The sequence below is a fragment of the Carassius carassius genome, chromosome 26, assembly GCF_963082965.1.
Source record: "Carassius carassius chromosome 26, fCarCar2.1, whole genome shotgun sequence".
Taxonomy (NCBI): Eukaryota; Metazoa; Chordata; class Actinopteri; order Cypriniformes; family Cyprinidae; genus Carassius; species Carassius carassius.
Window position 1 is genome coordinate 998920 of NC_081780.1, and position 144179 is coordinate 1143098.

Consider the following 144179-nt stretch of genomic DNA (forward strand, 5'->3'; position numbering starts at 1 on the left):
AATAATTCCAAAGGTTCAATAAACTGTTGTTGTTTTTTTATTGATTATGATTTCATTTATTATTATTATTGACTACCACGGCAGGCTTCACAGGGTTAATGCACAGTTAGTTTAGTGACAGGCCAGTGTCAAAGATCATTGACATCAGTTGTGTTTTTTATATGAGGAGCTGTAGATTGTCTCAGATGAAGCCCTGTCAGGATGTTCCCTCAGAAGTACAGTAGACAGTAAACAGAGCGATCTCTCACAGACACAGAGAGAGAGAGTGTGTGTGTGTGTCTAATAAGCAGGCGACTGACTGCGTCTCGGCCCGTCTGTGTGTGATAATTGAGGTGATGTTATTTAAAAAGCACTCAAGAGCAGCGAGAGACGGAGAGAGAGAATCATCACATGATTCCTGTGTGATTTCAGTACAGTATACAGTAAAAATTGTGAAATATTATTACTGTTTAAAACAGCAGTTTTCTATGTGAACATCTGTTAAACTGTAATATATTTATTTCTGTGATGCTCCGCTGTATTTTCAGCATCATTCCTCCAGTCTTCAGTGTCACATGATCTTCAGAAATCATGAAAATATGCTGATTAACTTACATTTCTGATTATTAACGATGTTGAAAACAGTGCTGCACGATATTTTAGTGGAAACTGTGACACATTTTATTTTTCAGGATTCACAGATGGACAGAAAGTTCAAAAGAACAGCGTTTATTTGAAAATGCAGCACGAGCTCACTATAAAGGGATGGAGAGAAACTATAAAAAGAGAAGAAAAAATGAAAAAGATGCACACTTTTACAAATAATAACAAATATATACATTAGTGAGAACTGAATGTTTCTGAATACTAAATTTTACACTAACTGCATTTGAATAAAAAATTATTATAGTTTACAGTTATATTTAATGCAGATTTAAGAGTAGGACTTCAGTACATATTGAAAAGTTATTTCATAATAACTTTTATTGTTTTTAAATTATCAAACAACAATTGATAGTAAATTGAACTATACTTTAATTTAATTTATACTGAAACGTATCAGTCGTGTATTTAATAATGTTTGTGCACACATTTATGACAAAGTTGCATTTTCATGCATTTAAAACATATTAACTTTAAATGTAATAATCACACTACAGTTTAAATTATGACCAAGTGCTTCTGTAATCATAAAAAAAATATTAAAACATAATGATTTAGAATTAGAAACCTTACATTTTTATCTTTATCTTAACAACCACACCTTTAAAATCATCATAAAATTTATTATAACCCAAAATAAGGGTTTATGATTTTTACCTCTATTTCAGCTTCACTTAAATTTCCAAAATGACCATTAATAGTTACTTTTCTAAAAAAGTATATATATATATAATTAATAAAATAAGTCAAAAGAAGAAAAGATTATTAAAACATAGTGATGTACAATGTACATTTTTCATGGTGTACTTATGAAGAATTAGTGTCTCTCTGTAATCATTTAACTAATAAAAGATTTGAAGTACACTACAAGTGCATATTCAATACAAAGAAGCACACTTAATTTTTCACATGATGTCTTTTTAAAACACAAGAGAAAAATAATGCATGCACAATTGCATATATTTGATGCTATTGCTGTATATGTCTGAGCAGCTAAAGGTAAAGATGGCAGCACACAGGTCACATGTGCATGTGGTTGATGGATGGGAAAGCTACCGGCTAACTCTCTACAGATGCTATAAACACAGGGTTAAGTTTAGATGACGGCTCTCGGTGCTGCTGTTAATAACACACAAATATCCCTTTAGCTCTAAAACCTAACGCTTAATGTCACTGCTCTGAATTACAGAAATGTGCTGCAATTAAGAGCTGCGTGCAGATTCAGCGCTTCATTTCTGCGAGACCTCAGACGGGTTCACGTCTCAAACGCACCGGACTGGAGCCATTCAGACACACACACACACACACACACACACACGTCTGTGCTCTGATTGGCTCCCGCTGAGAGCCGCTCTGCTCTCTGATGAGTCTGTCTCACTCAGATACGAATAATTTTTATTCTTAACGCCTGAAACGTCTGAAACTCCAGGAGAGTTGAAGCTCTGGCGCTCCTCTCCACCAGACCCTGTTCTCCCATGAGCATAGGAATGCATAGAAATACATAGAAATACTAGAGAACTGCACAACTACATCATCAACTAGCTGCTGTCTAGTCCAGCCACCTGATCAGATGTTTTTGATGGTGTTTCTTACAAAGCCTTTGCATTAGACTTGTTTTTGCATTCACAAACACAACAATGGAACAGAATACAAAGAATGCCATTTTTTTATTTTTATGAAAAGATAATGAAAATGTTCATTGTTACATAAAACAAGTGTGTTTTGAATTTAATACATTAAAAACACAAATGCATTTAATTGTGCAAACTGTCTTAGCTTTAGTGTTTTTAGTGATAGATTATTATTCTATTGAGCTTTAATTCTATTATATATCCATTTTTATTTCAAGTATTTTTACCACTTAAATTTATTTCACTTAAGCCAAAGTATTCATTTTAAATTTTTCATCTAATATTTATATAATTCATAATATTTAATATACATTAACAAATTATTAATCATTTATAATCTATTTTTTAAAAATTCTAAAAGAATCTAAAATATATATTTTTATTCATTTTGAGTAAAAATCATTTTAAAATAACAGCAAATATGTTTATTATAACTTAAAAGAATTATATTTTCAGTCAGTTCTGTCAGTTTTTAATAATATGAATTAGCTTTTATTTTTTTCAATTTAAATTATAGTAATTATAGTTAATTCCTATATATATATATATATATATATATATATATATATATATATATATATATATATATATATATATATAATTATTATAATTTTTTTTTTATCTCATTTGTAGCAATTGTAGTCCTTCAGTTTAAACTTATTTCAGACAGCTGGCAAGGGAAAGTTTTGTTTTAACTTTATGTTTTTCATCGAATATTTGCCAAAATTATATTAAATACATTATTCTAAATGAAACCTGTCACTGACCTTGCTGCAATGCATTCTGGGATTCAACAAAAATGCAACCAAAAGGAAGTATCACAATCTGATGCACTTTTACCTGATGTTGTAATAATTGTGTTTTATGAATCCACTGACTGACTGAAACGGAGTCATCTCAGTTGTCTCTACTTGTTCTCTATGTAGGCGGCTCGTGAGACACACACACACACACACACACACACACACACACATGAGACTGTTTCAGCTCTTGCTGCGCTCATGATTTAATATTTGAAACACGGCTGTCCAACAATAAGAGCGTCATACTTCCTCAATAACAGCAGGAAACTCACGACATATGAGCCGCTCTTTTGAAACATCTCTGAAAAGATCTGCTCTTCTGTGCATGTTATGTACATATTACTTAGATTTTTTTATAATGTATATATAATGTATATATTCAATATGTAGTCATTAATAAGGAGTCGTTTCTCTATGCATTAAAAGCATAACTTTTTTGTTTTGTTTTATTTATACATTATTAAATTTTTTTTATTAATAGCATTGCACATTGGTGCACCTACTTTAAAAAAATGTTTATTATAATTTATATATATACATTGCTGTACCTAATTTTCACTGTGCACTTTTAAAATATATAAATATATATATAAATAAATATTTACCAGAGTCTTGCATAAATGTAAAGGCCTTGCATATATATATATTATTATTATTATTATTTTTTTTTTTTGTCACTACAGATTTTCTCAATCAATTCAACAGATTTCTCCAGACTCAGGTCACTGTGATAGCAGGTGTTGGATAACAATTTTTATTTAATTCAGATATTCACCATATATATATAAAACAAAACTCCCTTTTGAAGGATTGTAAGAAACATGTATTTTAATGTTTGTGCATCGACAGCTGAATGTGTTTTATAATCAATAGAGAACACACCTATAGATTTGATGTTAATATTTACTTTGAATAAATGCATTACTATAACACATCAGAGTGCTTCATTTTGCAGTAAAGTCGAATGCTGAAGATCATTTAGTGTTTGTATGGCTGTGTTAATTGTTTTGAGAACAAGTGCGCTGCATTAGAGAAAAGTGTCAAATGGATTGAGAAACAAATAATGAATGTAATTCTGCTCATTGCTGCACCTGAACTGAATTTATTTATTACTATAACTTCTACTTAATTTTAATGTGTCGCGTGTCTATGTAAAGGCATTGCTTTTTCTCCTCCTTTTTATAAATAAATTATTATAATTTTTATTTTATATGTTTGCACATTGCTGCACAGCAAATGCATTCTGTTCCATTTTGCATATATTAATGCATGATATACTGTCCAATAATTAAATACATTTACACAAGAAAATACTTTTCTAAGATTCTGATAGTCTCTATACCTCAGTATTTCATGTTTAATTCAAGGTGTTACTTGTCTTTAATTGCCTTATCTTAAAGCCCGTCTCTGTGGATATGTCATACGATGACAGTACAAACCCAGCGGCCGGCCCTCATTATCACGGTCACTCCTGAAAAACAAGCGCATACGGCCCTCAAATCAACATTTGGCTCAATTAACATGTTGAGACGAGATATCCAGGGAGCACTAGTTAGTGTGCAAGTGTCCCTGGTGCACGAGCAGCTTTCATTTAGCAGGAACAATGGAACACTAATGGAACATGAGAGGCCTGGAACAAAGAGCACTTTCCACACACATCCAGTACAGCAGAGCGTGTGTGTTTGTGACCACAGATAAGAGTTTCTCTCAGTATCGTGTGTGCTGATGTTGCTGAAGCAGCGGCTGGAGCTATTAACACACACACACACACACATACACACTGCGGGTGTTGCATCTGTCAAATCTTAATGCAGTTAAACACACAGTTCAGTTCATGAAAAATGAGCAGAAGGGAAAATACAAGCTGCTGTGTGTGTGAGAGATTAATGTTATGAAACCAAAGTGTGACTAAAGCCTTCCAGCTGTCTGACTTCATGATAAACACCCACACACTGGAGTTATTAGTCAACTAAAACCATACAAAAACATTGAATAAATACTTGAAATAAAATGAATGTTAACTGAAATGAAGTCAAATATTTTTTTTAAATATACCTTTTTTTGCCAAGGCAATATTTCTCTTTTATTCAATTTTTCTATTTTTGTTTAGATAAGCTTGAAGTACGAAAATAACTCAAACTAAATAAAATAATATTTGTTTTAAAAAATTCTGAATATACGTTACAAAAATGATGCTTGAAATTAATGTAAACTGAAATAAAATAAAATAATTTTTCTTTTTATTTCAGCGAGCTGCCGAGACCTTTTATAAAATAACTAATATGAAATAAATTACCACTGATAAATAAAAAATAAGAAGAAAGAATAATAAAAATAAAAAATAATAATAATTAAATAATAATTAAATAATAACAATAATTCAAATAAATGTTAACTGAAAAAAAAAAAAAAATATATATATATATATATATATATATATATATATATATATATATATATATATAAATATATAAAATATATATATATAGCTGTTATTCTGACTCTAAAATTCATCTTTGATTACAACAAAGACACTTGATCTGATATTTTGCTTTAGAATTAAATGACATTCATTCATACATTTATAAGTGACTGAAGTGATACTCACTGTTTTGAAAGGTTTTGAAACTCATAATATGATCATCTGTCTCCGGTGTTTTGCTTCTTCTCGTGTTATCCAGGACTGTGGGTCAGAGACAGACTGGAGGCCTGGATCATCAGAAAATACACACGTTATCACACTAACATGACTCAAAACCTTACAAACAGATGCATCGCTGGAGGTTATGGAGAACAGAATCACTTAAGCAGAGCAAAGTGTGTTTTTCCTTCAGCTAATAAACGCATCACCTGTGGACATGAACAGAAGAGAGGAAGGACAGGAGCTTCTGTTCCTCGGTGAAGGAAGTTCAACATGATTTCTCCACGTAGTAGAACTTTTTGTGCAAGTTTTATGAATATTGAACACTGACGGTGGTTTGTTCGAACAGCAGCACGACTGCAGCTTTCACAAACGTTACTCTCCGTGTCTGTTTGGGACCAATTTTGTGCCTTGAAGGATTGTGGGTATTCAGTTCAGCAGCACAGAATGATGCAACGCACGCTCAAGATTACTGTATGAATCTGGATAACATCTCAGCTCCTGGAGAAAGTTGCTTTAACATTTTCAGATTTACTTTTTCATGTGATAGATTTATTTATGAGATTCTTATAAATTATCACAGAAAAAAGATTATATATAGCATTATAAATATAATAAATTGCTAAATTATAAAATGAAATGTTCCTATAAAATTTACATTTAAAACATTTTCATAACTTAACTGGACCATTAGCAAAATATTCTTAGAACATATCTTGCATACGAATCTTCAATAATATTTATAATTAATATCATTTATAATAATTGATTATAATAAAGAAATTAAAAATAAATTACATTTCATAATATATTAAAATAGAAATCAGTTCATTTAAATTGCAATTTTCTTTTTATCAAAACCTATAAAGAAACGTATCTATATCTTACAAAAACCTTATATATCTTATATGCACTTACATATTACATATGTGTGTATACATGTATAAACAGACACGTTGGAATTATTTTAACATCTGAAGTGTGCAGGTTTGATGTTTAGAAGTGCATGAATGACACGCTTCCCCTTTAAAATGTATAAGATACAGCTCTATTCTTCCTGACAAACACTCATTCATTTGGAGGCATGCAGCGCTCTGCTAATGTTATAATGTCTGAATGGAGATCTCAAAGCAATTTAGAAGGAGTGTCTGTCTCTCGGTGAATGTGTGTGTATTGATGCAGCGGTCAGATCGATGGCTGTTCTCTAATTCAGCACACTGTTTACTGACACTAACAGCCCAGAATTAACCTGCACTTGAGCACGTCAGAGACTCACAGAGACCCCAGAGACCCACTGATGGACCGCGAGGATTGCATGTCGTCTCCCCGGGGGTCTGTTCACACCGAGAGAAAGACATTAGTGAGTAAGGAAGACATTAATGGCCCTGAAACAGATGAGAGAGAGAGAGAGCAGTCAATATATTTACAATATATCCCAGCTAACAGGGAACGCTCTCGTAATGTTATGAGCAAACAATCTTCCTGTAACACTGATAGAACATTCTTTCAAAGTTATCTGGTCTATTTTTGGAATGTTGACACATTTGTTAAATGTTACTTACTCTTTCAGAATGTTCAGAGAACATTCAAACGTAACGTTCTCATAACGTCTGCGAAATGATCAAATGGAATGTTCCTTTTTTTTTTAAACATGTAAAAAAAACGGAACGTTCAGAGAACACTGTCATGTTAAGTAATGCACAATACATAACACACATGATATAATCCGCCATCATTTACTCTTCTCCACTTGTTCCAAACCTGTATGAGTTTCTGTCTTCTGCTGAACACAAAAGAAGGCAAGGCAAGGCAAGTTTATTTATATAGCACATTTCATACACAATGGTAATTCAAAGTGCTTTACATAAAAGAAAGTAAAATAATAATGAAGAAAAATAATAACAAGAATAAAACAAGCAGTTTTAAAACTTTTAAAATTATTAAAATAAATGTACTGTACTTATTTCAAATGAATTTAAAACAGTTAGAAAATGATTTTACATCAAATTAAATAAAAAAAACTGTGAAAATATAGTGCAATCAGTTCGGACATTGCACAGTGCTCATTCAATAAATGCACAGCTAAACAGATGAGTTTTAAGTCTAGATTTAAATGTGACCAGTGCTTTAGCACATCTGATCTCTTCTGGAAGCTGATTCCAACTGCGGGCAGCATAGTAACTAAAGGAGGACTCCCCTTGTTTTGTGTGAACCCTTGGTGTTTCTAACTGACTCGATCCTAATGATCTGACTGGTCTGTTAGGTTTATATTCAGTGAGCATATCTGCAATATATTTCGGTCCTAGGTCATTTAGTGACTTATATACGAGTAAAAGTACTTTAAAATCAATCCTAAATGTAACTGGAAGCCAGTGTAAAGACCTGAGGACTGGTGTGGTATGCTCAGACTTTCTGGTTCTAGTCAGAATCCTGGCAGCAGCGTTCTGGATGAGCTGCAGCTGTGTAATGGTCTTTTTGGGAAGGCCAGTGAGGAGCCCATTACAATAGTCCACCCTGCTGGTGATGAAGGCATGAACAAGTTTCTCCAAGTCTTGACTGGAAACAAAACCTCTAATTATTGCAATGTTTTTTAAATGATAGTATGCTGATTTAGTTACTGCTTTGACATGACTATTGAAACTAAGGTCTGTCTCCAGAATCACACCAAGATTCCTGACTTGATTTTTAGTTGTTTGACCCCTAGAGTCAAGGTATGCATTCACCTTGAACACTTCATCTTTGTTTCCAAATGCAATGACTTCAGTTTTTTCCTTGTTTAACTGAAGAAAGTTCTGGCACATCCAACTATTCATTTCATCAATGCATTGGCAGAGTGAGTCAATGGGGCTGTAGTCATTTGGAGATAAGGCTAGGTAAATCTGGGTATCATCAGCATAGCTGTGATAGAACCAAATTGCCTTTCTCATTATTTGACTTAGTGGGAGTATATACAGGCTAAACAAGAGCAGTGCAAGAATTGACCCTTGAAGAAGACAATTCTTCAAGAAAGAAGACATTTTGAAGAATGTTGACGGACGCTCCTTGACTTTTGTAGGATTTGTTTCCATACTATGGAAGTCAATCAGCTGTTTGGATTCCAACATTCTTCAAAATACTTTATTCTGTGTTTAATAGCTGAAAGAAACCGTTTGGATGGACATTTTGAATGCTTAAAGGGTTAAATGAAAAATGAAAAAAATGAAAATCATGTCGCTAATGACTCACCCTCATGTCGTTCCAAACCCGTAAGACCTCCGTTTATCTTTGGAACACAGTTTAAGATATTTTAGATTTAGTCCGAGAGCTCTCAGTCCCTCCATTGAAGCTGTGTGTACGGTCTACTGTCCATGTCCAGAAAGGTAAGAAAAACATCATCAAAGTAGTCCATGTGACATCAGAGGGTCAGTTAGAATATTTTGAAGCATCGAAAATACATTTTGGTCCAAAAATAGCAAAAACTACCACTTTATTCAGCATTGTCTTCTCTTCCGTGTCTGTTGTGAGAGAGTTCAAAACAAAGCAGTTTGTGATATCCGGTTCGCGAACGAATCATTCGATGTAACCGGATCTTTTTGAACCAGTTCACCAAATCGAACTGAATCGTTTTAAACGGTTCGCATCTCCAATACGCATTAATCCACAAATGACTTAAGCTGTTAACTTTTTTAATGTGGCTGACACTCCCTCTGAGTTCAAACAAACCAATATCCCGGAGTAATTCATTTACTCAAACAGTACACTGACTGAACTGCTGTGAAGAGAGAACTGAAGATGAACACAGAGCCGAGCCAGATAACAAACATTTTTGGGTGAACTATCCCTTTAAGAAAACATTCTGATTTAACTTAATGAGAACGTTATGAAAATGTTCTTGACTGGGATGCTATATAAGCAACAGGAAGTACAATATGAGCGTGCCAGGGTGTTGCTTACTGGTCAGGCAACAATGCTAAATCTATTAGCATTTGCAAAATTGATAGCATAAAAATCCTGATATCTGTGGGGTTATGCAACACTGTCGTACATCTCACACACCGGCAGAAAAACGCAGCAGTAACAGGTTCCAAATTCTTCTCATTGATTTTTATTTGTCCTGATCCCCGGTTGGTCCCTTAGCCCCCAGTGAGAGTGACAGGCGGCTGATGGACAGTTCGTTTAAACCGAAACAATCACTCCAGGCTTTCTTTCTCTCTGCCTGTCTCCCATTCCTTCACTTCATTTGCCTCTTTTCTGGGGCTGCAGACAAAGCTATCGCTGCGAGAGGAGCCGTGCTGATTGTATGCGTGTATTGTGTGCTGCTCCTTTACTAAATGAGAGCCACGGCTGCGAGTACAGAGGCTCTTCTAATAGCAGCTGTCAATTAAAGCCCCCTCCTGATCGGATAGTGTTGGTATATAGATGTACGTATATGCCGAGTGGACGGTGTTAGCTTGACAGCGAGGGCTAAATTGGCATGTGAAGTAATGCAGAAGATGCTAATTAAACACACAGATCAAACCAGCAGCACTGTCTGCTACTAATCAAACTCTCGAGCATGCACTTTCTCCTCTTGTTAAACAAGAGTGACTGATAGTGTGGAGAAACATCATGCAAGTGCATGGCTTGGGCAGATGCATGCTGTGTGTGTGTCGTGTGAACGTGTTTAAAACACAGTAAGGGAGGGATGTCACAATTAACAAACAAAGCTCAAACACACACATCTTCTGTGTTTTTCCCCAGTAGATGTCAGTGTAATCTTCACATCCTCAAACACTCGAGCACATTCATGCTTGAAAGCCCTCAAACACACCCCTTACAAAAAAAGTACCACCGTGACTATATGGTGCTTTGAAATAAATGCTACTATAATAAAGCACTTCAAAGCACACCGGTTTCTTCAGAAACATCCCATTATATTAAAATGTTACATTCGTATGGTACTGTATTTCAGGAACACCTGCACAAATACAATCAGAACATCAGCTGCTTTGATCTTCCTGAGTTAACAGACTGGAAAAACTACATATACCAGGTTAAGCATGATTCTTAACTATACCGGAAATATCACCATGTTGTATGAATATGAATATTCTCAATATATGTATTTCATCACAGCTAATAGTGAATATTCTGGCAAGATTCTCACAAAACATCATTTATCATCAATTAATAGAACGTTTTTTTTTCCTGAAATGTTTTGGCGCAAGTTTTTTTTAAATGTTACTAATGTTTCAAACCGTTCAGAGAACATTCAAAAACAACGTTCGCATAATGTTTGCAAAATGATAAAATGGAATGTTCGCATAACCAATTGGAACATTTGGAGATCGTTCAAAAACCGTTTTTATAACTTAAAGTAAATGTTTTTAAAACTTAGGCTACTTTTAGAACATATTTTTTAGTCGTATGGGATGTGCCACGGTGTTGCTAGGATGTTGTAAGAGGTTGCTAGGGTGTTGCCATGGCACCTCTATTTCCAGGTGTTCTGGCTGGTTGAATATGCTGATTGATACAATGTTTTTTGGATACACTACCATACGCAATGGATCGTGAAGAAACATTAATATGATAATCATGGATCACCACGATTTTATATCAAAGTACCGCTATACTACAATGCTATGTGTTTTGGATTCGTACCAGAGTAAAACCAATTTCCAAAACCGATTTCTGGACGCGCACGCAGGCGACACCATGTTTTTGATCATGTACCATGGTACTGCCAAGAGCGTTACACATGGAACGTAGCGCTAAATTTTCCGCTAAAAGGTTTTTGTGGTTTAGCGCGACACGGATCTGCGAGGACGCACAACGCGTCAAAAAAGCTCAAATCCCGTTTAATCCTCCAGGACGGAATCGATCAATCACACGACGCGCAAAACGCGCTCATTCACCTGAACGTCACATGCATCTAATCCACTTAAAGCCCTTTCCCGAGTATAAAAGCCCGAGCCTGATGCATGCATCATAACGCATTTGCGCGTAAACACTGTCATCTGCGCGATACTGATGAAGCTTAGACGCCTGTAAACCGAAGTGTGTTGATGCTGTGACAATGATGCTGTGAAGGGACCTCCTGCGTCTCCTCCCCTCCCTCCCTCCCCCTGCTCCCCCGCTCCTCGTTTCCACTCTTCATTCCGCGTTCACCCACGAGAAGAGATGCGAGCGTCCAGCATCATGTCCTCAGACGTCCAGCTGCGTGACCAAACGGACAGCAGGGACCCCGCGGGCGCCAGGAGCGACTGAGAGTAGGTAGGACAAACTTGCCGTTTCTGCGCGTTATCTAGAAAATATTGCAACCTGTTTTTGTTACATCACGCGCTGGCCATTGCTTTCACCATCCGGAAACTGCAAACAAATGCACGCGCGTCAAAGAGCGCAAGTGCAACCAACACAAGATTCACACAGAAAAATGATCTTTAAAACATTCCGCTGTGCCTGAGATCGATGGAAAGCAGCAGAAGACGCGGAGCACTGTGGTTTGTTCTTGGACTGAGACATGGAGACTCCAACAGCAACGCCGATTTCGCGCGCTTTCCCCTTCATAACTCACTCAACTTTAAGACGCTTCTCTCATCAGAGACCCATTTAGACTATTTTCTTCAGATCTGAGCGCGCAACCCAGAGCAGACCTGAACTTTACGCACAAACAACTCGATCATTTTTACCTTCGATCTCTTTAATAACATGTGGGTATCTGATCAAACATTTGAGAGTTAGATGAAACGGATTTGGTTGAATCCGTTGCCGTTCAAGTTGTGCGTAAATCATTTCAGCGCACTGAATTGAGCGCGACCTTTCATTTTAAACACTGGAAGGACTAATTAGATAACAGTTAGGCTACTCAGTTGCTCGTTATGCATCTGCTTCAAATAATGCAAAAATGTCTGCACGAGTCGACTATTGTAAAATAAAGTGGCTTTATGCGCCACGACACTGATTTGGACAGCGTCCCAATTCAATGTGTGTGAACTGATTCTCCAGCTGATGTGATTTGCTCTTGTTCAAGGCTCCATCATTCATTTCCTACTACAGACATTTGACAGAAACAAACTTATATAAATGTCTCCAACTCAACAGAAATGTGGAAACCTCGGGGCGAGTTGACTTTACGCGCTGTGTGCTGGATGGAGGATTTCCTCAGAGCGCATTTTCTTTTATTCTCCGAATGAAGTTCACATCATTATTTGACTGTGCAGGTTCAGTTTGATTTTGCAGAGCACTGAAGCATTCAGAAATGAAAAGGAACCGGTCAGGTAGAGCTGTCCTGGCCTCTAATGCGTTCCTCTAACATTTGGGCAAAGATGAACTGTTATTAATCAATAGAGGTAATAAGTAGTCCTGGAAGTTTTCAGCTAAGATCTCTGATTTATTTCCTCTGCTGCTCCGTTCGTGGATCAGGATGCGCGCGTGGAAGCGATCAGATCGTTGCGCTCATCGATAATCAAAGCGCGTTACTCGGCAGGTGGTCAGATCTGCTATTTTTAACCTTTATGTTTGGCACATATTTCACAGGGGTGAAGAAAACAGAGATTTCGATCACGATGACTGCTCATAATTTAGGTAGGATATCGATTCCAGTTGTGCTCATGAAGTGATTATCGTTCAGGACACGAGCAGCATATTGATTATCAGTGGATTTGGCACTGATGGATTGTTGCGCTGAAATGAAGAAACGAGAAGAAAATCCAAATGCACAAAGACGCGGAGGAACCCAACGCTGTGCAGGTGAAATGTGCCGACCTGGAACGAGTGCGCGCTTGAAACGAAGCTTTCTTAACAGTGAACAAGTTTAATGAGATGCTTTTTTAAGCTGTTGCACGCTTTTCGCTCTTTTGGTTTGGCGCGTTCTGTCCCGTTAGAGCGCGCGCTACATGTAGTCGGGAGCGCGCATTGACGCGCACAGGTACACTAGAAAAAAATGCTATATAGAAAAGATTTCAAAGTGGAAAAATTACGCAACCCTATTTTTGTTCTCATTTAATTTATAGCACAATTTTATAATATACAATATTTCAGAGTAAAATTATACAGTATATTTTACTAAAATGTATATACTTAAACTCTATATATAAATAAATAAATATATATATAAAAACAATCATTGTGCATTCTAATTAATCTCAATCAAATTGCAGTTGGGTTATTTTGACTAGGTTGATTTTTTTTTTAATACAGCTAACACAATAAAACAATAAAAACATGCTAACAATAAAAAACATGATTTTTGACCTTAAAACAGTTAACTCTTCATTTATTCATTCAAGGAATGCAAATCATTGTAATTCAAAATGAAATTCCCAATTCTTTCAAATGTAGTTCTTTAAATTTAACAAAACAGAATAACATTTATACTCCAGCATACATGTTTACAACATACAAACAAGTCTCTTCTTATTGGAAAACTCCCAAAACAACCTTTTTTATCCAATCGCTTGCCCTCTAGAGTGAGAATGCTCCGCCCCCTGATGTCACATGATCTAATTCACACAGGTTCAGGCCTCCTAGAGCAACAATAACTCCAAATAAATAAACCCAAAAGAATATTCATTATTAAATTGAAAAAAAAAGAATGATATAAATAACATTTAAAAAATAAATAAATATATAAACGCACATCAAATATAATTAGAATTATCAATAAAATATTTATATTATCCTAAACATCATAATAAAATATTTTACTATAAAAATCCATATAATATTTATTACAACACATTCATATTAAATATATAAAAATAATGTTTTAGCACTATAATGCTATTCATTTATATCGTAAACATTGTAATCAAATATCTTTTCATTAAAACACATTAAATATGTCAACAGAAAGGGATATTGTGTTAGGGATATCGTTGCTGCATTTCACCTTTCCGTCAATATACACCTTTTCATCTATTTTAAGAGTGCCCTGTGTTTGGCTGATGCTGGTGTAAAGCTGGTAAAGAAAAGACGTAATTATTTGTGCTGTGTACACATCAACACTTAGTAACACCATCTGATGCTGCATGTGTGTGTGTGTGTGTCATTTCTCTCTGCTGTTCTTGAATTGGTTAAATCAGACCGTCAAAGTCTTTCAGCCGCTGATGGGCTGGACACAAGACTCATTCATGCTGACCTGTGTGTGTGTAATGTCAGCCATTCAGAGTTTAATGTCAGTGTGAGACGATGTTTGACTGCAGACAGTGCTGTTGTGGTGTTTAATGTCAGTGTAATTGTCACAGAATCTAAATGCACAACAGTACAGAGCAAGAAAGTGTCTTAAAACCAACCAACTTTGACCAATCTAGGTGTTGACCAGTCCTGGAAAAAAAAATTAGATAACTAACTCATAAGACTAGTTTATGCAACGTGGGTTTAAAGTCATGTGATGACTTCTGCAGGTCCTCGTCTGAAGTATTTTGGAAGCGATAGCATGCATATGAATTTACTGAGCTATAATCTGGAGACAAATCTGGAGACCATCTCGTCTTCCCAAAAGTGACATATATCCGAGTGAAATGGCTTCTCCGAGGACGAAAAAAAACACACATGGCAGGTCTTGATTTTGTCCAATGGGAATTAACTGAATCGATTAGATCGATGTTGTTCACTAATTGCTGTGCATTAGGGCTGCAACAAACAATTATTTTTATAATCGATTAATCTAACAATTATTCAAACGATTAATCGACTAATCGTCGATTATTTCGCTTATTAATCAGTAGCCATTTATTGATTACTCAGCTTTTGCAATAAGTTAAAATATTGAGTTATACATAATCTAACAAATAAATGAAAGTAATCAGCTTTTGAAAGTCCTATTATGTAATTACAATTATACAAATAAATCTATTTGGCACACAAAATGAGATGGCAGAGAACATCTCAGGTTACGAACGTAACCATGGTTCCCTGAGAGGGAACGAGACACTGTGTCTTCTAGGGGTCGCTTTGGGGAACAGTATACCCACGCCGCCATGCTGAGGGGAGTGCAGGCCAGAACCATGGCAAACACTAAGTACCAACTCTACCATTTCACTGGGAGTCGCCCCTGGGATGGTTAGACGGCTGTCCATGACATTATCCCTTATGGCCAAAGGCCTAAGCTACATACCCAACTCACCTGTAGGGCTGCGGCCCGGGTAGAGCTGAAGGCTTGGAATCACGAAAGATTCCTTTAAAGGGATACGGCTAAGAACCTAGCATGTTATTTACCAAGTCTTGCCTGTCACCCGGGGGCTACCGCTAGCTTTCGCAAAAAATAGCCGAAAGAGCTGTCTCAACAGTTCTCTAGTAGCAATGCCCTGTTCTAGTATCAGAGGATACATGGGTGGAGTGGCGCCCAAAGTTGAACGGGGCTTAAACCGACTCAAGAAAGGGCACGAAGCAACTGCGTGAAGCCCTCACCATATAGGATTTTAGAAAGAATGCAGAGTACTAACGTGCGAACTTACCACAGTGTGGATTTCAGAAAGTGTGCAAAGACTTCATGTGCACACTTATCATAGATGGAATGGCCCGGGAGCAGAGCAATTGGAGGAAGAAATGCACAGATGAAGCCTTGGCCATGCCTGTACCATGGCGTCCAGCCCCAGTGGAGCTGGATGAGTCAGAGGAAGCCAGAGGGGATAGTGCGATGCTCTCTCGAGTCGCACACAGATCCACCCAAGTCTGGCCAACCTCTCCAACTCTGCTTCATCACCTTGGTGCGAAGGCGCCATTCCCCGAGCCTCAGCCCCTGCCTCAACAGGACCATCAGTAAGGTGGTTACTATGAATATAGGACCAACCAAAAACATCATAGGTCCAGCATAGGAGACTGTTATGAGAGAAATTTTCCACCTAACCTCGATCAGGTGGAGAGCTGGTGGTTACAGGGGAATTAGGCAGGGGAGGATAAAAGCAGAAGTTAAAAACATCCAAAGGAAGTGAGTAACTACTAGGTATCGCTCCGATCCGGACGAGAACGCTGCCTCGTCTGAATCACATCCCTCAGACCCTGCTTACTTCTTCGTGACCCGTGATTCCTCTTGCCCCTGCCCTTAGGCGTCTTCGATCCTCAGATCGAGATGGGCCAGGACCCCTTTGTTGTTCGGGCTCAGACCTGGACCTTCGTGGAATGAAGGATTTAAAGGCAGCTGAGCGCGCCCTTGCCTCCCTGAACTTTTCAACCACCATCTCGACGGAGGTACCGAAAAGCTCAGAAGGCGAGACCGGAGCATCGAGAAGAAACCCCCTTTCTTCCCTCCCGATGTCTGCCAGGTTCATCCACAGATGTCTCTCCATTACCACCATGGCCGCCATAGACCTACCCATGGCGGAGGCGGCCTGCTTGGTAGCACGGAGAGAGAGGTCTGTGGTGAGGCGCAGCTCGGCTACCTGGTCAGCTGAAAGGCCCTCGCCTGTATCCAGGTCCTTCAGCAGGTCAGCCTGGTAAGCCTGAAGCACTGCCATCGTGTGCAACGAAGCCACAGCCTGACCTGCTGCTGCGTATGATTTACCATTTAAGCGGGATGTATCCTGGAGGGGCTTAGATGGCAAAGAGGGAGATTTAAGAGAGGTTGTTTCCCCCACAGAGAGATAGCTAGCCAGCGTCTCTTCTACAGGGGGCATCCTCTCATAGCCGTTCATGCATGCCCTTGATATTAGCATAACTCTTATGCTGAAACCGATGGATGCGAGAGGAAAACGGCCTCTTCCATTCCTTTTCGACTTCTGCATGTAAGTCAGGCAAGAATGGAAGGCTCACCTGGGCTGCAGGGCTATGGTCAGACAAATAACGCTCATCGAGGCGATCTCGCGACGTCACTTTTCTGGCATGCTTCCATGGCAGGTCTAATTTTGCCATGGCGCGATCCATAACCTCTAACAGCTCCCCATACGCAGGGCAGGAGGATTGAGAAGGCTCAGCCTCAGCTTCTTCGCCACTCTCAGACATCTCCTGCTCTTTCTGGGTAGAACCCAGCAGAGCACTAACTTCAGTATCAGAATGGGTTAATGACAACTTATCTTCCTCCTGAAGTTCACTCTCGTTTGCCGCCGAAGAGTGTGAAAGGAAAAGTCCCTCTCTACACTCCTCAGCGAGATCCACCTGTGATCCCCACGAGCTCATTCTCCTCCGTGCCTCGGCAACGGCGGGTCCTGAGCACCGGGAACCAGATGGCTGTCCCTCTTTCCTCGAAAAGAGAGACAAACGAGAGTGGAGCTTTTTCACAGAAAAACGCTCACAGTGCACGCAGATCGCCCCCTCAAGGACATCGCGCACGTGCTCTTCGTCCAAACAAGAGACGCAAAGAGTGTGTGTGTCATCAGGTGTCAGATAACGCTGACACGGATGCACACACTGTTTAAACGCCTTGCTAGTGGATGCCATGATAACAATGATAGATCGCTCTTACCGTTTTGGCTCGTTTCTCAGATGCACGCTTCAATCAAAACAGTCAATGAAGACGAAGAAGATAAGTGACGGGTCCTACTGGCGCATATTTAAAGTCGCGCCGGTAGTGACGTCAGAGGCTGTCGCCGGCCAACACGTTGGCGTTTTTCAAAGTATGCTTCAGACACGGGTCATGACGAGGGTTTCCCCAAAGCGACCCCTAGAGGACACAGTTCGAAGTTCCCTTGACAGGGAAACTCTTCTTCACCATTTAATTAGTTGTATAAGAAACTAAAAAAAAATGAAATGATACAATTATTGTTTGTTTATATATATTATAGCTTAATACATATATAGCTATAATATGCCCTGAACATCCTCAGAATGCTCTGCCAATGTTCTCTGAAATAATGAACAAACGTTCTCCTTGTAACTTTAACAAAACGTTTGTTCAAATATCTGTTCTTTAATAATGTTCTCAACACATTAGTACAAAAACATTATTTCCGCATCATTAATGTGAAACAATTCAGTTGAATGTCCGTCTAAATGTTTCTACTTGTTTCAGAACATTCAGAGAACATTCAAAAGTAACGTTCACCGAACATTCTAAAGTTATAAAACGGAATGTTGTTCATTTTTGAATAACCAAGAAAAAACCACAATCCCATATCTCCTCATAAGGAGGATCATCATTTATCCCATCATAATTTACTTATCTTAATTTCATTGCAAACCTGAGATATTTACCAGAAGACACCAGTGCTCTTCTCCTTCAGACGAGAGTGACTGTGATGACAGAACATTGGTTTTGGGCTGAACTGCTCCTCTAATGATCCCACACACTCTCCCTGCATCTCATCAGCTTCACAGCAGGTTTGCAAAACCTCCGTCATTTGTTCCACAAAGGGAGACAAATGAAAAAGATATGCAAATGTACTTACTGTTTTCTGGAGCCTGTCGAGCACAGCCCAGAGGAAAGTGTTGCTCAGATGTTGCTCTTGCGCAGCTCTGGAGACACAATGACCTTCTCAATCACCAACACGCTTTCCCACGGTTCACCTGAAGAGAAATAAACACGTGGTAAGAGTAAAAACCATTATAACCAGTGAGAAGCAGATGGATCACTGGAAGAGGAATGTTTATAAAGATCTGATGACGAGTCACGAGTTAAGCTGAGCAGGAAAACCTTAATATGGTAGACAGAGAAAACAGTCAAATGAAAATAGCCTCTAAATTCATGTTATTTTAGTGCCTTTCAGATATATTAGTATAGTTTTTATTAATATTTTGAATTGATGAATTTTTACAGTATATGTTATTATTAGTTTTTTATGTTTTTACTTATTAATTGTATTAGTTTTAATTGTTTTAGTACATCAATCTAACTAAATTAAAATGGCAAATGTTGCTAGCTGAAATAAAATGTGCACGTTTACGTTTTATATATTTTTTTATATTTAAGTATATGTATAAGCATATTTATTACATTACATATTTTGTTATTTATTAGTATAATATAAATATTTATAATAGCCCTTCTCTAAAGAATACATTTGCGTTTACACTGAAAAGCTGCAAAAGGCTCTATTCTCACTTCGTATAATGTTATTGCTGACTTGGAGACATAACTGAGATATCATTTGTAATTTTTGTTTTCTTATGGTAGCTTATACATTGTGTGATATTCACAATCCAACAGTAAAGGAGGACGATTATGCAGTAATTTTCCCACGAGCAGTGCAACCCCTGAACCAACAGGGCAAAACACACACACTCGCATACACACACACACACACACACACACACACACACACACACACACACTCACATACACACACACACACACACACACACACACACACACACACACACAGACTTCATGACATTCAGAGTGGTGACACTCACTCCTCTCGCCCCTGGGCGTCCGTCTCGCTGCAGCGGTGAATGTTTGTGTGTGTGTGTGTGTGTGTGTGTGAGCAGTCAGTCTGTTGACACACTCTGGTGATCTCTCTGCTTGTGCGACATGGCGTGTTGGAGGGATTTTTCTACATTTCACATCTGATATTCTCTGTGCAGAACTCCAGAGGCACAAAATGCTGTCAGACACGAGCTGATCTGACAGGACAGAGGAAACTCTGTGTGTGTGTGTGTGTGTGTGTGAGGGGCCTGGAGGTTATGGTGCATCAGTGAAATAGCAGAGCACCCCTGGTGATCTCTCCTTCTCGCTCTTGTCACGTTTACACTGTAAAGCTGAATGAACAGAGATGTGCATCCGCTTTCGTCCAATCTGTTAATATTAATTTAAAAGGAACAGTACACAGATAAAAAAAAATATGATCTTTACTCGCACTCGTCGTTTCTTCAAACAGATCTGTTATAAAACTACAAAAACTTTCTGACATAATCAAAAACTGTCTGAATATACTGTACAATATATAGATTTGCATGAAAAATTTCAGTTATTAACCGACTTTTAATATTTACCAATAGAATTTTGTCTGATTTTTTTTGGGGGGGGGGGGGGGGTGAAATAAATAACAACAAAGTGTATATATATATGTCCTGTTGATCATACTTGACTGTTCCTGTGACGGTAACAAACAAAAGATTATGCAATTATTCTTGTTATTATTATCAATCCAATTACTTACAGCTTCCTCATTTCTTTAATAATTATAAATATACAGAATAAATATATATAGTTTTATTAATGCAACTAAGTACAGTTTTAACGTTTACAAAAATATCCAAATACATTTATACAATATTAATCAATCTCACTGTTATTGCGAATGTCCACAGAATAAATCAGTATTGTTATTGATGTACTGTAACTAGGTACAGTTTTAACATTTTCTACAAACTTAACATCTACAGTACATAAATCCGTAAAATATTAATCAACTAATGCTGCTGTTATTGCAAGTGTGCACAGAATATATAGTTTTTATAATAAATGTTTCTAGCCACAGCTTCAACATTTCTATAATAAACATAAATCTACAAAATATTACTCAACAAGATATCTGACACAAAAGTAACGTCTGAAATGCGTTTCTGCTGTTTTCACACATGCACCACTTTGGAAGATATCAGTGAAAACTTTAATAAAGCGTCTGTCTCTCTGTATAAACAAACCCAACACACTAAAGATCTCATTTAGTAAAATGGTGACACACATAGCCCAGAGTAAAAATCCAGTCGAACTAGAAGAACTTCATTCCAGTTCCTCAAAACTCAGAATTCACTGATCGCCTTTACAATGTACAGAAGCTGCGGTGTGTTTAATTTACACGACACACTTCTGCTCTCCATCGGCACGGATGGATTATCCCTAACTAGTGCGCTTTCTGACATTTGGAGAGAGGAGAGACATTTGGAAAGCTGCGGGATTCAGCGAGAATGGGTTTAGATTCAGAGACGCCTGTTTTACATCTTTACAACCGCGGTGTGTGTGTGTGTGTGTGAGGACGCTTGAGAATGCAGGTTTCATTTGTCCGGATTTCAGTGTTTGTCATCCCAAAAAACTAAAATACAGAGCTTATCTAATTCAACTGCCTTTAAACTGAATGAGCCTGGAAGATCAAGCACACACACAGTTGAAATAAAGGTGTGTGAGAGTTCGGTCGAGCTTTAAAACTTAAGCCTGGCTTAAGACTAGGTTGGAATCAAGCTAGATTGGATTAAGTGTGTGCTTCAGTATTCACGACCAGTGTTCATCTTTCATTTAAAGTGCATAAAGTGGGCTAACAGTGCTGGACGCGACCCAACACAAGGTCATCAACCCAGTTTTCCCAATGCGTTTACAGCAATCAATACACACACACACACACACACACCTCGCTCTCTCGGCCTCGTAGGTAGAACATTCTGGCTCTGGCAGGATTCTCGAGTCTGGATATTCAGCTTTACTGTCTGTCTTCCAAACTAAATGAGATTCAGATATCTTTAGACTTGTAGCGCCAGGACAGACTGTTCCAAAAACAATGAAGCAAAGAACAGGAGACGCAGTGTAATAAACACTGGAAACAGATATACAGCAACAAATATACGCTCTCAAACCATTAGAGAGAAATCTTCCAAACTATGGCATTAAATGCATGACAAAGAAGATCAAGCTGAGTTTACTATTTATCAGGTTGAATATCTAAATGGCCGTTCACGCTACACTTTTTGTTCCACTGACTTCCATTCATTTGAAAGCTCGAGTGAATTTAAGATTAATCGCAGTAAAGTGTGGCACATTTTGGATGCATGTTGAATTGTTTTTAAAAAAGTTACCGCAGTGTTTGACGTCACATCACACCCTTTCCTTTTGATTTTGCTGCCACCATGCCCTATGCAAAGTTGATGTCTAAATTATAACATTATTGTAGCCTTTATATTATATTGTGGGTCAATGCACCAATAATGGAAATGCTGGCTAACCTATGATGTTTTTATTAAGGTTTTGTAACTTTTTCCCATTTAGGGTCAACTCTCTGATGAGTTTATATTATGATTGTGATGATTACGCGGGTTCAGTTTGACTCGTTTATTCCATGGTTAAAGGCAGGTGCACAAAACGGAAATAAAAACATATTTTTAATGCATTTTAGTTGCAAGTCAGTTTATCAACTACTCTCAGCTTGTCTATATTTATGCATTTGGCAGATGCTTTTATCTGAATAAACATACACTCCATACATTCTTAATTCTTCATGCATGTTAATTTTAATGGGAATCGAACCTATGATCTTGGCGTTGCGAGCACTATGCTCTCTATTTGAAGGGCTTCAGGAAATCACGCAGAAGTGTTTTTGCACACTTCTTTTGTTCTTTTAACTAACTATAAATTGAAAAACCTAACATTGCTCCGCCATTACAGTAAAAGAACAGAAAGTTGAACTTAATGCCACCAAAGCGGCCCTTGTGGCACAGCTATTTCCAGATGCACTTGTGTTTACATGGAGTGTGATGAGATATGGTCAATACACTAAATCATCAGCACACACTCGAACAAACGAACATCTGCTGGTGTGTGTGGATGCAGGTGAAGCAGCAGGAAACAGATGGACTTGTGTCTGAGTGGCTCTACAGGACGACAGAAACATTTCGATTCCTCACACACTCCTCCGTTCTAATTACACAAGCCTTCTCCAGAGAGCCTCTTTCCAATTATCTATCTGCTAGAGATTCATCTCTTTCCATTTCTCCCTCCGTCTATTACACCTCCACACATTCACTCGCTCATTTCCTCCACTGCCTCATTACGGGGAGAGACGAACGGAGAGCCACTGAACGTAGTATGTCACCTGGAAAAAAGGTGATAATGAATCAGAATCAGAATCAGAATGAGCTTTATTGCCAGGTATGTTCACACATACGAGGAATTTGTTTTCGTGACAGAGCTCCGCAGTGCAACATAACAGCGACAGAACAAAAAACACAATAAGGAATAAAAAATACAAAAAAATACAAATAGGTGGGTAAGGATTGACCATATACAAATTGACAATGTATGGCAGGTATATTAAAAAGAGCATTTATGTATGTACATGTATATTATGTGGAAAAATTGTAACTGTACGCTAAGTATGTGTGTTTGGATAAATAAGTGTATGTGTATATAAATATAAATATAAGTAGTATAGTGTGTTCCATGTATGTACATGTATATTATGTGCAAAAGATTTACGTGTACGCTATGTATGTGTGTTGGATAAAAAGTGTAGTGTATATAAATATAAATAGTGTACTGTGTCCCACAGTTATTATCAGCTGTTCATAAGATGGATTGCCTGAGGGAAGAAACTGTTCCTGTGTCTGGTCGTTCTGGTGCTCAGTGCTCTGTAGCGTCGACCAGATGGCAACAGTTCAAAGAGGGAGTGTGCTGGATGTGAGGAGTCCAGAGTGATTTTAACAGCCCTTTTGCTCACTCTGGATAAGTACAGTTCTTGAATAGATGGGAGGGTTGTACCGATGATTCGCTCAGCAGTCCGGACTACACTCTGTAGTCTTCTGAGGTCAGATTTAGAAGCTGAGCTGAACCAGACAGTTACTGAAGTGCAGAGGATGGATTCGATGATGGTGGAGTAGAACTGTTTCAGCAGATCCTGTGGCAGGTTAAACTTCCTCAGCTGGCGAAGGAAGTACAACCTCTGCTGGGCCTTTTTCACAATGGAGTCAATGTGAATGTCCCACTTCAGGTCCTGAGAGATAGTGGTGCCCAGGAACCTGAATGACTCCACTGCAGTCACAGTGCTGTTCATGATGGTGAGTGGGGGGAGTGCAGGGGGGTTTCTCCTGAAGTCCACGATCATCTCCACTGTTTTGAGCGTGTTAAGCTCACGGTTGTTGAGACTGCACCAGACAGCCAGCTCTTTAACCTCCTGTCTGTAAGCAGACTCGTCACCGTCCTGAATGAGGCCGATGAGTGTGGTGTCATCTGCAAACTTCAGGAGCTTGACAGAGGGGTCCTTAGATGTGCAGTCATTAGTGTACAGGGAGAAGAGCAGTGGGGAGAGAACACAGCCCTGGGGAGCTCCGGTGCTGATTGTAATGACAAGATAAAGCACTGGCTTTCGATATAGAAATAAATGAATGAATGTTGACCCCCGCTGACTTAAATCAGTTCACTGTACCTGAACACACTTTAAAGGAGCATGCCGTTTACTCCACTTGGTGTTCTTCCAATGCCTTATGATTTTTTCGTTTTTCTGTGGAACACAAAAGAGATCTTTAGATGAATCTCCAGCCTTCCATACAGTGAAAGGGAATAATGCAGTTGTGCTCCAAAATGAGAAGAAAAGCACGTTAATGCATGTTAATTTCGAGTCTAATGAAATCTTAATGGAAGGAACCCAACAGGGTTTGATGTCAGTGGAGTTGAACGCCGTAGGTTTTGGCGTCATGTGACCATTGTAATGCAGTAAGTGTGGCTAAGGAAAACTTGAAATATAGTGCAAAAGTTGTATGGAAAACAGTCGAAAATAACTGCATTCATTATTTTGTCATTTGTTTTTGTCTTTTCCAGTACAAATATCGACACATTCTTAAATTAATTAGTGTTTTTGACTCATTTTGTAATTTGTTTTTATCTTTTCTAGTAAAAACAAGTAAACATCAAGTCTTAAATCATGATAGATGTGTACTTACATTATAACTTAAATGAAATTCAAGATAAAAGGTCTTGTTTTCTGAAAAATATATTAAAATGGATTGAGTTTAAATTTAAAAAATATATATATATATCCGTCCAAGGGGTATTTTTTTTGTTTGTTTGTACTTAATTCAAAGTGAAAGCACCTTTTCTATTTAGCTTATACTCATTTTATTTTGATAATTATCAGAGGAAAACAAATAATTATAGAGAATGTATGAACACAGATAATTATCATTTCTATCAGAAAACAACAAGTCCTTTCACTTTTTAAATAAATATTCTTTGATTAAAGAGTGTTTATTTATTTGTACAGGGAAAAAATCAAAAGACAAAAATACTAAGCCGTACATATTCGCGGCTTTTGGATCTTAGACAGGTTGTGATCATTGCATTGTTCTTTAAAATTCAACCATCTGTGTGGAAAAGGCCAGTGTGTTTGTGAACATGAAGTGTTGGAAGTGGATTTACAACGAGGAACAGTGTCATGCACTCAGCGTTTCGATCTTCAGTGCATTAACTGAGTCGTCTGGCTTCAGTACAACAGAGAAAAACAAAATCTCTTGACTGCTTGTGGAGACGCCAGGGGCGGCAGATTGTTCCTGTAACCCCACTAACCCATTGACTGAAAAAAAAAAAAAAACAGAAAAGGGCCGAGGATTGAACCTTGAGGGCCCCCACACCCAGAGGAGATTCCTTTTATCATCAGCTTTTATTACATGTTTTCTGTACAAACACCATGACCCACTCAATAACTCACGAGCGACCAGATGAAACGATAATGGGAAGCAAGCTTCAGTTACAAACAATATACTCACTACCAAACATGGCTCAAATATGAAGCAACAGCAAAGACTCGCCCTGGAGACAAAACGATCAAGTCCCACAACAACTGAAGTTGGTGTTTCCTCGGGACATTAAAAGGAAAAAATGCCTTTCCTGTTCTCTGAAACATCAGTTTTTCTGTATGGACCTCAGGAAATAAAACAGAGATATTAATATAATGCCCCATATGTACCTGAGGCATGTGGAAAGTGTGTGAAATTACATTAATCTTAAAATAATATTTTTAATTATTAACAGGCGCAGATGTTCCTCTCCTCACATGCATAGAGAAACGAAAACGAACACATATTAATCAATAGTTGTCATAATGCAAGTGTATATGAACATAAAATGAATGGTGAAATTTTACAATAAGGTCTTATTAGTGGATTAACATTACCTAATAATAAACAGTACATTTGTTGCAGTATTTATAAACCTTCATTATGAAAATACTACTTTTATTGTTCAGGGTAGATAACACAACCAACACTTATTTGTTTTTCACTAATCAGAAGTTTTGATTTCTGGGGGAAAATATCTAAGTATATATGCAAGTTAATTAAACGTTTATGCTTAAAAAGTTTCTTTGAATTAAGTTTTTAATTGTTTTGAGCATAAACACACTTAATTTTTGATTAACTAAGTCATTTTTCTTCTCAAGTAAATATTACTACTAGAAACTAGTAGAAGACTAACATTAATAAATGCTTTGGAAGTATTCTCAATTGTTAGTTCATGTTAACTGATCTACTTGAGTAACATTGACAAATGGAAACTTACTGTTAAGTGCTATCAGATAAATGTGAACAGCATCTTAAGTCAGCTACTGATATTCAACCCAAACTCATATTTGTTAATCTAGAAGCATCCTGAAGCCAACATCTAGAAGCCTCCAACTAGTCAACATCAGATAGATGAAGCTGTATGAATTGTAATTTTTTGAGGTCTTTAGGCGATGCTTTAGCACAGAGCTAATCTGAGTGAGCGCGGAGGGCTTGTACATCCCGTTTAAAAGCCCCCCAGAGGCTCATCCCCGGGACACGGCTGACGACTGCGGGGTTATTGGATGCTGCTCCACTCCTGTGACTTTGAGAGATCAGCGCTCTGTTCTAGATCACAGACATCGGCGGCTGAGCGAGGGACTTGGAAAAGCTCTGATGGTATCAGGTGTGTGTGTGTGTTGCTCAGACACCGGAGAGTGTTTTCCTCTTCCTTTTAATGAAATATCACGGCTACGTGGTTTTGATTGCTTTCTGTGGTTAATTCAAGCTTTTGAAGCTTTTATCTTTTGGATGAGCACACGTTGGAATTAGAGATTATTTGATAGGGCTTCTTTTATGTAGTTTTACCACACGTCTCCGTTTTTTTAATAGCCATTTTGCCGTGTTTGAAGATTTGCATGCGTGTCTCACTTCAGCACTTTCTGTAGATGTTTTCGCTCGCCAGATAGCGTCTGTTTATTGTACCGTTTTATCATTCTGAAAGGATTTCACTGTTTTTGCTCAAGTTCTTCATATATGGCAGCTTATTGTGGGGCTTGTAATTACACCATTAGTGTTGCTCTGAAAGGGAAATGAAAGCCTTCGAGCCAAAGGAATGGCATTAAAATGAAATGGATAGAAATTTACATCACAAACAGACAGCTGGAAAGGCTTTCTAAAAACACTACAGTCTTAGTGAAATTACAGTTTGCGATGTTAACCAAACTTCCCCTGTGGTTTCCATCAGCGGATTCAGGACGGGTTTATGTTTTAGCTGTTCAGTCCAGAGAGCAGGAACGGAGAGGTTTTGACTGAGAGATTATTCCCGAGAGCTCTGTCACACTCAGAACCGGTCCTGCATTTACATCTCCAGACAGCACAACATCGCCCTGGGCCTGAAAAGTACCACTTCCAGTCTGGAGCTCGTGGAAGAACGACCTTGTTATTCTAGCGGCTCGTTTCAGACGGAGCTTCAACACTGTCTGTACTGAATCAGAACTGGGTCATTATCAGCAGAAGAAACTATACATTTCCACAAAATCTCAAACTTCCAATGCAAATCTCATGAAACCTCTTAAGAAGAGTCACATTTCACCTAAATTCAAAAGAGAGAAATGAGAAGTGATATTTTTCATATATTGGGACATTATTTTAATGACAATTAAACACATCTACCATGAAATTTACATGACTGCAAAATGCATTATTTATTAGTTGTACAGCTTTTAATTTATGCCCATTTAAACTAATTCATGCCAATTTAAAATAATTGCATTGCAGTATTTCAGGTCACGGAAATTACGAAATAAAAAACAAAATAAACAAATAAAACATTTGGATGAATAACAATAATGGGACTAGCACTGTGACATTATTTTCATGACACATTTACCCCAAAATGCACATTAATGTAATTCAGTTTTTTTATTAATTACATTAATTGCCCTTTAATTGATGATTAATTAAATTGTAAATCATGCCAATTTAAAATATTTGTACTGCAGTTTTTTTATTGTAATCTAGTGAAGAAAATAATGCATTACTGTAATTACAATCACAATTTACTAACAAAAATTAAAATATTAAAATTAAAAACAAAAACTGTTTTTCTGTTACAGAAATGAGAATTTGATGGACAATGTGCTTAACTGCAGTTAAATATAGAAAAAAGTCTAGGTACATAATCCCTCTCTTCATCTACTACAGTTTTCTAAAGAAATCCAAATGAGAGGATGACAGAAAAAAATGAAAGAGCATATTTAACATCACAGATATTTGGACATTTCAGCAGCTCAATATGCTTCAGAGGACAGAACCTGTCAAAACATTTCATTATGAATATGAAACTATAGAAATAACTGCTGCTTCAATATCATAACCTCATTTCTAGCTCTCTCTATTTTTCTCTTCGTGTCGCTGAGATCTGACATGCACTGGAACGCAGTGCTGCATATATGTATATATATGTGTGTGTGTGTGTTTCTGTGGATGTATGAACACATATGCATGTTTGACATGAAACTTCAGCCTTGAGGTCATCTATATATTCTATGCATATTGAAAATATGTATACAGTCTCTGTAATACACGAGAATAATATGAGTATTCTGTCTTGGATCTGTGTCATGCTGATGATGACCTTGTGGAACTGAGATTTGGCATCGATGTGTGTGTGTGTGTGTGTGTTTACACTCCACTATCACTCAACAGTCAGCCAACCATAACCATAAATCTGACAGCGAAGCGGTCGGGAGCGCGTCAGATGCTCTGGAAGTGTGTTTTGGAGTATGTGTGAGATATTCCCGCTGCTTCTCTCTCTCTCATCTCTGACAGGCAGGAAAGGGCCATCGGTCACACATGTGTCCAGTGGCTTTGAAGTGTTTTCTGCCGTGTTAGCGGTCAGGGGGGCTTCATCGCCGTGATTTTCCCCTGGAGAGCGATACTGAGCAGGTATTCCTGCCGGAGAGCTTTCTGCTGATTTTAAAGTGCTTTATATGTGCCATAATTAACCTACAACATCTGTCCTGCTAAGAGACTTTAATCTGACTTTTAAAGGCTGATTAAAATTTTTACTGTACAATATACAGTGGCATGCGCAAGTTTGGGAACCATTTGCAGATACTGTGAAAATGTGAATCATCATGAACTGAGATCATACTAAATGCATGCTATTATAACAGAGATCATGCTGAATGCATGCTATTATAACAGAGATCATACTGAATGCATGCTATTATAACAGAGATCATGCTGAATGCATGCTACTATAACAAAGATCATGCTGAATGCATGCTATTATAACAGAGATCATGCTAAACGCATGCTATTATAACAGAGATCATGCTGAATGCATGCTCTTATAACAGAGATCATGCTGAATGCATGCTATTATGACAGAGATCATGCTGAATGCATGCTATTATAACAGAGATCGTGCTGAATGCATGCTATTATAACAGAGATCATGCTGAATGCATGCTATTATAACAGAGATCATGCTGAATGCATGCTATTATAACAGATATCATGCTGAATGCATGCTACTATAACAGAGATCATGCTGAATGCATGCTACTATAACAAAGATCATGCTGAATGCATGCTATTACAACAGAGATCATGCTAAACGCATGCTATTATAACAGATATCATGCTGAATGCATGCTCTTATAACAGAGATCATGCTGAATGCATGCTATTATAACAGAGATCATGCTGAATGCATGCTATTATAACAGAGATCATGCTGAATGCATGCTATTATAACAGAGATCATGCTGAATGCATGCTACTATAACAAAGATCATGCTGAATGCATGCTATTACAACAGAGATCATGCTAAACGCATGCTATTATAACAGAGATCATGCTGAATGCATGCTACTATAACAAAGATCATGCTGAATGCATGCTATTACAACAGAGATCATGCTAAACGCATGCTATTATAACAGAGATCATGCTGAATGCATGCTATTATAACAGAGATCATGCTGAATGCATGCTCTTATAACAGAGATCATGCTGAATGCATGCTATTATAACAGAGATCATGCTGAATGCATGCTATTATAACAGAGATCATGCTGAATGCATGCTATTATAACAGAGATCATGCTGAATGCATGCTATTATAACAGAGATCATGCTGAATATATGCTATTATAACAGATATCATGCTGAATGCATGCTATTATAACAGAGATCATACTGAATGCATGCTACTATAACAGAGATCATGCTGAATGCATGCTATTATAACAGAGATCATGCTAAACGCATGCTATTATGACAGAGATCATGCTGAATGCATGCTCTTATGACAGAGATCATGCTGAATGCATGCTATTATGACAGAGATCATGCTGAATGCATGCTCTTACAACAGAGATCATGCTGAATGCATGCTATTATAACAGAGATCATGCTGAATGCATGCTATTATAACAGAGATCATGCTGAATGCATGCTATTATAACAGAGATCATGCTAAATGCATGCTATTATAACAGAGATCATGCTGAATGCATGCTATTATAACAGAGATCATGCTGAATGCAGGCTATTATAACAGAGATCATGCTGAATGCATGCTATTATAACAGAGATCATGCTGAATGCAGGCTATTATAACAGAGATCATGCTGAATGCATGCTATTATAACAGAGATCATGCTGAATGCATGCTATTTTTATATAGTACTATCCTGAGTAAGATATTTTACATAAAATATATTTTTACAACATCACGTTACAGCCGTGTGTGTGTGTGAGACAACGCTTCGACTGTAGCGTTTGATTGAGAATGTCTGTTCTGCGTCTCGATGGCAGCCCCAGTGCATGCTGGGATTGATTGAGCTGTCCCTGCGCCCCCCAAACCTGTCAGCAGCTGGAGTTATGACATCATCAGACCCCTCATAAGGCTCTCCATTGTTTTGAAATGAAAGAACATCAATTTCCTGCCCAGTGAAGCCTATGGGATGATTTGTAGCTGCTATTATCCTGCCAGAGATCGAGAGCGCAAAAATACGGACTCTGAGAGAGACGAGGAAAGTTCTCTCTGTCTAATCACCTGAGACAGGTAACACCGCTGCCATATCCGCATACGCAGAAGCCCCTAAAGCAGTTTCTACTCTTAAGACACTTAATAATGAGCGTTCTGTCAGACTCACACTTCATCACGGATTGACTTCTTCTCTTCTGTGAACTACAGAAACCAGAGAAATGCAGAGTCAGTGCTTATTCATAATAGAGACGGATGCGGTCGACCTGGGAAAACCATAAAAAGTACCATAAAAATATAATAAAAAAATTTAATTTTAAATTAAACCAGATTAAATGAGTACAAAGCCAATGAAATACGGAATCATGTTAGCAAAATATATATATATATATATATATAGTCAAAATTTATAACTTTTAAACTATTTTAGTTGCATATTTATAATTTATTTTTTAAACATCTTATTTATATTCAATGTTTTTGAAAGATTAGATAAAAAAGTACTGTAATAATAATAATTAAATTGTGAAATATTAATCTAATTTAAAAGCACTGTTTTCTATTGTAATATATTTTAAAAGTAATTCACAGTCTTCAGTATCACATGATATTGCTGCTTAATTTTGGGGGAAACTGTTATACTCCGCTTTTCAAATTCAATTGTTTGAGCAAGTTAGATAAAAAAAGGGGGGAAAGTACTTTTATTCAGCAAGGATGTATTAAATTGATTAAAAGTGGCAAAAGCAAGCATAACTGTTCCAAACTTTTGATTGGCAGTGTGTATAAAAGTTTATGTTAAATTAATGTTAAAGTGAATTTAAGATGCAGATGCAGAAGATTCATATGAACAGCTGTTTTTCCAATTATTTTCCATTGTGCTGTAGAAGCTGAAGCACCATATCTGACAACAGCGGACTCAAATAATGACTTATACTTCACACAAAGTACTTTATGAACTTCTGAAGAATTAAAAATAACACTTTTGAAACATATAGATCACTTTCATTTGTCATTGTTGGATCTCGACAGCCCAATAACCAAAAAACATCATTGTGCAGTATATCCTCTTTCCACAGGAGAAAGTTAGTCATGCAGTTTTGGGGATGACATGAGGGGGAGAAAATGATGGCAGAATGTCAGATTTTTCTGGATGCATTGTGCTTAAAAACCCACCTAGCTCTCTAAAACGGGCAGCGACTGTCTATCCGTGTTTCTCCACGGGCTTTAATCTATCAGAAAGTGCTGAACGAGGCGGAAAGTTTCATCAGGGAAGTTGCTGTCTCTGTGATACAGTGAGATCAGCTTTTCATACCAAAATGAGAATTTCACTTTTTCAAAGGCACAGCCGTAAACTTTCACCCAGAGACTCACACACACACACACACACACACAATGGTCTCTAAAGAGTTTGTGCTTATATTAAGAGTGTACTTCGGTGTTGTCCGGGCAGATTGGAGCCGTCACACAGCATGAAGCCGGACAATAGCGCGAGTTATCAGACAGACGCACCTGAGCACGCAGGATTAATCCCGCCGCTTTCTGCATACTGATGGGATATTGTTGTCTAGTTGATTAATTCGGTGGAAGTGGAGTATCAGCCGCTTCTGTGTGCATGAGAGCTGTGTTTTGTATGTATTTTAGCATTGTGTTGTTTCCCAAAATTACGTGCAAACTGAATTAGAGCAGAAATGCTGCGAGTGTTTCCTAAGGGTTCGATCAGAACAACAGGTGTGATGCTGGAGGAAACTTGAGAGGGTTTTGGTTGGGTTTGAGTTTAGGTTATTAAACAAAGAAAATAGGAACTTATTATTATAAATATTTAATGGTTTGCATTGATAATCCTTGCATTCTGAAATTCAGGTCGAGAAACACATTTCAAATGTTTTACTTGGCAGGAACACAGGAAATGTGTTAATAACCACAAGTGTAATTATTCAGGAACAGATGACGTTTTTTTTAAATGTTGCTTATATTTTTGGGAAAACTTTGTAAGATTTAATTTTTTCAGGATTCTTTGCTGAATAGAAAGTTCAAAAGAACAGCATTTATTTGAAATAGAAATATTTCGGAATTTGTCACTTTTAATCAATTTAATGCCACTTTTTTGTTATTTATTGCTGAATACATGTAAAAATTTTTAACAACAGTATATCATGCTTTTCACAGAAATATTGTGCAGCACAGCTGATTTTTAAACTGAGAATAATCAGAAATGTTTCTCGAGCAGTAAATCATCATATTTTCATGATTTCTGAAGATCATGTGACACTGAAGACATGCTGAAAATGTGTCTTTGATCACAGAAATAAATTACACTTTCCTATATATTCACATAGTAAACACTTATTTTAAATTGTAATAATATTTCACTATTTCTACTGTATTTTTGAACAAATAAATGCAGCCTTGTTGAGCAGGTTTTTGTTTATAGTTTAACTATTTTTAACTTCGTCTGGGTCGTGTCAGGTCACAGACTTAATAAACTTCCCAAATAATTCAGCACAATAATGAGAGATGCCAGACTGCAGCTTTAATCTGTCATCTCTTCCGGCTGTTAATGTGCAAGGTCGTGTGCTGACTTTTAATTTTAGGATAATGTGGCAGCACATTAGAATCTCGTTAATGCTTCAAAAAACATACGAAAACGTTTGGACTCGGGTTTGTGATTGAAAAATCTTTTGATGTGAAAGCTTAAACGCTTGAAATCATTTCTGCAGACACGGCGTGTTTCAAATTTTAATTAAAACAATTATAATAGCTGTATAGTGAAGGAAAAGGATCATCACATCTGCAGCGCACCAGATCATCCTTAAATAGTGCTCAAAAATATCATATCGTTTTAGAAATTTGAGTACGTTAAATTAAATGAAAAGGAAAATGCTGTTTTGTCACCTTTTCAGTAACTTTTTTTTTTACAGTTTTAGTATTAGTTACCTATATATTAACATTGTTTTTAATATATTTAATAAGTTATTTTATTTAGTATTTATTGTTTTCATTGTAGTGTTGTTGTGTGTTTTTGTCTTTTTTTTTAGTTCTTTATAAATATGTCTATATAGTTATTAATTTAAGTATATTTCAGTTTCAGTTTTAGTTATTTTAGTGCATCAATTTAAACAATGAAAATGAGAAAATTAATCTTTGATTTTATTATTATTATTATTATTTTACTTTATTTTATTTCAGTTAACATTTATTTCAAGTATATATATATATATTTATTTTTTTGTTAACTACTGTATAATAACCTGGTCCCAGATTTTTAATTGTGTTATTTCAGAGTTTAATTTTAATACTATTCATAATAAACAGTGACTAAATGAGTCCAAACCTTTGACTTCCAGTGTATCTCAACACATCACAGACACATTTAACTGAACTAACAGATATTTTAACACACACCACACATTCCCTACGAGCGAGTATTCGTCCATCTGTTCATCTGGACTGAGCTGTTTGTTGTGGGTTAAACAGAAGGTCATTTCCTAGCGCTAACCTCTGGTTAACCCACATTTCTGTCTATCTTGGATCTTCCCTGCTGCGGAAAGTCTTGCAGAGGAAAATGTAATTTTAAAGGGCTGCTCCCTGCAAATCTTTCATTGTTGATTTAATTATGTCTCACAGAGCAATACCTCAACCCTGACCTCTCACACACACACACACACACACACACACACACACACCGAACCGCTGGAGACCAGTCAAGGCTCTTCTAGCTGTCGGCTGATAAAACTGACACAATCATCGTGGTCCTTCACTACTGCCGACGATAAAGACCTCATGTCATGAGAAACTGATTTTTAACAAAAAGAGTTCATTCTACTAAAGGAATCATTTAGAAACTTCAGCACTCACACCTCTTCTCCGGTTCTAGATGAGCATTTATTGAAACTAAACAGTAAAAACATTCATTCTGAAACTTTTAAAGAATCTGCACTTCTGGTTTTGTTTGAAATACTACGTTTTTTTTTTTGTTTTTTTTTAATAAGTCTCTTTTGCTCACCAAAACTGCTTTTAAAATTCTGAAATATTATTACACTTTCAAATAAATGTTAACTTTGTGAATCACTGTTAAACTGTAATATATTTCTGTGATGCTCCGCTGTATTTTCAGCATCATTCCTCCAGTCTTCAGTGTCACATGATCTTCAGAAATCATGATAATATGCTGATTTGGTGCTCAATAAACATTTCTGATTATTATCAATGTTGAACACAGTTGTGCTGCGCAATATTATTTTGGAAACTATGATACACTGCCATTAAACATTAAAAAACATCAATGTTAATTTTAAATACTAATCAATGTCTTAACTCTATTAATGTTTAAAAACGGTAATAACACTGCACAACATTATTGTTTTTACTATATTTTTGATCAAATAAGTGCAAGCTTGTTGAGCAGAAGAGACTCTTTCAACAAGATTATTAAAAATCGAATCCTAAATCTTTAGAACGATGTTCATGCTTTGTGTGATGAACTAACTGTTCATTAGCTGTTCAATATTAACATCACTCTTGACATCAAGGACGCCAAATCTCTCCAACCTAAATCAGAGGCACAGATGTGAGTCATTTAACCAGTTCCTGTACAGAGAAGCACTAGCTCTGTCACGGACAGATGTCAAGGACTTCAGGCCATCATTTAGACTAATATCTTCCTAAATGGGTTTCATGGTCAAGTGAAGAGTTGGTTTATTTATCACCACTCGCCCAGGCAATGTCATTAAAAAGCAGCATGTGATATCACCATCACCAGAGTCATAACTCGCCCCTCATGGGGTCAAACCATCAACCTTGTGGTTACCAGCAGTGAGCTTTAACCATTACACCACATCCCATAATCTGGCCCAGAGCAGATGTTGCCATGGTGATGCCCGGCACTGAAAACTGCGCCACTGTTATGACATGCAAAATGCTAATGAAGGCCAAAGTCACCTCATTAACCCGCAAATGTTCCCGCGCTGAAAACAAGACAATGGTGTTCTTAGCATAATGGAACAATGGATCAAAGGATAACTTCTGTTCTTTTAAAAAAAAAAATATATATATATATATATAAAAACATTCCAATGTACTGGAATACTGGATATATTGTAACATTCGCAAGACAAAAGTCCATCCAGAAGATCAAACCACAGCTCATTAGCATATGACCACACACATTTGCATATTAAGAACTATTGCATATTCAGCCACTTGACTTAAATAGAGCATATTTGCATATAGAACTCTTAAAGGTACAGTAGCAAAACCAGTCTGTATAATTAAAGGGATAGTTCATCAAGTAATAACAACTCTTGTCTTTAATAAGTTTATCCAAATCTCTATTTAAGAAGATATTTTAAATAATGTTGGTAACCAAACAGTTGCCGGTAGACATTGAGATTCTATGAAAGTATATGGCTAGCACCAACTATTTGGTTACCAAAACACTTCTTAAAAATATCTTCATTTGTGTTATACAGAAGAAAGAAACCCATACAGGTTTGGATAAACGTATAAACGATAGACTTTTCATTTTGCGGTGAACTATCCCTTTAATTCATGCACTGTCAAAATGATTTTTCGAAGATTAGTGGAGTATGTTTTACTTTAAAATAGTTTTTCTACCACAAATTACATTTTTAAATCAATGTTTTACTTGCCATTTTTTTATTGTTTAGGGAAATGATCTGACTGTATATTGTTAACACACCATTTTTTAAGACGTTACTTGTGTTAATGCTTTAAAATCTAAGGAGCAAAACATAAGCCTATTTTAATGTGCAGAATATGGGTGTTTCAAGCAACACAAATGCTGATGCGATTAGACGGACTGCTGGTTATAATTTACACATCAGGTGGGGAAAAAAACGAATATCCTGTGACAATTCTTTCAGGTGAGTGATGAGACATTTCCTATTTAATCATCCCAGGTGTTGCACTGACTTTCTCACCTCACCAAACGAGCCGCAGCTCAAGCGGAAAGTCAAAAAAGTGATCAAATTGACTGTATCTGTATCTGTAGGTGAAATATAAAGACTAGGGACTGGAAATGAGGAATTTTAATGTTTCCAATTCCACTAATGATTCTTTTCTTCTGATTCAGAGAGTCACTGGATTGATTCAGTCTGAGAACTCTTGAAAGATTCATAAGAAAGAATCAGTTCATAAGAATCGTTTGTTCACAAATTTATGCCGAACATCTTGAAATGCATTCAGGTCCATTTATTTTTCAGAAGTGGTTCAGGGTAACTAACATATAATTGTGACACAAAGCACGATCTGAGCGTGGGGTTTAGCAAATATCAACACACACAAACATGCATGAATACCTCTGAGGGTTAAAGACAATATAAAGTTTCTCACAGGATGCGGTCTGCATTAATCTGAGCAACACAAACCATTATGATCTCACATTTGTGTCTACTTTCTAAGACTTCAGGGACAAGTTTGTCCTCAAAAGCGAGCTTAATCTGACAAACCTCCCTTTGGGTATATACAGCGACGTCCTTTATTGGCAAAACCAGTCGTACATTAAATAAATCTTGAATCTTGAAAAATGTGGGTACATGCAGTAAACAATTTGTCTGTCTAATTGAATGTGAAAATTGGAAACAAAACCGAGATACCAAAGCTATGAAAGAAATTCCATACGTTAATCGTGACAAAAACTCAAAATAACACTAAAGAGATTTTAAAGGTGATTAAGAATATACACGTCTTTCTTAATGGTTCTGATTTATTTTGCCTTGGCTAATGCATTTGTGCAGAGAATGTGTGCATGTTTGTGCATGCATCATGACAGATTGTTTATAGATGCAACATATCTCAAGGTCCAGCAACCTTCTTAAACGATTCCTCAAGCTCTCTGAAAAAGACTGAAGAAGAGACAGACGGTCGTGATCTAAACCTCGAGTAAACTCACACTCGAGGGACGCGGTCTGCGCAGACGCAGGATTTTTAATTGGTTTCATTTGAATGAGTGTAAAAGCCACTGCGTTATTAGATTATATTTATCCACGCAGCGCGGCTGCTTACATCAGCGCTGAAAGAGAGATTAATGTACAGAATTTTAAACTGCGCTTTAATATTCCATCTAGATTTATCCAAACAGCTGCGTTGAGCCTCTCAGATTGAGCTCCGTGCAAAGAAGATGCACAGTTAAAAAAAAAACCTTCAATCTCTTGATTACCAGAGAAAATGACTTCAGCTTGGTTTGTAGAAGCACAGAACAAATGCATTTTGATTAATGCAAGACGTTTAAAAGCTCAAATGTGGAGCTTCAAGCACTTAAATAATTATTCCGTACAAAACAAAGAGCTGCAAAGAGTCTAAGTCGTCTTTTAAGCGCTGTGGACTGCTTTTAGAAATCACTTTCTATGGAAATTACACCACAAGTGCTGTCCGTATACAGCTTAAGTTGCATTAAACACAGAACATTCCTCCAACAAAACGTGAAGGCACTTTGAAACAGTGCTTACACAAAAACAGCAACACTACCTGAAAGAAAACAGCCGAGCGGCGTCCTTTAATGTCCCAAGGCTGCAGAAGTCCAGCCAAACACGGCCACATGTTTCAGCTTTAGTGAAAACACTTCAGCGTTGACATTAACAAGAGCTTTACGTTCCCCGTATCAAATTCCACACGTTTGCCAAAAACCATGCAACCTTTCTGAGCAAATTCCTGGCAGATGTGATACGCTAGAAGACAAACCGCAGAAGAGGTCCCTTTAATATCTCAAACATTTCTGCAATGCAGCAATGAGATGTTTGCTCTTTATGTCTCGAACTGTGCTCAGATTTACCAAGACAGTCTGCAATCAAAGATCTCTATATGAACTCTGATCAGCATCTGCTGAAGATAAACTAGTGGTATCCAAATGAAAACGCCACTCTTCTGAGTCAGTGATTTGGTTGGTTTGTTCGTGGACTGGACTGAATCAGTCTGGGAAGTTAATGGCTCTTTAACTCAATGAGTCAGTCGAAGCGCTTCTCGAGTGTCCGTTTCAGACCTGTCTGACTGTAAATGAGCCGGGAACCATCTGTAAGGATGTTTTAGCTGCAAAACTCATCCAAGAGCTCATGAATATTTGTCACAGTCATATTCAACATGCAGGGAAAGCCCAGACATGGGATATTATGTACTATGAACATTAATCTCCATTAAGGAATTGCAATACGCAAAACGCCCTATAATTAATATACCTTAATTACATAAAAACTTAATCAACAGCAATGTGTGTCTACATATGGCTTTATTAAAACATGTTACAGAATGTAATACGCCACAGCTGGATATTAGCGACGAGATATTAAATCAAGAAGAAAATTGTTTCTTTTTTAAATGGGTAATTAAAACAGTGTTCATAGAAATGATTAGGAATATTACTTTTTTTCACCTTTCAAACGTGCAGAGATCATCTGAGCCTGATTTAAAGTGTATGATACATTAAATACAGACACGATTTTAATTCTACACAATAAAAACACTAACAAAAATCGAATATTAAACTACTTTACAAATATAAACTTGTTTTATTTTGCCAAAGGCAACCTTTCTCTTTTTCATTTAGTTTAATATTAAACAATAAGTACTAAAATCTACATTAAAAATGAAAAAAATGAAAACATAATATTAACAAAACTCATAACAGTGCATCAATGCTTCTAAAATTACATTGATTTCTAAATTAGCATCTTTTTCTTATTTATGACTTTTTTAAACTTTAGATAAACATATTTTTAAAACTATAAATACTAATGGATTATGTGTATGCAAAATCTCAAACTGTTTAATTAAAAATGCTACTCGAGTCTCAGAATACATAGATGCTAAGTATATTTTATGCAAATAATAGATTAAATATTCAGAAACAATGTTAAGGACTATACATCCAATTAAACAGAAAAGTGACAATATATTGTAAACCAATAATTGGTCTCTCTCTCTAAAAATGTAGATGCATATTTTTGTTTGTTTGAAAGTGTTTAATAAACCCAAAGGGACTAAAAATATTCCAAAATGGATGTTACTTAAGCCTCACTGTGCCCTTCACAGTGTCACTGTCTGCACATCATTGTGTTAGAATTACACACACACACACACACACACACACACACACACAAATGTGCTTGTTAACTCCTGGCATACTGTAAAATGTGCATGCCATAAAAACCTCTTATTAACAAGACAAAATCAGCTGCATGTAAAAGTGAGGTATGATGTTTCTCCTGAAGACAGAGAGACTGTCATCTCTCACTCTCACTCTCACTCACACTCACACTCACACACACACACACACACACACTCCAGAGCTTCTGCTGATGAGTGCCGGTGTTTGAGAAGCTCAGTCCAGGTGACAATGTTTCTCTGAGACATTCATAATGGATGAATCCTTCCACATTCACTCTACTGTGGAGAGAAATCTCTGAATTCAATACTTTCTCTCTCACACACACACACACACACACACACAATCACATATTGGAAACATAAACAGGAGCTTTCCTTCTTCACTACATGGCAAACTAAATTATTGTCGGTTGTAGAGTGTTTACAATGTACTGAAAGTCGCGTGTAGCCAGCTGTTAACTATTATTAAGCCGATTTACTTGCTAATATATGATACACAAGCATACACAAAGTGTTGGATAATTTTATATTAAATATATGATATGATATGCAAATTTTCATACTTCTACTATCCACTTCGCTGATGATGGGAAAGCAGTAAGCATTAGCATCCAACTAAATTCACTACTTTATTGCATATGTTTAGGTTTTCATGCATTCAGCCTCACATTGTTAAATAAGTTGAAATAAACAAATCACACACTTCTCTCTGGCTGGAGGTAATTATTGATGAAAAAGCACACTTACGCTGCGTCTGACATGCATACTTCCTTACTATAAACACTGGAAAACATAGTTTTTATTTTATTAGAGCATGTTTTATAAGAAAATACCATTACATTTTTTTTTTGCACTTCAAAATGTCTTGCTTGATTCACTATAACTTTATGTTTCTTTGTAGTTAATAGTGCGACTTTCTGCGACAAAGACAGCGGCCTTTTTTTTGTCCACAAGATGTTACTGTACTGAAATATGTGTGGCTCAGTTGTAGAAAATTATGTCAGCAGTGCAAAAGATCATGGATTCAATTCCGAGGGAACACACATACTAGTAAAAATAAATTATAGTCTGAATGCACTGGAAGTCACTTTGGATAAAAGCGTCTGCTAAATGCATAAATGTGAATAATTACTTTATTTTTATAATTACTTTTATTGCAGATGTTGCCAGAAAAATTGCATACTGTTTTAAACTTATCATGGCTTGGAATGCATTAATTCTTACTTCTCCTAGTATTTAAAGTGTGATGCATTCGGCTATTACAGAATGATCATGTGATCAGATGGCAACGTAATTCACTGATTGGCTGAATTTAGAAGCACGAAATCTGCAGTCTATAAGTGACTATTTACCACTGAACTGTTTGTTTGTGTGTGTGTGTGTGTGTGTGTGTGTGTGTGTGTGTGTGTGTGTGTGTGTGTGTGTGTGTCAGGCAGTATTGATTTCTGTGACAGCAGTAGATTGAGGAGCGTGTAGTGACATGATCCTCTCATTGCCGGCCTGATGGAAATGCAGCAGGACACTCGGCACAGCAAAAACACACCCACAGGTCACTTCACACACACTGATGATGGTCAGGAAACACCTGTACCATTCAGACAGCTGTCAATCAGAGTCAAACACAACAGATCACACATACACTTGCTTCAGTTCGCCAGAAAAATCCTCATTCAGCTCACGAGGCTAGAGATATTCAATCTTATCGCTGCGGTGAAGAAACCAGAGAGATATGATAAGAGAACAGAAAAACATACCCTGAGTTAAGTGTTAGTAAATGCAACAGTAGTAAAGATATTTACAATGCAAACAGCAGACCGTTATAATCACGTGCATGTGACATTATGCAAACGAAATATGCATGAAAGCCGTTTTCACAGCAGTAAATAGATGATTAGAAAACACGAAATGAGAGCAAACTAGCAGGTAAACATAAATGTGCTGGTCTAATTATGGATTATTTCTTCACAATTGTGCTCCCCGCTTGTTCGTGCATCTAAATTTAGTGCGTGCACATCAGTGGATGACGTGGATGGGTTTTTGTGTTGAAGAAAAGACGTCAGATTCTTGTTTTAGAGAGCAGAGGAGGAAAAACCGTTTCTCTCTCTTGCTGCTAAATGAGCGTTTGGTGAAAGAACGGCATTCATGAAACACACACACACTTAATGGGGTTAAGAGGTGAGGGTTTATTCAGGTTCAAGTGAGATGAATCTGACCGTATTGGTATGCTTGTGTTGTGGACATCCCTTTTCTCATTGAATTAGAATGATTATTAAAACTAGTTATAGTTATTATTAAGCATTTGTGCAAATGGGCCTTTACAGCTCTAAAGTTTGAAATAATAACATTTTTAAAATAATAAAAAATTTAAAAAAAATGGTAATAGTACAGTGAAATATTATCATTTCAAATTACCGTTTTCTGTTTGAATATATTGTTAACTGTAATTTATTTCTGTGATGTGCATCTGTATTTTCAGCATCATTCTTATTCAGAAAATCATTATAATATGCAGATTTGCTGCTCTGTTATAGGTGCTACAGCATTTATTTGAAATATAAATCTTTTGTAAGTTTACAAACATTTTCTGCTACTTCTCTTTGTTTTCTCACGCGGTCTCTTTGATGGATGGATGAAAGTATTCATTTCTAATTTATTTAATTTAAATTTGAATAGCACTGTATCACAGTTTCCACAAAAATATTGTGCAGCACAACTGTGTTCAACACCGATAATAACCAGAAATGTTTCTCAAGCAGTAAATCATCATATTTTCATGATTTCTGAAGATCATGTGACACTGAAGAGTGGAGGAATGATGCTGAAAATACAGCGGAGCATCACAGAAATAAATTACTGTTTAAAATACATTCACATAGAGAAGACTTATTTCAAATAGTAATAATGTTTTACTATTTTACTGTAATTTTTTTTATTAAAAAATGAAGCCTTGGAGAGCATAATAAACTTATTTCAAACTATTGACTGGTAGTGTATAAATAGCTTGCAGACAAAATCTCCAAAGAAGAAGACAGAAAAACAAAAACGCATGTGTGTGATTGTAATGAGTTGCTGACCTCTTGGATCACTTTACTTTCTCCTTTAATTAGGTTTGAAATGTCAAGAAGAAACTTCTTTCTGTCTTGGTTACTCTTTATGTGAGTGTAATTGATGCTCAGTCTGTCAAAGTCTTTGCTTGACCCAATTTTAAATTAGTCGGAAATGTGAACGGACAAAACACGTCAAATGAAACAAAGCCAGGAAGACAGGAATCTTCAAGACAGTATGAATTCTGTGCTTCTGTCGTCTTAATTAATCAACATTTTTTGCATCCTAGCAACGTCTCATTAAGGTGTCACAGCAGTTTCTGTGTAAATGCAAGTGTAGAGTAATTAAGACTAAAGAGGAACCAGTCACGAGTCATTAGTGTTTAAGTCAGTATACAGAGTCCTACATACAGTATCACACACACACACACACACACCTACTGTTTCTGCTGACTGCAGCAAAATCCAGTCCAGAACCATTTAACACACAGCAGTTCAAATTTAACATGAAGCCTGTCTGCAACCCATTTTCCTTGACTTCATCACAGCGTGACGTGTCCAGCAGAACAAGACGTTCAAGGAGAACGAAAAATACGGCATGAAAGAGAGGAATTTCAGCCGTTGACATTGTACGGCCAAAAGTGTCACTTTATGAAGGTGTGAAAAATAACAAATACATCTAGATATAGCTGCATGTATGTAGAAGCTGTCGTTTTTAATCATTTCAGTATAATTGAGATACTATTAGTTTTATTTAATATTTTAAAATTAATATTAATATTTTTTTCTTTATTTCTTAAATTAGTTTTTATTTTTGGATTTTTGGTTTTATGTATTAGATATTTAGTTTTTAAATAAATATGAAAATATTAAAAAAAAAAACATTTTATTTCCATTTTAAATTTTTTTTTAATACTTTTTGCCTTTTTATGTTATATTTGTTACTTTTCATATTTCCCATTTTAAAACGGGAAATGTGAAAAATAAAAAAATTATCACTTTTGGAATTTATTATTAGTTTTATTTTTGTAAATATCCCTATGTATTTTTATTTTAGCACATCAAATTACACTGAATGAAAATTAGAAATGTTGCTTCGCCAAACAGTTTTTTGATTTTATTCATTTTCGCTTATTTTATTTCATCGAAAATATTTGGCCTTATCACTCACTTCTCAGGATCCATCTCAGTTACGATGCTCCCTAAGAAGGGAGCCACTTGTTTCGTCTCACTAGGTCAGTGTGTGGAAGTAGATCTGAAGATCTGCTCTTATGACATCACCCCTCCATCATCATCATCATCAGCATCAGCAGCTAATGGGAGGCTCAACAACATACAGTAGTAATCTCGGAGATCTATATGTTGGTAAAGAAAGATCACGACTCACACAGACACAAACAAAAGCGCACACACAAAAGGAGCGCTCTCACAGATTCTCCCCCGCTACGAGGGTCTCGGTTTTCATAAAATATGAAAGAAGGAGAAACAGCAGTCACTGTACACACACATGCGTGTCTAAATCATTAACGGCCTTCTCTCTTTCAAACTGTGCTGCTGAAAAATCAGCTCAACCGGGACTGAATTACTGAAGTATGGGTCAAATGTAAACTATATTATCACACGCACAGCTCTGTGTATAAAGTTGGATATGTGTCAAACCTTATCCACATACAGTATACACTCATGTAAAGCAATATATACTAAACAGCAATCACAAATCTCAACTGCTTTATGTTTTAAGTGAACATAAACTGTCGGGATATAATAGTGCTATTGCTTTCAATGTCTTTCTTTGTTCATATTTTATTTCCGTCTCGTCTTTAAAGATGTCTGAACATTAACCCAAACTGAAATAAAAAAGTCTTGACCTTGCCTTTTCAATTTTTTCTTACTGTATGAACGATTTATAGAGAATTCGCCTCACTGCTAGATTGCATCACACAAACCCTGAGGTTGCAAACGGTCTCAGTGTAATGCATTACAGCATACAAACCATGAAATTATGCATTTTAATGGAATATAATATCTAAACAAATAATATGAATAGGCTTGTGTTATAACTGTAGTTAATATAATTTGCAATATGCGACGTGGCATATAATAATGAACTGTAAATGCCTCCAAAACACCTTTATAATGTATAATATATGCATTCCCACCATCCTCTCTGCGTTTCATTGCCCGAGGGTCTGTTGAAATGATTTGGAGCGACCCGGCTCTGTGAATGTGGAAAATACGACAGGAAAATGAGATCTGTAGGTCTGATGAAGGTGGCCAATGATTTCTGAGCTGATAGTGTGTGATGGATTGAATCAAGGCTACGCTGCGAGAATAAACAACGCAGGATTTTGTGTTTGTGATGCTGTCTATAGTTTCTAAAAACACAATCATAGCAGTGTTTTCTTGTGCACCACCTAATACATAATCGTGTTGTTTAATGCATCTTTATTTCTAGTGCGTTTTGAGTGCAGAATGAGTTACATGCAGGAATAGTTCAAGCAAAAAAATATATCTGCTGAAAATGTATCAACCCGCAGGACATCAGATTTGGAGAAATGTAACATTGCATCACTTGTTCAACAGTGGTTGCTGTGCAGTGAATGGGTGCCGTCAGAATGAGAGTCCGAACAGCTGATAAAAACATCACAATAATAATCATTTTAACTTTAATCATGGCCAAAATACCAGTCCATAATAACACTTTCTCCATTGAAAAAGATCTTGATCTGGGTGTATTTTGCGTTTTCACTGGAAAGCAGAAATGATGGATTATGGACTCAAGCATGGAAGCAATCGTTTGAAGTAAAAAAAAACAATGCCTTAAAATGGATTTGGTTCTTACAAACATGTAACTTTTGTATTCTCAAGATGATAACTGATGAATACAGTGCTGTGGATTACTTGTGTATTACTGAGATGTTTACTGAGACTCTCATTCTGACGGCACCCATTCACTGCAAAGCATCCATCAGTGAGCAAGTGATGCAATGTTACATTTCTCCAAATCTGATGAAGAAAAAAACTCATCTACATTTTGGATGGCTGATGCTGAGTACATTTTCAGCAAATTTTCATTTTTAGGTGAACTATTCCTTTTTTGCCGTTTGTTCAAATGTCTTGTCAGACACTAATAATAACCAAAGCCTTACAGACTCATCAGAAACCAGGTTAAAGGTACTGAGAGATGTTTCTGCAGTTTCTATTTCTCAGTAACACAATCAGCCTCCCACAGGTTGATGTGTTTTAGTATGCAGCTCGTTTTTATCTTTTTTCCAGACTTGATTTGAGATTCAGTGCTGGATTGATCCTGCAGCAAGTTTAATCAAGCGGCAGAAAACTGAGAATTAAAAAAGAGCCAATCTGTCTCCTTTTATGCCTTTACGTAACTTGCCACAGTTTTTCACGAATCGATGGATCAGGCTCAGGAACACACTCAGCATATCACCTAGAGTTCAGACCCTTTGACAACAACACGATGGAGACGTCGGACACAAGTAAAGAGAAAGCGTGCAGTCCTGCAGCACTCAGTGAGAGCTGTCAGTGCTTGATAAATGGGTGCTATCACTACGAATGTGTGTGTTTGTGAGGTCCTCAGCTGACTGATACGGACCGAGTCGAGTGTACAGGGAGTCTGTCGGTGTCTATGATAAGCCACATCTCTCTCTGTTCAGGGACGGATATAGAAACCATAGATCTGTCTCTCTATCTTAGCTCCGGCTCTAATCAGAGTCCCGTCCACCCACTCTATTTCCTGACACGCTGGAATAACACACATCTCCCAGAGGCTGCTCAACACACACATCTATAATTCATCTCTACAGACTTAAGTACACCTGTGCACATAAAGCATACGAGTGAGATTTGGATTCCCTGCATCATATGCAAACCAGGGTCAACGAAGGCGACGACGAAAAATATTCAAAAGACAAAATTGATGCAACATCTGCGTATGTGTCATTAATGTTAACCAACAAAAGATTATAATTAAATGTTAAGTAAACCTACTCTATCTGAAATTTTAAAAATAACTCTTTGTATTTGTCTTATTGTCTTAATCTTCTTCAAAAATTATTTATATTATTTATGAACAACTATAATTTGTATAAGTTGCTCCCTTTTCGCTACTGTTAAAGGGACAGTTTGCCCAAAAATGAAAATTGTCATCATTTACTGCAAGTTTTTCCAAATTCAATCCTTGATTAAAATCTTTTAAGCTTAATTGGTCTTGATTTGGTCTAAAGAGCGAAGAATTGATGATTATTTTTGTTTAAAGACCACATATAAAATAGCTACCAAAATAAATGTTGGTAACTGCAGTTTTTCTAAAAGTTTATATCTGATTAACCAACCAATACATTTTTTTTTCAATGCTCAACAAGATAATACCAATACTTATATATATATATATATATATATATATATATATATATATAACAAATATAGACCAAATTTTAAATTTTTAAATCACATTTTGCATAATATTTACTTAAAATACAAACACTTACGAAATGGAAACAAAGTGTTCACTATACACTGCCAAGAGTGTAAGTACGTTTTGGATCAAACACAAGGGGGAGGCAACGCTTCTGTTAATCCTGTTAACTACCCCTCCTCAAAACTTGTTCTTAGTAACTGTGTCAGTAATCCCTAGTAAAGATTCATCTTTGAACAAGACACTTAAACTCAGGATCCTCTGAAGTTTGTTTCACCTTTCAGAAACTAATTCCACCAGTTTTGGTCATGTGGCGGCAAAAAAAAAAAGGCATAGCAAAGACAAATTAATGCAGTCGCATCTCACAAACCTGGCTCATGCAATTAGAATCTGGAGTCTGAACTATCTATTTTAAAATTAAGATTTCCTTCTATTCCGGTAGACCTTCCGGCGTTAGTTTGACAGACCGGTCACAGTTGATTTAGTTTTATTTTAGCCCAAGATTCTGATCAAATTGACAAAATGAAGACAGGAGTGCAAAGACTTCTGGCCCTAGACAGAAGAGCAGCTTTCATGTGAGATGACCACATGCTCTCTGACCTGCACTCGGTCCACAGGTGTGTAATGAGTGTGTGATGATGCTCTAGAGTCAGCTATGACACACACACGTGTCTGCAGTCGAGTCCTCAGATGGCACAGGCCACCTGATGCATATTGGACTTAAAAATGGCAACAGAAATGTCATGCTCCAAACTCACTGAATAGACTAATGCATCTTCTAAAGTCAGGATGCACCGTTTTTTTTCTTCCAATGTCATGCAAAAAAAGTAACCTGCAATGATGGTTTTTTGGTTGGTGTTATAGCTGTCCAATCAAACGTTAGCGGTTGTCTAACGGCCTCCTGGCGACTCGCTGGTGACACAAGGGGAATGAAGATCTGAAAAAACAAAGTGTGCTAGAAAAAGATGTTTCACTTTTCTACACAAGGTGATGAGAGGCTTTGTGTTTGTAGTAAAACGCACAGCTTGATATTTCAGAGCTTTACATTTGTTGTATTTGACTTAGAAATTGCACAATGTTTCTCAAAATGTCTTGCACCAAACTCACTGAATGGATTTTGCATACCTTGTAGTTTAAGTGGCTTGTGGGATTTTGGTGCATTTTGATGCTTTTTTGTTGTTGTTGGTGGTGGTACAGCTGTTTTCTGAACTCGGACATTCCTGCATGGGTAATGTGGAGGTTCATTACGGTTTACATTTAGCATTTCAGCTTGATTTGTGTACAGTAAGTGAACTGCTTTTCTCACCATAGTTTCCAGTAACCTGATGATATATTTCTCATTGCAACTCATCTCTGCATTGTTCTCAATTCCTGAAATGCATCTGCAACCTAAACGTGTGTGAAAAAGCATTCACTCCTTGAGTTGCTTGGACTAGAATGAATTCACCAGTGAAGAAACCAGTCGAAGGAAACCAACTGAATTAATCCAAGAAATGAGGCTGCGATACTCTCAAACATCTACCCGTTCCTTTCCATATATCTCTCATGCCTTAAAATAGGAAAAATAGGATGTGTTCTTTGAAGGAGCTGATGAGATTGGGGGGAAAACAGCATTACCGCTGGAATAAACTTCATAGCAGGCAATCGTCCCAGGTATATGTTTTCAATCTGAGAGAACCGTACGCTCATATATATTTATATATGGCCTTAAATTTAACAGAGCGTCCTTCACAGGCCTCCCCTCAGGAATCAGACAGCCTCTCGGGAATACAGAGCCGTAAATGAGCAAAAGGCCAAAGCCATCGCGGCGGCAGACGAGTGCCAGTATGTGCATGACAGCAGAGATATGAGAGAGGATGAAAGTCGTCGCTCAGGGGCGAGACAGCACAGGGCTGGTAAGATGGAGGAATAACAGTTTACTGCCACATCATGTTGAGGGATAATTCAATCAAATGTTAGCGCTTGGCTATCGGCCTCCTGGCGTCTCGATGACGAAAGACAGCGAATGAAGATCTGAAAGAGTAAACACAAGGTGTGTAAGACAGAAACCTTTCAGCTTTCTACGAAAAGTCTTCGTATTACTAGGAAAACAGAACTGATGTGTTTCCAGGACCACAATCAGCTTGATGTTTCAGAGAAACCGTGATGAGAAGCTTTAATTTTTTTATTATTTCAGGCAAAATTAAAGATTATGCAGATGAGACTCCCAGTAGTGAAGTGTTCATCTGTTCATTACACATCAAAATCATTTCAGATTATTCAGAGAGGTTTCTTCATGTCAGGCTTTGATTTGAAATCCATTAACTTATTTTCCAAAATTATGTTTTGCATTTTAATTACAATTTTTAATTTTATTGATGTCTAAACATTCGAATTCATGAAACCTATTCAATATTATTTATTGTAATAATTTATTCAAATGTTAACAATAATAGTGCCATATGCAATGTTTAATTTTTTATGAAATTGACAACTGTGCTGTTGTCTGTATTAATATTTCCTGGATTATGTGTTTTATGATTGAGATACATCATAAAGTAATCAAATGAATGCATACAATTATTTAAAATGCAATCAAATGAAATTCAAAACATTTTCTTCATCATAGCCCTATATAAGTCATGCAAAATTTCTGATGTATCAGAATTATAACACATAATTCTGTAGCTCTTTTGTTCTTTATTTTGGCCTCTTCTGTCTTTGTAATCAAGCCACCTTGTAATTCACAGCCAGGTTTCTCTCACAGTTGCTGCACACATCTGATGTCGCTCCATCGCAGGCAAAAATGAATATGCGAGCAGAAGGCAGACTCAAAACCGTGAGGAAAAAAGCTAGAAACCTCTTGAATCAGAGCTAAATGAACGGGCAGCGATTCAGCTGGAGTCAATTGGCATGTCCATTGATTTTCAGTATGGAACTGAAGCTGTGAGAAATCCTGTGTTGAAATATGTCCGCTGATTTCATGAGACAACGTCCTAGAATAGTACAGAGATCTGAAATCCACAGTGGCACCAAAGCAGAATTTAGCAAAAATAATGACTAAAGTCCAGAGAGACTGTGCATTATTATTGGTTTCTGTCTGGTTTTCATGAAATCATGACCTATTTGTCTCATGAAATCAACTTAAAGTCAGAAAGAGTATCAGAGTTTTACACTCCATAAAAAGTTTTGCTAAAAAGCAAGTCAGATAATTTTTGGAACTTTGGAATCATGCCATCTAGAAATGTTGATTTTTGGTTCTTTAGGGTATTAACAGGTCAACTATCCTCAGTATCGTAAAATTATGACATCAACATCAAAAATATAAACCGATTTGGAGCACTACAGTACTTAACCTTCAGCTCAGACTTCACTTGGCATATCTGTAAAGTCTGTGTTTGGGTCGCATATGTGTGCATTCCCATTCAGTCCCATTCACAAACACTCACACACACACACACACACACACACACGCTTGGCTGCGGAGAGCATGTTAGCAGAGCGTATCTATCACAGCTTGCCACTCACCTGCATTAATCTTTCACACACACCTTTCTCATTGAGTTGCAGTAATTACAACATGCATTCAGTGCGGCTGATTGTGAGACGCAGCTAATCGCATTAGCTAATCCTGCAGCCACAGAATGCAGCTGCTGAGAGCGTGAGACCTCTTCATTTCCCCCGTGCTGAGCTCCAAACACCTCTCACTGCCCCTCGCTGCGGATGATTACTGCACGCCTTGAGAGGATCAACTCCAACCCTCAAGATGTTACATATGAGAGAATGACAGATAGAATGAATAAATGACACGATAGATAAAATGACAAAACAATAGATAGATAGATGGATAGAGCGATAGGACATGTCCATGTGACCCCTCTCCAGTCATCATGTGATCTCCCTCGTATCTGAAAACCTTACAGGTCCATATTCCAGATTCTTACCCCCAAACCGGTTCCATGCCTGCTAACTCAAATGTCACCTAGCACCTTGGGTTACCTTTAGCAAAAACATTAGTTTCAGAGCATAAGTACAGAGGACCTACCTCTACCATCACCAAGTTTAGCCGGCCAGATCCAAGATCCAAGAGTTTGCCAGACACTGAAGAGTTTTAGAGAATCTGCTTCCTCCAGATGGAACTGAACTCTTTAAATATCAAAAACTTGTGGAACAGTTGCATTCCAGATGTTTGGTATTCAGGTACAGTCATTGGTGGGTTGGCTTAAAACCTAAAGACCTGAAAGGTGACACTGAATTGAAGTTTGGGCCACACAGATGCAAGCTTCTTTCGGACCAATTTTCGGAGTTCCACGTTACGTAATCCTGTAACTGCACCTACTTTACATGACATTTCAAACTAGCTCCACTATGAAGCCTGGTATCATTAATTTGATGGAGAGATCGCCTCAAATAGTGGATATGTACACAGTAAAATGCAACTTTCATTTCTGTTCATTCTGCATTAATTGAGTAAAGCATTTGCTAAACTTACCGCTGAGCAGGAAGCTGGAAAGGTGGCCAGGGCAGAGCTGACGGGACTGAAGACCCCCACGGTGGAGAAGTAGACCATGATAGCAGAGAAGATGGGACTGAAGATCTCCACAATGGAGCAGATGACCACCACAGCAGGGTAGATGGGACAAAAGATCACTAAGACTGAGCAGAAGACTAGAGCCGAAGGGGCTGAGGAGGCTGAGATGACCCCCATGGCGGATCAGGCCAAACAGAAGACCACCAAAATGGAGCTGGCAGTAGACCGCCATTGCAAGAAGCACTGCAGATAGTGGAAGGACTTCTGAGACCCCCAAACTCAGGATTGCTGGACTTGCATGTACTGAGACAACCGGACTCGGGACTGTGGGCTTTGTGAGTGCTGATACCAGGGGAATAACCTACAACACTGCTTGTGTCGACATCATTGGTTGGTCCAAAACCTTTGATGCCAATATCAAATGCCTTTTGCTGCACAATCAGCAATGCAGGAATTCTTGAGTTGCGGTTAAGGACTCTGACGGAGCAGCCATAACAGGATGAGAAGCTGGAGTGACATTACTAGAGGCAAATCTCTGACTGCTCGGACTTACCAAACTGAACAAATTACTACAGGATTCACCTACCACAGCAGTAAAACCAAGTAGAGATCTGACAGATGACCACACCAAACTACAGAAGTCTGCATTTTGTGATGCAACTGCAGTCCCCCCTCAAACCATCACGCCTGATGTCTGGAGCAATAACACCTGCCAGAAAAATATATAAATAAACTTAGTTGCCTTGCCAGGAACTTGTGCATGCTAATGGAGGAAAATCCACTTCTGGCTCCTTTCCTGAAGTGGAGGATTATCACCAAACTGAGATCCTTATGATTAAGTGAGTTTAGCATGAGTCTCTCATGTGGGAAACCAGTCCTCTCAGATAGTGGCCTTCTTACCTTGGCTCCTTAAATTGACAGATCTAGTGGTTTAATCAGGATTAGGGATCAATTAAGAAAAACCGAGGTTATAGTGAGTGTGTAGAGTGAGCAATATGGAAAAATAAGTGTGTATGTGTTTGTGTTTAAACTGTGTGTTTGGATGGATGCATTAGGTTTAAATGCTCAAGGTCTCTTTAAATAATACCAATCAAATCTTAGGAGTTGAAAGAGGTGAAAACACATTACATGCACACACAAAATCAAAAAGCATGAATTTATGAGCACATTTTCTATCATCACATGGCTCATGCAGTTGCAACGTGCTGATTACAGTATTTGAATAATCTCTCATTTAGATCATGACCATTTTTAACATCTACGCTTGAAGCTCCTGTATGTGTTCAGGTCATTTGAAATCCTTCAAAAATGTTTTACATGTCCGCCTTTCAGCATAATGAACAGGACGAACTTTACATGTATCTGCACAATAAAACAGGGCAAAGAAGAACAGCAGATGGTTCAGATGAAGACTGGCATTACGCAGTGCTGTGAATAGGCAGATTCTTCCTGGATAAAGGGCCGACTCATAACAGGGACATTGAAAGGGCATATAAACAGCTTATTCCCCAAAATTACTCAATCAGTGGGAAATGGGATTTGAAATGGGATTCGAGAACTGAGATCTGGGGAATAATGTGGGATTATCCTTGGACATGTAATCACAGTCACTGATGCAGGCTGGGTCGTGATATTCACATCCACAGGCATTAAAGGTATAGTTCATCCAAAATGAAAATTCTGTCATGATTTACTAAGCCTCATGTTGATTTAAACCCTTTATGACTGCAAAACACAAAAGACGATAGACAAAATGGTGTGGAATGAAAGTGGAATGCTATAAAAATGCAATATGCATAGTACAAAAGACTAAGAAAACAAAGACATGATGCAATGGCCAAATATTCAACAGTCATCTTAAAATGTACTGTTTAAGATTGTGGATTTGCTACAAAAGTGTTGCTTTGATGGTGGTGATGGAGCTTTAGAAGGGATGAATTGACAAATATATTAATGCAAATGAAGCAACATTGTGACTATTACAATGATTTTACTGTGCTTTTTAATTTATCATTAAGTTTCATAAAGTGTCATAAGACAGCAATCCTATGTCTCATGCATAGGGCTCTAGGGCTATTTACACATTTAAAGGCAAATACATAAACTGATTTCGTCATTTTTAGCTATATCATATTCTGAGTTTTAAACACATGCTGTTGAATAAATGACAGAGTTGTCATTTTTTGGGTGAACTAACCCTTTTATAATTTATAGAAACCTCTCATAAATACAGCAGTCATGCCTCCAGCAGCTCGGCTTCTTTAAAACAGCTTATTTTCCACGCTTCACACCTCTGGCACTCCAAAAATTACAGAGGAGACAGCAACTGGAGATGCTGAACAGCATCACCAGCCCTCTTCTTCCTCCTCCGTCTTTGATTTCCCTCCGATTTGCACGTCACAGAGAGAGAGAAAGAGAAGAGGAGAGAGTTTTGAAAGCACTCTGCTAAAAGTGTGCAGTGACCCAGTGCAGAACCTGGAGCTGCTCATCAGACACACACACACACACACACACACACACACGCAAACCACAGCCTGCAGCTGGCCAATCATTACTGCTGTGGTGACCATAATATGACTGTATGTATGTATGTGAGACTATGCTAGCTGTACTGAGAATACAATGCATACAGTTGCTCTCTTCCAAAACCAAGTGTGCTGCCTTGTTGTCTACTGTCTACAAAGGCAGCTACCTTCCAAAAGGTTGCTCACCATTGGCAATGTGATTTGGGAATACCTGTTGATTTAAATATTATTTAAATGAGCAACAAGGAATAAAAGTGACTGTTTGTACTCCTTAACCAATTTAAATTTATTCAGTACTGCACAAAAGCTCACCACTTGCCCTCAGTCACAGACTGGCATTTCACAAGGACTCTCGTGGTCTCACTATCCTTTGACTCTAGTGTCTTTCCTGTTGCTATTAGTACCTGTTTATCCAGCGATTCTATGGCTATTCCAGCGTCTTACAGAGTTACCTGTTTCTCTAGTGTATTACCTGTTCTCTTTTGATTATCTTGTATGTAAATACTCCTTACCATTGTTTTTATTAGTGGCGTTCCATCCATCTGCATAACCAGGCCATTTGATAGAATAAGTTCATGGGATAATTAACAAAAACACTGGCTGATTTCATGCACGAGGTAAGCTGTTTGTGAAGCGCTCGCCCAAGCAGAAAAATGCACTGTTGCTGTTAGATCTAAATTGCCGAAAATCACATTGTGTTTGATGCAAAACCAACTCAACTAAATCAAAATCAAAAACACGGTGTAACTGTATTTTTATGTTTTACAAAGCAAAGCAAATTTTAAGAGTGCCCTGAAAACATATCTTCTTACATTTTTGGTTACAGACAACGTGCATGTTGAAGATAAAACCTACGTTATTGTCAACATGCCTAATTGCTCAAATAAAATTTGAAAAAAATTATAAAAACGTGTGCTATATAAAGTTGTAATAATAAAAAAAAACATCAGGAAAAGAAAGAAACATGAATCCTCTGAACATTAACATGTTATTGTTCCCTTTGTTTTGCATTTGTTCGTGTTACTTACAGTTAAGGTCCTTCTCTGATTTTATTGTTGTTTGTCATGTTGCAACGTTACTTGCCAATATTTCAAAGATATTATTATTTGGGGTATTTTGCATGGTCTGTTATTGGAGTAGTGTCACCTGGGAACCACTATTCATTGAGAGAAAAAAATAAATCAATAAATAAAAAACCTTCAGAAGATGCAGAGACCTATAGACCGTAAATATGTGTAAATGTTATTTGGTGGTTCTTACTTAGAAAACCAGCCAAATTTGTCTAGCATTTGAATAATAATGCATAAACCTAAAATGATACAAGAAGGATCGGAGATGAATTTAATTTAAGTCTTAAAATTATCACTCAGCATACCCGGTAGTGTTCATGTGCCACTGGTTTTCATGTATTCATTGCCTACTTGTTAAAAAAAAAAAACTCACGTGTGTTTTTTTACGTGTGTTTTTTACACAAAAATTTACGTGTGTTCACCAACTCCAAGTTCACCAGTTCAAGTCATATCTGCCTGTCTTGTCCCAATCCTTGTGGGCCTTATTCTTCATCCATTTTCACTTTGCAATCTCCTGACATCCAGGGTCCAAATTACACTCTCAAATTACCTCCAATGAGCTTGAACCCATCCTTCCATCAACACTGACCATCAGCCCCATCGACTGGACCTTGCCCTGCGGGATGCTGCTGCACACCTACCACTCTCCTGCCTACCCTCAGGGAAGCTTAGTCAACTTTTCCCTAGGCACTAGTGACCCCAGAAGTACACAGATCTGCTTACCTTTCCGACAATGGCACTGGTAGCCCAGTATGTCTCATGGAGTACACTGCTTCATGCAGGACTCTCCTGAACGTGCCATTGCCAAGTCTTCTCGCTGGCAAACTCTTCCCGCTGTCTGTACCAACCTCAACCATGATCACACCTGGGAGAAAACTGTGTCACAGATTTTGGAGGGCATGCCTGTATCCTCTTAGCAGTCAACCGGTTCTCCAAAACCTGTCAACTTGTTCCCCTAAAAAGACTGCGATGGAAATGTCTCTTCCAAAACTATGGAACTTTGACTTCCAGAGGACATACTATCTGACCATGGTTCCCATTTTATCTCCAGAGTCTGGCGTGCCGGCTTCTCCCTCCAGAGAGTGCACGTGACCTTCTTTGCTGCTTATCACCCACAGACCTTATCACCCAGGACATTTGCCATGCAAACCAACTCAGGTGCCTGTTCCTTTCCTGGATCTAGTATGCACAAAACTCCCTCCATCAGCCTGTGACCGAACTCACCCCATACCAGTCCATGCTTGTTTCCTCTATCGGAAGAGCCTGGTTCCATAAGAACAGGAAGTTTTAGGATGCAGCCCAAGTTCACCTTCAGAGAGTAGTATAGCACCAATAGAGTCAGACAAACACCTGGAGATCCTCCTTTCCCATCTACAGTACCAACCCAGGCAAAGGGTCTGGCTTTCTGCCCAGAGCATCCGGCTCAGTCTGTCCAGATACGAGTCTGAAAAGTCCTCAATTCATCAGCATCTTTACCACACTGAAAAAGTGAAACCTAGTCACATACCAGTAACATTTCCCTGGTATATGCTGTCATCAACATCCCCGATTCCTGACATAGGAGCCGTCAACTCATGTACTGTGAAGAATACATCCGCAAGAACAGTCCTGGGTCCCTCAGAACTGGCCCTTCTTCTCAACTTTCACGTACAACACTTCAACAGCTACAACATTGGGGTCTTCAACCTTCAAGAGCAGTCCTTTTTCCAGCGACACACATGTTTCTCCAGCAACTCTCCTGACACTGCAGAAACCTACCTGTAGCTCCAGCAAATTACCTGTTTCTCCAGTGCATTACCAGTTCTCCTGCGATCTTGTATGTAAATACCCCTAACCATCATCTTCCTGTGTTTGAAGCATTGTTGTTGGGAAAACTCACAATGTTTAAATGTATTTCCGTGTTATAACTCCTCTGATATATTGCGTTGGTTTGCTCACCTGTATCCACCGACAGACGCTAAAAATAAAAACGGCTAAAAGAACTAACCCCAAATACAAATTGACCCCAAAAAGGGTTATTTTTTTTAAAACTCTGACAAACTGCAATAAAGGTTTTATGTAACAATGTGACTCGTTAGTTGATTTTTGGCGAACTGTATGAAAACCAATTGGGAGCAATTTGACCCCCAACACGAATAAAGTACCCATATTTTCAATACAACAGGAAATATATGCACATATATAAATGTTAGATCATGTGACAACAATACAGCAGGCTACAGACTGAAACATTTGTCATATAATACAGCATAGTGTTTCACAAACTATTGAAAAATGGACGGCTGCATACAGTAAAACTGCACAATATGGAGTAGGTGGCATACTAGTATTAGAGTTAGCATAAACACAAACACATTGAGTATGTTCAGACTGGCATACTACCACACAATATATCCCGAATACAAGCGTGTATGCACACTTTCTGCATGGAATAGCCAGATGGTCTAATTCATTTGCCAAAATGTGCAGCATACTGCCAAAACACACGGAGGATCGTTTTTTTTTTTTATTAGATCAAACTATTTTTATCGGTTTTCATTATTGAATAAAAGTAGATTTATAATCAATATATACACTATGCTCATTGCAGTAAATTCCGGGATTCTCCATGGAGTCACATACAGTATGCAACACTGCCTTAGACTTCGGCTAAAAAAGTATCATTATTATGTCTGTTGTGCACTTTATAATGCTCCCTACATAGGCAGCTCATTAGAGACCAGCGAGTGACAGTAGTGCAGATATGCTAATGGCCGTGAAGGTCTGCACCTCTAGTAAGTGAGGTCTGTTCCTGGAGACCTGGTGTGTGTCGCCTGTACATTAAAGCAGCCTCTGTTCCAGCCTACAGCCATAACCCACCGTGCACTAATATATATGATAATCACAGCAGTGAAGGCTAATATAATTTTCTCTCCCACAAGAGATTTCCTGTCTCGCTTGGCCAGCGTTCCTGCTGTCAGAGTGAACACACGCCTCCTGAGGGTCCCGCTATACGCAATTTACACTAACAGCTTTATACAAATCATTCACACCCAGTCCCTCCCTGAGTGCACTTCATATGTACGTTACCACATGGGCTGTGTTCTCAATGACATGCTAGCTGGCACATACTTGGTGCAGTATGCATACTGTGCACACCATCTAAATTTACTAGAGACTGCATGCAACATTCCCCAAAATTTGCATTGCAGCAATTGTATGCCACGTTACAATGCACTCAACTTGACTTTTAATTTCCCAGCAAATAATTTTAATCACAATATCAATTGCAATTTTTGCACTATCCTAGTGCACACTTCAGATGTTGCTGCACCAGTATTAGAGACAGACAGGTCTCAGCTCCGCAGGCGGTCGGGTGCTACACAAACAAACAAATCAAATGCCGAAAAGCAAACAAACACCATGAGAAAGCCCTTAAAGCACCATTAATAGCTCATTACGCTGCTCAAATGAAACCCCACTCACGCTATCAGCCTCTCCGAGCATTTGAGCTTCTATGAAGCGTGCTGCCTGACTACTTATTCACTGCCGCTTTAGTCAGAGAATTTGATTTTGCAAATAAAAACCTTGCTTCACTACTAAAGCACGACTAAAGCACTTTCCCGCAGGACGGTTTGTGGCATACAGACAATATCCACCGATCTCTTATGTCTTTATTCTATCCAAAGATCTATGGTCATTGGAGTGGAAATCAGCATATGACTAATATATTTATAAAAGATAAAAATCAGGACTTTATTGACTCAAAACACAGTCACTAAACAAGTAAAACCATATAAAGCCATTACATGAAACAAAATAAATATTAAGTGAAAAAAAAACACATTTTTATTAATCTTAACTTGATGTACTAAAAGAACTTAAACTGAAATTTATAAATATTATTTCAAAATATTAATAAAAATGATAATGTTGTCTAGATTACATTAAAATCGCTTTACTTGTAATGTGACAAATTGGTAGGATTAGGATAAGGCAGAGCAAGTTTGGTTAAAGATTATGAGGCCCTTTGGATGATGAGCATGAATATTGTACAATAAGACAAGGACAGTATATTGAGACAGTAAAGAGTGAATTCTGACTTCCCGTGGGCTTTGAACACCATGCTTAAACAACGCCTGATTCCCAGAAGCCCTAGAGTCTTGTCCTGGTTTATTTGCATGGTTCCTAATGAGGATGTATTAGTGGGCTTATTTTGGCAGCAGCTTTGAGAAATGACTTTATTTGCTGGACAGCTGCCAGTCCTCTACTCAAACATTAGCGCTCGTTTTCTGTCTCTGCCTCAGTCACATCTCAGGGACGCTAAAATCACTGCACGCTAATACTGACATTAGAAAACCAGCAAGCTAGCTCTGTAATGCATCATCACTGTCAGCAGCTGACATAAAAGCGAAACTTTTAAAGACTCTGTTACACTGTGTCCTAACCAGGTGTGACGATACAGGAACAAAAGTGATAAATCTGATCTCTTCCACATTAACCTGTTCAGTACAGGGCATTTTGGTGACTAAATCAGCCCACGGTGAATTCTCTCTGGCTTAAAATCCTGCTTAAATCAATGAGATTCACTTGCCTATTTAAAACTATAGCTGATGCGATGCTATGGTGTTCTGGATAGTTGCCAGAGTGTTGCTAAACAGTTGCAAAAGTGTTCCGAGTAGTTGTTACTTTGTTTCCATGCAGTTGTTGGAGTGTTTTGGATGGTTTCCATGGTGTTGCTACACAGTTTGGGTATTCAGGTGAGTGCTTGACGGTTGCTTAACTCAAGTCGGTGATAGTCTGTTCTTTAGATATGGCTCAATGTAAAATAGGACATTTTTCTTTGCACAGCATTTGAGCGACTGATGGTGGTTAGCACACATGTCATATTGACCATGTCTGAGCATCCCCAAGTGTTCCCCAGTACCTTCAGATCTCTGATGGATGGTGGAGGAGGGATCCAGACACGCTCCGGGCTGGCTCAAACACACAGCAATATTTTAAAGCCATTACTCCTCCGCGCTTTCGTTGGGAGGAGAGAAAATGAAAACCAATCACCCTTGAGCACATTACAGACTTCAGTCAGCTCAGCCTCTCTTGTGTCCTCTTTATCTAACCAATAAATCTCTCTCGCTGCAGCACAATACCGTCATTCACACACAACACTGTCCTCATGTCAAGAGTTTATACGGAGTAATGTAATACCAAACCTCTCTCGAGACATAAAACGACAGCCAGTGAATTCACAATCACACACAACATCAAAATAAAAGGAATATTCTGGGTTCAAGTAAACAAACCCAATCAACTTTCTTAAAAAATGCTCCTGGTGTTATTGTAAACGATTCAAGTGTTTGCATTTTTGACTTCCATTCCTTATTGATAAAATCATGTCCTACATTGTGAATATCCTGTTTTACTCATAAATACATTATGGTTTTGAGATATTATTCTCACAGTTTAACGACTATCAATTATGAATCGCTCAGGGCTTGGAAAGCTACAGTTTCTCTTGTAACATGTCACGATTATACTTTCAAAACACAGTGATAGTTGCATATCTGTTTATCTACGCACTTGCCTGCCAGGGCCTTTATTATAAGTGCATTTGTCAACGTGTTTCCCTGTCGGTTTATACGCACAGCGGGATCATCGTCTACAGCACAAGATGCTGTAAACACATATTCCTTAAACACTAAGAAGAATTGAAGAGGTGAAGGAAACAACAGAGTTCAGTGACATCATCCGATTTCTGCCAACTGGGAAGCTGGAAATTATGTAAATGAACAGATGTGAAAATGTGAGGTATTTAATATACAGTATGCATAATTGATGAGGGCAGAGGAGGAGAGAGAGCATAATTGAGGCACGGTTTTGTGAATAGCTGAGAACTTCTCTGTTCGGCGTCTGATGAACAAAAAGATTTTCAAGTCTGATTTTCATACGCGGTGAATATAGAAAGAGAGACACGCGCATTAGAGGGAGACTGAAGGCCGTGCACAGAGCCAAAAGCAGGCTATTAATTCATTACGGATGACTCATTACTGACCTGCCCGCTTCCATTTGCGCTCAGCTATGTCAGACACAGGCCTGATGGTAAAGGTTAAGCCACTCGAAATGTGATGTGTCCTGTAAGAGTGTGTTTGAGGAGGATGGGCGAGATGAGCTGGATAAGGTGTCAGGTTAATAGTGGATCAGGTGTGGCGTGTTATGACTGCCGCAGGTCATGCATATAATGATCATCTCAAAACTCCAGTCCAGGGATTAAGTGTCATCGCACCGGGCTCATCCTCGGGTTTTCTGAGGACACTGGTGGTGATCTGTGCTAGACTTCGCAGACATACTCCAAACAAAGCATCATAGCAGAAATGTTATGTTTATAACTATATGAGAGCACTTCGATTTAATTCTTTCAGCTATAAAGCTGTTTGGATCATCACAGTATAACGACACTGCATTGGCAACAAAGTTATACAATTGTCTATGAGAAACAGGTTAGCATAGCATGTTAAGATACACACATTATTTATGTTGTGTCGCTATACTACTGAAATTGAGCATTATGATGATTACGGATTTTCACTGCTTTTGTAAATGCCCCATTACAATCAAGGGTTTTGCTATTTTAGAGGCATTTCTAACTTGTACTGGGCCCAGAATATTCCTTTAAGGCAGCTTTCACAAAAAAAAAAAAAAATAGATTTAATAAAAAAGGTTGCAATAAAAAAAAAAAGATGAAATGTCACAAAATGTCACAAAAAGTCAAAAAGCACAAAAACGTCACAAAACAATGACAGATCTTTTCTTCCATTTTGTGATGTATATATATGAGTCAAATTATCTGAGAGGAAAAAAACAAGTAGGGCTGGGGACTTGGTTTTATACTGTACATCGATTGTTGATTGGATGAAGGCAGAAATGGGACTTTTTTAAAGCGGACTAATTGAAGTCCAGAGAGAAGTCTGTCGTTATAACTGGAAAGCTGTGTGTTGATAAGGAATTATGATATCAAAAGTTTGTTTTATATTTAATTAAGTATACGCATAGATGATTCACAAACTTGTTTGGCGCTGGATCCGTTCAGATCTAAAGTGACGCATCACATATTTACGCTGTACAAACACAGAGAAAGAGAATAAGAGGTCAGTGAAAATAATGAAGAGGAGCAACTCCAAAAAGCAAACGCTTTATCTCCTTTCTGCTCTTTCTCTTTTCCCATTTTCTGTATCGCTCCCGATCTTAATGAGTACCACGGTCGTCCATCGTACAGCGACACGCAGGCCGTACGTCACCACTCCACGAGGACATGAGAGACGGGACACAGAAACACAACTCAGCAACAAACACACACTTACTCTCGGCTCTATGCGGCTCTTTCTCAAGGGCACCGTTAGAAGAACTCATTGCATTTCTGTGCTTCTTCTGACTTGATGCTGTGCACCAAAACTGGTGCTTTTGTGCAGCCGTCCGTTCTCCGGGAAGAAAGAAACGCAGCATGAAAACACCCTGAGGAAAGGAAAATCACAAATGAGTTCTTTAACATCTCAGTGTATTCTCCCGGACAGAGATTTGTACTTAAGCATCCTGTTTCTCAGACGTTGCATAAGAAAAACACCCTCAAAAATCTCACGCATGTCTTTAGTCAGCTGCAAATATGTCTTGACCACAAAAAAATTCTAACAAAGCGTTTCTCAGTGGTTTATAGTAGTATCAAATGTACTTAAAAACATACTAAAAGTTTACCAAAATCTGACTCCAAGAAAGGCCCCGTTTTTAAAATGGCAGCCGCCAGGTCCTTAAAATGACCATTACTCCTTTGTATTCCTCCTAGACCAGAAATATTGGTGCCTGATACATGTTTTGGCCATGTAATATTCTAATTAGCATATTTGCATGATAGATAAGTGATTACGTCCAAGTGATTACGATAAGTGATAAGTCCAATTATATATTAAAGCAATTGGTTACAAGCATATTTATGGGAAAAATATGTACATTTTCCCTTGGTCTTCTACATCAGCCTGGTTTTGCTGCCCCCTCTGTTGCCAAGTATTCTGCCAGTTGTTTCCTGAAGCTTTTCCAGTGGCTTCCCCTAGCTTTTTTCTGTTTAGTTTTCCTGTTGTGGTATCTATAGTTCAGTTCCCTACCCTCTTGTATCAGTCTGTTTTGTCAATAAAACCTTATTACCTCACACTGCAATTGGGTCCTCCCTACTAGATCCCTGACACAGGTGCTAAATTCCTGCTGCAAAATTAAATCTGCATCTCCATTAAGCTTGTCCGCAGATTTAAGCATAAAGTGCTACAAAATCTCCTAGTAGAAGGCTGCATTGACTTTGGACTTGATAAAACCTAATGATCCAACACCAGCAGACGTCACGGCACTCAAATCATCACTGACTTCAAAAACTTCACACTGGACTTTGGATTCTGTGCCTTTCCAGTCTTCCTCCAGACTCCAGATCTTGATTTCCAAATTAAATGCAAAATGTACTTTCATCTGAAAAGAGGACTGTGAACCACTGAGCAACAGTCCAGATCTTTTTCTCCTTACCCTAGGTGAAATGCTTCTGATGTTTTTTTTTTGGTTTAGGAGTGGCTTGGTTTTAGGAATGTGACAGCTGTAGCCCTTTTCTTGAAGATGTCTGAGCATGATGACTCTTGATGCGCTGACTCTGGCTTCAGTCCACTCTTTGTGAAGCTCTCCCAAGTTCTCGAATCTGCTTTTCCTGACAATCTTCCCAAGTCTGTGGTCATCCCTGTTTGTTTCCCTGTCATCCCCTACCTTTTCCTACCACACTTTTTCCTTCCAGTCAACTTTCTATAAATATATTTTGATACAGCACTCTGTGAACAGCTAGTCCTTCCAGCAATGACCTTCTGTGGCTTACCCTCCTTGTGGAGGATGTTGATTATTGTCTTATTATTGTTGTATTGTCTGTACAACTGTCAAGTCAGTAGTCTTTCCCATAATTGTGGTTGCATGTTCTGAACTAGCCCAGGAGGTACTCAGTGTTTATACTCATAATTAATAAAACGAATCAAGCTTAAAATGGAATATTCAAATTTTCTGAGATACTGAATTTTTTATTTTGCTAAGCTGTAAGTCGTAACAAACAGAATTAAAACAAAAAACTCTTGAAATATTTCTGTTTGTGTACAATGAATCTATAATATACAAAAGTTTACTTTTTTGAATTAAATTCCAAAAAAAGAACTTTCCTTTTTTTTTTTAAGTAGTCAAGGATGAATTTTGTTTGAGCAAAATGGTATACACTGTGCTGCCAACAACATTACAATGAGCCAAGCAATATCAAATATCAGTATTCTCTTCTACCATCTTCTGAATTGCTGAACATTGTGAATTTAGTTTTGTTGGGTTTAGTATAATGCCACCTTTATACTCAAAATCATCTATAGAGGATGCATTACATATGTATTACCTTATTAAAATTGAAATGAGTGACCATTTTGAGGTTTCACACACAGGCCTCTGTTCGGGCTAATACAGGGTTGTTTATGATCAAAGTTAATGATCAAAGTTATACAACTCCAATTTAAGTTACTTTTGGGTGCAATAACTTTTACATCGAATGTAACATCTGTGTTTTAGCAAAAAAACAGGTACTGAGTAGGAGTTACATGACATAGGCTAAATTGTTTACATCTCTGGTTCACCCCAAACAATGATAAAACCTTACAGTATTCTCACAAAATCATGTATTTCATAAGTATGTAATCATGTCAGTGCAATTTAGACAAGTCCAATGGATTCATAGACCCAGAAAACATGGGGTTAGACACCAAGACTACTTGACTTAGTCAAATAATGAAGGAGTTTGGATATTTTAAGGGCTCCCTGCCCATCTTGGACACCATCTTGAAAATTACACCTTTCTAGTGGTCAAACTTTGGTAAACTTTTAGTATGTTATTAAGAACACCTAATACTACAAAGAACCGCTGAGAAACCTTTTGTTATAATTTTTTTAGGGTTAGGTGTTTTATTTTCATACATTTACTTCACAGTTTGAGAAATCGAGACATTGAAACTGTTTCTTCCTCTCTTTAAACGCATGACTCATGTTGGTGTGTGTGTGTGTATATATATGTGCTGTCTAGACAGTAACGTTCTGCGGTGCATCTTAAACACACAGATTTGTATTTTCGACGTGTTCGGAGTCGGCTCGCAACAGATCACCTCTGACCTTCTCAAACACAGAAGCAGAAGGCTAATGTTTATCATCGTTGTCTGACAGCAGCAGCCACAACATACGTTATAGTCCGAGCAATAGTTAAAGCTTCAACGTGTTTATAGTCAAGTCAGATTTATTTGTATAGCGCTCGTCACAATACACATCCTTTCAAAGCAGCTTTATATAAACTCATTCTGTTATGTCTATAATGCCTTAGTGATTTAACAAAGAGCAAGTGCTGGGTGATAGAACGATATATAATGATGATACAAGTAATCATCCAGATTTATAACAAGCTATATTGTACTTCTAGTGCTGTCTAGAACATATATCAGGGCTGCAAGTAACTCGTGCACATCTGAGTATTTTAGGGATTTAAATGTTGGTTGTTTTGCTCTAAGAGATTTACACCTATGTCAAGTTTTATTCAAGATATCAAGAAAGTATGTTTCTGGCCTAACAAACCGTTCGGACACTGAATACAATAATAGGTGTGTTAATTAACATTGTCGATGTGTTCGTAGAAGTAGCTAATGAGTTGGTTAAGTTATAGGTGGTGGGTGTAATATATATTAATGGAGTAGAACAAGAAAAACAGGGCTATTTAAGCCGATTGTTTCCCATTTTAGATTGGACTCTCTATCACAGATTGTGGGCAGTTGGAGAGACGATTAGACCCTGTGGACACAAACACACACACAATCGGGTCTGTGGACCTCATTGCCATGCATTATGTGGAGCCAGACTGCAGCAGAGGCGAAACCCACTACTAACCAGCATGCTGTCAGGCTGTAATAGCTCAAACTAGAGCATTACCCCTCGAGACAAACAAACACAACCGCTGATACACACTACACACTCCTGATGTGATGTGCTTTTATACATGTCGCAGTGCCACATCTACATGATCCAATGAATTACTCACCTTCTTCACGCTGAAATGCATCTTATCCAGGCCATTATCGAGGAGAATGCTGGGAAAATGGCATCTAACCTCATCAAATGACCTATCAGAAGCATGTAAGCATACAGAGAGGGTGGAAAATGGGTATGAAAAACTATATTGGCTCAAAAAAAAAAAAAACATTTTAAGTGGACCTCAAGGGAAAAATTAAATAGAGTGCAACATTCGGGCAGGAAGTAAAAACATTTCCTCCACAGGGAAATTGATTTATGACTATAAACCTTTATAGACAGACCTGCTGCTGTGGGAGACATCTGCATTATTTTCACTTATTTTTAAAATAATCATGTTTAACAGAGGCATCTGTGGCGAAAAACTACATTACCCATAATGCTGTCTAGAAAATTCCACCAATTAGAGTCGCAGATCTATCTATCTATGTACAATTTTCCATTTCCAATCTTCTATTAAGCACAGTAAATGACATAATCGAGGATAGATATAATTTACTATTTTAAATGAATAGCTTTATATTTCTCCATCGACTGATTGTCCTACACAATGCATCATGGGATTGTGGTTTTCGTCCCTCATTAAAGTCATTAAGTTCACAGTCTTGTACCTTTGCCTTGTTGTCCAAGTTTCAAACACTATTTTCCTTCAAATAAAAATGTGCAATGTCACAATTAACCTTGTAGCTGGTTGGTTTGATTTATACCATGTATTTCTTTCAAGGAAAGCTTATTTTTTTATCCCTCTGAGTTTGAGTACGTTTTCTTATTTAAAAACATTGCCACTGATGATTCAAACACAAGTTTTGAGCAGTGTAGAGTAGCTCTTGTTGCTTGTCGTTTCTCCAATCACAAATGCAGATACAGTTTTGTTTACGCGACGCAACGCATAAAAAGGCAGTATAACTCATAATAATCTGTAATTATGTCCCAACTGGATGCAACAAATGCATTGTTTGTAATGAGTTCTATTGGTTTTGTCTCGTCGTGCCGAGACACACAGCATCACAGTATGTTAAGAGGCGTAACATTTCCATCACATGCTTGAGGCTTTCAGCCAATCAGAATGCACTGGATAGCTGGCCAATCAGAGCACACCTCGTTTTTCAGACCGATGAGCTTTGTAAAAAACGACGCGTTTGAGAAAGGCGGGGCATAGAGGAGCAACAATAATGTACAGTATTTGGAAAATAATGTGTTTTTTTTAACCTTAAGAAACAGTCTTGTACCTTTGCCTTGTTGTCCAAGTTTCAAACACTATTTTCCTTCAAATAAAAATGTGCAATGTCACAATTAACCTTGTAGCTGGTTGGTTTGATTTATACCATGTATTTCTTTCAAGGAAAGCTTATTTTTTTATCCCTCTGGGAAAAATTAATGCAAAATATACTTCCGGAACCAACATTCCGCGTTAAAAATATATACGGGCACTAATGCACTCAAAATCAAAACATGCACAAATTTAAATCAGGACTGACTAACAGCTAAAAGGATTTTGTCTAATGAAAGAAGCAGTAACAAAAAGCATATGTGCATGTGTGCTAATATTGCATCAGATGTCCTGAGCCGATATCCAGACCGCCAGATGTTTCCGTGCGTCCGTAATGGGTTGTTTCAGGGGCAGTGTCAGCGTCCACAGAGCCCCGCTGAGCACCATCTCCATCTGCTAACACTCACAGCTGAGCCCCTACACCACAAACCAGTACTGACTTAACCTGTCCTAGAGACCATAACACACACATGCACAGATTGCACACACAACATATGGAGCAAAACTCAATCTAAACATATTTATGAACGCCATAGTCTGAGCATCTGCATACTTACTCAGCACGACTGATGCTCTGATGGTCAAACTTGATGGCTTCAGGTGTCAGAATGAGACGTTTGAGAGCTGTTCACTCCAGTAAACTTCTTCCAGGATGATTCAGAGACGTTAAGTGTGTTTGTCAGTGTGCTGTCATACACTAAAAGTCCAGAGTGACAGCAGCAGATGGAAGACGTCGCAAACACTACTGCTGCCTGTCAAACGCAATCAGGCATCTGTATCAAGGCATCGCTGACTATAAACACTCGCATATTCACTTAATATTACCAAATGTTTCCAACAAGCTCGTGCGGAATCTGTTGTTAGTCTGTTTTCATAGGTTTGAGTTCATAGAGCCTCTCCTCAGTTTGTCATTAACCTTTCATCCTGACCTACACACCTGCTACACACACACCTGCTGTGAGCTCACTCGGATATAACCGTGTCCATCTGTGTCAGATATCTGTAACAGGTTGGAAACGTCACTCACACACCTAGAGGAAAGAAAAATCACAATAGACCACATTAATATTTTCCCAAGATCATTTTACAAACTTACTGTATACCTATGTACAGCTGTTTTCAACATTGATAATAATCAGAAATGTTTCTTAAGCAGCACATCAGCATATTAGAATGATTTCTGCAGACACTGAACACTGGTGTTATGATGCTGAAAATTATTTATATTTTACAATAAATTCAAATAGAAAACAGTTATTTTAAATTTCAAATGCTTACTGTCACTTCTTACTTTTGATCAAATAAATGCAGCTGTGTTGAACATAATAGACGTCTTTCAAACCCATTAAAAATCTGAATTATTCTAATGTTTTGACCAGTAGTGTGTTATTATAAATTTATAATATGTGGCCCTGGAGCACAAAACCAGTCATAAGTAGCACATTTTTAACAATAGCCAACAATACACTGTATGGATCATAATGGGTCACGAAGGCTGTTTATATAAAGTGGGAAAATTCCGACTTTGCAAGGACAGTCTGGTGCTTCTGACTCACAGCCTGTAAGTACGTTTTCTTATTTAAAAACATTGCCACTGATGATTCAAACACAAGTTTTGAGCAGTGTAGAGTAGCTCTTGTTGCTTGTCGTTTCTCCAATCACAAATGCAGATACAGTTTTGTTTACGCGACGCAACGCATAAAAAGGCAGTATAACTCATAATAATCTGTAATTATGTCCCAACTGGATGCAACAAATGCATTGTTTGTAATGAGTTCTATTGGTTTTGTCTCGTCGTGCCGAGACACACAGCATCACAGTATGTTAAGAGGCGTAACATTTCCATCACATGCTTGAGGCTTTCAGCCAATCAGAATGCACTGGATAGCTGGCCAATCAGAGCACACCTCGTTTTTCAGACCGATGAGCTTTGTAAAAAACGACGCGTTTGAGAAAGGCGGGGCATAGAGGAGCAACAATAATGTACAGTATTTGGAAAATAATGTGTTTTTTTTAACCTTAGTGAACCATAAACACACTGCATGTGCACCAAATGCACAAAATATTTTTTTAGCAACGTCATATGACCCCTTTAAACACACTTTATGTCTCTTGATCATTAAAATGTGAACCAAAAACACCCCGTTCGCTCTCTCTGTCCACACCGCCGTCAGCTGCACAGGAAAGACAATCCCTGCACCAGAAGAACTACATCATTAAAATCGCATTGAGGAGCCATTCATCCATTTAGACTGAAATCTCATGCCACTATCTAATCAGAGACCGCTGCAGGACCGCCGCAGTCAATACAGCAGAGACAAGACACTGTCCTGTACTCACTGATGCTGTGTGTGTCAGTCAACATCACAGTACATTACTGGATGCTAATAGTTCGATTACACTGACCATAACAACATAATCCAGACCGAAGCCACAGGGGGGTCCAGCTAGAGACCTGGGACGAAAACAGATTCAGCAAAGCAAGCATTATATAAACCATAAACTATATTTTCATTCGAGATGAACATGCTTGCTGTAAATTAACGATTGGACTAATGTTGCAGATAAAACAGATGAAAAATAATCACATAAACTCATATCTATAATATCAGAGACTTGCAATTCTCTTGACTTGGATGTTAAGAAACTGCCTGGCCTGATTTATGAGATCTAAATGCAAAATTGTGCATTATAAATATAAATGCACTGGCATTTCTGAATATATAAACTGGCAATTGTGACAAAAGTGAAAATTGTGAGAATACATTTTTTTTTATTTAAGTGCAAAAACAAGTAGAATCGTGATATGTGCACTAAAAAAATGCCATTTCTTTGTATTTATTTGTAAAACGTATTACCAATTTCTTAGTGAAGGTTTTTTTGTTGTTGTTATTGTTGTGATTAAGACTAGATGAACATGCTCTGATTGAACATTTGCTAAATGTTATTAAAATCATTACAAAAGGCTCATAACAATTATATGATTGGCTCAGACTCATGAGCAAATGAGTGATTTATTTTTTTTCTTTTGTTGTTTTTTTGTGGCTACCGTCCAGAGAGCATTCTTCCAGGCAAACACTGGAGCTGATCTATAATACAGGTCAAGATGGCCGTTGTGCTTTGACTGTTTATGTAAATATATGCATCTGTGGTCAGACGCTGAGATTTATCACAGCGGCTGCACTGCGGACACAACCCTCTCTCCGAATAGGAGAAGACAACAGTAAGCAAAGCACAGAAAGGGGGAAAGAGAAAAGGGGTAAAAGTTGGAGATCAGTCCTTGGTGCGTCCCATAGGGCAAAGGCAATTTTCAGCTCTACTGAGCCAATTCCACAACGACTGAAGTCCGAAAGGCTGACAAAACTTATTCATAATGCCGAACTTCTCCATTCTGTCATTCAACATAAGGCTCCGGCTGGCTCAAATTTGGACCAGAGATCAGAGAAGTCCATTAGTAAGCAGCGGTGGGATATCAATGTGGTCTCGGGAAGAATAATTCTGACTGGAAATGAGGGCAGTTTGTCATTACAAACAAACAGTCGGCTTCTGAAGAACCGAATATATGGACGCTTAATGACTCAAATGCATTCCATTACACCTGATTAGTCAAGCAGGTCTGAGCTTTTATGTCTCCAAAAGCAGGATATCACACAAACCACCAATGAAATGACCCCTGAAAACACAGCCTGAAGAGGGGAGAGCTCAAAAGTAGATAAAAACCAGAAGAAAGGACGCCTGCATTAATACAAAAGTTCTCTTCCAAAACATACTGGTTTCTTTATTGAAAAAAAATAGGTGCAGGATTTATATTGAAACAGTTTTCACTCTGTATTTAGTTATTTTACTTACATTTTACACTATATTTGCATCAAAGGGTATATTCATGGCAAACTCAATAATAATATGATAACAACACTTAAATGTATTTTATACAATAATTTAACAATTACAAACAAATACAAATCTAAAAATAATCTAATAAAATAATAAACCAAAAAATATATAATTACATATAATCTTTATATTTACTAAAAAAAAAAAAAAAAAACAGAAGTAACTTTCTTAAAAATGCCCATTAATGTACTTTCTGTGTGTAAAAAAAAAACCGCTAATTTTTCACTCAGAACTTGATAGCAAATTCCACAAATAATTATGAATGGCAAGAAACACACTGAATAAAAGAATGTAAGCAAAAAGACTGAAATTTCCAATAATGTTTTAGTTGTACCTAAACAAAAAGCAACAATATTTGTTTACAGTGTAGATGTAAAAGATACCTGACATGAATCGTAGGCGTCCTTCACGGACAGAACGTGTTTTATATATATATATACAAACATATATATACATTTAAATGTAAATATATTAATTTATTTTTTAATGACAGCATCAACCGCATCATTTGCTCCAACCAAGCACAGCATCTTGTGTTTTCGTTGTTAATCAATAAGCTAACAAAGGACTCTACTGGAGTCAACTGAGAGTCAATTGGCTTGCGTGTGTCACGTTAAGGAGTTATTTATATGATGCACACAGTTGCTGCCTACAGTATGACCAGCATCCCTAATCTATGGTTTTAATTAAGATGCACTAGAAGGCAGCTGACTGTGTAGACAGCAAGGCTTTGGAACGAAGCCACGGTGTACACATAACTGAGCTTGTCTGAATGCATCGCCTGTAGTGGACGCTGATGTGATGTGTTGTGTTGCAGTTATTGACTCCTCCCCGCAGACACAGCGGGCTCCGTCTGTATTGTTGCTGTTAGCTTCTTCTAAAAACACAGATTGCTGGACATGAGCGTTTTTATAGGGATTAGTTTGGCTTAGTGCTGTGGCTAACGCCATGATTAGGGCTTTCTGGCACTGGAGATAAGTGAATTCTCTCTGGTTATTCAGGGGAAAAGCAGCAAATAAGGCAGCGTTTTAATGGAGAAAAACAGAGCGAACTGTCGCTCCATAAGACTGATAACCTCTTCCCTCTAATCACCATTACCGGACTCACATCTATTCACATTCACACAGAGAGAGAGAGAGAGAGAGACAGACAAGCATTAGGTTAATTTTGCCCCCAGGCGCTCATATGGGAACCGTTCCTTTGCTCTAATCCTGATTTTTAATACAAAGAGGAAAGGCACGACTGAGCCACAAGCGGGAGATTAAGCTGACAGTCCCAATTTGTCGTTTTTCCTTATTTCTCCAGTCTAAAGGATCAAACAGCTGTAAGGTTACAGAACCAGCTCTGAATTCATACAACCTGTTGTGTGCAGTCATCCATGATTCACAAATGTCAGCGGCTACTATTTTTAGGACCATTATGATTTTTTGCCCTCTGACATTATTTTCACAACTACTGAAAAGGCTATTTTTTTTTTTTTTTTGCAAGGTTTCTGCAGGTTTTATTAAAAAGTAAATGTGTGACTTTTACTGCACCTTCTGATCATGCAGATGTTCTTCCACATGTTTTCCAGTGCAGTCGTCTAAAGATACCTGAGAAGCAAAATGACATGAGACGGGAAGTCTTGTTTTATGAGAAACTGTTAATTTATGATGAATGACGATTTTTCATACCTCACTGATTTGTTCTTGTTTTAAGCATTAACTTGCTTAATTTTGTTTGGTTTCTCAGAAAACAATACTTCTGATCTTTACTTTGCATCTCAAGTAAGGATGTTTGGATATTTGCATTGCAAAACAAGACAAAAAGGAAAATATTTATTTATTTATTGCAGTTCATTCGACATTTAATGACATGGCTTTATGAATGTAAGACTTTTTGCTGCAATTTAAGATCTTTTTACTTTGTGGAAGAGCGAATTAAGTCTTTCATTTTAAATTTAAGATTTATTTATTTATTTTTTAAAAAAAATATTTTTGAAATGTAAGTTAACCTAGACGTGTTTTCATGAGATTTATCATAAAGTTTATAGAGCTAATGTATTCAGTTCTAGTACTGAAATTAACCCAAGAATCAAAAACGCCGAGCTAAAAAAAAAAACATGTGATGAAACATTAAATCTCCAAAGAAGCATGAGTCAACTCGAGAACCTTATACAGCCACAAATGCGTCTTGACATAAAGCAGGGCTGAAGTGAGCGCGCGCTCACGAGCCAGTGTAATTGAATGCTGGAGATGGATCAGACAGCGCGCGTGCTGTTGACTTTAAAGCAGAAGTTGAAAGTCACGAACGCTTTCAAGTTCGAGCAGTGCTTAAAATTTCCCTTTCACTTATTTCATCTGTTTTATTATTTACATTAGATGAAATCATACCCTTCACATTTTAATTGGCGTGATGTTGGAACTGGCACTCTTAACGAGATATTTCGATGTTTTACGAGTGCGTGTGTGATCATGGAAAATGTCCAAAACACTCTGTTCAATGTTAATTTACATGAAGCCAACGATATTGAGCCACATTAAACTACTTAAACTACCTCACTATTCAACTCTGAAATATGACGTCAGTAACCGTTTCTTCGCTTCAGACTGTGATGTTGCAGTGAAGTTTTGACGGATTCTGTGTGGAATAAGTTACACAGCTGGAACGTATTAAAACCAAAACACACACTTACGGTAATATTATCTGATGTACAAAGCTGGAACTTGAAAATATGCCGTTTTTCAGGAAAATATTACTTTATAAACCTCCGTGCGGTAAAACCAAGGCTGCTTTCATCTCACGATCTTCCCGCTGATTCTTCTCGCAACCGCCAACTGCCCACGCGCCGCCCGCGTTAAGCGTGAAAACATAATTTCACTTTTATTTTTTATAAAAACAATTTACTGAAATAAAACTACTATAAAACATTGTAAACACTTAAAATTAAACAGATTTTTTTTTAAACAGCCTAGTAATACAAATGATAATGCCCTCACTGTAAAAAAATAAATAAATAAAAATAATGGATCTTGTAATTTTCATTAAAAAATAAGGTAATAATTTTAAAAAGTGTATATATCTTACACTATACATATAAATAATGTAAATAAATTGAGGTTCAGTGTATACAAAATATATATATATATATAGAACTTTAAAAAAAAAAAGGAAACTTTTTAGGAAACTTAAGCAGTTTTGAGGCAAAACTGAAGGAAATAATTAAACTGAAAAAGGAAAGAAGGCTACGCATTTATTTTAAAAGAATTAGCTCAATTTTGCAGTTTTATTAAATAGCTCATACCTTTTTTTGCATTGTACGTTAGAAAGGCGGGGCTTAGCGCACCTGTCAATCACCGCGCCTGTCCGGGATCCAAGTGATTAATTGTGTTTGTATGGGTTAGTGAGCGTTTGCGACTGATTGTGAGTACCCATTTTAATTATAGACACTCCCTTCTTAGCCAAAGTATCATGTTCCATCGCTAATTCTATGTTTTGCTGCTGTTGTGTGTTGTGGAGTTTGTCATTAATAACTCACCCTCATGTCATTCCAAACCAGTAAGACCTCCATTTATCTTCTGAACACAGTTTAAGATATTTTAGATTTAGTCCGAGAGCTCTCAGTCCCTCCATTGAAGCTGTGTGTACGGTCTACTGTCCATGTCCAGAAAGGTAAGAAAAACACCATCAGAGTAGTCCATGTGACATCAGAGGGTAAGTTAGAATATTTTGAAGCATCGAAAATACATTTTGGTCCAAAAATAGCAAAAACTATGACTTTCAAGACAGTTCAAAACAAAGCAGTTTGTCATATCCGGTTCGCGAACGAATCATTCGATGTAACCGGATCTTTTTGAACCAGTTCACCAAATCAAACTGAATCGTTTTAAATGGTTTGCGTCTGTAATGAATAAACCTCAGGCTGAAGGAAAAGTAAATTCACGTCTTTAAAGTACACAGGGGAAGAAGGTTCAACACTATAAAAAAAACAATAAACCATGATTATTAGTTTATCTCAGCAAAGACATAAGTTAATAAAATGGGCTTAGATACATTTGTGTTAACATTTATTTATTGCAGGTTTGCATCATATTCTGAGTTTGCATTTGACTGTTTTATTTCATTTTGATGAATACTAAATCTGTTTTTTTGTTGTACTTCCGATTTCTCCCAATATGGGGACAGGAGACATGTCAGTCAATAAATGGGAAAACAAAGTATGTGTTACTTTTTTGAAAAAGTAATTTCTTGTAAATTAAAAAGTATTGTGTTATTTTACTAGTTACTTGAAAAAAGTAATCTGGTTACGTAACTTGAACTTGAACTTGAAGGACTTGAAGGATTTCCCATTCTTCTGTGCTCCGATAGAGGCAGTGACGCCTAGTCTCAGAGGCATAGAGCGTCGGCTCGCTCAGACACCTGAAAGGGCCAAGGTGCATCAGGCTGAGATAAAGAAGCTGGAAATAGCTTGTGCGGCAATCAAACTGCCAAAAGAGGAAGATGAAACCAACAGAGAGAAATGGTATATCCCCCACCACATGATCACTCACAATGGGAAAAAATCCCTTGTGTACAACTGCTCCTTTGAGTACGAGGGGCTGTATTTTAAAGACTCCTTACTTCCTGGTCCAGTCTTAAGCCTCTCTCTTCTGGGTGTCCTTTGGAGGTTCAGGGAGATTTGTGTGGCTATAAGTGGCGATATATGTGGGATGTTTCATCAGGTTCTGGTACTGCCTGAGGACAGACCACTCCTAAATTCCTTATGACGTGACTTTCATAGAGATGTCAATCCAGACACCTATGAGTGGCAGGTCCTTACTTTCAGGACCACATGCAGCCCCTGTTGTGCAACCTTCGCCTTATAATGACATGTGGCTCTGCACAGTAATCCTGAGAATGATGTGAAGTTCTCAGTGGACAGATGCTTCAACGTAGACAACTGTCTACAAAGTGTACCTACCGTCCAAGAAGCATGGTTGTTAGTGGATCGGCTAAGTGCCCTCTTAACCTCTGGCGGATTCCACTTTTGGCAATGGGCCAGTAATGTTGGGGAAGTAGTTAGTCATCTACTTTCAGTGGCCAGGTCCCCTAAGCTGGAGTTGTGGCTCTCTCAGAACAAAGCAGACCCGCAAGAATCAACTTACTTACTTGCTTTCAGGAGGTCACCAAGGAGAACACCAACTTGCCTTCCTACTAGCCCGATCCAGAGTTACTCAATGAAAACAACATTCAATACCGAGGCTTGAGCTCTGTGCTGCCTTGATAGGTGCTTGATAGGTGCACAGCCGAGCTCACTGTGAATTTGGACAAAATCACCTACTGGACAGTGCAGAAACACTGAAAATCTGATTCAGTTTTTCGAAGGATAGCCATAGTATTATGTTTCATCGCTAATTCGATGTTTTGCCACTATTGTGGAGTTTGTAGTATCTCACAGTATTAAGGCTAAGCTAGCGTACTCAGTGCATTCTCCTGCTCTGTTTGCCATTATAAATTCTGTATTGTCTCTCGACTGCATATGTTTATTCATGTGACTATGCTGCTATACTGAACTTTATTCAGTTATTACTATTATTTCCTATTCTGTTGTATGCCGACTGAAGTTATTTACATGTACAGTCACTTTCAGTTTCACTTTCGTATCCATGCACCGCACCTGTTCACATAAAGAGATAACAGCGCTGTTATAATGTAAATTGCTCTGCTACAAGTTTATGATTGTGTGATATGCATGCCATGAATATATATATATATATATATATGCTTTATTCTTAAGCATATTGAGATTGTATAATTCTATATAATTGTGATTTAGACACTAATTATTTCTTTATCTCTGTTTATTGTAGAACCACAAACACCCATACCCAATAAACTTCTGCAGTATTCATTGAACCCTTTCGAATCTGACCCTTAATCCACTCCTGTGCCCTGATCGACACACAGAAAGGAAGGCTAGAGACATTAGAACCTCCTTAGAACTACAATCCTGATTTCACTACTTAAAATTGTACATTGAATTTTAACTAATTATAAATTATGAATGATTTCCAGGCTACTTGTTTAATTTGATGTATTTCAAAACTAAGTACTGTTATGTATCTCAAATTATGTATTCCAAAAATGGTGGTTTAAATGGATATGTAATCATGGTAACATTATTAAGCAAGCAATCATGTACTATTACGTTTTGAAACAATCGCTATACCATTGTATTGCCAAACCATTTTTGGAAGATAAAATTTGGCCTATACATATTACAAATAGTGCATTGTTTGTCTTTTTGGGGTTGTAGTATCTTCAGATCATTGAAAGTTTCAAGACTCAAATCACTCATAATATGCAACATACTAAATCTCGTGTCTCTCCCACGTAGGTGCCAGAAGTCATACATCCTGCCCATAGTGAACTGACCAGCTGTACCTGAGTGTGGACACCATGGATACAATAAACTTCACCTTCTGGAACACCTCTGAGGGCAACGAGACCCTGGAGACGGTGGACGAGAGCCCGTATAAGACAGTGGAGGTGGTGTTTATTGTATTGGTGGCCGGCTCACTAAGCTTGGTGACAGTTATCGGAAACATCTTGGTCATGCTCTCCATCAAGGTTAACAGGAGCCTACAGACTGTCAACAACTACTTCCTGTTCAGCCTGGCCTGTGCTGACCTCATCATTGGCCTTTGCTCTATGAACCTGTACACAGTCTACATTGTGATTGGATACTGGCCGCTAGGTCCGGTTGTGTGCGACTTGTGGTTGGCGCTGGACTACGTGGTCAGCAACGCCTCCGTCATGAACCTGCTGATCATCAGCTTTGATCGATACTTTTGTGTCACCAAGCCGCTCAGCTACCCAGTGAAGAGGACGACCAAAATGGCAGGGATGATGATTGCGGCGGCATGGGTTTTGTCCTTCATCCTCTGGGCTCCAGCTATCCTGTTCTGGCAGTTTATCGTTGGCGGGCGCACAGTGCCAGAGAAGGAGTGCTACATTCAGTTCTTCTCCAATGCCGCGGTCACTTTCGGCACGGCCATTGCTGCTTTCTACCTGCCCGTCATTATCATGATGGTGCTTTATTGGCAGATATCCCGTGCCAGCAAGAGCCGTGTCAAGAAGGACAACCGCAAACCGCCAGGTGGCAACCTCGATGTAGCATCATCTAATCAGATCCGTGCAAACACAGCCAACAAACCCACCAACAACAACCTAACAGCTGAAGAAACAGACAGAGGACAGACCCAGCTAACAGATGACGCCGCCAACCAACATGATGCCAAACTCCAAAACGGCAAAGCGCCATCCACATCAAGCAGAGAAGCAGAGGCAGAAGATGGAGGACGAGCAAACTGCGTTCCTGCGGAGGAGAAAGAAAGCTCCAATGACTCCACCTCTGGCAGCGGAGCTGTAACCAATCAAAAGGACGAGGCGGCGCCATCCAAAGCCAACGACGACCAGGCTCCCATGAGGTACCGTGCAAAAGCTGGAGGCTCCAAACTGACATGCATCAAGATCATGACCGAATCACCAAAAGGCGACTGCTGCACACCTTCGAACGCGACGGTGGAGATCGTCCCGGCCACCGAGAGACAGAACCATGTGGCGAGGAAGATCGTGAAGATGACCAAGCAGCCGCCAAAGAAGAAAAAAGCACCATCCTCTCGGGAAAAGAAGGTGACGCGCACCATTATGGCCATCCTGGTGGCATTCGTGGCTACTTGGACGCCATACAACGTGATGGTCCTCATCAACACCTTCTGCTCCAGCTGCATTCCCAGCACGGTGTGGACCATCGGATACTGGCTCTGCTACATCAACAGCACGATCAACCCCGCTTGCTACGCCCTCTGCAACATCACCTTCAAAAAGACCTTCAAACACCTGCTGCTCTGCCAGTACAAGAACATACGCTCGGCCCGATGAGGAGTAATGTGTGTGCATGCGTCATATTTTACATGTGTGTTCTGGTCACAAAGGTACATGTGTGGATGTGTTTGTATGTGTGGAAAGATAAAGTAAAACCAGTTCAGCAACTGAAGAGTTTATTTGCAAAAACAGATTACTAATTTCCTTAAATCATGTTTTCTATTGTGTTATCATGTTTTTATTGTGTTTTAGTGTGTGTATTTTAAGCTATTATTATTTAATCAAAACAACCCAACTGTAACTTGATTGATATCAAATGGAATGCAGAAAAAATAAAAAAAATAAAACATGATTTATGAACATTTAAAAAAGAAATCTGTTTTTGTAAATGAACTCTTCAGTTACAAATTGAAGATTGACCCATCAACAACCATCATATACAAAGTTTTAAGAATCCCTCATCCTTGTAGTTTGGCGAATTTGACAGTGTCAGCTGCAACGACTCTATTTTAACATGTTTCACCATGTTTAACTCACAGATTTCCCCTAAAATAAGTTTGAAAAGTCTGGGCGAGTGTGTGATTGCATTTATTGTTTTTTATATATAAATAGAAAATCTGTTGTAGCACTTTACACATGCATAGAGGTGATGCATGTCAAAAAAGGACAAAAAAAAGTGCAAAAATATTTGATTTATAGACAAAAAATTTTAAAGTAAAAAAAACAACAACAACAACCCCAATACGAGCATATAGATGGTCAGATTGGAGTCTGTACTATTCAATAATACACATATAAGGGGACAACAGGGCTGACTGAAGATCCAAACCAAACGAGTTTGAGCTTCAGTCTAAAATCACACCTGTATATACGTGTATATAATTATGTACTGTATCCGTGTTGTGTGTGTGGTTGCATGCTGGATGACTGTGCATATGTAAGTCTGTAGCAAAAGTCAACATGAAACCTGTTTACTTCTGTAACCAGCGTGAAATTCATCCATATAGTGTGATTTTATTTAGATTGCAAAGACCATTTTAATTCTGTGCACCATTGATTCTTGTAAAATAAGACCAGAAACATGCATTCAGGAAGTTAACAGGCTCATCTTGACTTTAAAGCTTTGTTAAACACAAGCACGTTCAATGACAGAACGACAGGTAGCTTGGTTGCAGGGCTTGTGTCTGTTTGTCGCATGTGTGTGCTCTCCGAGAGCAATAAGAGGGTTGAAGAGGCTCTCCGGTGTGCCCGTATGTTAAAGTGGATGAGCTTTGAGTGCTCGAGGTCTCCAGGGATGCAAATCTAAACCTTTTAAAGTGAACAGACAAGCAGGATGAAGAGGCTCTCACAGACACGTAGCCATTAGCATCCACCTCACCTCTGCTTTGCATTTACACAAAACAGTTCACTCACGCTTGGATAGAAAAAAAAAACAAGGAAAATACCAGCTACGTGAGCACTAATTCAGGAGACACTCAAAACCGGCTTGTGAAACTGAAAAAATCCTTATTAAAAGGTCAAAACGCTTGCTTTCTGGCTGATTGTAAATGACATGAGGCACATGCAGATCCATGCAAAAGTGCTGCCTGAAGACATGCAATGTCCTGATGACCTGATCTGCTCTCTGGGTTCATGATCCGCCTGCAGGCAACGTGTTTGAAAGCATGTGTGTGTGTGTGTGTGTATGATCACCCCGACAAGGGGTTTAATATAACTCACAGGTTCTTGCCTTGTGAATTTAAAGGGCTAAAGTACATAAGCTTCCTCATCTCATTACCAGACGCCAAGTCAACATTAGTTGTTTTTGATTCATTAAAACAGATTAACAGAATCCCGGCTCAGAGCAGAGGATCATGGGAAATGTCAGTCAATCGATGACAGAGCAGCAGCTCATAAATTTGACAGTGATGCATGCTGGGGGAATAGAGCTTGTGTGCGATAGATCAGAAACTGCAGCGGCAGTGCACTCAAAACACCACAGTTACTGTTGTAAAATCATAGTAAAGTAAGCTGAATCTCATTCTAACTGCTCTAGAAGATCTCATCTGGCATTTTTCCTTCGTGAATCACGATTATATCTATGGGATATTAGACATCTCTGGTTACCATGGGACATTTTTGCAGAGATACTACAATATATATGAAAATTAATCATCCGATTCACACATAGACACATTCATTCTCATCCCATCTGTTATGTCCGTATCTCATAACATTTTTAAAGTATGACATTGATATCTTTCCAAATAATGCAAACATCCACTGTTAGTATAGTCTCTCTTTCTTGCCATTACTTCATACATACAGCTTCATATATAACAGCATCATGCATAATGATGTTTTGCTGTGCAATATTGTGATTATTGTAGGACGACACACTGTGTGTTTGCTACTGTAGTCTTTGTTCTGGCAGTGACAGTGTAAAATACAGACATATAGTACTTAAAGTGCACAATTTACTCAACTAAAATTATTCAGCCTAAAAACCCTCCACATTCGATCATTTTACAGTCATTTGACACTTCAGTGCAGACATTTACAGACACACAGAAGATGATGTTGTGCTGACTGATGAGACGTCTCCTCATCTTACATGGAAATGGATTTTAAATGGGTTTAAAGTCACCATAACATTTTTATGGAATATTGTGGCAGGGTTATTATCGTTAACTAAAAGTAAAACCATAAAAACTGTTTTCCTTGAAGCAAAATAAACATTAACTGTAATAAAAACCATATTTTATTGTATCAAGTTGCCTAAGCAACTAAAACTAAATGAACTAAGACTAATACATAAGCATTAATGCAAACTATAGACATATTTAAAAGAATAATAAAGATTTTAAAAAAAATCTAATTCAAAATATCAACAAAAACTATAATAGTCAATGATTTGAACAAAATCAAGTTCTGTCCTTATTCAAGAAGCCGTTTGACTCAGATATACGTCAATGCAACTTCTGTTTTGTGCAGACTCTGAACAAAAATGAAGTAAAAATCACAGGACTGCAATCTGAATGACTTGTTGGCACAGTAAAATGGACAAAAAATATGTATATGCCTATATATGCATATTTCACAGGTCATGATGGTGACCAGAATATATCTAGGGAAACGTTTAAGTCATAGTGACCTGTAAAATATGTACTTTGTATTTTACAGTCTTAAAGTCTAAACGGAATGGTTAAAAAAGATACTTTTTTGTAAAAAAGCTAAATTCCAAAATAATACAGCATGCACTAAATATATAGTGCTTTACACCCAGACGAGTAGTGTGTGTGTGTGTGTGTGTGTGTGTGTGTGTGCTGGAGGTCAGAGGTCTTACAGGTTGAAAGAAAAATATAACAATATAAAACTTTAGACTGTCAAAATACATATTTTACAGTATGATGACCTATGACATATGTATGGTGTGTATCCAAGTGAATAAAAAAATTGTTTTGTTTTATTAGTATTATTAATAATTTTTATTTTAAAATGTATGTACAAAAATTAGATTTTTATTTTAAAATGCATGTACAAAAAATATATTATTTATTATATTATTTCTTAATATGCCTATATGAGTGACATACCATAGATTTCCACAGTTTTATGAAAGTTAATCATAGTGACCAAACTAAATTCATATAAACATATGATTGTTATAAAAAAAAATATGGTCTAGATTTGCTATCCATAAACTGACTGTATATTAGACCTGTAAGATTCATCTTATCTGTGTTAAAGTGTCTAATAAAAGCTGTTATTCAGAAAAGAGACAGGTGTCTCAACACATTTGCTTATATAGGCCATGTGGTGCACTAGCAAGCTAGCTAGACAAGACGCTAAAACTTCATCAATACAAAGAAAATTTGTAGGTTATAAACTGTATATATATATATATATACTTACATTCTTAATTTTGGGGGTCTAAAATCCATTTAATCCATGTAATTGACTCATTTTTGGACTCTTCCTGCTAAGCAAGGAAGTACCTGGTTAACTAAAGGTCCTTCCTCTGATTGTAGAGAGAGCCAATCACAGTTTAGCGATTTGGAGTGACACCTGGAGTGGCCAATCAGATTTTGCTACAGCTACATCCATCTTAACTCACCTAATGAATATTTTTTTCCTCTTTTTTCTTTTTAATTATACATGTGTGTTCAGATGTTCAGGTCCATCTTCATCATAATCATCCTTATGACAGCACAATTAATACTAAAGGGCTTAAATGTATTTTCTAATCTATTTAAATGTATGAAATCTCTATTCTAGAGTTCAGTGTGGGTGTTCTCAGTTTATGTAGAAACATCCGTATTTTTAAAACTTTAGTTAAAAAATAGTGTTTGTGCGCATGTTATTGTTTGTTGTTAGTTTTATGAAAGGAAAGCACAAGTGTGTGTGTGTGTGTGTGTGTGCACATGTGTGTGTGTGTGTGTGTGTGCGCGCTCTGCAGGCTCGTGACCCAGAGGTCAGCGCAGGAATGTAAAGTCCATGTTCGCTCACACTGTGTTTATAACGCGCCCCTGAAGCACCTCAAGCCGTTTGTGTGTTTCTAATATTCTGTCACTATATTGTGTGTTTGGTTTATGAATGCAGCCTGTGTGTGTGTGTGTGTGTGTGTGTGTGTGTGTGTGTGTGTGTGAGAGAGAGAGAGAGAGAAACTCAAATCTAGCGTGAAACGGCTGCCAAAAACACACAATGACCGATGACCTATCAAAACAAACGAATAACACATACTGAAGCGCAGACGTTATCAACTCACTGCTGCTTTTCTATAATGTTTTTTTTTTATCCATATGTACATTATTCTATATAGCAGATGTACTATATTTCAGCGCTGAAGAATCAAGCCATACATGGATATTATTCGACTGAGACTCCAGACAGACATCAAGAAGAGCGAGGACTTTATGGAAGCAAACTTCAAAGTTTTTTTTTTGGTTTATTAATGACAAAGAGATCTAAGAACCATGAACATATTTCACACAAGTACTCAAAGTCTCACTTAACTTATTGTGGAGGTGAAAAACCCCATGCAGTCCTCAAGGCCAGGGGTCGATAAAATATTTGTGTAATCTGGCACACTTTTAGTGATGTTCCAGATGTTATTAATCAGGCAGCTGTGATAAAACACATGGACCGTGATTCTCTTCAAATTGTTGCTCCACCATGGCAGTAGTTGAGACAATTCTGTCATATTTTACAAAGCGAATACACACACACACACACACACAGTCAAGTTTGCATATTAAAGCATAGTTACTCCAGCAGTGGAAAGTTTGGACCCAACTAACTGAGAACGTTCTGGCAAAAGTTATGTTCCAGTAACACGAATAGAATGTTTATTCTAAGTTATCTGGTATTTTACAATGTGCTCAAAACATTATTTATACATCATTCATGGAGCGCGTTTTCCTGAAATGTTTGTTCATCTAACAGTTTTTTTTTTTAAATGTTACTAGTTTTAGAACATTCAAAAAGTAACAGTTTGCAAATTGATTAAATGGAACGTTCCATTAACATCCGTGAAACATTTAAAAAACAAGATGTTTTGAACAGTCAGAGGACATTCAGAAATAACTTTTTCATAACCTAATTGGGAACGTTAACAAAACATTGATAGAACATATTTTTGTTAGTTGGGGAATCATTAGGATTTTTTTTTATTCTCTTCTGCTCATCAAGGCTGCATTGGTTTGATTAAAAACAGGCCTATATAAAAAGCAGTAGTATTGTGAAATATTATTAATTTTAAAGAACTGTTATATATTTATACGTATATATTTTATAATTGAATTTATTCCTGTGATGCACTACTCCAGTCTTCAATTCAAATTGTTTTGTAGAATCCTTTTGTTCATTAAAGACGCATTAAATTACAGCAAAGACATTTATAATGTTATAAAATGTTCTATTTCAAACAAAACTTTCTATTCATCAAAGAATCCTAAAAAAATGAATTGTATCATGGTTTCCACTAAAATATTCTACTGCACGGCAGATTTCAACATCGATAATAATCAGAAATGTTTCTTGAGCAGTAAATCAGCATTTCAGAATGATTTCTGAAGATCATGTCACACTGAAGACTAGAGGAATGATGCTGAAAATGTATCTTTGATCACAGAAATAAATTAAATGTTTTACTATATGTGACCCTGGAGCACAAAATCAGTCATAAGTCGCACAGATATATTTGTAGTAATAGCCAATGATACATTGTATGGATCAAAATAAAAAAAATCTTTTATGCCAAAAACCAATAGAATATTAAGAAAAGATCATGTTCCATGAAGATATTTTGTGAATATCCTACCATAAATATATCAAAACTTAATTTTTGATTAGTAATATACATTGCTAAAAATTCATTTGAACAACTTTCAGATTTTCAAATAGATGTATCTCAGCCAAATATTGTCCTATCCTAACAAACCATGGAAAGCTTATTTCTATCTATCCAGCTTTCAGATGATCTATGAATCTCAAAACTTCAACAAATTTACGCTTATGACTGGTTTTGTTGTCCAGGGTCACATACAGTATATTCCCACGTGAAACGCATTTCAAATTAAAACAAAAACTCACACCTGTAGTGTATCTTTCATCAATAATACTTGTGTGGAGTATGTTTCTGGTCTAAGGCAGTTGATCCGAGCACAATGGACTTGAACAGAACACAAGAGTCTCTCAACGTAACATTTCATCTTAAAAAGGTAGCACTCATGTCAAGAGACTCTGAAAAACAGCGAAGGGTGACACAGCAGCCAAAGACGTCCATCTGACGTGTGTGTACATAGACTGAACAGAGTGTGTGTGTGTGTGTGTGTGTGGACGCTGGACCCTCCTGAAGCACAGAGACCTACCAAAACCTCTGATATCTGGAGCTGTTTGTGGTGACACTGTAAATACTTTCTTCTCATCGCTGCTTCTGTTCACTGTGAGTCGTGGCTTCCATCAGTAGACGTGTGCTTTGTTATCAGATTAATGTTTGTATTATACTCTATAGTCTATATGTGTAGCACACATGATGTGTAAATACATGTGTTTATTAATGAATATGAATGTTATCGATCTTTATTAGGGCAATGGTGAGCGCTGATGAAACATGAGGTGTATTGATAAGATTTGCTGTATCGTGTGATATATATACTTTTGGAGAAGACTTCTAGCAAATAAAGCTGTAATGATGAATTACTCACTTGTTCTGCTCTTTTCAGTGAACAAATGACACGAGAAGCACAAAACACGGACGGGAAGGAATAATTAACATCTTTATTTAGTGGAAATGATGTTACATTATTTCATTTAGAAAAAGCATTAGTTCCAGCAGGGCTGAATTGAGAATTCCAGTTTTGAATTTGAACTTGATTTGAATTGAGGTTCCAAACAGGATGCAGAATTCTAATTGGAATTTTTAGCTGATACATTTATTTCTCAGTATGTATTATCCGTCAATATGTTCTCTGTATAGGATATTTCAGAAACATCAGATGATTTTTAAGTATTTACTCAGTTTAATTTTAGTGGAAGGACAATTGCCCCAATTTACTTATTTAAGAACATCTAAGAACTTTTTTTCTGTTCATAAATTACAATTATAATTATAATTCAACATCATGTTCGATGAGGACGTTTCATTTAATGCATACTCATGAATTAACATTTCAGATTTTATTATTCATCTCTGATGTTCAGGTGCCAAGCTAACAGCAAATTCACAGAATGATCTGGCAAAGTTATGAATAAAAGTTCTTCAAGTAACATTAATAGAACGTTCTGGTTATTCATACATCGCTCGTGGAATGTTTTCTTGTATCAGAACATTCAATAGTAACTGTTTTATAATGTTTGGAAATGATTAAATGTAACAATCCCTTAACATCTGCAGAACCAAGAGAATGTTTGTTTTTTGTTTTCGTTTTTTTTTTTACATTTAAGAACTGTATGTTTAGAACGTTCAGAGGAAATTAAGACATTTTCATAAATGGGAACGTTATAAAAAAGTTCTTAGAACATATCTATGTGGCCTGGGCGGTCTGATACCGCTGGTACAACATTAGAAGATTCAGCAGATGGTTTTAGTACTTCATTTTTGTTCTTTTATCATTTATGTATTATTTCATGAGCTGTAAATTAAAGCTACAAAAGATGGAAAAATATTCTACTGAAAATAAGATCCGGCATCATCTAGTGTTTCTGCCTCAGGAGCAGAAGAGAGCAGCTTCAGATGCAGCTGGAGTTTCTCCTCTAGTCCGTCGGGTTTCGTTCCTTCTTCTTTCCTTCCCGTTTTGGTTTCTGTGTATCTGTGGGGAGATGAACTATACATCAGTCTCTCTCTCTCTCTCTCTCTCACACACACACACAAACAAAAACAAATCTCATGCACATCAAGCTCCTATTTCAGATGTATATTGCTTAAAGAAAATGATGCCTATTTAAGGTACATTAAGATTTTTCATTGTGACATTTTAATGGCAGTCAAAGACATTTAACCCTGTATTCTCAGAGCCATTAATTCTTTACATGTTTGAATATTTTCCTTTTTAGTTTTTTTTAGTTTTTATTTTTATAATTCTCATTATGATTTATTCATATATTACAGTATTTAATTTTTGTTTAATATTACAGTATTTTTTATTTTAAAATAAAAATGCTAAACAATTTTATTTATGTAGAAATATATTTTTAAATGCTATTGTGATCTATCAATATTTTACCATTCCACTGAATTCTTTTTCCATAAAACATTTTTTGGATGATAATGGGAATTTGGATTTTAAAATTTTAGTTTATTTAGTATTTTAAAGCAATTAAAAAATACATTAAAATATTTTTAAATTCTTCATAATTCCATTAGTGTATATATATATATATATATATACACTGTATATATATACAGTATATATATATATATATATATATATATATATATATATATATATATATATATATATATATATATATATATATATATATTTTCTTTTTGCATGAATTTGGATTTCCAAAAAATAATACATACATACATCAAAAATATTTTAAATTCAACATGACTTTTTTTTTATTGCATGATAATTTAGGGGACAATGTGATGATAAAAATCCAGATAATCACGCCGAATGATTCTATTGTTGTATGAGGATATTTATAAAGGTTCCTCTGCATAAATCTCATCTCAGATATGAAACGAACCTTGACTTCGTTTAATGAACATTCTTCTGAATTCAGTGAGAGCGGACGTCACCTGTTGATCAGAGTTTATCAAGTGTAAAAGTTCCCATCGTCATCAACACCTGCCGTCTGCAGTCGTGTCTGAACTCGCCAAACAAACACGTTTGCACACAAAACAATCTAAATGTGCAGAAAATCTTCATTAAACTGTCTGATGATGATTACATGTCCAATAACGCCATCCAAGCGTTCATAGCATTAGCATATCATTAGCATAAAGATTAAACCCATTCAAATCAAACACAAAAACATCCAGAAGAACAACAGCTAATTATAGAATGCAACCGAAGGAAAGACGAATCACAAATGAGATCTTGAGATCAGCTGTTCTCCATCTGATCTCACGTGAGGTCAGCCTTTAATATAAACCATATCATTAGACACACAAACAGAAGCCCGGCCAATCAGAGGCTCTGAAAAACCTCATCCCTTCATAATGAACATCAGCGTGAGTGATGTGACGTCCCGTCCACTCCGGCCTGCTGTACCAACAGGTGAGATGAGGTGTGTGTGTGTGTTTACCCCCGTTCATCCATCTGTGACAGTGGCACCCGCTCCCAAACCCCCACAATCCTCTCTGCTGCTGCTCTTATCACCTCAAACAGACCCGGTGAAAACACCCCTCTCATCCTGTGTGTGTGTGTGTGTGTGTGTGTGTGTGTGTGTGTGTGTGTGTGTGTTTCCAGTCCATCAGTGGGGAATTTCTAGGGAGTTTCTAATCACTTCTGTCCTCTGTTTGTTGGCACACTGAAAAGGGCACAAATACACATTATCTGCAGATACAGTATCACACACACAGTTTTCTACGTAAATATATTTTAAAATATATTTTATTTCTGAGATCAAAACTTTATTTTCAGCATCATTCCTCCAGTCTTCATTGTCACATGATCTTCAGAAATCCTTCTAATATGATGATTTACTGCTCGAGAAACATTTCTGATTATTATCAATGTTTGAAACAGTTGTGCTGCACAATGTTTTTGTGTAGTTTGGGGTATGACTTAAAAAAGGATAAATTAATTCTTTTATTCAGCAAGGATGCATTAAATTGATCAAAAGTGACAGTAAAGACATGTATAATGTTATAAGATTCCTACTGTATTTCAAATAAACGCGGTTCTTTGCGACTTTCTATTCATCTGTGAATCCTGAAATATTAAACGTATCAATTTCCACAAAAATATTGTGCAGCACAACTGTTTTCAACATTGATAATAATCAGAAATGTTTCTCGATCAGTATATTAGAAGGAATTCTGAAGATCATGTGACACTGAAGACTGGAGGAATGATGCTGAAAATACAGCTTTGATCTCAGAAATAAAATATATTTTAAAATATGTTCACATAGAAAACTGTTATTTTGAATTTTAATAATATTTAGCATTTTTACTGTATTTGATCAAATCAATGCAGCCTTGGTGGATAGACTGAAAAGCCTTTCAAAAACATGAAACTTAATTCCAAACTGGAGTTGGCATGATGTTTCTCCAGACACAAACGGGTCAGTTGTGGACATGCATTAAGAGTACAGCGCTATTTTTTAAGAACTGTTTGGGTTCATATAGAGCCTGGTGTTTGATGATGGATTGGGCTCTTTAAGCTCTTTCAGGGTGGCAGCAGCACTTGAGCTCAAGTCCAAATCCTGATAAATGAGATGAGCACACAAGACCCGTCTCATCCATTACAGACAAATCCATCTCCTCTACACCTCCTCATCCTCCCTCTCTCTCTCGTTCTGATCCAGACATTCACAACCCTTACTTTAACACTGCTTCATAACATTCAAAGCTACAATGAGGTTTAGAAAAGCTGCTCTTGACCCCGAATGTCATCTTGAACCGGTTCGCTGTCCACTTCATCCAAACACAATCATATCGCCACTTAATTAAACCCAATTTAATAAAAAATGCAGATGCTGCTGTCTGTTTGTGTGTTTTGTTTCGCGGTGGAAAATTAAATCTGCGACCTTCAGATTGAAAAACGAGGGTCTTGGTAGATTAATACGAATTTTTTTCTGATTAGCCTGAATTTCTGCCAGCATTTGCATTTATTCATTTAGCAGATGCTTTTATCCAAAGTGACTTACAAATGAGGAATATTACAGAATGAGGGATTCATCAGCGGGAGACAGTAGCGTTAGAAATACTGCAGTGCCATGAATCTCAGCATATTCACTTCATAATAATATGAAGCACAGACGACAACAGCTACACAACCAGCTGTCTGTGGCCTTTAACACAGATGCACTCTCAAACCATCACATTTATTAAACTTTAATAGAGTCTTTGGAAACTTCTTGAGCGCGAGACAGAGAGAAAGACCTTATTGATCAATATTTCAGCATAACCTTACGATCTCACTGTCCTGCGGTTCAAAATGCAGACCTGAAAAATAATATGAGATCAGTCTGGAGTATACCATAATGTCAAACATTAGCATAATGCATTTGGATTTTTAAAATTCTTTTTAGGGCAAGACAATACTGGAAAAAAGTTATTTTGTCATGCACTGGTCTATTTTGGGACTGCTTTGCTTTATAACATATTTCAGACTAGTGGGGAGAAAAAACATCCAAAGACACCTTTAAATGCTTATTTTATTCAGATTTAACAATTTGAGTTTGTAGATGTCAATTCCAAACTTTACAGTTTCATTCCTGTCTATCTTCTGATGGTTTTTTGTTCATAAATAATTCGCCTGATATTATGCAACGTTATTCCTTAAAACATGGTGAAAATGTATTTTCCCTGGTTTGCTGACAATATTTTCTGATTCATGCACTGATAAAAAAAAAAAAAAAAAGATATCTAAAATCTGTTCTGGAAATGTATGCAAATTAGTGCATATTTAATTAGATAATGCCCTGTTTGTATATTTCAACATAACAATGCAGGAAACGTGTAATACATAACAATTGTCATAATGTACTGTGATTAATCACCTAGAGAAGCATGGGAATTATCATTTTTACCCTATTCACCTTAATGCAAAGGTTTGTAGCACTCCAATCAAATCAGTTGATACTGCTTTTGTATTTGTTCAAGTTTAGCACATTGCATGCTCAACATCTTTCTGTGTGTATATGTGTGTGTTCCTGTACCTTGTATCTTGGGCTTGGGTTTGCCGCAGGGTTTGGTGGCGCTGACAGTGTTCGGGCAGCTAGCGTCCATCAGCGCTCGCTTTAGCACACCGGTGCGCTTCTTCATTCCTGTGATCGAGTCACACTCTCCCCACGCTTCAAAATCATACTTACACTCACCTGCAAAAGACAAAAACCCACAGCTTGATTTTAAATGCAAAAAAAACTGTGCAAAACAGTGCAAATGCAAAAGCAAAACAAGCATGCATGCATGCATGCATAAACAGGGTTAAAGTCAACACAAAATCAAGATTTACTGTCTCAATACATCTTCCTGGTGTTATTGTGAAGGATTCATCAGTGCATGTTATTCTGAAAAAATAAATGTTTGTCTTCATAATCTTGAACAAGTTTTCAGCTGCCGTCTCCCATCCCTTTTCAACCATCTGTCATACGGAGAAACTTTTCACCATGCAATATCTCCCAAAGTTTAAAACCACATTTTTTCATGTTGAATATCCTGTTTCACTTGGAAATACATCAGATTATGGAAGTAAAACGGGTTGCAGTCTACACAAGGGAAAAGAAAACACAACCCAGACTACATTAAATACAGGTTCACTTACAGTGAGGTTTGTGCAGGGCACAGTTTGTTCATTTTGTGAGGTGAATTATTGGTTGCCGAGAGCATGAGACCATCGAAATGCAATTTTACACAATAAACAGTTTAGGTACTGTGTTGGGTTGGCACTTGACGGTTAATGTAAAATCGGGATCCTGAAGCAAAACCAATTGCGAAGCTCTGATCTTATGCTCTCCGTCCTTTATCTGTCGTCTCATTTCATCTTTCATTCTTTCTGGCAATGCGTTGGAGCGAATGGATGGGGGTCAAACTGCTTCAATCAAGCACAAAATTGTCTCTAATGACATATTTAAAGGCAGGGAAAATGTAATTACATGCAGCAGCCCTCCGGCTGAATGGCCACTGTCCTGAACAGAGACCCTCAAAAATGAGGCATGTGTGAAATAGAGCCCTTATTACTCAAAAGGAAAGATTCTGCTCTAGACGTCAACGTTTCGATGCTAAACTGCACTGACACGGCTGCTGAGCTACACAGAAATACACAGAGGATTCATCACTCAACGTTTAGTGTGATCATGTTTTATTAAGTCTGTGATTTCTGATGTTCTTTAAAAGCGAGACGCTCTTCCCAAAGAGAGACTTCTTTGAGAAAACACCCTACAGTTTCAGTGTTTGTTGATAGTTTATGTGCATACCTATAAATCCACAGGGAAGGTGGCATATGCTCTCTCTCTCTCTCTTACACACACACACACACACACAGTGGTATATTCTGCCAGCTTGTTTCTGGATCTCACTGCAGTCATGTTATTTCTGAGGACAGAATTCTGTGAGAATCTCCATCTTGTTACTCCACAGTGCTGGCTTATTTACCCTGAGCTTTGTGTGTGTGTATGTGTGTGTGTGTGTGTAACCTGTGTTTGTGTGGCTTTTCACCTCCAAACTGCTTTTTCCAGTTGCAGGGGATTTTGCATCGTTGGGTTTTGATGGTCTGTTTACAGTCAGTGCCGGTGCGTGTGCCCTCTCTGGTGCCCAGGCCGCAGTCACCCTCATTAGCCACACACACGCTCCACTGCCACTCGCCACAGTCCGATTTACGCTCTTTCTTACCTGTCAGAGTGAGAGCACACACACTTTCATTTTGCACCTTACAATTGTATGTATGAGAGCAAGAGACAGTGCGTGGGTTGATACAGAGCACTGTGTGTGTGGAAATATAGAGCACTGTGGGATAATATAGAGGAGTGTGGGGAAATATAGAATACTGAGGGGTAATTCATAGCAGTGTGAGGCATTACAGAACAGTGTGGTTGATAAAGAGTAGCATGGGTAGTCAAGGCGGCATCGTAATATAGAATGGTGTGGACAACAGAGCAGCATGGCATAATATATAGCAGTATGGTGTAATAAAGAGCGGCGTTTGTGAGATAAAGCAACATAAGGTAATATAGAGTGGCATAGGGGATATAGAGCAGCATGGGTGATATAGAGCAGTATAGACTAATACAGAGTGGTGTTGGTGATACAGACCAGCATGGGTGATATAGAACAGTATGGGGTAATATAGAGCTGCATGAGTGAAATAGAGCCATATGGGGTAATATGGAGAGGCATGGATGACAGACCAGTATGGGGTAATACAGAATGACATGGGTGATATAGAGCAGTATGGGATAATACAAAGTGGCATGGGAGACACAGAGCAGCATGGAGTAATGCAGAATGGCATGGGTAATATAGAGCAATACAGAGGGACATGGGTGATATAGAGCAGTATGGAGTAATACAGAGCGGCATGGGTGATATAGAGCAGTATGGAGTAATACAGAGCGGCATGGGTGATATAGAGCAGTATGGAGTAATACAGAGCAGCATGGGTGATTTAGAGCAGTATGGAGTAATACAGAGCGGCATGGGTGATATAGAGCAGTATGGAGTAATACAGAGCGGCATGGGTGATATAGAGCAGTATGGAGTAATACAGAGCGGCATGGGTGATATAGAGCAGCATGGAGTAATACAGAGCAGCATGGGTGATTTAGAGCAGTATGGAGTAATACAGAGGGACATGGGTGATATAGAGCAGTATGGAGTAATACAGAGCGGCATGGGTGATATAGAGCAGTATGGAGTAATACAGAGCGGCATGGGTGATATAGAGCAGTATGGAGTAATACAGAGCAGCATGGGTGATTTAGAGCAGTATGGAGTAATACAGAGCGGCATGGGTGATATAGAGCAGTATGGAGTAATACAGAGCGGCATGGGTGATATAGAGCAGTATGGAGTAATACAGAGCGGCATGGGTGATATAGAGCAGCATGGAGTAATACAGAGCAGCATGGGTGATTTAGAGCAGTATGGAGTAATACAGAGCGGCATGGGTGATATAGAGCAGTATGGAGTAATACAGAGCAGCATGGGTGATATAGAGCAGTATGGAGTAATACAGAGCGGCATGGGTGATATAGAGCAGCATGGAGTAATACAGAGCAGCATGGGTGATTTAGAGCAGTATGGAGTAATACAGAGCGGCATGGGTGATATAGAGCAGTATGGAGTAATACAGAGCGGCATGGGTGATATAGAGCAGTATGGAGTAATACAGAGCGGCATGGGTGATTTAGAGCAGTATGGAGTAATACAGAGCGGCATGGGTGATATAGAGCAGTATGGAGTAATACAGAGCGGCATGGGTGATATAGAGCAGTATGGAGTAATACAGAGCGGCATGGGGGATATATAGAAACATGGAGTAATACAGAGCGGCATGGGGGATATATAGAAACATGGAGTAATACAGAGCGGCATGGGTGATATAGAGCAGTATGGAGTAATACAGAGCGGCATTGGTGATGTAGAGCAACATGGAGTAATACAAAGCGGCATGGGTGAAATAGAGCAAGGTGATATAGAGCAACATGGAGTAATACAGAGCGGCATTGGTGATGTAGAGCAACATGGAGTAATACAAAGCGGCATGGGTGAAATAGAGCAAGGTGATATAGAGCAACATGGAGTAATACAGAGCGGCATGGGTGATATAGAACAACATGGGTGATATGATATAGGGCAGAACAGAGTAATACAGAGTGGCATAAATATAGAGCAGTAAGAATAGAAGAGAAAGAGCAGTGTGGAAAATTATAGATTATGGGGTAATATAAGGCACAAGGGGATAATATACTGTAGAATACAGAGAAATATAGAGTCATGTGTGGTGATATTACTGCTGGATAATATAGTGCATTGAGAGGTAATATAGAGCAATGTGGGCTAATAGCGTAATATATAGTAGCATATGGGGTACTATAGAACAGCACAGGATAATACAGACATGTATGGGGTTATATATACATCATTGTATGGTAAAATATAGCAATATGTGGCAATACAGAGCAGTAAGAGTTATACAGAAAAGAAAATGTTCTGTTACCTTGTTTCTCTGTTTTTCCACCATCTGCCAGCGTCATTGTGACAGTCAGGAGGGCCAGCAAAGCCACACACACCCACTGCTGCTGCATGCTGGGAAAAAAAATAAATGCACTTTAAGTGTATGGCTCCTAATACAACAAAACAAACAGCGTGCAAATATCGACCTGTAAAATGCTTCATCAACATACATGCAGAGGCTATCTTTCTTTCTCTTTCTTTCAGTCATTCTCTCTCTGTCTTTCAGGAAGAAAAGTAAAGGTGGATTGAATAATTAGAAAGCAATTTTATCCCAAACGCTCGGCTGCACTTCAGTTACAGTAGCAGTGCAGCCCATTGGCGACATCACCTCCATTTCAATTACTTATGAGCCTCCCTCTCTCCTTTTCTCTTCCTATTTCTGGTTGGCTGGTTTCCTGCTGTGCCCATAAGCATTGGTTTGCCAGACTTTTTTCCTAGTTCTGCCTCATGTTAAAGACGCTCAGCCATTTTCTCTCATGGGGTGAATCTCATGAAATCTGTAAATTACATCTCCAAGTCAAATTTAAATACAATAAAGCCTATATTTAGAAAGATGTATTATTTTCAAGACAGTTAAGCACATTTCCTTCAATTTTCCATAATCCAACATCATTGCTGTGATGTGAGGGAAAAAAAGCGTGAAAAGAAACGCATTTATACATTATATCTGTTGCACTGCTTTTTATTCATGCAGATTTGAATTAAAACATTATTGCATTACCGTAATGCGAATGTAATAGAATTATGGGAATGATAAAAGACGCCAGATGCAAAAGTAAAACACCCATATGTATTACAGTAACAAGCATTTTGGGACAAAATGTGCTAAATTGTCATGGAAATAAGGTCACAATTCCAAAAAAAAGAGAGCTGGTGATGCTTCTGAGAGATTCGTCCCATCATTTCTGTCTCTATCAGTGCTAATCACGCTGGACGTCTCTCTGCCGGGTCGGAGTGAGCAGCAGGCGCTCGCACACACCTGAGATGTTCCACTTGAGTCAGACTGTGAAATCATCAGCACCACATAATAACCGTGATTTCAGTCAGATGGGCAAAAACCTGCCAATCAAAGACTCATGAGTCATGACATATAAAGTGATTCGGATCGTTAAAACATAATCTGCCCTCCAAGCCCTGATTAGCAAGACTGCTAGTGAATGTGTGATAGGGGATGAGAGAGAGGATTAGCCTGGAGTGATGTGACAGGATCAGACAGCAGGGTTAGGTGCTGCGTAGAGTCCAATTCAATTCCCCAATACCAATTGAATAAGATGCAGACGAACAGTTGAACAACTGCAAACAAGGTGCACAACTGTAATTTGCATGTTAATTTAACTTATTAGAATTAAAATAGAAGGAGTTTAACAAAACCACTTTTTTTTTAAAACAATGCATTTCTATAATCTTTTATATCATGGCTCACCTGTAAGAATGTTGTCAAAGACATATGTGCAAATCAATGCTTGACATTTTCTGCTATGAAAATCTGATATTTATAATTCCTGATATTATAGTTAGGCTATATAACATAAAATCAATGTAAGATAAATGTAAAAAAAAAAAAAAAAAAAAAAAAACTATACCTAACTATATTAAAATAAACTATATAATAAAAAAATATATATATATATATATTATTGCTATGGGATTGCTTAGGTGTTCTATGTTCACAAATATTGTAAAATATTAATATAAATACTACTACTAATAATAATAATAATAATACTAATATTATTAATAATAGTAATACTAATATAATCATTAATTAAATTAGAAATGAATTTATATTTAATTCCATATTTCTACCTTTCATTTTAAATTTTATTAACTTTCATTTTACAGAACACATTTCGTATCAAATGAAGCAGGGAATGGACAAACTGATAAAATATACAGCTTGAAACTACTGTAAGTCTCTTTGGATAAATCATATGCAAAATTCATAAATGTAGAGGACAGATCCCATAATAACCTAATAATCTGTTTTTGGCCATTTTTATTGTTGTGATGGACTAACGGCATTCCTCTTTATCGTGACTCTTTAATCCCTTCAGTAAATTCATCTCCCAGTCTTTCTGATTTAAATTCAGCTCATGTATTGACTCAATGTGAATTTCTCCCAATCCTACCAGACAGATATCACGAATATCTACACATTTAACCTCCACAGAACCTAAAGGAAGTCCACTAGTGTCACAAGACAAAGGACTTGTGCTTTCTTACAAACCCCTACAGAATGAAGCCCTGAGGGGGGTCGGCCGTGTGTGTGTGTGTGTGTGTGTGTGTGTGTGTGTGTGTGTGTGTGCACTGAGGTAAAGCGGTTATCCTGCTCTAACACTCCTTTAGCTCATTGATCAGTGTAAAAGCAGGAGAGAGTGACAACGTGATCCATCAGAGTGAAACACACACACACACACATACACACACACACAGAAGAACACTGTACTCGTCATTCGCAATTGACAGATTTCTGTAAGCCTGGTGCATTGGCTCTTAAAGGGACAGTGCACCGGCTCTTAAAGGGACAGTGCACCATTCTCAGCTACTCACCTTCATGTCACATGAATCCTGGGATTTTCTTCTGTGGAACATAAGAGCTCTTTTTTTTTCATAGAATGAAAGTGAAAGACAGTCAGCTAAAAAGAGCCTGTTTCCTCACATAAAGCTGTCAATTACAGTGTAAATCTCACAGATGCTCTTCTGAAACCTCTCATGTTTTCATATGCGCTGTGATTGACAGGGTTTTATCCGCGCTGAGTCTGGCTTTGAGAGGAAACGCTTCACGCTTGATCCATCTACTCTGACTCTTTGTTGAGTTCTGGGGGTTTGTTTTTAGTGATCAGGGGGCGGAGCTTATCAGAACCTGTTAGAATGCAGCAAACAGGAAGATGAGCTAAAAAACCCGGATAAACGATGAATCTTGAGAGGAATAAGAATAAGAAAACAGTCACTATATACTGCTTTACTGCACAAACCTGTGTCCACTGTTATTCAATTTAGACACGCCTCCAACTCGGAACGTTGTCAGAACGTATTTTCTCTATGAACAAATGTTCTTCCAGTAACATTAATAGAATGTTCGTTCAGCGTTATCAGCTACATTCATTTTTAAATGTTTCAAAACATCGAGAGAACATTCAAATGGAACATTCTCATAATGTTTGCAAAATCATAAAATGGAACATTGCCTTGAGTTTATAAAAACAGAACATGTTTTTACACGTTCTTTTGTTATCTGGGTATGAGCTAAAAGGAAAAAAACACACAGTTTCCCCGCTGGTAATTACCACATAGCGGCATTCATATGCGCTCGTCTCATAAAAAAATCATTGCAACATGACTTGAAGGCGGCGAATGCTAGAACGAGGAGGAAATGTGAATTGTTAACAGCGTCTCTACACTGAAAAACTTGTGTTTACCGAGTTCTTTCTGCTGTTAACACACCAAACTGTCAGCTACAGGAGAAAAAGACACCTGACAGCACTCGTCATGTGAGTTTCTGCTGGCATCAACTGCTTTATTAAGTGACATTTATAGTGAAAGAACTCCTATTTCTTTCAATGCATTAAAATGCACACATTTCTTATTTACATGTAATGCTGAGATTCTTTTTTGAATATATTTGTAACTTTTTAAATATGCATTTTGTCTTTCTGTATTTTTATATCAGTATAGTACATGATTACACAATATAAATTGACGTGATAAACTAGTTAAGGTCAAGTCTGATTATATGTAAATGAATGGACTACGTTACTAACTACAATAACAGTCTGGTAGCACACATGATTTGAGGAATTATTTGAGGAACACTTTAACACCTTCCAGTGTCTTCATATGCAGCGAGTACTAATAACTCCAGACCATATTCTCCTGTAGATCAGAGCGTCAGCGAGGCGTCTGATCTCAGTAAACACAAGTCAAACAATCAGATTCACGAGAGAGAAACCCTGTGCAGAGCAGCACTAAGCCTGCAGACTTACACACACACACAGACGGATGGATAAAGCCGCCGGGTCTCCGATAAACCTGCCAGGCACCTGTAATCCCAAATCACTTTCACACACACAGCTCATAGCCGGCAAAACCCTCTCAAATGGAAAATAGATGGGATGTGTGTTGCAAATCGACTTTTTGACATTCGTGTCTTTCCATGAATTTCACTCCAGAGAAAAGTTCAGCCCGAGTGACGGAGTATTAGCTCACACACACACACACACACACACACACACACCAAAAACATCTTTCAGGACATGTCAGGAAGCACAACGCCACCAAAGATGAGTCGCCTCGCCTCACTCGACCCCCAAACAGCACACTATACTACACACACACTGTCTGCTCTATGCAGTATATACTACTGCTCAACAGTCTTGGATGCTTTTGAAAGAAGTTTTTCTGCTCAGCAAGGCTGCAAAAATACAGTAAAAACAGTAAAATTATGAAATATTTTTCCAATTAAAATTAGCGGTTTTCTATATGAATATATGTTCAAATGTAATTTATTGCTGTGTATTTTCAGCATCATTCCTCCAGACTCCAGTGTCACGTGATCTTCAGAAATCATGCTGCTCAATTTACATTTCTGATTATTATCAGTGTTGAAAACAGCTGTGATGCGTCATATTTTTGTTAAAATCATTTTTCTGGATTGTTTGATGAATAGAAAGTTCAAAAGAGCAGCATTTATTTTAAATTGAATATTGTGAAACATTTTAAATGTCTTTACTATTATACTGTACATTTCTCTTTCTCTCTTTCCCTCTCTTTCTCTTTCTTTTTTTTATATTACTGACCATAAACATTTGAATGGTATCATATTAGTTTCCACAAAAATATTGTGCTACACAACTGTGTTCAGCACTGATAATAATCAGTGATGTTTCTTGAGCAGTAAATCATCATATTTTCATGATTTCTGAAGATCATGTGACACTGAAGACTGGAGGAATGATGCTGAAAATACAACTTTGACCACATAAATAAATTACAGTTTAACAGAGATTCACATAGAAAACAGCTAATTGAAATTGTAAACATATTTAACATTATTAAAAATTTTCTTGATTTTTTTAATAAAAGAAATGCAGGCTCTGTATACAAAAATTGCTTTTTTTTTTTTTAAAGAATAAGAACTTTAAAACAAAAAAGTAGTAGGAAGTAACAAATATGTATTGTGGCATGATGCAAATTCTTCATTTACAATATTTAAAACCAACAGGAATTATTCAGGGATGCACTTTTGTTTTGAAACCAGCACAATGACATCTATTTAAATAACTAATGTCCCACATATATATATATCATTTATACATTTATACATTTTTTATTAATTTTTTGCATTTTAGTATTTGAGTCTATTGTTTTTGTCATGATTTTTTTTTTTTTTTTTTGATATATACCATTTTTGCTTATTTTATTTTAAAGTTAAACAAAATGAAAATGACATATGAGACAGGCGCAGTAAATCCCCAAAGGGAGCAGAAAGAGTAGCCTGTCCATTTTTATATTATCATATAAATTATATATTATATTTTATATCCTTAGCAATGCTGAAGGACAGGATTTTATCTCTCAGAAAAAAAGGTACAAAAGCTGTCACTGGGGTGAAACCTTTTCAAAAGGCACACCTTTTAACCTAAAGAGTCCACATTGGTAACCTAAAGGTACAAATTAGTACCTAAACTGTACATATTAGTACCTAAAAGGTACAAAAGTGTACATTTTGAAAAGGTACCATCCCAGTGACAGAGCTTTTGTACCTTTTTTTCTGAGGGTGTAGGAGTAAACGCAGGGTCTCTCAGAGAGTTTCCTCAAATCAAGCAGAGACATTCATCACAAACCCACAATCTACGTAGAAAAAAGAGCCAAAGAAATGCAATTCCTGAAATTCAGAGAAATGCATCTCTTATTAGAGTTTATTGAGCTTGTCAGGGTTTCTCTCTAGCCCACACACACACACACCTCCAGACGAAAGAGCTCAGCTCACCAGTATTCTTTATGTTTGATTGCACTCAAGAAGAGTTTTTCTCACCGGCCTCGGTATAGTTTTATTTAGCTCAATTAGAAATTCAACAACCTCCAAGTATACAGTACTAACACACACACACACACACACACACACACCTGATAAACATGTATGGCAATAAACTGTTTATTGTAATAACATAAAAAAATATCTTGTATGTGCACAAAACATGGTATTAATGTGGTATATATATATATATATATAATGCACACTGTATAGCTTATGCATATATTACATAGTCTCTATGTATTCTTAATCGTGTATACTGCTTCTTTCTACTATATTTTAAGTTTGCATTGATTATATTACTATCTCATACTGTGAAGTTGCTTTAAAACCATCTCAACTGTAACACATTATAAATAAAGAGTGACTTTACACTGTGGACTGAGGATGAATGTGACAAATAAAAGAAAGCTGAACCTTGATCAATCATTGTATGTGTCAAAAACATGAGATTCAAACTCTTCTGAATCTGTACGAACAAGAATCTGTAATGGTTTTCCTGGTTTAATGGGAACTGTAATGCTCCCAGTGGGTTTCTACTGGTAATATCTTGCTTTCTCTTGGTGGCCAAGTTAAAACCATTAGATCCTGATGAAATATCAGACATTACTGGACAGGGTTGCCAGGTCTGTGTAACAAAACCAGCCCAAAGGCCCAAAACAAGCACAAATACCTTATCTACATATTACTGTAAAACCCAACACATGCTACTAGCATAATATACAGATTTTACAGTTTTCATAAGTCCCACAAAACTCATAATCCTGCAGTTTTATCATTGGTGGAACATAAAATATTTCAATACACGCATTTCAGTCAATTACTACTCATGCAAACGGTCAAATCTGCTGGAAACCATCATTATTTTTAATAATTAGGAGCGGTAATTCTTCATTATTTTTTAAACAATTTTTATTTATTTATCTAGTTTAATCTTATTTTTATTTATCTGTTTTTTTTTTTTTTTTTTTAACATTTACACAATTTCTATCTCTACATATCTTGGTAGTGATTCTTTTAAAGAATGTTTTTGTTTTTTGTTGTTTTTTTAGTATGCTTTTTTTAATTTTTGTAATTCGTTTTGTACACCATTGTTTTCTCTTAACTTTTACTGACGCCCTTCCAAATGTCTATTTTTGTGTTTTTTTTTATGTTAACTCCCCCAACACTGGATGGTTAAGAGCATTAAAGTTTGTAATGATATTTGTTATGATGGCTTGTTTTATGTTGTTTGGGATGCTGGACTTTCACAGTCAGCCGTATATTAATGGAGGAGTTGTGTTATTTTTGGTCAGCACTTGGAGGGCGTGAAGTAGAAGAAAGCAAGTGACATTAAGGGAGAGAAGGAGTGGGTGTGCTCTTTAAAGTACAGCGCGCTCTGTGAACACACACACACACACACACACACACACGGTGAGGCCGAGGTCGCTGCTCTTATCCCACAGCAGCTTCTTCTAACTTCATCTGCTCTCAGAAGTCAGAAACAGAGAGAGACAGAGATCTCCTGCTTTATTTACAGACCTGCGCTTGTTCGTGAACGGCTACAGTTGAGTTTGTAGGTGGACTCGCCCTCATTAAACTTTCTAAAAGCCTTCCTCTTCCTCGCCGTCTGTTTGTGAAGACATCAGCCAACACAGCTCCACTTTAATCCCACGAGAGGATGAGATCTTATAATCGCTCAGATTAGCCACACCAGCCGTCGAGCGCCTTTTAAAATCAAGTTAAAATGCACCGTGACGTCAAAAGCCAAAAATGAAGACTTTGGCATCATTTACTCGCTCTGTAGAGCCTGGTGTGTGTTTTGTGTGGCACCCAAAGGGAGAGTATTGTAATACAACGAAAGCTCTGCATTAGAGGGGTCTATATGTGTCATTGAAAGCCATTATTCGCTAGAAATATCCACTAATGCTTTGGTTCTTTAATCTCGGGTGACTTCAGAAGGCTTGGAATATAGAACAAGGGTTTCAGTCTTTTAGATGCCATGGACCCCCAAATATGATTCACTTCATGCAAGTGACCCCCATCCAAAAATGTAGAAGGGATCTATTGTAATGTATTCAAATATCCGATTTGTGTTTGTGTTTATTATATTATTTTCTACTGAGTGAAGTACTGTATTTATCTGCATTGATTAAATCCATTTTTATTTGTTTATATATTTAAGATATTATCTAATGTTTCTTTATTTGTGTGAATCTGTTTTTAATATTTATTTTGATCACATTTTCTTTGTTTTTTGTTTTCAATTTAATTCTTTAGTAATTATTTATTTGAAACTTTTCTAACATGTATCCATTCATTTTAATAATGTTTAAAATATTGTGTAGCAAATATATTTTTGTATTTAATTTTTTTAAATAATAAAACTTTAGTTATTTATTTATTTTAATATTTATTTATTTATTGTTTGATTTAATATTTCATTTTCTTTTTTGTTTAACTTTTTATAATTCATTTATCTGTACTTTATTTTTTTTTTTTTTTTTACAGTTTTTCCATACTTTTTTTTCATGAATCTACTAGCAAATATCCCCAATTTGATTATTTTACTAGCCATATTTTTCTAACACTTACTTATTTATTTCAATAAAATTATTTTTCATTATTTCCATGAACTAAAATGCTATACAAGTTATATGGACTTTTTTTATTCTAATTTAATTGTCCTTTTTGTATCTTGAAGCTCAGTTCCAGCTCCAAATGTCCTCTGTGTCCACGGCAGACACAAATGATGACAGACACTTGGCTGACCTCTTCTTTCAGCCATAAACCATCAATCATAATTGTTTACATGCTCCAGGTGATGATGCAAAAGCCCATCAAATCAACACACAAACTGATTGGGTATAATCCATAATTTCCCCGGAGCTCACATCCCGGCTTCTTTAATTGGGTGTCAGCCCAATGACTCAAGGGCCTCGGAGAAGTTTGTGTGAAAAGACAGAGACAATAAAAATAACTGTGGGCCGCAACATTAAAGCAGAGTGTCTATTATTATCTGTGTTCACTACAGAAGCTCTTAAGGTGAGATGTGCATGACGTGAGTGTGAGTCAACCGGGACACAACACCCCATTAAACACTTATTCTGGCCCACTGCGTCGGCCTATTAGCCCTGAGATTACACACACTCTGTCCACCCCCCATACAGACCACACACACACACACACACACACACACTGTCAGCTACTTTCAGAAAACTCAGTGTTTCTCCACCTACACACTCTTAAAACAACAGATCTTTATTAGAATCTTTGGAGCCATTAAGAGCCTTCTACATCAATTCACAATATTGGAAAAAGATTCTTTAGATTATTAAAACGTTCTTCACACTAAGACAAAACGGTTCTTTTCACAACTGATCACTAAAAGTTTCCTCGGGAAACCAAACGTGGTTCTTCTGTGGCATCGCTGAAAAAAAAAATGTTTTGATGCTTGGTTTTTAAAATGTACAAAGCATCAAAAAAATAATGTTAATATTATGTGTAAAAAATAACTTGGAAAATTATTCTAGTATACATATACTATGGACTTTTTTTTTATTTAATACATTTTTTGGGAGTTTGATGCTGACATCATCTGTACCTAATTCAAGCCCCGCCCCTTCACATGTAACGCCCACTTTTCATGATCCAGTCAGTCATTAGTGGAATAAAGGCTCTACTCTTTTATTTATCACTGAACATCCTGCTTTCTTCAGTAGTTTATCCGATCACTGAAGGAAAACACACCGGTTTCCTGAGCTTTGCGAGACCGAAACTGTTCCTCTGGGAATGTGACTTAACACAAACCAACAAGATGATATAACAAAATAACGTTTTTAATAAAAACTGAGCTGCTCTTCTGTGGCACTACAGCATCACCAAAACGATCGGGTTTCTGAAACACTCCCTCATCTGTCATTGGCCAGATAAAGAAATAGCCCCGCCCACAACCACCCCACTGGAGAAGTAATGTTTCTTCCAGCTTGTGCTACAAAAATACATCACCACTAGTATTAGTTTAATTTCAGATAATATTTGATTCATTTTTTTAAATAATTTATATTCTGTTCCCTTTCAAGGGAACTTCGAACTGCGTCCTCTAGGGGTCGCCATGGGGAACACCAACTTGTTGGCCGGCAACAGCCTCTGACGTCACTATCGGCGCGACTATAAACAAGCACTGGGAGAACACGTCATTCTCTTCTTCGTCTTCATTGACTGTTCTGTTTGAAGCGTGCATCTGAAAGAACTGGTAAGAGCGATCTTTCTCTGTCTATCATGGCGATAACTAGCAAGCGTTTAGACAATGTGTGCATCCGTGTCGGCGTTATTTGGCACCCGACGACACACGCGATCTTTGCGTCATTTGTTTGTGTGAAGAGCAGGCACGCAAAATCTTTGAGGAGGCAATTTGCATGCATTGTGAGCATTTTTCAATGAAAAAAGCTCCGCTCTCGTTCGTCTCTCTTCTGAGAAAAAAAGGGAAAAAGGCAGCCATCTGCTTCCCGCGGTTCAGGACCTGTCGCTGCAGATTTACGGAGGAGAATGAGCTTGTGAGAATTACAGGTGGATCTGTCTGAATGGTTTAAAGAGGGACTTTCCCTGTCGCGCTCGTAATGGCGGCGGACGAGAGAGAGCCTCGGGAGGATGATGTTATATCTTTAACACTTTCTGATACTGAGGTTAGTGCTCTGCTGTGGTTTTACCCAGGAAATGCAGGAGATATTTGAGGATGGTGAAGCAGCTAAGGCTGAGCCTTCTCAATGCTCCTGCCCTGCGTATGTAGAGCTGTTGGAGGTTATGGATCGCGCCACGGCAATGTAAAAAATAAAAAAAAACACTCGATGAGCGTTATCTTTTTGACCATAGCCCTCCAGCTCAGGTGTGCCTTCCATTTCTGCATGATCTCCATACAGAGATCAAAAAGAATTGAAAGAGGCCGTTTTCTTCTCGCATCTATCGGTTTCGGCATGAAAGTAAATCTGCCGACATCGAGGTGATGCGTGAAAACGGCTATGAGGGGATGCCCCCTGTAGAAAGAGATTAAAATAAATTCTGCGGGGGAAACATCCTCTCTTAATCTCCCTCCTTGCCATCTAAGCCCCTTCAGAAAATCATCTCGTTTAAATGGCAAGGCATACGCAGTAGCAGGTCAGGCTGTGGCTTTATTACACACGATGCTGGTGTTTCAAGCATATCAGACTGATCATATCAGATATGCCAGGTAGCTGAGCTCCACCTCATCCCGGATCTCTCTCCGTGCTACCAAGCAGGCCGCCTCCACCATGGGCAGGACTATGGCGGCCATGATGGCAGCGGAGAGACATCTGTGGATGAACCTGGCAGACATCGGGAGGAAAGAAAAGGCTTTCTTCTCGATACTCAGATTTCACCTACTGAACTTTTCAGTGTTTCCATTGAGACGCCAAGTTCAGGGAGACGAAGGCGCGCTCTGCTGCTTTCAGATCCTTTCGTTCCACGAAGGTCCAGGTCTGAGCCCGAACAACATAGGGGTCCTGGCCTGTCTCGATCTGAGGATCAAAGACGGGCACAGAAGGCTAGTGTCGCGACTCGTGCTCCTCCCTCACCTGCGGGCAGAGGTTAGAGGAATCGTGGGTCACGAGGAGGAAAGCAGAACCTAAGGGGTGTGATCTAGACGATGTGATCTGTGATGCTTAGGAACCTTTAAGTACACACGCTAAGCTTTGTGTACTTTCTCAAAACCACATGGTGGTCAGTGAGCACGTGAACACTTTGCGCACTTTCTAAAATCCACGTAAGTGGTAAGTTTGCACGCAAGACTCTGCACACTTTCTGAAATCCTGTACGGTAAGGGTTACGAGCTCCGCTTCGTTCCCTTTCTTGAGATGATTACACCTTGGTTCCTTGGGCTCCATTCAGCCAGTGTGTATTTGTTTATACACTTCAAGCATCGCTTCCCTCAACATGATGGGCTATATGGGTGATTCTCGTGGTAGTTTAGCAGCGCTCCCCTTTTTCCAAGAAGGGTCGCCTATGAGCGCGCTACTCTGAGCTTGGAGTTCTCCTCTCATATGAGACTGAATATTCTGTTTTTTCCCAGAGCGCTCCAGTATTTTCCATAGATCGAGTTGATGACTCTCAATCATACTGTTTTGAGATACACTATTCCATCTATGAGCTGCTCTATCAGAGTGCCACGAGAGCCCCTCCTTAGAACAGTATTTGTAAATCCATGCTATGGTAAGTGTGCACGTGAAGTCTTTGCACATTTTCTGAAATTCACACTGTGGTAAGTTCGCACGCTAGTATTCTGCGTTTTTTCTAAAATCCTATATGGTGAGGGCTTCGCACAGTTGCTTCGTGCCCTTTCTTGAGTTGGTAAAAGCCCCGTTCATCTTGGGCGCCACTCCACCTATGTATCCTTGGATACCTATCTAAACAGGGCGTTGCTTCTAGAGAACTGTTGAGACAGCCCCTTCAGCAAGCTTATGCGTAAGCTAGCGGTAGCCCCTTTGTGACAGGCAAGACATGGTAGAAAATGCTAGGTTCTTAGCCGTATCCTTTTAAAGGAATCTTTCATGATTCCAAGCCTTCAGTTCTACCCCGGGCCGAGGCCCTAACAATTAAGTTGGGTATGTAGCTTAGGCCTTTTGGTTGTCACAGACAGCCATTTAAACGTCCCAGGGGCAACTCCCATAGAAATGGTAGAGTTGGTACTTAGTGCTCGCCATGATTCTGGCCTGCACTCCCCTCAGCATGGGTATACTGTTCCACATAGCGACCCCTAGAGGACGCAGTTCGAAGTAGCCTTGAAAGAGAACGTCTCAGGTTACGAATGTAACCATAGTTCCCTGAGTAGGGAATGAGACACTGCGTCCTCTAGCTCCCTGCCATGCTTCAGACGCAAGCTTCAGACGAAGAAATGAATGGCGTTTTCTCCCGGTGCTTGTTTATAGTCGCGCCGATAGTGATGTCGGAGGCGAATGTATGCTTCAGACACGGGTCACGACGAGGTGTTCCCCATAGCGACCCCTAGAGGACACAGTGTCTCGTTCCCTACTCAGGGAACTATGGTTACATTCGTAACCTGAGACGTTTTCATTTGGATTTTAAAGTCAACATTTTAAAGTTTTTGTAATTTTTATTAGTTTTTGTTTATTTTTTTTAATTATGTCTACCTGTGTTTTATTAACTTTCATAAGTTTTACATTTAAAAAAAAAATGGTAGGATATCTTTTATAACTTTTTCCACTCAGAAATTGCTATTAAAATTCATAAATAAATTACAGAGAAATTGTTATTTATATAAAATATTATATATCTATATCTATAATATTTTATTTCAGTCAAATAATAATAATTTTAAAGGTTTTTATGGTTTTATTTGACTATAATAACACTGGTGCTCATAGACCAGTATGTAATGTGACTTGAGACAGTATTTGAACATGAAAATGTGCAAATCTGAATAATTTCCTGATGTTTCTAGCCTTTCTCTTTGGGCTGATTTCCCCCTGGTATCTGTTTTTAACAGACCTAATGTGTGTTCATTAACAGTCACTCAATCTGTCAATCACTCCACTTACTTCACGGCTTCTTTTCTTTCCATCTCGGGGGACTTCACACCGAGAGACAATCATCTCACTTCATTAGACAAACACAAACAAGCCAGCGCTCCCACAGGGAGAGGGGGGGGGGGCTCTGATCTGATCGTGTGCAGGAGATCAATAATCAGATCCCAGTCATCTCAGATAAACAACCCAATGAGCCTGAGGATGATTGCATTTTATTTCCACCACCAGGAGTCATAACCAGAAAATCAATTATTATCGATGTTGGAAACTTAATCATTTTTGTGTTGGAGTTCTTAAAAGAAATTAATACTTTTATTAAAAACATTTATAATGTTACAAAAGATTTCTGCTTCAAATAAATGCTGTTCTTTTGACGTTTCTATTCATCAAAGAATCCTGAAAAACATCGTTTCCATAAATTCATCTTTACATCAGAGGAATAAATTACATTTGAAAGTGTATTCAGATAGAAAATAGTTATTTTAAATTATAATAATATTATAATTTTATGAATGTATTTTGATTAAATAAATCAGCCTCGGTGAGCATAAGAGACCGCTTTCAAAAACATTTAAAATCTTATTGAAATATGCTTTCCATAAATTCAGCTTTGCATCACAGGAATAAATTACATTTACATTTAGTCATTTAGCAGACGCTTTTATCCAAAGCTTCTTACAAATGAGGACAATAGAAGCAGTCAAATCTAAAAAAAGAGCAACATGTAAGTATGAATGACAAGACTCGGTTATCCTAATGCAGTACACATAGACAGTATATATATATATATATATATATATATATATACACACACACACATATATATATAGAAAAAAAACAAGTAGATAGCATAGAAAAATAGAAAGCTAGTGTGTTTTTTTACATTTATATTACATTTAAAATTAAGTAAAATTACATTTGAAAATATAATAGAAAAAAATAGAAATAGAAAAATAATAATAATTTAAACTGATCAAAAGTGACATGCATAGGCATTTATATTATAAAATATATTTCAATTTCAAATAAATGTTGTTCTTTCTATTCAGTACTCTGAAATAAAATTATCCAAGTTTCCACAGAAATACTGTGCTGGACAACTGTTTTCAACATTGATAATAATCAGAAATGTTTCTTGATAATCATTATATTACTCTGATTTCTGAAGATCATGTGACACTGAAGACTGGAGGAATGATGCTGAAAATACAGCGGAGCATCACAGAAATAAATTACAGTTTAACACAGATTCTTACAGTAAAGAGCTATTTTAAATTATAATAATTTAACACAATTTTACTGTATTTTGGATCAAATAAATCAGACTTTGTGAGCTCTTTCAGAAACAATAAATCATCCCACACTTCAGCAGTGCATCGTCCAAACTAAGAATAAAACTTGTGTAACCACAGACCACTGCTTGTTTCATAACGCCATCAGTTACATCATCATCATCATCATCATCATCAATCAAGTCAATGGAATCATGTGTCAGTTCAGAGAGACGTCTTTGTATTCCCCACCGGAGCACACGAGTGTGTGTGTGTTTCCATGGAGCATCCTTCTGATAATCCAAACACTGTGTGTGTGTGTGTGTGTGTGTGTGTGTGTGTGTGTGTGTGTGTGTGTGTGTGTGTGTGTGTGTTATTCTCCATCGGCCTCCTGCACTTAGCGACCCAATCTATGAGAAAGCGGCCTCAAGCTGCTTCAATGAAAAGAGGGAATCGAACAGAACAGACCGAGAAATGCAACGACCCCCCTGAGCCTCTACCCAGAATGCTTTTGTGTTTGGATGTGTATATAACCACCCGTTCCCACACAGTCGACCAGAACCACAGGAGACACTGAACAACCAATTCTGCTTCCTCCCAGATCAGTTCTGAATAAAAGAATCATTTTGTCTTTATTTTATCATTTTGTGCAAAGATGTTTTTAATAATCTAAAGTTAACTATGGATGCTTATTTCCACAACGGCATTAAAAAATAAAAAATAAAAGTACATATACTTTTTTTTTCATCTCACAATTCTGAGTTTTTTCCCCTCGTAAATGTGAGCAAATCTTAGAAACTAAGTCAAAATTATGATATATAACCACGCTATTTCTGAGAAAAAACACCGAATTGTGAGATATAATCAATTAAGAGAAAAAAAAGGCTGAAATGCAAAATATAAAAACTGAATTCTGAGATTTAAACTCGCAATTCTAAGAAAAAAAAGTCAGAACTGTGAGATAAAAACTTGCAAATTCTGATAAAAAAATGCTTAAATGCAAAATATAAATTCTGAATTCTGAGATAAAAGTCTATAAACAAATCATACGTACTTTTAATTTTGTATTTATATAATTCTGAGAGAAATTGTGAGATTTAAACTCGCATTTCTAAAACAAAAGTCAGAACTGTGAGATAAAAACTTGCAACTCTGAAAAAAAAAAGTTTCAGTTGTGAGATATAAAGTGGCAATTTTTTTGAGAAAAAGACTGAGATGTAAGACAAAAACTCGTAATCCTGAGAAAGAAGTCCAAAATATGAGATATAAACTCACAATTCTAAGAAAAGACGGCTGAATTGAGGGATTCAAACGTCAAATTGTGAGAACAAGTCAAAATTGTGAGATTTAAAGTCTCAATGACATTACTTTGAACCTTTGACATGAACCCTTTGTGGATTATAAAGAGTCCATGGATGTTAAAGCTTCTCTATGGAAGCTAATAAAGAAGCTTTATTTTTCCATTAGCGCCTCTCTATATGTGCTGGGAACGATCCAAGTTAACCTCCATCAACAGAATACTATAACAGTGACTCACGTCTCCTAATAATGGATCATAACTGGTCCTGGACGTGAGAAGGACGGCGAGAGACGCTTCATCTGAGCAGGACTCGTTCTGAGAGGTTCACTGTGAACTATAGCAACAGCGTATAGCTCACAGGGTCACACAACACCCGCTTATTCTCATTCCAGTCAGGAACGACCCACTTCACACACCACCCTGGGAAAAACGGCCTCTCTAAAACACACACACACACACACACATGTACTACACGCAGAAGTCTGAATGCAGACGGTACACACACACACACACACACACACACAAGATTTCACCTGTCACTGAGAGGAGAGGAGAAGAGGAGCATGAGATGTGTGTTGATGAGGAGGAAGTTAAAACTCTCGCTCTCTCTCTCTCTCTCTCTCTCTCTATGTCTCTCTGTCTCTCTGTCTCTCTGTCTCTCTCTCTCTCTGTCTCTCTCTCTCTCTATCGTCCCAGAGGGGATGTTCCCGCACAGATGTTGGCCGGACAGATAAAAGGTGGACCACGACGAACCCGTTTAAATGCTTTTCAAAGGAAACGCTTTGAAGTTTAAACAGGAAATGCATGCTTTCTTGCATAACAATGTCATTTACATCATCTGAGCGAGACGTAAAGAAAAACACGAGAAACATCGACCGATCAATCTCACGAAACATGTCATGATTTCACTCCAAAACAAATTATATTCTGCAAAATAATAGAACATTTCTGCATTGTTTGCATTCTGACGCTATTTTCAGACATTCCTTAATTATCATCACTTTAATGCGAATATATATATCATATAATATATTTTAAACAATATATAATATTAAATATCTACATCTAAAAACTAAATTGAAATGTAAAAAATTATATGTATTACTGTAATACAAAGGAAATTACAACATTACAGTAATAATTAACAATTTTCACAATCTGTTGTTACTGTAATGCAAAATAATGTATAATATATAGCCTATTTATAAAACAATGTTATATAAATGTTTAGATTTTTTTGTTTTACATGTTTTATTTAAAACAAATAATAAGTATTTCAATAAAAAAAATACATTTTAAACATTGCATATTTAATACAATATTACAACAATTAGAATGAAATCAAACTCAACATTCAAAAATTTTTAAAAAAATAAGAAAATACCTTTTAGGGTCAACAAGACGTTTTGCACTGACATTATTTTCTTGACAGTTAAAATATTTCCAAATCATCTGTAATTAGTCTAATCTAATCTAATCTTAAATAATATATATTTTTTTTAAATGAATGAAAAAAAATTACATATACTGCAATGCAAAAAAATACAGAAAATATATTATTATATATTTTTTATTAAATATGATAAAAGATATATAAATTTTTATATTTAAAAATACATAAAAATTAAATTAACTAAAGAAATTTAAAACTTTTGAACACAATTTGTACCGTAATATAAAAAAATGATGGTAATTACAATCTAATGAAAAACAACATTCAGAATAATGATACATGCTTAATACCATAAAACATAAAAATAGGCTTTTTTATGCAAACTATAAGGTAGCGAAATGTCACTTGGACATATTTTCTTGAGACTGAGCCCATAACCTTCAGTAAAGCTCTCCAACCAGAGCAGAAACTCTTTTGGAAAAACTTTAACTTGCATTATTCTTTTTTTTTTGTATTTCAGGATCTGAGGAGACATTTGCTCAAGCCTTCACCAAGAAAACACTTGAGAAAAGACCTTGTTTGGCTTTAAATGAGCGCAGAAGTTGTGAACTCAGCTTTACAGCGGCTCTGAGCTTCGAGAAGGAGGTTTAAAGTTTACATACCTGTCGTCTGAAGAATAGTTTGCTGTTGCTCTTCCTAATTCCACCTGTTTGCCCTCTTTGTTTTTCTTTTGATCCTCCTGTCTCTCTCTCTTTATCTCTAGCTTTCTATTTCCACCACAGAGCCGTGCTAATGGTGTCTGTGAGAGCGACGGACTGAGTGTGTGTGTGTGTGTGTGTGTGTGTGTGTGTGTGTGTGTGTGTGTGTGTGTGGAGGGAGGGATTGTTTGTGTATTTGCAGCGAGCTGAAAGCCCAGCTGACTCGTGATCACACTCTCATTAATACAAGGTCATCCCAGGGACGAGCGAGAAAGAGAGATGCTGAGAGAGAGAGAGAGAGCTGTCTGATAAAAGTATGAAAGGAAACAGAATATATTCTGTCTGCTGCGTGAAATTAAACTCGGGCGCTTTTCACTCAATGAAGTTTCCCTCGACACACCAGACCAGCCGTATAACACGGTTTCAAACGAGCGGCATCACATAACAAGATTGTCTGGTGTTAATGCATTTCTTTCAGCTTACTCTGGAACAAATAAATCAAGTCTTCTGTCTGAAAACAGGCCAACAGCAGCAATCCAACACCTGGCAGCACACACACACACACACACTCATGCATACACACACATATACACACACACACATATACACACACACACACACACACATACACACACACACACACACACACACACTCATGCATACACACACATATACACACACACACATATACACACACACATATACACACACACATACACACACACACACACACACAAACAACACACACACTCATGCACACACACACACACACACACACACTCATGCACACACACACACACACACACAAACAACACACACACTCATGCACACACACACACACACACACACACTCATGCACACACACACACACACACGATAGAAATAATCTCAGCACACAAGAGAGATATGAAGTTATTCTTTTTCTAAAACTTTTTCTAATTAATGCAATTTATTGCACCATGCAATTATTAAACTTTTTCTAAATAATCACTGGAATTGATTACTGGAATTAATTACTGTAATACAAAAAATATATATATCTTACATTGCATATTTTAAAATCAATATATCATTAAATATTTTAATTTAAAAATAAAACAGAAATGTATAACATTCTATAATATATTATATAATATTAGTCTAAAAAATAACTTGGATTGTGTGATGTATTTGATATATCAGGCTTTTATGGCTCGTATAGTCTTAAAGAATGAGGTAAAAAATCGAATGATCTGAATATGAGTCTGTGCTCTACATCTCCAGTAATGAGATGAGATGTAAAGGATCCGCACATATAACACAGTGATTGAGAGCTGAAGAAATAAACTCTCCTCAGAAGATTGTGAAGATCATTCCTCCGCTGAGGAACAGTGAAAGTAAAGCTTCTTCGCTTTCGTTCTCTATGTGTTTCTTCACTTCTCTTCTTTGCGAGGAAAGCCCAGAGAGCACGAGGTCGCGTCACACGAGCCTCTGATCTGAATACGGCCTTCTGTTATTTGCAAGCAAGCCGTTCTTCCACAGGCCCTCCGCAGCCTTTGAGTGCGTCTGATGAAACCAAACGAAATCTCCAGTTCAGCAGTAGAAACCACGTTCTCTCTGCACACATTCACATGCATCGACACAAACTCAGTGATGAAGCACGTCTGTTTCTGATGATTTGAGACACGTCAGCATCAGTCTGTCAGGCTTCACTCACACTGGGCAAAGTATTTGAGCTGGTTTCTGATGTTTATCAAAAACGTTTATCAATGCAAAACAAAAAAAGGATGAAAAGCTAAATACTGTAACAATCAACGATTATTATTGTTTTTTTAAATCGAATCTTTCGTTGCATATGGTTTTAGAAAATGTAATGTGAATTTGAATTAAATATATAATAATTACTGCTTTTGACAGCCTTTAGGGTTGGGTTTATTAAAAAAAAAAAACTTTTAAAAATAAATTTCCTCTCGCATGTTGACAAGAAAAAATGTATTTTTATTCACTTATGTCTGTGCAAAAGAAAAGGATAAAATAAAACTATGTTTATTTAATGCCTCTAAAAAGCAAACCACAAAAGAAAAAGTATATATATATAATTTTTTTTTTAATTTTTTTTTTTTGTTATTAGATCCAAACAAATCAAAAGTCTGAAGGAAAAGCTAACCAAACAATTTGTAAAAAAAATATATATACATCGATAATATAAAATATAAAAAATATTCATTTACAAACTGAAAATATATTTTTTTTTATGTTTTATATTTTATTTTTTTATGTATTTTTATATTATTTATTTATTTTTATATATTTAAAGATTTGTGTGAAAAAAAACAAGTCTTATTTACAATGCCACACAGTTTACCTACAATGCAACACACACAGCACCAACTTCACTTGAGAATAGCACAGTGATCCTAACCCAGAGACCTTGACCAAATCACTGTAATGAACAGCCTCAAGTGTCTCCATAGAAGACACTAATGCTCAATAAATATTAATTAATATTAATCTGAATAAAGTAGTATAATCCATTAGTCTAACTGTCTAACTGTGTGCGTGACAACTTCAGACACATCTAATCAAATCAGAAATGAGTCTGAACTCTAAAGTGAATTAATCTACTCTCTCTCTCTCTCTCCACCAATGCATGTGTTTCCGTCTCTCGCATGTATTTATGAGTCCATGTTTGTCTTTTTGAGCTCAGAATCTCATTAATGTAGTACACGATGGCTTCAGAGCTCAGAAACCGCAGGAACACGAGCTAATAGTTTTGCATAATTCAGTACAATGGTTGTAATGATAAATAAATTGCTGCATTTTCTCGCTGTCTGACGTAATTTGCTTTTCTTTGTAAACGTGTATGCGCTGAGGTGCTCATGATCCGCCCTGTGCTTCTTGCAAACAAGGAAACAAGTCAGAAAAAGCAGAGGAAATCAAATTGAACTCCAAGCTAACACACACACACACACACACTGCTTTGCTTTCTCTTGTTGTTAAAAGTAAGTTGGATAATGTCAGGACGGGTGAAAACTTCACAAAGATTTATGCCAAAATCCTCAAAACTTTGAATCTTCACTCAGCCAAAAAACAATCTGCAGGCCGTCGAGCGCATCCATGTGATGCCAGATTCTGAATAATTAGCACTTTTGGAAAGAAGCGTGTGTGTGTGTGTGTGTGTGTGTGTGTGGTGATTGAAAAAGCCCTCGAAGCGGTTCAAATATTAAAACCACAAGGCGGTTGTTGCTTTGCATATTTCACTGCATGTGCTCAGAAATCTGCTGTTTTGCACTGATCCAGAAAAACCAAGTCAAACTGAGAGTTTAAAACGCTGAAGACACACACACACACAGATCTATTAAAGGACGTCTCATAAACAGCATCAGTGACATGCTGTCCACTTCCACAGACAATCATTTGGACTCATCAGAACAAGCAGAACTCAGTTATGGTACAGTAATGCAACTGTGCCTGAGGGTACATGTTTTCAGTTTGAGCACCTGCGTGAATTATTCATTAAAAACTTGTTTTGAGGTGCAACTTCTGTTCTAGGTGAACGGACTTTTGCCGATGTAATTTCTGTGTGTTGCTCCATGTAAACAGTGTTTTACAGATAGTTGCGTTATGTTCCTTTGTGGTTTCTTGTTCATAATTTCATAGGAGTCCATAATCCATAATATTGCTTCCTCCAGTGAAAAAGCAGATATCTCTCATGATTCGGCTCAGATCGTAACAGGAGAAAGTGTTATTATAGATTATGGACTGGTATTTAAGTTAAAAACGTCTTAATGCTGGATTTGTCTCATCTTTTGTCTTCTCCAGATGTTCACTGATGGACTGGAGTGATGTGATTATTGTGATGCTTTTATCAGCTGTTTGGACTCTCAATCTGACGGCACCCATTCACTGCAGAGCATGCATTGATTCGAGACACTGATGCAATGCTACATTTCTACAAACATTTCTACTGTATCAAAACATTTGATTAAAAAACATTTTGTGCTTGTATTTTGGCACAAATCCGTAATCAGTTTTCCCAACATGGGCAGGCTATGTGACATCCACATCCTAATAAACCATGAACAAGGAAGAAAAAAAAAACATGCAACCCAATAAAACGTACAGTATATAAATACTGTGATGCAAAAGCGGTGAAAGTGCTGCTATACTGCTGAAACCGTACAATGATTCAGTGCACACGGAGGAGATCCTAATATCCCATTACTGAGAGTATGAAGTGTTATTAAACAGAGCTGGATTACACAGCTGTAATCTCTAATCTAACCTCAGCGCTGCCCACATAATCCTCCGGATTACAGACAATAAAAACTTCAATCTCTTTAAACACTGCTTTAAACTTTGAGCACCTTCTCAGAGCTACTGCTTATGAATTGCATGCATTATTAATCAGAATACATTAGCTCTTATTAATTTAAATACTTAGATGCACACGGATTGTGCATTAATTTCCATGGAAACCCCGAGCCTGACATTGGAACTCAATAACGTGATCTTTCCTCCCAAATGAGTTATTTAACGAGGAGGATTTCATTTAATCCGCTTATATATTAGCAAAGTCAACAGAAAGTTGCTCTTTTATTGCATTAAAGCCATAAGAATAATATTTCTGGAGAATGTTCTAGTCTCTCTAGCATCAGAGGTTCATCTTTCGGAAACACAAATGCATGCAAAACGCTAAAGATGCATGCAACGTTGATTGATTATTTTTTCAAATGCACTGATTAAGAAGACTTAATGAATCATTAGATAAATGCAATTAATTTTTGTAACAACATTTTTGCACCACATATATCTACATCTTATTTATCAGTATGCATGCAAGAGATAATGGATGTTTTTAGCCTTCATTTATCAAGTTCACCTTCATCAGTTCAAACTGCATGAAATATACAATCACGCCGACCTGTACAATCAAGAGTCAATAATAAAGCACCTTTTAGCCACAGACCAACCAGCAACATCGAGTCAAGCGATTAACCCGCCCACTTCCTGTCTGCTAACCGCACATACATCACTGCTGATCACGATCAAATCACGATCAATGAGTGCTTACTGGACAAGGTTTCCCCTTCCTCTTTCTCTCAAACATTAGGAAGGGGATCGCAGGGATGATTTGCTTTCTTGTCAAATCTATAAAGACGAATAAAGACACATCAGCCATGACAGCCAGAGGAGGATATCAACTAACACTTCTTACTCAGTTTCTAATCTCCTGAATAATAAAACCATGTTGCATCATGTGGGAAAGTGGATTACAAACACTCATCATTCTGTAATCACTGCGTCTTCTAAACCACAACATGTTTGCTGAAAATAATCTGTGTCATTTGATATTCCGCTTCCCAGTGTAAACAAATATTGAAAAATACAAAAACAAACAGCTCCAGGTGTGATGAAAGCTTGAGAAATACTTCACACCGAAATCAAAAGAAAAACAGAAATGAAAATGAATTGGATGTATAAATGATATACAGTACATATATCCAATTCTCCCTCCAGTAATTAAAAAAAGATTAAATATTTGTAGATATTTTAAAATATAGTAGTTGATATTTATATATTTAAATAAAATATAAATTATATTAAATATAATTATTCTAATGTATTTAAATTATATATACATGTTAAATTTACTAGTAATTTATTATTATATTCATTTATTTTCATATATGCACACACACATACATTTTATATATATATTTACATGTTTATAAATTTATATATTCATACTTTTATATTTTATATAAGTATATTTAAAATAACATATTTTTTCTTAAATATATGCATGCACGTGTGTGTTTTTATATATACTACAGTACATTATAAATACACACAGTAAACACACATATATTATGTAAACAAAAACTTTTATTTTGGATACGATTAATCGCGATTAATTGTTTGACAGCACTAATTATATAGAAATAGTAAAGTACATTAATTTTTGGTGAATTTATTAAAATTTTGTGACTTCCCTAATAATAATACGATTTACAGGAGGGAGAGTGCTTCATTTATAATCTGAATAATAGGCTTCGTTTTCTTTCTGCAAATCCTAACTTCTTTGAATTACTTGTGAAAACATGACCCAGCATTTCTTTAAGAAACTCAACCAATATTTTAAACGACTTACCGAGAGGAGTAAATAGGTTTGGGAGTTTTTAAATGGCTGGGTTTAAGATGAGAGATGGATTTGATCTACAGAGGGAATGAGTCTGGTCTACCGAGAGAAATATGAGACATTTGTGTAACTTTAATAAAGTTCCTATGGCCTGTCGCTCCGTGCTGCATGCTGTAATTGCCAGATGAGGCGTTCCTGCTTTGCATCGCAGCAGATCGTGTCTGTATCTGCCCACGCAGGGAAACGGCGGCCGTCTGGTTACCTGAGCAACGAATTTCCTCCGTCCCTCCATTCATCACCCTGCACTGCAGTGTGATCCTCAAACACACACAGTTTACACAGACATCCTCACACCGCACAAAGACACGTTCAGGGACTCTCTGTTCTCATGTGCAGACTGACACTGCTTGAACAGAAGAGGTAAATGTGCCCCTCTAAATGCATCTAAATGCATCATGCAAGCAATTTGACTCAAAGTTGTAATTTCCCATTTTAAAATTATACTTAATATCTATGAAATAAGCCTCTTTTTCTCACCAAGGCTGCGTTTATTTGATTAACAATAGATTAAAAAAAAAAAAACATTTTTAGAACTGAAATCCATTTTTTTCTGTTTGAATATATTTGAAGTTGTAATTTATTTCTGTGATGCACAGCTGAATTTTCAGCATCATTACTCCAGTTTTTAATGTCATCCTTCGGAATTCATTCTAATATGCTGATTTGCTGCTCAAGAAATTTTTGATTATTATCAAAGTCGAAAACTGCTTGAAATTCAACTTTTGTTCTCGTTCTGCACCATTTATGCATGAATATCATGTGGCTTGTGTGTTATTACTGTCCTAAATGACGAGTCTAACCATTTTCACTTGGCAGATAAATGTACAAGTGAAAATAATCTCATACTTGCATACACCCGAGTCATATCTACAGAGGCATGTATGGAGCCTTTTCCCTTGGTCCTGTAAGCAATTTGCTTCAGAAAAACCTAAGAAGAATCAAGTTATTTTGCCGTGTGGTTTGGTGACACCAGTGGCACAGAAATTGCTTAGAGCAGCTGTAAGAATAATTGCATGTGTACGTGTTTGTGCTGAAATTCATGTTGAAATTCATCACTCTGTACCTGATTGTGTGCTTGTGTCCCAGCTCTACAGTCTACATTGCAATGAGCATGAGCCTCTGAAACCCAATCTCCATGTGCTCCCAGAGATCCGGTTCTTTCTCCATTTCGCCAGCACAGAACATGCCTTTCTCTAAATTGTCCTGGAAGAAAAAAAAAAGTGAGACATTTTGACAATCTGAATTGATGTCACACCTTTAAAAAGCACGATTCTGCAGCCATCTCATGCCTTTGGTCCTCAATCCCTGAAGCCAAATCCCTATAACATTCACCAGGGGATAACTATATTGCTCAAGTTGCATGTTTGACATGTTCCTGGTCTTATTTTGAGCACTTCATCAATGCATGTTATTCCCCACTCAGCTGCTGATGCTTTCATTGCTTTCTAGGAGAAACAAGTGATGCATTAATAAAGGAATAGTTCATGCAAAAACTTAAATTTGCAGAAAAAGTAATCACCCTCAGGTCATTCAAGACGTAGATGAGTTTGTTACTTCATCAGATTTGGAGAAATGTAGCATTCATCACTTGTTCACCGATGGATGCTCTGCAGTGAACAAACAGTCCAAACAGCTGATAAAAACACCACAATAATCCTCACCACTCCAGTCCAGAAATCAATGTCTTGAGAAGCCATTATCTGCGTGTTTGTAAGAAACTAATTCATCACCAAGTTTTATTTTCAAAACATTGCTTCTGGCTGAAATTCAACTTCATACTCCATACTTTGTCTAGTGCAAAACTCCCTGGAGCTGTGTGAAGTCCGTTCCTGCTTCAAACGCTCCACCATCATCACTTTACCTAAGAAACCATAAATCGCAGGACTTAATGACTACAGACCTTTTGCTTTAACATCTGTGGTCATGAAGTCATTTGAGAGACTGGTGCTGGGCTACTTGAAGGACATCACTGGACCCCCTGCAGTTTGCTTACAGAGCAAACAGGTCTGTGGATGATGCAGTCAACATGGGATTGCACTATATCCTCCAACATCTGAACAAACCAGGGACTTATGCAAGAATCTTGTTTGTGGACTTCAGCTCCGCTTTCAACACCATCATCCCGGACACCCTTCAGAATAAACTCACACAGCTCCATCTGTCAGTGGATCACCAGCTTCCTGACAGACAGGCAGCAGCTAGTGATGCTGAGAAAACTCACATCCAACACCCGCACCATCAGCACCGGAGATCCCCAGGGCTATGTCCTCTCCCCACTGCTCTTCTCTCTTCACTGCACCTCTACAGACGCCTCTGTCAAGCTCCTGAGGTTTGCAGACGACACCACAATCATCGGACCACATGCACAGATAACACAGTTTTACTCGGCTATCATTGAGTCTGTTCTGTGCTCTTCTATAACTGTCTGGTTTGGGTCAGCCAGCAAAACAGATTTAAGAAGTCCGCAACGGACTGTTAGGACCGCAGAAAGGATCATTGGTGTGGACCTGCCCAGTCTTCAGGACTTGTGCAAATGCAGGGTGAAGAAATATCATCACGGACCCCTCTCAACCCAGACACAACCTGTGTGCACATCTCCCTTCAGACAGACGCTACAGATCTCTATGCATAACATCTAGTCATAAAAACTATTTCCCCCCCATGCCATCTCCAGCTTAAACAGCTAACATATGAATCATTAACTGTGTTCTGTGATTCATTTCCGTAAATCATTCTACATCTGTAATTATAGCCTTTCTCAAGTATAATGTAAATACATATGCATATCTATATTATTTATACAGTAAAATAGAGTAAATATGCACAAATCTGTACATAAATCAATCTACTGTTCCAGATTCATACATATTATTTATTGCTAAGTCTTGCTAAATTATTTATTTATTTTTTGTTCTCATGTCAGATGTGTATGTACCAGGAGCACCTAAAAAACACAACAAATTCCTCGTGTGTTTGCGCACACCTGTCGAATAAATGCTTTCTTCAGTGAAAAAAATCTCCTGTTGTCCCTCACATTAAAATCTGCCCACATATTTGTTTAGAGCTGTTTTGGCTTGTAAACAGTACTTGATCTGTGCAGATTTCTCTCCTGATTCAGGAGAGATATCTGCTTTTTCACTGGAGAAAGTAGATAATATGTATAGAGAACTTATATTTTAGTTGAAAACGTCTTGATTTGTTTCTTAAGACTTCACAAGATTTTAATTGATGGACTATAGTGCTGTGGATTACTTGTGATGATTTTGATCAGCTCTCATTCTGACGGCACCCATTCACTGCAGAGGATCCATTGGTGAGCAAGTGATGGAACGCTGAATTTCTCCAAAACTGATGAAGAAACAAACTCATCTACATTTTGGATGGCCCAAGGGGGAGCGCATTTTCATTCATGGGAGAACTATTCCTTTAAAGAGATCTCATCTGAGGTTTTCTTTTCCTGTGAGACATGACCAGAATTAGATATGAATGTGTGCCTGTTTTGAAGTATTCCATTACCCACAACAACCTGGACAGATGCACCTGTATATCAAGAGCCCTTTCAAGAAAACTTTGCGTCTTTGCCCTTGGCATTGATGGTCTGTTTGTCTTTTTATCCCACTCTTCGCCACGAGATGAGACATGGGCTGAAAAGGTGACTGGCACTTTGTAAGCAGCTCTGGTCCATCTGGTGAAATTGTGCATTTAATCCAATTTCTGCGATGGTCTGAATTCATGTGTGAAAGCTGAAATGAGATGCACCCATTACGCATACACCGAGGCTCGCCACTACAAACGTGGAGGGCATGCAAAGACATGGTATAATTCATTTATGAGATAGATTATTCATATACTGTCAAAGATTACATTTTAGATAAAACACTTTGTTTAGCTTTCCAAAGGCCACAGAATATTACTTAGGCAGACAGCAAGTGCTCTGTCACCAAAATGATATATTGTTATATCAGAGGATTAGGTCATTATAAAATAATGCCTTTATATGGCAATCATATGCCACACTTTGTGCAATAAAACATAAAAGAATCTTTATGCAACTCTGGATTCAAAATGGGTTTGGAATCAGTAATGGAACGTTCAGAACATTCTCAAAAATAACGGTTCTTTAACATCCATGGAATCTTTCCATTTCACAAAAAGTTCTTCATAGTGAAAAGTTCTTTATAGTTTTTTTTTTAAACTTAAGGACCGTTCACTGAAAACTTTTTTGTGGAAACCAAAAATGGTTCTTCTATGGCTTTGCTGCAAATCCCCTCTTTTGAACTTTTATTTTGAAGAGTGAAGATCATCTGGGACAAACTGTTCCTCTAACAGATCAAGGTGAAAATCATCTATTTATGGGAAATGACAATTCCACATAGAGCCAAGAGCATTTTAGCTTCGACTGAAAGCTCTTGCAGTGTTTGGCTGGAATGGGGTTCACACAGAGGTTTGCCAATAATTCTAATGTAAGGACTGTTTGAGAGAAAGAACGTGTGGAAAAGAGGAGGACAACTGACATTGACAACATTGGTGAACAAACAAATTGTGGCAGCGTTGTAGATGATTTGATGCAGCGTTGCGTCCCACATGGATGGAGCTCTGCAGACAGTGCAGGAGAGCCCTGGGAGATGAGAGCACATAAAAACACCTGGGTCCCTCAAATATCACAGCTCCCGCCTCCGATCTGTCTCTCTGGCTGTCAGATACTCTTGCTTGTGTGATATATCTCTCTGCGTCTCTCGTTTTTGTTTGTTTTTTCTGTTTAATAAAGATAAAGTTGACATTCTAAAGAAAATTATCATTACTCACCCTCCTCCTTCCAAACCTGTGCTTCCATGCTGTGGTTCTATTATGGAATTATATACAAAAAAAAAAGAGAATTTTCACTTGGTTATTGAACAGATCATATATAGGCTATTCTCCCAAGATGCAAACAATGTTTACAAAGCACATTAAACTTGTTCTTTGAAAGAATATGAAGGAGAGTAAATGTAATTTTTTCTGAGTGAACTAACCTTCATGCCACACAATCAAACTGATCTTCGTTTAGCTGTAGGACTCTTAGACACCATATGCTTGGTTTCCTTTAAAGAAACTAAAATGTGAAATGTTTTGAAATGCCCTGCAATGTCCTGAGGTCAAATAACATGGATGCATACTGCCATCTAGTGAAGTAAACTTTTTTTGCCTCTATGTGATCATTGCAGCCCCTGCTGACTTAGAAGGACAGTTCTGAAATCAGATCATCTTTCATTTGCTTGTGTATATTTACAATCAATGGAAATTAAATGATTTTTCCACCTTCTGTGCATAAATTAAATGACAGTTTATTGGATAAAAATGTATATGTGACCATGCAACTATACATTACTTTATAACAGTCATTCCTAATCCTGCTCATGGGGACTTTTTGTGTGTCTCTTTATTCTGACACACTGTGCGAAGGAGCTGATGATCTGAATCATGTGTAGTAAATAAGGGAGACGTGCAAAACATGATTAGACCTTGCAGTAAGAACCACTGCTTTATAGAAATATCTCTTATGGCAGAGCAAAGTACACTTGGGGTTTCAGAAGTAGAGCAGCTGGTTCAGGATAGTTAGAACTGACACTTTGTCCTCTCTGGAGGAAGATTTGACATTGGATTTTTTCTTTGACAAGCCGACTGTAAGCTCGCCATTAACCTGAACCAATTGGCTGGTAGACACTGGTGACATCACAACTTCAATCACCTCACACCACTGCTCCAAATGAGTCTTTATTGATTTTTATCATGTATTACATATTTACATTGGTAATTAGATTTAAATCTGGCTTATTATTAATACATCACCCTTTATACTGAAGCATTGCTTGATTAACATTTATATTTGTTGATTTAGACTCTTTTATCCGAAGCAACTTACACTGCTATCAAGGTACACATTTAATCAGCTCTTGCTTTCCCTGAGAAATAAATCCATTCAGAACCCATTATTAAATAATCACAATGAGATCTGATAAATTATCAAACCAAAGGGACTTTTTTTTTTTTTTTTAGAAAGATGACATATGCACAAATCACAAAATACATCTGTGTTCATTGAAGGTGTTTTTGCCCCCAACATTGCATTGATGCAGAGAAAAAAAATCATGTTAGAAGTTTGCTTTATATGCCGGAAAAAGATGCAGTGAATTAAAAAAATTTCCGCTACAGAAATATGGGAACACCTTCTCTGGAAATCCACCCGTGTAGGTGCATAAAACTCTGTTTCTGAAGGGTTCAGTGAATCTCAGCTCTCCTTTGTCAAAGTCCAGCTGCAGTCGGATGATACTTGGCCACTCACTGTCATCAATACATCTGACAGGTTTATAACCTTTTTTGTATTCACCATCAATAAAACGTAAACACCAAAAACGACTCCTTGGATCCATTTTGTAAAGTCTTTTGCGGTTCACTGTTTCCCCAACCACTCCCAACATCCAGTGGTCGCTTTCTCCCACATCTACGTCCCAGCAGTGCACACCTGAGCTGAAGCCCTGCGAGGCCAGTACTCCCACATACAGCCTCTCTGGGTTATCAAAGGTGTGCATTTGCATTTCTACATAGCGAAAACTGGTGTAATCTTCTGACACCTGTAGTTTACTGGAGGCTGTGTCTGGATCCAGAGTCACAGGAGCTGAAACACAGATGACTGTAAACTGCAGAGCCTTTCATCAGAATATTTATTTGTGACGTAAATGAATGAATTATGTATATGGAACATGAAATTCTCCCTTTTGTGTTCCATGGGGAAAACATAAGGAATCGAAGTCTTAGCAGACATTATTACTTACGGTGTTCAACAAGATTCTGCATTCTGGCCCAGGTGGTGAAAATGATTGTCTGAATGGGATAGTGTTGGTACTCCTGTAGTCTAAGGGTCGTATTTGGTGCTAACGGGTGTTGGACTCTGTGTACATAACCAGTAATATATTTGGCATCCACAAGTTAAATGGGTTAACAACTGTAGAAACCAACTAACTGGGAAAAAACTCACCTTTTTATTGTATCACTGTAATTCTGAGTGAGAAATACAGCAATTAGTGCTTAGTCATGTGGTCATAAACAGTGATTATCAGACATGCTTGCTTCAGGTTACAGCTTTCTGATTGACTTCTGTTCGTGGCGTTGTGTGTATCATTGTGTATTCGTTCTGTACCTGGAGAAATGTGATGTTTTCGGCTTCCGTGTCCTGCCAGACGGCTGCCATCCTCTCAGACAGATCTGATATCTGTTTGGACAGCTCCTTCATTCTAGCCTTGAGTTTCTCATCTTGAGGTTGCATTTCTTTCTGGAATGATCTGATGTGTTTCTCCTCCTCGTCTCGAAGAAACTGATGGAGCTTCTCAAATTCCTTCTTGATCTGGTTTTCTGTCATACTGATGTGTTCCTAAAAGAGATTAAGAAGGTTTAAGCATTTTTGTTAACATAATCTTTACTACTTTAAAAACACTAACCACATAAAGTACCTTAAAGAGCTCAGCCTGTTTCACACAGCTCTCACAGGCTTTCTTGAGTTTATCAAGGGTCTCCTGAAGTTTGTTCATCTTTGTCTTGAGATCTCTCTAGAATCACATTATAAATTATTAATATTGAGCTCAAAGAAGCCAGAAGTCATTCAGATCAGATTCCAAACTCTTCATACCTTTAAATTCCCAGCGGCTTCGTCGACAGGAGAACACTTGTGATTTTCATGCTTCTTTGACGTGTAACAGACCAAACAGATGGGCTGCTGGTCCTTAAAGCAGAAGAGTTTGAGTGCCTCTTTATGTTCTGGACAAACGTCTCCTGAAACAGCGGAGGGTTTTCTCTTCTTGAAGGTCTCACAGAGTGCTCTGAACGCCAGGCTCTTGGTGGGTTCGTCGTGAGAGCATTCCTTCCGACAGACTGGACACCGCGGCACGTCCTGAGTTGTCCAGAAACGCTGGAGACATTTCTCACACAAACTGTGGCTACATTTCAGAGTGACCGGATCGGTGAAGACATCACAACAGATGAGACATGTCAAGTCCTCTTCCAGGAAGGACAGAGCGTCTGCCATGGAGGTTTCCAATCCTTGACCAATAAAAGTTATGACAGCAATTGTACAGAACCAGTTTTTCTATGTCTTAAAGAAAATGCATCGTACTTTGCTCTCCTGTTAGAGATATTATGAAACATGCTTCATCTTTCCCCACACCAAATCTTTCTTTTCAGTCTGTTATCTTTAGCAGGATATTGCATCATTGCCAATAAAAATCAGGCACAGGCACCTGCACAGCATTATACATTAAAGGATTAGCAATGACTAGTTAGGTTTTAACTTGTTTACCTGATTTGCTTGACTATGTTCTTCTAAGGCAAGCTATATACATAAAGTAATGTCTAGTCCCATAATAACACCTAATTTTAAACAATAAACTTATATTTACATTTAATCATTCAGCAGACACTTTTATCTAAAGCAACTTACAAATGAGAGGAATAGAAGCAATCAAAACAATACAACCGCAACAATAGATAAGTGTTGTGACAAGTTCTGGTTAATCTAACGCAGAACACATAATAAATAAAAAGAATAAAAAGTAGATAGACAAGAGATTAAATAGATAAAGTTAATGTTAGAGGGTCAAGTTATTATTATTTATTTATTTACTGAACCAAGGGTGTCATAAATATGCCTACCCAATGTCAACATCAGCTGCAGGTGATGATTAGATGTTGACGTGACAGTCTGAGATTTGTGCATGGAATGAAAAATATGTGTAATAATGTAAGAGTATGGTAGGAGAAATCATGTGCATGTATTTAGGTCTGTAGGTCCCAGTGATGTCGTGAATATGAAGAAAAGGAGGGGTCCTAAAACTGATCCCTGAGGAACACCCTGACCAGTTGCAGTCCTTTGGATACCTTCTCACTCCAGATAAAGATAAAGACTCAAACCAGTGAAGAGGAGTTCCTGTGATGCCCAGTGATGAGAGGGTGACAGAAGAATCTGATCTACAGTGTCAAAAGCGGCTTCAGAACCCAACAGTAGTGATGGGCATGTTCAAAACACTGCTTCATGAAGTTTCAAAATATTTTTGAATCTTTTGTTTCGAAATCAGTGTTTTGGAGTGTGTATCAAAACCAGCCAGGCCCATGATTTCAGCGAAGTAAACTTCGTTAAGTCACACTGTTTCAAAACGTTTAGAAACTCTGATGGTTCACCACTAGAGGGTGTTGATCCCCGTGAACCACTTCTGGTTGCCCATTTAATCATGTGACAAGACTTCCCACAAAATAAAAGAAAAAAAATAAAGAATTCAGATGTTACGAGTTAAACAAAAGATACAGTAACTTCCCTTTAACACAGATGGCTATATATGTAAAACAAAAACAAAAAAAGTGTAAAAACATTAAATACTTCCAACCTACAAATCACATCATACCTTAAAAAAAAAGATCTTATGATAGAATTAAATCCACCTCCTTCTCCTGACTGATAACACTACTCTTGCACATAACACAAGCACTAATATAACAAAGTATTTAAGTGTTTATTGTTTAAAAAAAATGGTATTTCTAAAAAAAAAAAAAAAACTCCATTTTTAATATAACATTAATATAACTTTGACTGGATTCGTCTGAAGGAAGAAAATCATATACACGTAGGATGCACATCCTAAAACACAAGCACAAGCTAATTTTCATTTTTGGGTGAACTAACCCTTTAAGTGTTTTGACTATGAATGAAAAGAGACCGATCTGTAACTATCTACACGTGAAGGGTTTTAAGGCTAGTGTGTAGTCAGCAGATTTTACGTAAAAAAGAAATATCTTCAGGATGATGCAAGACCCCACTGTAAAAAAATATTTTGCTTATTATACGTCTACTTGCCACATATGTAAATAATTGAACACAAAATATGAATTACATCATATTTTATTACTTCAAGACGGCTCACAGTAACCGCTCAAGCAGTCTTTTATCAGTTGCAGCAGTTGTTATAAAATTAGCAATTTCGTAAGCGATTGATGAATCAGAAATGAGCATTGACAAAAGACAAGTAAAATTATGAATGAATGACGCAAAGTAGTTCTGCTCCAAGCAGTGCTCGAAGAGAGGCAATGTTCATAAGGAAGTGGTTTTCGTCTTGAAGTAGCCCAGATGCACTGAAGAGGAAAGAGTAGCTGAATTCTCCAGAACACGATACCGTGAATTACCTCTCATGTCTACAAATCACGTGAATTACTGCTAGAGAAGTCGGTCAACCGCAAGTGTTTTTTAATGTGTGGGGCAAACATGTCTAGGGCTTGTGTAGAGTTAGTAAAATAAATAAATAATAATTATTGTTAACTCAGTTGAATAAGTGCATAATAACGAAAACTAAACTTTAAATTACTTTTACTACAAACCTTCCAGTGATCATTTCATATAACTCAGCTCTTTTCTCCTTCTCTGCTGTCACAGCAGCCCCTGCTGGCATTAAAGTATTTAAAACCATCATCATTTATGCATCCTCAAGATGCTTGCTTAGTTGTAGCATACATGGACAGTAAAAAAATAAAAAAAATAAAGGTGCACTTCACTATTAAACGTAAATGTAATCAGTGCAAGAGTTGTGACTAGACATCATTACTTGTGCATTCTGAGATTATGAACAAACACACAGTCTACCAAATTAAGTAAACAAGTAAATTACAAACTAACTAGTAATTCCATATCTCCAATTGTAAAATGTATGCTCTTGATTTAAGATTTGTGTGCTATGTGCACTATGTCAGTGGTTCCCAAACTTTTCCATTCCACGACCCACCTAGACAAGTGTAATATATTTCACGACCCACCAAAATATTAAAAAAAAAAAAAAAACAACGAGTGAAATTACTTTAAACCTAATCTTACTTAAAATTTTTATGACAGAAATTAAGTATTTAAGAAAAATAACCATTTTATTTTAGAGTACAACTGAAAATTTCACTACAAATTTACAAGTTTTAATTTTTGTTTACTGGCGTTAAAATATGTAGTGTCCATAAAAACGTGAAGCAGGCTCACTCCAGTGAAGTGTGATCTGCGCTGCTGTGTTTTGTTGCATTCATGATCCTTCCGTGTGTGTCGGCGAGAACGGAGCACAATCCAACACTTTTTTAGAAAAGCATAAGAAGCAAAGCAGAACTATCTAAAACAGTTTGGAGATTAAAATAATTGTGAAATAGGTAAAAAAAGACCGATTGAACCTTTTAATGACATTGCTCTGAGACCTTCAAAACACGCAACGCACACGGACTTAATTGCAATTTGAAAATCACACTAAGGATATTGCAGTTCATTATTAATGTTGGTGGGCTATATCGTTGTGATGAGTGGGTTCCCAGTTCCCGCCTCCTTCTTCCTGTGATTGTGAAGATTTTAATGTTTTACACTGGTGCCGAAGCCAGGGAGGAAGGAGGGGCGCGCTGCCGAAGATCCTTCGCCGCTGGGGTGAATCCGCAGTGCCATCGAGCAGGGCGAAGGAGTCTGCCGCCGAGGGTGCTCGATGTGGTGGGCTGGAGTGAGTTGCCGGGGGGGGGGGGGGGGGGGGGGGGGGGGGGGGGGGGGGGCGAACTCACTCCAGCCCACCGCCTCGATGACTCCTTCGTGGAAAGAGGTGGGAACCGGCGGACAATCAAACAAAGTTTTAATAACCAAATAAACACAAAACAGCGCGACAGCCCCTCTCGGATGACTGCCGTGCACAAATAAAAAACAAACACAAAATAAAACCCAGGCCTGGTCCTCTCTCGTCCTTCACTGTCATCGCTCCTCTTTTGTATCTTTCCGATCTCCTCCGTGGTTCTTGAGACCGGTGAGTGTTGCTCATTTCCCAATCACTCCACCGGCCTAGCTCTGTTCCCATGGCACTAGGCCCCGCCCCACTCGTCACATTCGTGCAGCCCTAGACTGAACTGTGTTAGTGTCTGTGTGTCATTGAAACGCAAAATTAGCTGCAGCCAAGTGACTTTGTGCGACCCACCTTGTTCCATTCCGTGACCCACGAGTGGGTCGCGACCCACAGTTTGAAAACCCCTGCACTATGTGATCATTTCCTGCCTGTTATTCACTGTAATGTGACATCCTGGAGGGAGGAGCTGATAAAGCTTCTCGTGAAATGAAACTTAAATTACAGAAAAGAAAGTGTTGGGTGTAGTGGGGAAAGGTAAAGCAGGGTTTGCAGGACATCTCCAATAAGAAAGTGGAGTAAATTTATTGGGTTTTAGAAGTAAAGCAGCTATTGCTATTACTACAATTTCTGTTGGAGATTTTATCAGTGGAGTGTTTCTACTGAGAACTGACTTCATGGCTGAAGCTTTGTCCTGTTTTGAGGAGGATTTCACATGTCTCATCTGTTGTGATGTCTTCACCGATCCGGTCACTCTGAAATGTAGCCACAGTTTGTGTGAGAAATGTCTCCAGCGTTTCTGGACGACTCAGGACGTGCCGCGGTGTCCAGTCTGTCGGAAGGAATGCTCTCACGACGAACCCACCAAGAGCCTGGCGTTCAGAGCACTCTGTGAGACCTTCAAGAAGAGAAAACCCTCCGCTGTTTCAGGAGACGTTTGTCCAGAACATAAAGAGGCACTCAAACTCTTCTGCTTTAAGGACCAGCAGCCCATCTGTTTGGTCTGTTACACGTCAAAGAAGCATGAAAATCACAAGTGTTCTCCTGTCGACGAAGCCGCTGGGAATTTAAAGGTATGAAGAGTTTGGAATCTGATCTGAATGACTTCTGGCTTCTTTGAGCTCAATATTAATAATTTATAATGTGATTCTAGAGAGATCTCAAGACAAAGATGAACAAACTTCAGGAGACCCTTGATAAACTCAAGAAAGCCTGTGAGAGCTGTGTGAAACAGGCTGAGCTCTTTAAGGTACTTTATGTGGTTAGTGTTTTTAAAGTAGTAAATATTATGTTAACAAAAATGCTTAAACCTTCTTAATCTCTTTTAGGAACACATCAGTATGACAGAAAACCAGATCAAGAAGGAATTTGAGAAGCTCCATCAGTTTCTTCGAGACGAGGAGGAGAAACACATCAGATTATTCCAGAAAGAAATGCAACCTCAAGATGAGAAACTCAAGGCTAGAATGAAGGAGCTGTCCAAACAGATATCAGATCTGTCTGAGAGGATGGCAGCCGTCTGGCAGGACACGGAAGCCGAAAACATCACATTTCTCCAGGTACAGAACAAATACACAATGATACACACAACGCCACGAACAAAAGTCAATCAGAAAGCTGTAACCTGAAGCAAGCATGTCTGATAATCACTGTTTATGACCACATGACTAAGCACTAATTGCTGTATTTCTCACTCAGAATTACAGTGATACAATAAAAAGGTGAGTTTTTTCCCAGTTAGTTGGTTTCTACAGTTGTTAACCCATTTAACTTGTGGATGCCAAATATATTACTGGTTATGTACACAGAGTCCAACACCCGTTAGCACCAAATATGACCCTTAGACTACAGGAGTACCAACACTATCCCATTCAGACAATCATTTTCACCACCTGGGCCAGAATGCAGAATCTTGTTGAACACCGTAAGTAATAATGTCTGCTAAGACTTCGATTCCTTATGTTTTCCCCATGGAACACAAAAGGGAGAATTTCATGTTCCATATACATAATTCATTCATTTACGTCACAAATAAATATTCTGATGAAAGGCTCTGCAGTTTACAGTCATCTGTGTTTCAGCTCCTGTGACTCTGGATCCAGACACAGCCTCCAGTAAACTACAGGTGTCAGAAGATTACACCAGTTTTCGCTATGTAGAAATGCAAATGGACACCTTTGATAACCCAGAGAGGCTGTATGTGGGAGTACTGGCCTCGCAGGGCTTCAGCTCAGGTGTGCACTGCTGGGACGTAGATGTGGGAGAAAGCGACCACTTGGGAGTGGTTGGGGAAACAGTGAACTGCAAAAGACTTTACAAAATGGATCCAAGGAGTCGTTTTTGGTGTTTACGTTTTATTGATGGTGAATACAAAAAAGGTTATAAACCTGTCAGATGTATTGATGACAGTGAGTGGCCAAGTATCATCCGACTGCAGCTGGACTTTGACAAAGGAGAGCTGAGATTCACTGAACCCTTCAGAAACAGAGTTTTATGCACCTACACGGGTGGATTTCCAGAGAAGGTGTTCCCATATTTCTGTAGCGGAGATTTTTTTAATTCACTGCATCTTTTTCCGGCATATAAAGCAAACTTCTAACATGATTTTTTTTCTCTGCATCAATGCAATGTTGGGGGAAAAAACACCTTCAATGAACACAGATGTATTTTGTGATTTGTGCATATGTCATCTTTCTAAAAAAAAAAAAAAGTCCCTTTGGTTTGATAATTTATCAGATCTCATTGTCATTATTTAATAATGGGTTCTGAATGGATTTATTTCTCAGGGAAAGCAAGAGCTGATTAAATGTGTACCTTGATAGCAGTGTAAGTTGCTTCGGATAAAAGAGTCTAAATCAACAAATATAAATGTTAATCAAGCAATGCTTCAGTATAAAGGGTGATGTATTAATAATAAGCCAGATTTAAATCTAATTACCAATGTAAATATGTAATACATGATAAAAATCAATAAAGACTCATTTGGAGCAGTGGTGTGAGGTGATTGAAGTTGTGATGTCACCAGTGTCTACCAGCCAATTTGTTCAGGTTAATGGCGAGCTTACAGTCGGCTTGTCAAAGAAAAAATCCAATGTCAAATCTTCCTCCAGAGAGGACAAAGTGTCAGTTCTAACTATCCTGAACCAGCTGCTCTACTTCTGAAACCCCAAGTGTACTTTGCTCTGCCATAAGAGATATTTCTATAAAGCAGTGGTTCTTACTGCAAGGTCTAATCATGTTTTGCACGTCTCCCTTATTTACTACACATGATTCAGATCATCAGCTCCTTCGCACAGTGTGTCAGAATAAAGAGACACACAAAAAGTCCCCATGAGCAGGATTAGGAATGACTGTTATAAAGTAATGTATAGTTGCATGGTCACATATACATTTTTATCCAATAAACTGTCATTTAATTTATGCACAGAAGGTGGAAAAATCATTTAATTTCCATTGATTGTAAATATACACAAGCAAATGAAAGATGATCTGATTTCAGAACTGTCCTTCTAAGTCAGCAGGGGCTGCAATGATCACATAGAGGCAAAAAAAGTTTACTTCACTAGATGGCAGTATGCATCCATGTTATTTGACCTCAGGACATTGCAGGGCATTTCAAAACATTTCACATTTTAGTTTCTTTAAAGGAAACCAAGCATATGGTGTCTAAGAGTCCTACAGCTAAACGAAGATCAGTTTGATTGTGTGGCATGAAGGTTAGTTCACTCAAAAAAATTACATTTACTCTCCTTCATATTCTTTCAAAGAACAAGTTTAATGTACTTAATGGTGCTTTGTAAACATTGTTTGCATCTTGGGAGAATAGCCTATATATGATCTGTTCAATAACCAAGTGAAAATTCTCTTTTTTTTGTATATAATTCCATAATAGAACCACAGCATGGAAGCACAGGTTTGGAAGGAGGAGGGTGAGTAATGATAATTTTCTTTAGAATGTCAACTTTATCTTTATTAAACAGAAAAAACAAACAAAAACGAGAGACGCAGAGAGATATATCACACAAGCAAGAGTATCTGACAGCCAGAGAGACAGATCGGAGGCGGGAGCTGTGATATTTGAGGGACCCAGGTGTTTTTATGTGCTCTCATCTCCCAGGGCTCTCCTGCACTGTCTGCAGAGCTCCATCCATGTGGGACGCAACGCTGCATCAAATCATCTACAACGCTGCCACAATTTGTTTGTTCACCAATGTTGTCAATGTCAGTTGTCCTCCTCTTTTCCACACGTTCTTTCTCTCAAACAGTCCTTACATTAGAATTATTGGCAAACCTCTGTGTGAACCCCATTCCAGCCAAACACTGCAAGAGCTTTCAGTCGAAGCTAAAATGCTCTTGGCTCTATGTGGAATTGTCATTTCCCATAAATAGATGATTTTCACCTTGATCTGTTAGAGGAACAGTTTGTCCCAGATGATCTTCACTCTTCAAAATAAAAGTTCAAAAGAGGGGATTTGCAGCAAAGCCATAGAAGAACCATTTTTGGTTTCCACAAAAAAGTTTTCAGTGAACGGTTCTTAAGTTAAAAAAAAAAACTATAAAGAACTTTTCACTATGAAGAACTTTTTGTGAAATGGAAAGATTCCATGGATGTTAAAGACCCTTTATTTTTGAGAATGTTCTGAACGTTCCATTACTGATTCCAAACCCATTTTGCATCCAGAGTTTGTAACGCTTTGACTCGGATAACTCAGTATAAGTCCATTAAAATGAAGAGATATGAAGCGAGGAGTTGGTGTCTCACACATTTAATGGTTGGTACACTGCAACCCGCTCTTCTCATACATGAGATATCAACTCTTCCTTGGCGTTACAAATAAACAAAGACAGAAGAATAACAAGCGGCAGAGCTTATTATTTGTCGTGGTTCTCGTTACACAGTCACGTAGTCCTTCTACGTCATCACCAAACAGCGCCTTAAAGTCAAGCAATCAGTCTCTTAAAGGGCACACCGCAATATAACTTGATGCATGCAAAACATACAGTTTTGGCCGTTACAAGTTGCATAAAAATTATTTTATGGTTTATTGCACAAAGTGTGGCATATGATTGCCATATAAAGGCATTATTTTATAATGACCTAATCCTCTGATATAACAATATATCATTTTGGTGACAGAGCACTTGCTGTCTGCCTAAGTAATATTCTGTTGCCTTTGGAACAAAGGCAACAGATATTCTAATATTCTGTTGCCTTCTGTTTGTTCACAAATGAACAAACTTCAGGAGACCCTTGATAAACTCAAGAAAGCCTGTGAGAGCTGTGTGAAACAGGCTGAGCTCAGCAAGGTATGTGGTTATGGTTTGTTAAGAACTTATGAAGTTCATAATTGCGAATTAATGATTTGAACACACCATTAGTGTTGTAATCAGAAGAGAACATTTACATTATTAACAGAAAGGGTTAAACCATTTAAGGAACACACTAGTATGGACGAAGTCCAGATCAAAAAGGAATTTGAGAAGCTCCATCAGTTTCTTAGAGACGAGGAGGAGAAACACATCAGATCCTTGCGTAAAGAAAAGGAAATTCAAGATGGGAAAGTCAAGGCCAGAATAAAGGAGCTGTCCAAACAGATATCAGATCTGTCTGAGAGGATGGCAGCCGTCTGGCAGGACACGGAAGAAAAAAACATCACATTTCTCCAGGTACAGAACAAATACACAATGATACACACAACGCCACGAACAGAAGTCAATCAGAAAGCTGTAATCTGAAACAAATGTGTCTGACAACAAACGTTCATGATGTTTGCTCAATCCTATTACTAATTGCTTTTATATTTCTCATTCAGAATTACAGCGATACATTAAAAAAGTGAGTCTTTCGCTCTTAGCATTTTTTTACAGCTACAATCCAATTTTACCCAGTGAACACTAAATATCTTACTGTTTATCTACACAGACTCAAACGGCCATCAGTACCAAACACAACCCCTGAACAAGAAGAATATCAGCACCATCATTTTCAGACAATGATCTTCACCACCTGGGCCAGAATGCAGAACCTTGTGGAAAAGTGTGAGTAAATAACATCTGCTTGTACTCCGATTGTGTACATCATTTGCTTACACAAATGTTTTTTCCAAATCGTGCTAAGCTGTTATTTTTTCCATGGATTTCCCCCCATGGAAATTACACTCTGTGCAACTCTTTTTCATACAGTTCATGAGCGAGAAAGTACAATAAATTAAATTACAACTTTCATTGAGTGGAACAGGAAAAAGAAACAGCATTGATGTTTAGAAAGACATGATGAAAAAGTAACGAAAGTAAAGTTGACTGATGAAAGGCTCTGTAGTTTACAGTCATCTGTGTTTCAGCTCCTGTGACTCTGGATCCAGACACAGCCTCCAGTAAACTACAGGTGTCAGAGGATCGCACCAGTGTTGAGTACAAAAAAAAGAAAATACAGGTGTCTGATAACCCAGAGAGGCTGTATGTGGGAGTGCTGGCCTCGCAGGGCTTCAGCTCAGGTGTGCACTGCTGGGACGTAGAGGTAAGAGACAATGACCACTGGACTCTGGGAGTAGTGGGGGAGATGGTGGACCGCAAAAGACTTTACAAAATGGACCCGAAGAGTCGTTTTTGGTGTTTTCGTTATGTGGATTATGAATACAAGAAAGGAAGTAAAACTATCAGCCATATTAAAAGCAATGAGAGGCCAAATGTTATCCGACTGCAGCTGGACTTTGATGAAGGAGAGCTGAGATTCATCGACCCTTTCAGAAACAGAGTTTTATGCACCTACACTGGTGGATTTCCAGAGAAGGTGTTCCCATATTTCTGTAGCGGAGATGTGGACAAGCCACTTAATGTTTTTGTGGCAAAAAAACGAAACTTATAAACAACTTTTTTTTTTGTTACAAATATGTACCTGGGAGGGGTGGAAGGCACCCATACTTAAAAAAAAAACTGTTTGTGGCTTGTCAGAGTAAAATTTTAGCATTACAGATGTTACATCAAAGTAAATGTATCCATGTCTAAGAAATATTCATGAAGCATATAGGTGATTTATCAACATATAATACCATGCAAATCATTTAGCTAAATATTAGCCTGAATAGGTAAGCAAGCTAGATTTTTTTCAAAATTGCAGCTGTGGGGCAAAGTGAGCCAAATGATGCGGGGTAAAGTGAGCCAGCATTTTACCTTACCACATCATAAAGCACTGATGTAGAGTTAAATCTTTAAAGTATTAACTGGTATTATAATGTGATATTACACAACTGATTTACTTTATCAAATATATATATATACGTATTATTTGTAGTTTTATTTAATAGGGAAAGTGTACATGTGCACCAAATCCTTCTCTGATAAGAACCAGAAGGTGCTTTTCACCAAATTATAATCATATATATATATATATATATATCTTTCCACCTGAAGTACGATCGTTCGTTATTGTTTCACGTGCGTTTCCCAAAAATGCATACATTTATTTAAATTAATGAATTTATATACAGTAGAGAGAGAGAGAGAGAGATTATTTCAGGGTCCAATACATACAGTAGCTGTTTTTCGTGCACTTCAGTAAGTAATTGACATTTTTTTTCCCCAGTCTTTGAAGCATTTCCAACATTACTTCTTTTAATTTTTTTTCAGTCATTTAATTTAAATGTGTATATCTATTTTTTTTTGCTCTTTTTAACTATTTAATTTATAAATGAATACAAAAAAAATAAAGAAAACGAGTCATAAAGTGTACAATATAGCACAATCAAATCCTTTTGCACTTGAATCAAGTTAAAGGTGTAATCTGCTGATTGTCCTGCAGGTGAACGCATAAATCTGTCTTGCACTTAGGGCTTTATGATTACTCCAGAGCACTCGTAGATCTATCGCTACTAAAAGTGTTAATTAAGTTACGATGCTTTTCGGAAACTCAGCCCAGGCCAACAGAGAAAAGCTACCATGCCAAGAATCTTTGAAAAAAATGTTTATTCCTTCATTCTAGTTCAGTTTTTTTTTTTTTTTTTTTTTTTTTTTTTTTACTTTACTCAACAAACTCTCTGTTTAGACTGTTTTTGGGACGATTAAAACTTTAGTGTTCAATATATTGTTTCAGAAATGCATGTAATTAAAGATTGAAATTCAAACTAAATTTGGTTGTTTTTTTGTTGTTTAAGTTAGTTTTAGGAAGAGAAATATGACCGTTTGAAAAAGGAAATTTGATTGTACAACAACAACGAACGTTAGAGGTCTGTAAATATAATTTAATCTTTAGTAACGGACCTTTGGCTAACTATGCTAGCAACACCGTTTACCGTTTAAGATAGCGCTGGATGAAGATTGCTCCAGAAAACTTAGACATATTTAAATGCCCATTTTATATCTCCATCTTCTTATATTACATATATATTATAACTTATATAGTTCATAAGACTATGATATAAATAACCATCAGGTTCAAGTGACTCACCTCAAAAAAGGCGCCAGACTCCTATCACGTGCCGCGCTGCTTCTGCGCATGCGCATCCGTTACTGCACTGCGCAAAATAAAATATCTTCCCAAATTATTAATTGACATTTATCTTATTGATTGATTAATACACTCCACTGATTTTATTGTGTTTATGAAAGTTAAGATTATATAGACATGAAAATTAAGAAAAGTTTGTCAATACAAGCTATAGGTCTTACTGTACGTAGTTTCAAGTCCACATGATCAAGATCCACAGTAATGCATTTTTTATTTTCATATTTATGACTTTTAATTACTGTATTCTTACCAACAGTGTCATCATAAAATACAGTTTGTGCAAACAGGCTATTGGTTTAAAATGAAAACAAAAATGTTTTGCTATATTAATGTGTGTGTGTGTGTGTGCATGTATGCATGTATGCATGTGTATATATATATATATATATATATATATATATATATATGTCAGTATACTCTTGGCTGACAGACAGGCAACATATGATGAATATTAACACACATCAATCATATCAACAGGAAACCAAATGTGCTTGAGCTTCCCTTTTTCAGCAGTTTCTCAAGATGTAAACACTCTTCTGTGACCCAGCATTCAGGCACTATTTACACTATAGCCGTGTGTGAAGGCAGCGTTCACCATCCATGCAGCAGTAAGAACCGGAAGTGTGTGTCAGTTAACACTTCTCCTCATTCAGTAACATGCAGTGTGTTTCCTCGGGGACTGAGGTCCTGGTGAGCAAAGACTAGTGAAAAGACAAATAACAGACCACGTTTAAAAACAAGTGATAAAAATGTCATATTTCAACATGCAGAATGCAAAAAATACATAGTCGTCCAAATAAAAAATGTAAATCTCATGAAGATAACGGTGGCCCAGTAGTGCACAACACAACGACATTAAAAAAGCAAACATAAGCTCACAGCACAACGACATTAAGCCACAACACAAAGACATTAAGCCACAACACAACGAAATTCTCACAACACAACGAAATTAAGCCACAACACAACGGAAGTGCTCCCGACCACTAGGGGGCAGTGTTGAAAGTTAAACACCGATATTTCATCGAGACACATGTGTAACTTAATAAGTGTAATCGATTTTTAAATGAAAAACGTTTTTATTAAATGTTTTGATATCCTGATAATCTTAATGTACCGATTCATGAATCGAGCAAAAAATAAATCGATAATATTTTCAATTTGGACCGTTTAGCTCTGCTCTTGTACACATTGTTTTATCTCAGGCGGCTTATTTAAATCCGGTGCTGTGCCGGTGTTATTGGGCACAACAAGGGCATTAAACGTTCCAAGTTACATCAACAACTTTAGGGTGAGTATTGTTCTATCGTCTTCTAGCAGATCTAGCTAATAAGGCTGGATAACACTGCTGCACCGACTCGATCAGCTCAAAAATAGCAGGGCTAAGTTAGAGTTTAGCTTTAAACTCCGTCCACCTCATCTTTTTATAACTCGTAAGAGATAGTAGTAATCCACGTTTATTTGCATCGGTGGTTCTGATAGGTGTTTGCTGTGACAGGATCTTCTTCACTTGATATAAAGTATTTTAAATACTGTTGCTATTTTTAGATTGCCATGTATCGTAATGAATCTTAAAGGACCGTTCACACCAAACTATAAAGATAACGATAAAGATATTTAGTTTTAAAAATCGTTCTCAGTATTAAAAAAAAAAAGAATCCACACCACAGCTATAATGATAAAGACATAGAGAAACAATATCATTGGAATCACTTTAAGAAAAAAAAAATTTCCAGCTGATGAACGATTAAAAACATTGACAGCCAATCAGAATCCTGCTATAACGAGCTCGAGAATGTAAACGGCGGACGTTATATTACACATTGACATTACATAAAATATTAATTATTTGTCATAACTTATTTTAAATAGAGTAATTTACAATGTAATAATTTAAAATGCAACTGAAAGTAATTCCAAATGTATCTGAAATCAATTAAATATGTAAACCAATGTTATTATCTTCACAGATTGTTTTAAAGGACTCCCCTAGCAGGAAAAAAAGACAAAAACACAATCACAATGATTATGGCTCTATTCATTATGCATGCAACTTGTAATGATGGTGGAAATTTTTTATTTTTCTTAATGGTCAATTTACACTATACCTTTGTTTTTCATCTCAGGAGAATGTTTACAGTGATGTCACCAGTCATCTGCCTCACCTATCAGTCCTCCAAGTGGCAGAAGTGTTATAAATATAGTAGTGTTATAAAAATATAGTAACACACCATTACACCGTCATAGTTATTAGTATTTTACATATTAAAACTGTATCAAAGTTTCTAAAATTTAAGTGTGGATATTTACATGTTTACATTACACTGGTGAGCAAGAAAACATTAAAGTTACATATATTTGCACTTACAGAATATTTAATTTACATTTTATATTGTAGTCTGTACTGTAAACTTCACACACAAGGCTGAGAGGGTTAGCTCCGGGGTTCAAAGTAAAACATTTACCAGGCCGAACTTCACTGGAGCAAACTTAAAGTTCTTTATTTGTCATAAAGCAGGGTTAAGGGTTTAGGGGAGAAAACTTGAACTCAGGTACTTCTTGCTCCTTTTTGCATCAATTTACTTCTGGAAAAGAGGCAGAAGAGGTGTAGGATTAGTCAAGGAGATTCACTTTACTCACGCCGTCAATTAAGCCTTTATCTTCAAGAGGGTAGTTGGGCTGGCTGGGCTTGAATGCATCCAACACTGAATCTGTCCTCTTCCCCTGCTTCTCTCCCTACTGTGGCTTCTTTGTTCACTTTTATGTGATTATTAATTGGGCCCTGCAGCTGAGGCGGCCTGTCAGAGGGGAATGCTGCACACCTGTGTTAGAGCTGTCCTTGGTCCTGAACACCACTGTTTCACCCAGACCTTGTGTCCTCTGATGGTGCTCTCCATGGTGCTGCAGGTGACTGTGCTGCGTTGTGATGGTTTCCTTCTGGTCACCACAGTACAAATAAAACCAAATGAATCCATCCC

General features: G+C 37.5%; 4 protein-coding genes across 5 annotated transcripts; 2 read left to right on the forward strand and 2 right to left on the reverse strand.

Moving 5' to 3' along the window:
* The first annotated feature begins 11714 nt into the window (after nt 1-11714).
* LOC132105449 (muscarinic acetylcholine receptor M2-like) lies at nt 11715-81741 on the forward strand. Its single transcript, XM_059510559.1, has 2 exons — nt 11715-11948; nt 78816-81741. Exon 2 carries the CDS (start codon nt 78878-78880, stop codon nt 80360-80362), a length of 1485 nt encoding a protein of 494 aa, XP_059366542.1. The 5' UTR covers nt 11715-11948; nt 78816-78877; the 3' UTR covers nt 80363-81741.
* Nucleotides 81742-88265: 6524 nt separating this feature from the next.
* Nucleotides 88266-115017, reverse strand: ptn (pleiotrophin). 2 transcript variants are annotated; one of them, XM_059510561.1, is made up of 5 exons: nt 96812-96989; nt 96625-96713; nt 94125-94298; nt 92627-92785; nt 88266-88596 (listed from the first exon to the last, which is right to left on the reverse strand). In XM_059510561.1, the coding sequence occupies exons 1-5, from the start codon at nt 96847-96849 to the stop codon at nt 88541-88543; spliced, it is 516 nt and encodes a 171-aa protein (XP_059366544.1). In that variant the 5' UTR covers nt 96850-96989; the 3' UTR covers nt 88266-88540. The 2 variants fall into 2 exon arrangements, with proteins under 2 accessions (XP_059366544.1, XP_059366545.1); XM_059510562.1 differs by lacking the exon at nt 96812-96989 and adding an exon at nt 114840-115017 and having other exon boundaries at nt 88267-88596.
* Nucleotides 115018-127185: 12168 nt separating this feature from the next.
* On the reverse strand, nt 127186-129219 carry LOC132106220 (zinc-binding protein A33-like). Its single transcript, XM_059511851.1, has 6 exons — nt 128720-129219; nt 128544-128639; nt 128234-128464; nt 128072-128094; nt 127869-127984; nt 127186-127711 (listed from the first exon to the last, which is right to left on the reverse strand). The coding sequence occupies exons 1-6, from the start codon at nt 129113-129115 to the stop codon at nt 127188-127190; spliced, it is 1386 nt and encodes a 461-aa protein (XP_059367834.1). The 5' UTR covers nt 129116-129219; the 3' UTR covers nt 127186-127187.
* A 3909-nt stretch (nt 129220-133128) lies between these two features.
* Nucleotides 133129-140076, forward strand: LOC132105452 (zinc-binding protein A33-like). The gene is made up of 6 exons (XM_059510564.1): nt 133129-133771; nt 133852-133947; nt 138135-138365; nt 138512-138534; nt 138622-138737; nt 139040-140076. Exons 1-6 carry the CDS (start codon nt 133376-133378, stop codon nt 139561-139563), a joined length of 1386 nt encoding a protein of 461 aa, XP_059366547.1. The 5' UTR covers nt 133129-133375; the 3' UTR covers nt 139564-140076.
* The last annotated feature ends 4103 nt before the right edge of the window (nt 140077-144179 follow it).

What these genes read in the sequence shown, in the direction of transcription:
- LOC132106220 (XM_059511851.1), bottom strand. Translation starts at nt 129,115, where the DNA reads ATGGCAGACGCTCTGTCCTTCCTGGAAGAGGACTTGACATGTCTCATC. An exon ending in TACAGTGATACAATAAAAAG is followed by an intron (nt 127,985 to 128,071) that starts GTGAGTTTTTTC and finishes TTATGTACACAG; the next exon opens with AGTCCAACACCCGTTAGCAC. An exon ending in GCAGAATCTTGTTGAACACC is followed by an intron (nt 127,712 to 127,868) that starts GTAAGTAATAAT and finishes TCTGTGTTTCAG; the next exon opens with CTCCTGTGACTCTGGATCCA.
- LOC132105452 (XM_059510564.1), top strand. Translation starts at nt 133,376, where the DNA reads ATGGCTGAAGCTTTGTCCTGTTTTGAGGAGGATTTCACATGTCTCATC. An exon ending in AACAGGCTGAGCTCTTTAAG is followed by an intron (nt 133,948 to 138,134) that starts GTACTTTATGTG and finishes AAACCATTTAAG; the next exon opens with GAACACACTAGTATGGACGA. An exon ending in AAAACATCACATTTCTCCAG is followed by an intron (nt 138,366 to 138,511) that starts GTACAGAACAAA and finishes TTTCTCATTCAG; the next exon opens with AATTACAGCGATACATTAAA.
- LOC132105449 (XM_059510559.1), top strand. Translation starts at nt 78,878, where the DNA reads ATGGATACAATAAACTTCACCTTCTGGAACACCTCTGAGGGCAACGAG.
- ptn (XM_059510561.1), bottom strand. Translation starts at nt 96,849, where the DNA reads ATGACTGAAAGAAAGAGAAAGAAAGATAGCCTCTGCAT. An exon ending in TGGAAAAACAGAGAAACAAG is followed by an intron (nt 94,299 to 96,624) that starts GTAACAGAACAT and finishes TCACTCTGACAG; the next exon opens with GTAAGAAAGAGCGTAAATCG. An exon ending in ACCCAAGCCCAAGATACAAG is followed by an intron (nt 88,597 to 92,626) that starts GTACAGGAACAC and finishes ATCTCCCCACAG; the next exon opens with ATACACAGAAACCAAAACGG.